This window comes from Ascaphus truei, chromosome 4, assembly GCF_040206685.1.
Source record: "Ascaphus truei isolate aAscTru1 chromosome 4, aAscTru1.hap1, whole genome shotgun sequence".
Lineage (NCBI taxonomy): Eukaryota > Metazoa > Chordata > Amphibia > Anura > Ascaphidae > Ascaphus > Ascaphus truei.
This window is the reverse complement of record NC_134486.1, coordinates 13,436,412-13,580,590: the sequence shown is the minus strand read 5'-3', so window position 1 is coordinate 13,580,590 and position 144,179 is coordinate 13,436,412. Positions and strand designations below refer to the sequence as shown.

The window sequence follows — 144,179 nt, the reverse complement described above, 5'->3', positions numbered from 1 at the left end:
ACCCCTTTATGAGGTGCCGGTATCCCTCTGCGTTTAAAGGTCCCGATCACGTGATCGCGGCCTGTTAAACCAAGCAGAGGGATACCGGCACCCCCAAAAGTGGCCTGTATCTCGGGGAGCAGGGGGTCCCCGGACCTGAAACCAAAACGTTTCTGCTCCGGAGACCCTCTGCACATGTACAGTATAAATAAAACACATATATAAATAAACACTCGTTCTTTACCTTAGCGGCTATGCGCTATGGTAAGAAGCAGCATTTCTCTATTTTTAATAATATTGTACAGTGAGCAGGGGGTTCCCTGAGCCAGAAATCTAAACTCAGGGGGCCCCCTGCTCCTGCTCAATATTATTAAAAATACAGAAATGCTGCTTTATTACCATAGCGTATAGCCGCTAAGGCAATGAAGGGGTTAACCCACCGTGCCCACTTTATTGTGGGTAGCGGGGGTGGGTGAAGGGGGTATTTGGCCCTTGGTGTGAGTTTAGGACTTGCGGGGGGGTTGCGGGTGCACTTAACCCCTTCACGACCGTAGCAGTTAATACCGCTACGTTCATGAAGGGGTTAACCACTCCTGCGACCCCCGCCGCAAGCCCAAAACAACCACCGTTGGGGCTAATACCCCCTTCACCCACCCCCACTACCCACAATAAAAAATAATCACACACAGCATCCCCGCAATACATAAATAAATAAATAAATATAAATAAATACATTTGAAATACATTTTTATTCCTAGTGTAGATGTGCAGGGGGTCTCGGGAGCTGAACCGCGTTGGTTTCAGGACCGGGGACCCCCTGCCCCCCGAGATACAGACCCCTTTATGAGGTGCCGGTATCCCTCTGCGTTAAGGCCCCGATCACGTGACCGCGGCCTGATAAACCAAGCAGAGGGATACCGGCACCCCCAAAAGGGGCCTGTATCTCGGGGGGCAGGAGGTCCCCGGACCTGAAACAAAAACATTTCTGCTCTGGAGACCCTCTGCACATGTACAGTATAAATAAAACACATATATAAATAAACACTCGTTCTTTACCTTAGCGGCTATGCGCTATGGTAAAGAAGCAGCATTTCTCTATTTTTAATAATATTGTACAGTGAGCAGGGGGTTCCCTGAGCCAGAAATCTAAACTCAGGGGGCCCCCTGCTCCTGCTCAATATTATTAAAAATACAGAAATGCTGCTTCATTACCATAGCGTATAGCCGCTAAGGCAATGAATGGGTTAACCCACCGTGCCCGCTTTATTGTGGGTAGCGGGTGTGGGTGAAGGGGGTATTTGGCCCTTGGTGTGAGTTTAAGACTTGCGGGGGGCTTGCGGGTGCACTTAACCCCTTCACGACCGTAGCAGTTAATACCGCTACGGTTATGAAGGGGTTAACCACTCCCGCGACCCCCCCCCCCGCAAGCCCAAAACAACCACCGTTGGGGCTAATACCTCCTTCACCCACCCCCACTACCCACAATAAAAAATAATCATACACAGCATCCATGCAATACATAAATAAATAAATACATTTGAAATACATTTTTATTCCTAGTGTAGATGTGCAGGGGGTCTCGGGAGCTGAACCGCGTTGGTTTCAGGACCGGGGACCCCCTGCCCCCCGAGATACAGACCCCTTTATGAGGTGCCGGTATCCCTCTGCGTTTAAAGGTCCCGATCACGTGACCGCAGCCTGTTAAACCAAGCAGAGGGATACCGGCACCCCCAAAAGGGGCCTGTATCTCGGGGGGCAGGGGGTCCCCGGACCTTAAACCAAAACGTTTCTGCTCCGGAGACCCTCTGCACATGTACAGTATGAATAAAACACATATATAAATAAACACTTGTTCTTTACCTTAGCGGCTATGCGCTATGGTAAAGAAGCAGCATTTCTGTATTTTTAATAATATTGTACAGTGAGCAGGGGGTTCCCTGAGCCAGAAATCTAAACTCAGTGGGCCCCCTGCTCCTGCACAATATTAGTAAAAGTACAGAAATGCTGCTTCATTACCATAGCGTATAGCCGCTAAGGTAATGAAGGGGTTAAGGCATAATAAACAATTAATACATTCAATACATATTTTTAATGTCTGTGTTAAACCTCCCTGCCTTCACTGTAATCTATGTAAAAAACCCTCCCCCTATTCTCTCTTTTAAACTTCCCTGCAATCTATGTAAAACCCCCTCCCCTATTCTCTCTTTTAAACTTCCCTGCCTTCAATGTAATCTATGTAAAACCCCCTCCCCTATTCTCTCTTTTAAACCTCCCTGCCTTCTCTCTAATCTATGTAAAAAACCCTCCCACTATGCCCCTATTGTGTGCGTTAAGCTTCCCTGCAATCTATGTAAAAAAAACTCCCCCTATTGTGTGTTAAATCTCCCTGGCCTGTGTTTCTGAGTGCAGTGTACTGTATGTAAATGTGGGGAGGGGGATCCCGTGTAAATAACCACACCCACCCCCGCTACCCACAATAAAAAAAAATCACACACAGCATCCCCGCAATACATAAATAAATCTAAATAAATCTAAATAAATAAATACAAATAAATACATTTGAAATACATTTTTATTCCTAGTGTAGATGTGCAGGGGGTCTCGGGAGCTGAACCGCGTTGGTTTCAGGTCGGGGGACCCCCTGCTCCCCGAGATACAGACCCCTTTATGAGGTGCCGGTATCCCTCTGCGTTTTAAGACCCCGATCACGTGACCGCGGCCTGTTAAACCAAGCAGAGGGATACCGGCACCCCCAAAAGGGGCCTGTATCTCGGGGGGTAGGGGGTCCCCGGACCTGAAACCAAAACGTTTCTGCTCCGGAGACCCTCTGCACATCTACACTGTGAATAAAACACACACATCATTAAAGAATCATTCTTTACCTTAGCGGCTATGTGCTATGGTAAAGAAGCAGCATTTCTGTATTTTTAATAATATTGTACAGTGAGCAGGGGGTTCCCTGAACCAGAAATTAATACTCAGGGGGCCCCCTGCTCCTGCTCAATATTATTAAAAATACAGAAATGCTGCTTCATTACCATAGCGTATAGCCGCTAAGGTAATGAAGGGGTTAAGGCATTATAATCAATAAATACATTCAATACACTACCCACTACCCATGGCAACCTCCGCTGCTGCTGCTGTAAAACAGAGAAAAAAATTAACACTTTCAAAGTAATGTCCCCTAACCCCTTAATCACCATAGCGGTTATTAACTGCTACAGTCATGAAGGGGTTAACCCACCCTCACCCACCACTTGGGATGCCTACATACCCTCCCACACTAACCCACCCCCCGTGAGGCCTAACCACCCTTACCCAGTACCCACAAGGGAGGCCTACCCACATAGCGATGGGGAAACACCCCCCCCCACCCCCAGTACCCACAATAAAAACAGTACAGTGACCCACAATAAACAGCATTCTATTTATTAAATACATTACCCACCCCCTGTGCCCCCCCATAAATACATGATTTATTCTTTTACATACAGGGTTCATAGCGCAGCCCCACGCGAGTCCCCGGTGGGCTGGCGGGGCACCTGGACAGACCTACAGTTTACCAGCAGCCCTTTTTACACAGGTTCTGGAGGCCTGCTGGTGGATCCTGCCAGCACCATGGCCCCCAGGTGGTCTCCTTGGGTCACCGTGGGCCACAATTGGCTCCCCACGGTAGGCCCGCGGATGTCTGGGAGCCCCGGGTCAGACCCACAGGTGTCTGCGGGGCCTCGGGTGGTTCCCATGGGGGTCTGGGGAACTCACGGGTGCTCACTACGGGTCCGCGGTGCCCCCACAGAAGTGGGACCACACATCATCATCCCCGCAGACTACGGGTCGGCGGTGCCCCCACAGAAGTGGGACCACACATCGTCATCCCCGCATGTGTCACCCGTGGAACCACCAGCCTGCTACCCTTGGGATACCCGAGGATACCCACAGGTGGTCTCCAGAGGTCCCACGCAGAACCACGGAACCAACCCTGAATGTAAAAAAAATAAACCTGGCCTATACATTCAATACATGCACCCCCCCCCCAACACCTACAGTACAATAATGTGCAAAAAAACAATTATCCAGATATGGATAATAGATTATGTGCCCATTATTAAAAACATTAACTAGCATATTCAAATTAATAAAGTACTACTGACCTCATCAATACGAAGTGTCCGTAGCCAGCGCCTTCCTTCTCTTGCCCACACAAGACATAGCCAATCCCAAGCCAATACATTACAAGTACATTCAGATATCAATTAACCCCTTAAACACCTTATCGGATAATAACCGCAAAGGTAATTAAGGGGTTAAGCCACATTGGCCCGATACCCACCCTTCACCCATGAATTTGTACTGTGGCTTCATCATGCAACTATATATATATACTGTATATATATACAGAGAGACAGAGAGAAAGAGAGAGAGAGAGAGAGAGAGAGAGAGAGAGAGAGAGAGAGAGAGAGAGAGAGAGATACAGTATATATATATATACACACGTTATATATTATCAGCCATGATAAACCAATATACAGTACAGTAAAGGATGTGACGTCACTGAAAACCTGTCACGTGGTACGGTAGCCAATCAGAGTAGGGATGGAGTTCCCACGCTCTGATTGGCTACCGTACCACGTGACAGGTTTTCAGTGACGTCACATCCTTTCTCCCCCAAGCCCCTGACACATGGTATACCAGAGCCAATCAGAGTAGGGATAAAGTTCCCACGCTCTGATTGGCTCTAGTACCATGTGTGCACGGCCATGTGTCTTTTAATGACGTCACCTTAAAGGCATTTGAAGCAAAGCCATTCTGATTGGCTGTGCTTTCATTGCCTTTAAGATGACGTCATCATTTAAATTTTTGTCGGCCAAAACACATGGTTTTCACGGCCCAATCAGGACCGTGGGAACCATGACGCAAAATGTGACGTCATAGCCTTTAAATGCCTATGTCGTCTCATTTTGAAGCCAGACGCCGCGGAGGAAGGACTTCCGGGGAAGAAGGAAGACCAGGGCGTGGCCAAAGATGGAAAGAAGACCCCTGCCCCGCCCCGCTGGAAGGAGATAGAAGAAAGAAGAACACAGGTGAAGATGGATTACAAATAGAAGACCCGTGGATTGTTTTGGATTTTTAGTTTAAAGTTTATTTTTTTTCTGGTTTATTATTTTATGGGTTCCTGTTCGTGGATTGGTTCGTGAGTAAGCTGCGCAACGGGAATCGGTGGGGGCAAGTAATGGTAAGTTAACTAAAGAAATGTATTTTATTTAACTTGTTAATTTTTTCAAAAGGTTTTTTAACATGTGTATTTTTTTTTTTTTTGTGGTATATCATTTCTTGCCACTGTATGTATGTATGTACAGTATATATGTCTAGAGAGATATACTGTACAGTATACATTCAGGGTAAGAAATGATGATGTTTTAAAAGCTGGATTAGATGTGTTTTTAATTATTTTGTGAGTTTAAAGTATTTTAAAATTAGATACAGTAGATGTATTCCTTGGTATTTTATTGTGTGTTTGAGGAAGGTCAGGGATAGATAGCCTTGGTTGTATTTTTGTCGTACTTATATTTTTTCAAAGGCTTAATTGTTCTGCTCTAGGCGTGAATCTGTTAATGGTTTCATTGTTCGTGATTGAGTGTGAATTGTTTAGGGATGTAAATAATGATTGCTAATTGATTTTTATTTACTTGGTTGATTAATTTGCAGAATGTATATGGTGCATAGATATTTAGGCATCATTTATAGTATATTGGAATGTAAGTTGTTTAAATGGCTTTTCAGAGGTTTAGTGCTGATTTAGATTGAGAGATGAGTTATGAATATTAAAGGAAATTGATTTTAATTTAGTGTGTATGTACTGTATGGAGAAGTGTTTGGTTGTAGGACAGTGCTTTTGATAACCCTTCTACATTTATTTGTACTGTATATTGGTTTATCATGGGTGTGTATATAACTTGTGTATATATATATATATATATATATATATATATATATATATATATATATATATATATATATATATATATATATATATACTGTATATATATCTCTCTCTCTCTCTTTCTCTCTGTCTCTCTCTATATATATATATATATATATATATATATATACAGTATATATATATATATATATAGTTGCATGATGAAGCCACAGTACAAATTCATGGGTGAAGGGTGGGTATCGGGCCAATGTGGCTTAACCCCTTAATTACCTTTGCGGTTATTATCCGATAAGGTGTTTAAGGGGTTAATTGATATCTGAATGTACTTGCAATGTATTGGCTTGGTATTGGCAATGTCTTGTGTGGGCAAGAGAAGGAAGGCGCTGGCGATGGACACTTCGTATTGATGAGGTCAGTAGTACTTTATTAATTTGAATATGCTAGTTAATGTTTTTAATAATGGGCACATAATCTATTATCCATATCTGGATAATAGTTATTTTGCACATTATTGTACTGTAGGTGTTGGGGGGGGAGGGTGTATGTATTGAATGTATAGGCCAGGTTTATTTTGGTTTATTATTTTTACATTCAGGGTTTGATTCCGTGGTTTTGCGTGGGACCTCTGGAGACCACCCACGGGGAATCCTCGGGTATCCTAAAGGGTAGCAGGCTGGTGGTTCCACGGGTGACACATGCGGGCATGACAATGTGTGGTCCCACTTCTGTGGGGGCACCTCCGACCCGTAGGTGCGGGGATGATGATGTGTGGTCCCACTTCTGTGGGGGCACCGCGGACCCGTAGTGAGCACCCGTGAGTTCCCCAGACCCCCATGGGAACCACCCGAGGCCCCACAGACACCTGTGGGTTTGACCCGGGGTTCCCAGACATCCTTGGGCCTACCGTGGGGACCCAATTGTGGCTCACGGTGACCCAAGGAGACCACCTGGGCGCCATGGTGCTGGCAGGATCCACCAGCAGGCCTCCAGAACCTGTGGAATGCTGCTGGTAAACTGTAGGTCTGTCCAGGTGCCCTGCCAGCCCACCGGGGACTAGCGTGGGGCTGCGTTATGGACCCTGAATGTAAAAGAATAAATCTTGTATTTATAGGGGGGCACAGGGGGTGGGTAATGTATTTAATAAATAGAATGCTGTTTATTGTGGGGCTGTGCATTGTTTTGATTGTGGGGACTGGGGGTGGGGGGTGGGGGGTGGGGGGGTTCCCCAACGGTATGTGGGTAGGCCTCCCTTGTGGGTAGTTAGTGGGTGAGGGTTGAGGGTGGTTAGGCCTCACGGGGTGGGGGGTTAGAGTGGGAGGGTATGTACAGTAGGCGTCCCGAGTGGTGGGTGAGGGTGGGTTAACCCCTTCATGACTGTAGCGGTTAATAACCGCTATGGTGATTAAGGGGTTAGGGGACATTACTTTGAAAGTGTTAATTTTTTTCTCTGTTTTACTGTACAGCAGTAGCAGCGGAGGTTGCCATGGGTAGTGGGTAGTGTATTGAATGTATTTATTGGTTATTATGCCTTAACCCCTTCATTACCTTAGCGGCTATACGCTATGGTAATGAAGCAGCATTTCTGTATTTTTAATAATATTGAGCAGGAGCAGGGGGCCCCCTGAGTATTAATTTCTGGCTCAGGGAACCCCCTGCTCACTGTACAATAATATTAAAAATACAGAAATGCTGCTTCTTTACCATAGCACATAGCCGCTAAGGTAAAGAATGATTCTTTAATGATGTGTCTGTTTTACTCACAGTGTAGATGTGCAGAGGGTCTCTGGAGCAGAAACGTTTTGGTTTCAGGTCCGGGGACCCCCTACCCCCCGAGATACAGGCCCCTTTTGGGGGTGCCGGTATCCCTCTGCTTGGTTTAACAGGCCGCGGTCACGTGATCGGGGTTTTAAAACGCAGAGGGATACCGGCACCTCATAAAGGGGTCTGTATCTCGGGGAGCAGGGGGTCCCCCGACCTGAAACCAACGCGGTTCAGCTCCCGAGACCCCCTGCACATCTACACTAGGAATAAAAATTTATTTCAAATGTATTTATTTGTATTTATTTATTTATTTATTTATTTAGATTTATTTAGATTTATTTATGTGTTGCGGGGATGCTGTGTGTGATTTTTTTTATTGTGGGTAGCGGGGGTGGGTGTGGTTATTTACACGGGATCCCCCTCCCCACATTTACATACAGTACACTGCACTCAGAAACACAGGCCAGGGAGATTTAACACACAATAGGGGGAGGTTTTTTTACATAGATTGCAGGGAAGCTTAACGCACACAGTAGGGGGATAGGGGGAGGGTGTTTTACATAGATTAGAGAGAAGGCAGGGAGGTTTAAAAGAGAGAATAGGGGGAGGGTTTTTTACATAGATTACATTGAAGGCAGGGAAGTTTAAAAGAGAGAATAGGGGAGGGGGTTTTACATAGATTGCAGGGAAGTTTAAAAGAGAGAATAGGTGGAGGGGTTTTTACATAGATTACAGTGAAGGCAGGGAGGTTTAACACAGACATTAAAAATATGTATTGAATGTATTAATTGTTTATTATGCCTTAACCCCTTCATTACATTAGCAGCTATACGCTATGGAAATGAAGCAGCATTTCTGTACTTTTAATAATATTGTGCAGGAGCAGGTGGCCCCCTGAGTTTAGATTTCTGGCTCAGGGAACCCCCTGCTCACTGTAAAATATTATTAAAAATACAGAAATGCTGCTTCTTTACCATAGCGCATAGCCGCTAAGGTAAAGAACGAGTGTTTATTTATATGTGTTTTATTCATACTGTATATGTGCAGAGGGTCTCCGGAGCAGAAACGTTTTGGTTTCAGGTCCGGGGACCCCCTGCCCCCGAGATACAGGCCCCTTTTGGGGGTGCCGGTATCCCTCTGCTTGGTTTAACAGGCTGCGGTCACGTGATCGGGGCACTTAACGCAGAGGGATACCGGCACCTCATAAAGGGGTCTGTATCTCGGAGGGCAGGGGGTCCCCGGTCCTGAAACCAACGCGGTTCAGCTCCCGAGACCCCCTGCACATCTTCACTAGGAATAAAAATATATTTCAAATGTATTTATTTGTATTTATTTGTATTTATTTATTTATTTATTTATTTATTTATGTTTTGCGGGAATGCTGTGTGTGATTATTTTTTATTGTGGGTAGTGGGGGTGGGTGAAGGGGGCATTAGCCCCAACGGTGGTTGTTTTGGTCTTGCGGGGTGGCGGGTCGCAGGAGTGGTTAACCCCTTCATGAACGTAGCGGTATTAACTGCTACGGTCGTGAAGGGGTTAAGTGCACCCGCAACCCCCCGCAAGTCCTAAACTCACACCAAGGGTTAAATACCCCCTTCACCCACCCCCGCTACCCACAATAAAGTGGGCACGGTGGGTTAACCCCTTCATTGCCTTAGCGGCTATACGCTATGGTAATGAAGCAGCATTTCTGTATTTTTAATAATATTGAGCAGGAGCAGGGGGCCCCCTGAGTTTAGATTTCTGGCTCAGGGAACCCCCTGCTCACTGACAATATTATTAAAAAAACAGAAATGCTGCTTCTTTACCATAGCGCATAGCCGCTAAGGTAAAAAACGAGTGTTTATTTATATATGTGTTTTATTTATACTGTACATGTGCAGAGGGTCTCCGGAGCAGAAACGTTTTGGTTTCAGGTCCGGGGACCCCCTGCTCCCCGAGAAACAGGCCCCTTTTGGGGGTGCCGGTATCCCTCTGCTTGGTTTAACAGGCCGCGATCACGTGATCGGGACCTTTAAACGCAGAGGGATACCGGCACCTCATAAAGGGGTCTGTATCTCGGGAAGCAGGGGGTCCCCGGACCTGAAACCAGAGCGGTTCAGCTCCCGAGACCCCCTGCACATCTACACTATAAATAAAAATGTATTTAAAATAATTTTTAATGTGCCGATGTTTGCGCAGAGAGAGAGCAGCGGATCTCTCTGCTGCAAACACATCTCGCCCCCGCCGGCCCATAGTATCATTTATGTATGTGCATATACAGTACTGTATGTGTACAGTACTGTATGTTAGGGGTTATAGGGGTTGTTGTTATACAGTATATATATATATATATATATATATATATACAGTATATATACTGCATTACAATTCATTATAGGGGACGGCTTCAAAGAGAACAGCTCGCAAGCGCCCCCATGTGTTTTTACACGGCATTGCAGTATTGCAGCCAGCCGGAATAAAATGCTTCAATCCCTGCCTGGAAAATAACGCTATACACTCCGGCAGAAAACGATCACAAACCTCAAAACACCGGAGTATACCCAAATTCGCGGGACTAGCCGAGCGAGAATAAAGTGTGTCGCCACTGTACCTTGCCCCCGCGAGTTCATCTAGTAACAAATCCAAGCGGGGCATGGGTTAGGCATCTGACACCGTCCCAGCATTGAGCAAGCGGTAGTCCACACAAAACCGGGTGGTCTTGTCCTTCTTGGGACTAGAACTACCGGGCTTGCCCAAGGACTCTGGGATGGAGTAATTACCCCTAGGGTCAGCATCTCCTCTATTGCCCTCTCCATACTGGTCTTGACATCTGCTGACACTCTATAAGCGTGCTTTTGCAGAGGCTGCAGATCCCCTGTGTGCACTGGGTGTTTTGTGAGATGTGTGGTCCCTGGCATGTCAGTGAAGAGGGCCCTAAACTTAGCAAGCATATCCCTGGCTTCTACCTGCTGCCTAGCACTCAACTGTGCCCCTATCTCTACCTGCTCCACAGTGTTTCCCTGCCTAGCCTCCCATAGGAGATCCGGCAGAGCATTGCTCGCCAGATCTTCCAGCAGTGGGCAACAAATGGCAATTACTGCTCCCATACTCGGTGCTCTGTATTCTTTCAGCATATTGACGTGATATGTCTTGTGCCTCTCAGGCTCTACCTGTACAACGTAGTTGTACTCATTTACCTTTCAGATGACCGGGTACGGTCCCAACCAGGCAGCCATCAACTTGTTCTCCCGAGTGGGTTTGAGAACAAGCACCTGCTGTCCTGGGATGAATTCTCTACTAAGGGCATGCCGGTCATACCATTGCTTTTGCTTGGTCTGAGCGGCCCTGAGGTGGTCCTGGGCTACCCCCAAGAGCATCTCTAACTGGTCTCGGAGATCTACTACATACTGGATCACTGAAGCATCAGTAGCAGTAGCCTCCCCTTCCCATCCCTCACAGAATAGGTCCAGAGGTCCACGTACCCTGCGGCCATATAGTAGCTCGAAGGGGGAGAAGCCTGTATATTCCTGCGGTACCTCTCAGTAGGCAAACAGCAAGTGCTGTAACTGAATCTCCCAGTCTTTCCCCTCCACCTCTATAAAGGTCCGAAGCATCTGCTTCAGGGTACCGTTAAACCTCTCACATAATCTGTTTGTCTGGGGATGGTAAGGGGTAGTGCGCCGGTGCTGTACACCGCATGCATCCCAGAGACAATGTAACAGTTCACTCATGAACTGCGACCCTTGATCGGTTAGGATCTCACTAGGGAAACCTACCCTAGAAAAGCATTTCAGCAAAGCTGCTGCCACTGTTTTGGCATCTATGCTGCCCAGCGCTACCGCCTCAAGATACCGGGTGGCAAAATCCACCACCATGAGAATGTAGCACATCCCTGACCTGCTAGGAGTCATAAGGGGTCCTACAAGATCCATCGCTACTTTCTGGAAGGGTTCCCCTATTATCGGTAGGGGTTTCAGGGGTGCCTTCACACGGTCGCCCGCCTTAACCACTCGCTGGCAGGCATCACAAGAGCGTGCCCACATCTCGAGATGCCCCCGGCCAGTAGTAACGCTGTAATTACTGGGCTCGCATTCTGTTGACCCCCTGATGTCCCGCTAACGGAATAGAGTGAGCTACCCGTAACAGTTGCTGTCGGTACCCCTGGGGCACTACTAGCTGTCGCTTACCGGTCAATCCCTCCTCTATCCCTGGGTTCCCTTCTGCTCTATACAGGAGTCCCTTATACCATAGGCAGTGCTCAGTGCCTTCCCCTGCCTGAGATTTGGATGCCCGAAGTCTCACGCTGGCCAGGGTAGGGTCTGTCTTCACTGCCTCCCTAAACTGAGCTCCTAATTCTGGCCACCCCAGAATGGTGAAGGGTGAGGGGAAACAGTAAGTCATACTGTGGTTGCAAATGATCCTGGCTTACCTCCACGGGCTCCTCTGCGCCCTCCGCTAACATTGGTCCCAAAGGCTGGGGGACTGGCGCCGCCGCCATTGCCGCTGTCTGGCTCCGGATAACCGCCGCCACTGCAGCGGGCTTGGGCACTCGGTCATAGGTGCAGGTCATCGGTCCCAGATCGTTGCCAAGAAGAACATCAGCATCCAAACCGGGTAAAACCCCCACCTCCGGCATACCCTGGCCTCCCCCCAATCCAAAAAGATTCTGGCCACTTGCAGGAAACGTGGCTCTCCGTCGGCCACAGTGATCTGTATCCCAGGGCCTAGGAGTAATTCCTCTGGCCGGACCATATCAGGTCGGACCAGGGTCACTGCAGCTCCTGAATCCATCAAGCCGACTGCTTGCCGGTCACCGACTGTGACCGGGGTGAGATGTCTGCTACGGCCGTCCGTCTGCTGCAGGTCCTCGCTGAGATGTCCTCCGCTAATGGCTGTAGGCACCGATGAAACCGGGACAGGTGTGGCATGGGACGTCTCGCTGGGCGTTGGTTCCATGGCCGGTCCGGAGTCTTTGGTGGAAGCAACCCGCACGCAGGTTACCGGCATCGCAGCTGGGGTGTGTTGCCCCTGATGGGGTCCACCAGAATGCAGGGGTTCCGGGCAATCTGGTCTGATGTGACCAGGGCGGTTGCAGTTGTAGCACCAGCGCTCGTACCAGGGCTCCCCGGCCTTCAGTGGACTGCTGCCCGCAGGCGGCCTCTGAGTTCATGGGGGGGCATTGGCAGACTTTTTGGCCGGTGCCGCCGCCACCGCCGCCTTGCCTACTGCTTTGGCGAGCATCAGGGCTCGGCTGGCCACATAGTCATCTGCAAGCCTCGCCGCCTCCTGGTAAGTCTTGGGCATCTTGTCGTACACCCAAGCCCTCACCGCCGGCGGGCACTACTGCATGACCTGCTCCTGAAAGATGAGGTCTAGCAGGCGTTGGTAAGTAGGTGCCTCATAGCCCTCCACCCAGCATATCCCGTACAAAGCCATGCGGGTCACGTAGGTAACATAGGACTCCTGGGGCTGCCTCTCTTCCTGCTGAAATTTACCCCGGTAGGCTACGGGGGTAAAACTGTACTGAAACAATAACAGTTCTTTCAGGTGGTCATAGTCATCAGCATACTCATCTGGATGCGCCATCATTGTCTGCTTAGCCAATCCGGACAGTAAGGGGTCCAAACGTGCAACCCTATGCTGGGGAAGCACTTTGTACCGCGCGACACTGTGTCTTTAAGTTCTTTAGAAAACTGTTGATCTGATCAGTACCTTTCACGAACCCGGTGAGACTGTGCTGATCCAGTTTGAGTTCATCTATGTTGGGTTGGACAGGGGGGCAATAAGCGGGTCTGTTCACTGCCAAAGTGATAAACTGCAGCCGCTCCTCCGGTGTCCCTCTGTCACCCCACGCAGTAATCAGTGCCAACATTTCAGGGGTGAATGGACTGGTAGCCGCAGAAACCAGTACCCCTCCTGTTGCACTGCTCCCGGGAGGTGCACTCGTTCCCTCCCCAAGATTCCGCCTCCCCGGCTCTGGGTTCCTTCCCTGATCGCCAGGTGGCTGTATAAGGGCAAGCTGAGCCGTATCCTGAGGCTCTGCAAGCCGGGCTTCATAGTCACCGATTGCGTCAACCATGTCTGCGACCTCCTGGAACTGATAGGGCAGTCCATATTCACGGCACTTGTCTTTCAGCTGAGCCCGGATCCTCATGTTGGATGAGCCTCCAGCCTCGCTCATGGTTCACGGTCGCAGCAGTGAGGTGGTGTTACAACTTGTGTTAACTGTTGCACTACTGTGTGTTCAATATCTTTAGTCCCAGGAACTCGCAATTACTCTCGAATTCCCACTATATTACAGGGTCCCGCAGTACACTCTAATATAGGTCCAGTTGAATCCCGCCGCTGCCACCAGTTAATTATAGAGCTTGTCACGGTAACTTATACCAAATAATGAACACCAAATATCTGGGTTGAACTGAACGAGGCTTAGATATAATAAAATATATTTATTCCTTAAAAAAGGTGAACACAGCAATATAGTACAATTAACAGGCAAAAAGGTAACACTTACTTAGGGTTGGGGGATGGAGAAGTATCAGCTAGCAATTCTCCAGCAATCCGGTGACATTCAAGATGGTATCAGAAGAAGAACAACTAAAAACTGTAGGGTTGACACAGTTTATATACCTGTGTAACCCTATTCTTAATATTGAATACAGACTATTGATGAACAATTAACTGTATCCAATCCCTAACGTGGAGACACAGCTTAAAACATGCCCCCCAGCTAGTTAGCTCATGTGTACTTGGACTCTATGGGTAGCCCCATAATTAAATCAGGGGCAACGACCAGTCTACCAAATGAAGTATCTGCATTGTTTGTAGGTGTAGACATAACACTTACAAACCACTCCAGTTTGATGATTCTCCACCCTCAGGTAACAATTAGAGTGGCAGTCTGTTGATTAGTACTTGGTCTGTTGATTAGTACTTAGTGTAAACAATCAGGCAGTTAACTTTTGATCACAGTGCTTAGGCTAAATCCTCCGGCTGCCCTTCATGACTTATTAGCATAGCAGATGAAGTCTGCATTTTCAGAACAGATCCACAATACCATACATATACACTTTAATATCTACACATATTAATAAGTTCCATTCTGGTGGGTTCAGGGGTTGAAATTTGCCAGTTTATAATGCCTACAGTGACTCCACATATTGGCCAAATATCAACTCTCTTCGACCTCCAGAACTGGAGATATAGAAATGCACTTTAAAACATCTTTAAAATACAGGATTATAATGAAACAGGGGAACATACATTTTCCTGACCTGACAAGGTGTAAGCCACCTTTCTGGACCACAGTCCAGTTAACCCCTTGCCTCCCTGGTGAGGTCAGGGGGTGGCCATATGGGGTGCAACCCCTTTAATACCGGGCCAACCCCCTCTCCCTCTACATGCTGTCTCCCACTTCACCTTCTGCTCCTCCTCTTCCTCCCATTGGTGTTCCCTCCTTTATGACCCCTGTCTGTCCTTTCTATCATTGCTCTGCATAGTTCTTGTTACCCCTGTGTATGATGTCCTATGCTTGGTTCTCCTCTGTGTTTCAGTTTGTTCCTGCTCCTGCTTATTCCTGGATTTCCCTGGTTTGACCGTGGCTTGTTTTTTGTTTTGGACTAACCTGCTCTCTGTTGTCATTGAACCCTACTGCACCGACACACTTTATTCGAGCAAATACCCAGTATGTACCTGGCAGATACCTGGAATGCGCCGCTCCTCACCTCTGACAAGCCCCGTTGCGTTTGCCTTCCCAGCCTGGGTTCATGCCTGGCTGACGGGCGGCTGATCTGTTAAATGATAATGATTAGGATTTAATAGGCTGCAATGCTTCGCGTGTCTACCAGATGGCATAAATTCATGAATTGTAATGCAGTATATATATATATACTGTGCAGTATTGCAGCCAGCGGGAATAAAATGCTTCAATCCCTGCCTGGAAAATAACCCAATGCACTCGGGCAGAAAACAGTCACAAACCTCAATACACCCGGGTATACCCGAATTCGTGGGACTAGCCGAGCTCGAATAAAGTGTGTCGCCAGTGTATCTACGAACTCTACCTTGCTGCACTCTTTAATCCCTGGACTTTGGCTTACGAACTTGACTACTCTGACTTCTGGATCCCTGGACATTGGCGCACGGACACCACTTCTCTTACTCTGTACTCCCAAGGCGTTGCAAGTATATCTAACCATCTCTCAAGAGTCCCGACAACGCCATACCACACTCCGGGCACGCCCTCACTGCTGTGGGTGTGTGGTGATACACTTCCCACCTCAGTTCTGGGGTCTTACCAGGTCTGCGGGCATACAGGCGTGACATGAACTTAAGATTCCCACAGTAAAGCATCTTCCCTCCCTCCCTATCAGCCAGTGCTGTCCTGCGGTGTGCCTAACCCGGTCTGCCCTCTCCCTTTGCAGTTACCGGTACCATGGGCCGCTCCCGCGCCTCACGCAGAGGGCACTCTGAGATCCTTAGAAATCTTTTAAACAGGCATTGCTGAGTGTAGAAAGAAATTAAAGCACAAGAATGTATATACGATGTTTAGTCGATGTGAATTCAATGTGCAGTGAATCCACAAAATGGATGGTGTATTTATACTTTAATGACTCACATTAGAGTACGCCCACTTTTAACACCTGCATCTCGTCGCCATGCATAAAAGGTGACACACATTGCATAGCCTCCCACTCAATGATCTGTATCTGAACTTGCCCTTGTCCAGATACTGCATTGTGCCATCTGCTTCCATGGATCAACCCCGATTCTACGGATGCAAGAACCTACTCTCTTCTGCCGTGCCTGTTGTGCAGAAAAAGCGAAAAGGCGGCAGCTGTTTCCAAGCCAAGGCCAAAACGAAAGGCTAAGGCTAATAAAGAAAACCTTCTGACGACTCCAAAGGCTAAGGATTTTAAGAAGCTGTATTATGTCAAGAAGAAATTCACTGATGTAGACACAAAGCAAAACAAATGGAAGCCAACCCATCGAACCCACAGGTCACCTCCTCCATCACTCCTTGACGACGACACTGCCTTTGCTCTCCCGGAAACCCACAGGTCACCTCCTCCATCAGTCCTCGACGACACTGCCGCTGCTCTCCCTGAAATCCACAGGTCAAATTCTCCATAGCTCTTCTACGACGCTGCCGCTTCTCTCCCGGAAATTCACAGGTCAACTTCTCCATCCCTCTTCGACGACGTTGCTGCTTCTCTCCAGAGATCCCCAATCTCATTCTCTTCAGCACCCATCCACCCAGATGTCCACAGCACCCCATGCACAAGATCCAGCTCGTTAGACCGCATGCTGAAGGGGTTAAGTGTCAATATCCCTGTGAACTCTATGCTGGTAAAGATAAATCTTCTTTTAGAGACCATGCTAAACATTGATCAACGGATGGAGAAAATGGATAAGCAGATGGAAAAGATGGATAAGTGCATGGAGAAGATAGAGACTGACATAGCAGGGATCTTCTCTTCTTAGGAGGGGAGATGTTCCCACCTCTGTGACTAGCTTCAAAATGAGGCGACATAGGCTTTTATAGGCTACTGTATAAATATAGGCTTTTATAGGCTTTATGTTCTTTTCATGTATGGCTAATGTATTTAGCAGCTTTATTTTGTCATTGTTGTGAATAATGTAAATTGTATTTAGTTACAGGTTAATTGTAATGGCTTCTTTCTTGTAGTTAAATTAGAATGATGGTGGTTACTTTAAATTAGAATTGTTTGGCAATGGTTTGGCTTTAGTAATTGAATAGGGAATTGTAGTATTGATTTGTATTGTATTTTAATTGTTTGAGGAAATGGATTAATTGATTGCTTGGGATGCCTGCATACCCTCCCCTACTACCCCCCACCCCATGAGGCCTAACCACCCTCACCCACTACCCACAAGGGAGGCCTACCCACATACCCTTGGGGCCAATACCCCCTTCCTCCCCCCCAACACATACAGTACAATAATGTGCAAAATAACTATTATCCAGATATGGATAATATATTATTTGCCCATTATGAAACACATAAAACATGCATAAATCAAAACATGAATTTTTAATCTTAAAATCACCACATTGCATGTTACAATTAATCCAGCATCTATTGTAAATATAAGCCAACAAATCAGCAGCTCAACAAATGTATATGAAATGTCACACAATTGCATTGTGTGTACATGATGCAATTAATCTGTGCATCATGTAACACTATGCAAAATATATGCAATAATAAAATACACTATGAAGAATGTCCCCTAACCACCAATTGCGGGAGCGCAAGAATCCTTATTGTGACTTATCATTCACAAAATGTTTTTTATGAACACTGGGTGCTAAAATGTTTTTCAAAATTGTAGGCCTTTAAAAACCACTTTAGGTTTAGTTGGAATTCTTTGGCCTAATATGGGGCCCATTTTGAGAATCTCCCAGTGTTTTCTGATGATTTTCCTGATTTTGGGCTTCTGCTTACAGAAGTCGGCAATAAACATAGGTGTTTTGTGAATGTTTGAGAGAGTATCCTTTTCTCTAGATATTAACAGCGTATATCGTGCTTTTCTTCTAGTGATTGATTTCTCCACTAGATTCTCGCTGTACCCATAGTCAAAAAATCTTTGTTTTAACATATCGGATTGACAATGAAAATCTGAAAAAGCCGAACAATTCAGTCGCAATCTCAGAAATTGCATATAGGGTATCTTGTTTAATCATTGATAAGAGTGATTACTATTGTACTCTAAATAGGAGTTCACATCCATCTTTTTGAAAAAAATTATCGTAATGACAGTTCTCCACAATTTCAAGATTGAGATGCAGGAAGTTAATGGTATTGGGGTTATGTTCTCCACTTAGTGAAAAAAAAGAGAGAAAAAACAGCGTACAACTCATAGTGTAGTTTATTCAATTATATTGTTGTAACGGGTATTTCCTCCTGTCTGACCCACCCAATCTCATATTGGCCCGTGTGGTCTAACCAAGCCCCACTACATGGTCATGCCTGGTGGTGCACCTGTAGGCAACAGGACTCCTGAGTCTCCCGCATGGTGTTATTTGGGGATTGTCATACCAGACAGGCAGCTGAGGTAGTGTGTGCGAGTCCTACCTATATCATGTGCAGCGCCTCCACCTCATCAGGATCTATGCGTCCGCAGGGAGATGGTCCTGATGAGGAACTCCTTCTTGGTGGTGCCTCCCACTGGAGAGTAAATTCACACTCACACAGTGGGGGTATCTTTGAACAGGGCATCTTTATTGTTGACGATGGTATGGACAGACTGCCCCTTGCAGCAATCAGCTCAGCCGCACATCTCTCCGTACTGTCCCTTGAAAAGGTACGCCCTCCCAATGGAGTGGGATCCCTTCTCCCCACAGGGAGATCACCCCTGTGCGAGGTCCCTGGACACAGTGTGGTCTTATCGGTTTGATACTACTTGATGTAGAAACGGGCCACTAGTTACTGCACTAGTGGACCCTACATTTCTAACGTACTCCAAACTCTCCAACACAACACGCACTCTAACTTTGGACAGTGATGTGCCTTATATACCTTAGGAAGCAGGCACATCTCTGATGTCACTAACTGTGGACTCAGAGTATGTAGCCACTCCCATCCATACATAGGGCACCTCACCAGGGTGTGAGGGCAAACCTCCATGATTACTGCTGGCATCCCTGTAACTTACCAGGTTTACTGCCAGCAGGAGAAGAAACTGCAGACCATTTTACAGCATGGCTACATTGAAATAAAGTGAAGGTGACAAATTTGCACGTACATCAAAACTTAAAAATATGGGCAATACATGAATTCTGGCACATGTTACTAAAAACAGCATTCAGCAGAACTCCTCATATATATCGCCGGCAAAAGCCGATCGCCGGTAAAGTCTCCTGCGGATAAATCTTCTCCTAATGGCAGTAAGATACACTTCCCAGTTATGTTCCGACAACGCAGAACCACGATGATCCGTCCCCGTCTCGCTGAGATGTGCTTCAGTCCGGAGTCCGGAAATTCAAAAGCTCTCTTGCTTAGAGAGAGCTTTCAGCCTATCACCTCCTCTGCGATTAGGTGTTACTATTTGAATACTTTTATAGCTCAATAAGAATGGATTACTATCATGATGCATTTTAAACTGGCTTGACACACTATGCTTATCATACCCAATTCTTATATTTCTGGCATGTTCTAAAATCCTGACCTTAAGTTTACGTTTGGTCCGTCCAATGTATTGTTTGAAACAGGGACACTCTGACAGGTATACTACAAAGGTGGAGCTTTTTCTATCTTTGCTTAATACTGCAGTTTACAAGCTTTACACTTCCCGCAACAAAAATTACCAGCTGGTTTCTGTGTTAACTAGTTGGTTTTATTTGTAAGTAACATCCCAATATCACTAGGAGCCACGCAGTTCTTGAGATTTTTAGCTTTCCGGAAAATAAACTCGTTTTTTTCTCTAATTGTGGACCAAGTAACGGATTATTAATCAAAATATTCCAATTTTTATTAATAATATTTTTTATCTCATGACTAACTGCGTTAAAATGAGTAACAAATGGAACAGATATTAATTGATTCTCTGAGTTTAACTCGTTCATATTTTTCTCAGTGTTTTTCTTGCTATTTAAAATTGAGTACCTATCATTATTAATTACTTTTGTTAATGCTTCAAGAAGGTTGACACCATTGTAGCCCCTCGGAATAAATGTATTAAATAATTACTCAGGTTGTTGTTAAAAATCTTTAATTTCAATACAATTACGTCTTACACACATAAATTGGCCAATATGGATGTACTCAATCCATGTTTTCTTATGGTTACTACTAGCCAATAGTTGGCTATTGGTGTCAACCTTCTTGAAGAGAGTCTTGGAAGAAACTTTATCTTCCATACCTACCAAATGTAAATCCAGAAAAGTTATATTAAACTTGTCACTTTCTGCCGTGAAAGTGAGGTTAAAATCATTTTGATTTAAATAGACAGTGAATTCATTTAAGGAGTCATCATCTCCCTCCCAAATACATAAAATATTGTCTATAAATCTGTGCCACGTAATGATCTTAGTTGCAAATGGGTTGTTGTTCCAAAAACGCCTTGCTCCCAAGCTCCCATATAAAGAATTAGATTGGTCATCACTCGAGTCTAGGCGCAAAGTTCACCTTTCCTGTCTTGCCTTCAAATACTTTGTGGGCAATCTACCCATCTATCTGAACAAGCTCCTCACCCCTACCACATGCAGCACTTATCATCTGAGATCAGACTCCAAAAGATTGTTCATAGTCCCAAAGCTCAACAAAGTATCCGGCCGCTCCTCCTCTCCGGCCGCTCCTCCTCTTCCCGTGCACCCCAAAACTGGAACAACCTACCGGAGACTGTCACATCCACCACCAGTTTAAGTTCTTTCAAAACTAAGGCTGTCTCACATTTTAATCTGGTCTGTAAATGTTTCATAAGCCTATAACATATATGTTTTCTTTAACTGTGCATGCAAATTATTTGATATAATGTATACCATTTTCATTTATGTAACTGTATTTGTAAGCATGCATTATTTGTCTTAACTCTAAGCCCAGGAGATACTTGAAAACGAGAGGTAACTCTCAATGTATTACTTCCTGGTAAAACATTTTATAAATAAATAAATAAAAATAAAAAGGTTTGCATAGTTGGGAGCAAAGTGTGTACCCATTGCTGTTCCACAGACTTGGATAAAACACTGTGTTAAAAATATAAAATAATGATGTGAGAGTATGAATCTAATTGACTCCAGAATAAAATGCCCATTTTGTACATATAATTTAGGATCGTTTATCAAATACAGTGCTATTGCAGCTACTGTACACCTTTCATATGGGGAATATTTGTATATAGAGACTGTACTGTACATCAAATGTGGCCCATCTGTAGCTTGTCTTCCATTTCAAATCTTTAAATAAACAAAGCTCCGGTGTCCTGTATTTAATGTAAGAAGGTAATAAACCAAAAAAATTCTGTAAGAAAAAATCAACATATTGTGACAGGTTTGATGTTAATGAATCAATCAATACCTGACACAACAGGTCTCTCAGGTATGGCTGTGAGGGATTTATGTATCTTGGGCAGATGATAAATAATAAGAGTTTTGGGGCTGTCTGAAAATAAAAATGAATATTCCTTTTTGTTCTCCACTTTGAATGATGTTTTTATCATTATCATTCAAATATATAGTGAATGCGTCTAGCTCTTCTATGGACCCTGACCAGATGACTAAAATGTCATCAATATATCTTCGATAGTTTTGGATATACTTCCTAAATCTATGTTCTTCCCATATATACTCACACTCCCATAAACCCATTAACAATCCTGCAGAATTAGGGGAGAAGCGTGTACCCATGGCCGTCCCATTGGTCTGGATATAATACCTGCCTTAAAAAAATTAAATATGATTAAGTATAAATGTGTTACTGTTAATTATACATTTCTGTTTAAGTCGTTTAAATGATCCTGGTGATAAAGAAAATGTGCTACTGCTTCAATACCTTGTGTGTGACGTATGCAAGTGTACAGTGAAGTTACATCAAACAAGACCCAAATAAAGTGTGTGCCATTCGATAGTCTGTAGTGAGTTTAAAACATTCTTACTGTCTCTTAAACTTGAAGGCAGTGCACAAGTGAGGGGAGCTAAAAAGGTTTCAACATAACGTGATAAATTGGAGGTCATAGAACCAATTCCAGACACAATGGGAAAGCCCGGCGGGTTCTTCAAGGTTTTATGAATTTTTGGGATGTGGTTTAAAATCGGAATGCGGGGATGGGCATTAAATATGTAGTGAAACTCCTTTAGTGTTAGGATGCCGTTGGATCTTTATCTGGGCAGCGATATGAAACATCATCCCCTAGGAGGCGGTTAGCTTCTTTTAAATAATTCAGCCGGTTCTATAGTACCGTAACTCTCCCTTTATCCGCTTGGTGGATAATCAAATTCCTGTTTTTATTTATTTATAAAATATTTAACAGGAAGTAATACATTGACAGTTACCTCTCGTTTTCAATTATGTCCTGGGCATAGAGTTAAGACAAATAATACATGGTTACAAATACAGTTACATAAATCAACAGGGTATACATTATATACAAGTCATTGCATGCACAGTTAAAGATAATATATATTACAGGCTTATGAAACATTTACAGATTAAAATGGGAGATAGCCTTAGTTTTGAACCATGCCATAAAATGGTATTGACAAATACAAAAAACCGCAGGTCATCCGGGATAGAAAAATTGGAGCCCTACATACAAGCAGCAAGGCATAAACACGCGTTGTTAGGAACGAGTCCTCTTGGCGCAGATGGTATCCTTGCAGAGTTGTATCTCTGCTCCGCCGCGACTCAAGTCCGAAACCACCCTTCAGGTATTCACCGGAACAGTGCCGGTGGCGGAGGCTAGTTAGTGGGGTCCACAGCTCTGCACCACGTGTGGCCGCTCTCCTCACTTCCTCCTCCGGTTTCACAGGATGTCTCTGTGCGCCCGCACGCGTGTGTGCCCGTGACCTTAAAGGGACAGCTGATGTGTTCTAAATGCCGGGAGCTGGCATTGGTTAGGATATATTAGTATGTCACCTAATATCATTGTTTGTAGCCCCTGAGGAAGAAGAGTAACGTCTACGAAACGTGTAGGGCAGGTGACATAGTCACTTTATGTTTGGTACTGGACGTTTATGGACATTCGATTTGGAGCCTTTCTGCAATTATAAAACATACACAACACCTACAAGCTCAAATTGAACCCCCAAAATACCCACAACATATATATAAGCATATAAGTTTCACAGAGGAGTGCTACTGAGCATGGCAATATATATTTAAAACCAGAGACATAACATAAAACACAGACAAAGCTCAGTGCACATCCAGAAAAACTTATATACGGTACAGTGCCTAAATATACATGTATAAATAACTAATAAATAAAATGGTCTTTTAGTTTAACATTTTGGCCAAATTGTTGTAAGCCCTTGAGCCAAACTTCACGGCAGACCACGTTTCAAGGGTCCCTACACTAATATAAATTCTTAATAACCTGTGCATTGCCAGGAAGAATGATTTATAATAAATCTGTCATTATAAGTTGCAAAAGTTCTAAGTCTGATTGAAGCTTTTATTAACCTGTACATTACCAGGAAAAGCACTCTGTAATAGATTTGTCACAATCACACTGCATGCAGGCAAGTTCCCCTGATAGTTGGAGATGCCATGGAGTGAGCTTTTAACCATTTAAATGTGGGAGGGAGTGAGCTTCAATTGGATAGGAGGTTGCCACCCTCCAAAACAGCCAAGACTAGCTGCACAAGAATTATAAAACATACAGAACACCTACAAGCTCAAATTGAACCCCCAAAATACCCACAACATATATATAAGCATATAAGTTTCACAGAGGAGTGCTACCGAGCATGGCAATATATTTTTAAAACCAGAGACATAACATAAAACACAGACAAAGCTCAGTGCACATCCAGAAAAACTTATATACGGTACAGTGCCTAAATATACATGTATAAATAACTAATAAATAAAATGGTCTTTTAGTTTAACATTTTGGCCAAATTGTTGTAAGCCCTTGAGCCAAACTTCACGGCAGACCACGTTTCAAGGGTCCCTACACTAATATAAATTCTTAATAACCTGTGCATTGCCAGGAAGAATGATTTATAATAAATCTGTCATTATAAGTTGCAAAAGTTCTAAGTCTGATTGAAGCTTTTATTAACCTGTACATTACCAGGAAAAGCACTCTGTAATAGATTTGTCACAATCACACTGCATGCAGGCAAGTTCCCCTGATAGTTGGAGATGCCATGGAGTGAGCTTTTAACCATTTAAATGTGGGAGGGAGTGAGCTTCAATTGGATAGGAGGTTGCCACCCTCCAAAACAGCCAAGACTAGCTGCACAAGAATTATAAAACATACAGAACACCTACAAGCTCAAATTGAACCCCCAAAATACCCACAACATATATAAGCATATAAGTTTCACAGAGGAGTGCTACTGAGCATGGCAATATATTTTTAAAACCAGAGACATAACATAAAACACAGACAAAGCTCAGTGCACATCCAGAAAAACTTATATACGGTACAGTGCCTAAGTATACATGTATAAATAACTAATAAATAAAATGGTCTTTTAGTTTAACATTTTGGCCAAATTGTTGTAAGCCCTTGAGCCAAACTTCACGGCAGACCACGTTTCAAGGGTCCCTACACTAATATAAATTCTTAATAACCTGTGCATTGCCAGGAAGAATGATTTATAATAAATCTGTCAATATAAGTTGCAAAAGTTCTAAGTCTCCATGGCATCTCCAACTATCAGGGGAACTTGCCTGCATGCAGTGTGATTGTGACAAATCTATTACAGAGTGCTTTTCCTGGTAATGTACAGGTTAATAAAAGCTTCAATCAGACTTAGAACTTTTGCAACTTATATTGACAGATTTATTATAAATCATTCTTCCTGGCAATGCACAGGTTATTAAGAATTTATATTAGTGTAGGGACCCTTGAAACGTGGTCTGCCGTGAAGTTTGGCTCAAGGGCTTACAACAATTTGGCCAAAATGTTAAACTAAAAGACCATTTTATTTATTAGTTATTTATACATGTATATTTAGGCACTGTACCGTATATAAGTTTTTCTGGATGTGCACTGAGCTTTGTCTGTGTTTTATGTTATGTCTCTGGTTTTAAATGCCTTTCTGCAATAGCCAGGTCACGGGCACACTCGCGCGCGGGCGCGCAGAGACATCCTGTGAAACAGGAGGAGGAAGTGAGGAGAGCGGCCACACGTGGTGCAGAGCTGTGGACCCCACTAACTAGCCTCCGCCACCGCCACTGTTCCGGTGAATACCTGAAGGGCGGTTTCGGACTTGAGTCGCGGCGGAGCAGAGATACAACTCTGCAAGGATACCATCTGCACCAAGAAGACTCGTTCCTAACAACGCGTGTTTATGCCTTGCTGCTTGTAAGTAGGGCTCCAATTTTTCTATCCTGGATGACCTGCGGTTCTTTGTATTTGTCAATACCATTTTATGGCATAGTTCCTTTTAATAAATAGTATTTTTAACTGTCGCTAGGATTCTCACTGTTATATGTGATTTATAGTGTAGAACTGTTTAACCCTACAGTGTTGCACTGTGATCTGTGTTTGTTTGTGTTTTTTTCATTACATGGCCTGTCAAGCAAGTGTGCGGATCCCATGAGGAATACAGGACTTTCCATTGATTATTTGGCGCCAGGTTTCTTTTTCTTTATCACATATTTCTGTTAGTACTGGCAGTATTACCAGGCAGCCTACCTTTATTATAAGATATTTGTTATATTTCACACATTGGTATTTAGACTTTAGCGCTTGTTCACATTTTTTTTCTTCACACTTAGTTTTGAAAGAATTTAAACTGGTGGTGGATGTAAGAGTCTCCGGTAGGTTGTTCCAGTTTTGGGGTGCAAGGTAAGAGAAGGAGGAGCGGCCAAATACTTTGTTGAGCCTTGGGACCATGAACAGTCTTTTGGAGTATGATCGCAGATGATACGTTCTGCATGTGATAGAGGTGAGGAGCTGGTTCAGATAGATGGGTAGCTTGCCCAGAAAGAATTTGAAGGCAAGACAGGAAAGGTGAACTTTTCGTCTAGACTCAAGTGATGACCAATCTTGTTCTTTGAGCATTTCACAGTGATGTGTGTTGTAGTTATATTGGAGAACAAAACGGCATATTGAATTGTAGAGGATGTCAAGTTTGCTAAGGTGGGTTTGGGGTGCCGAGCCATATACTATGTCTCCTTAGTCGATAATTGGCATTAGCATCTGCTGTGCAATACGCTTTCTGACCAGCAGACATAGGGAGGATTTGTTCCTGTAAAGTACCCCTAGTTTGGCATAGGTTTGGGATGTCAGGGTATCAATGTGCATTCCGAATGTTAAGTGGGAGTCAAACCATATATTTAATTCCTTTAGGCTTGTCTTTCACAATGGGTTAGGTTGTAATTAAATACATAATACCTATTATTGCTGCATAGATTCTTAAATACTTTTTCTACTATATTTGCTGAAGAATTCAATGTTAGGTCGCACGATTCATAAGGATAAAAAAATCGATTTTCTATCTCAATTGTGTATGTATTGTGCTATATCCTTATTCCCATCACATTCTTCAAAAATGTGCATTAGGTCTTGTAAAGTCTCATCAATCGATCCTGGTATCTCATATCATTGTCTAGACTACTCATAAAACAACTCAACACCGTTATAAAGCGCTGCTTGGGGTCAAAAGAATCATATGGTGTTATAAGCGGATCGCGTTATAAGCAGGTCTATTTTTGCCCGACAGAATTGCACCCCTCAGGGTTTCCATGTCTGCCGGAGTGGGAGAACAGAGAGAACTCTCACAGCTGTCCCAGCTTCGGCAGAGCAGCGGCACCCCTATGCAGGACTGACCTGGCATCAGCTGGTAGCTCTCTCCTCTCCCTGCTTCTGGCGTAAGCTTCCGACTGACAGGGAGAGAAAAAAATCAGCGCAAGAGCCAGCTCCCTTTAAGAGACGGCATGTACAGTATGTGTAAGGAATCAGGGAGCATGTCCCCCGCGGAGCGCTCCTTCTTTATCTTCTGCTGCACAGCCTCCTGCAGAGCATCATATTGCACGTCCCCCGCAGCGTGCTTCCTATTCCTCCCGCTGTGCAACCTCCTGCGCATCTTACATAGCGTGCGCACCCATGGAGGGTTTTCAAGGATTCCTCAGAGCTTGGCTCCGCATAGACAAAAACACATTCTGTACTGTAAGATATAGTACTGTACTCACAACTGCTTTTCAACATTACAGTTACATTCGTGTTTTAAAATTAACTATGGGGCTATAATTCTGAAGACAAGGGAAAACATAATGCACTCCATGATTATTCTACTATTACGAAAGCATACATTAACAAACAAATTTAGGAGTAAACTTTAAAGCACTTACAGAGCTGAATACAAAAAAAGAAGAATTCAAGGTAGTCCAAAACATGTATCCCCACTCTCAGTAAAACCTAGTGCTGGCCATGCACCCGGGAATACCACACTGAGGGGGTACAGAGCTTCAGACAGCTCCTCAAAGTCTATAGATTGTCAGCAGCTGCTTCAACGCGTTTCGTCCAAAAAAGACTTCTTCAGGGGTATTTTTTTGTATTCAGCTCTGTAAGTGCTTTTTTGTTTATAAAGTTTGTTCTACCTTTTCCTGCATCCTTTTCCTCTTTTTTTGCCTGGGATTTTTCCTGTAATTCCAGACATCTAAAGTTGGTTACTTTAAAAACCTAAAGGCGTACTACCTATACACACAATGTGAGTTGATACACTATATGGTTATAGAATTTATGTCTATATATACAGTATCACACTATGTGTGTTTATTTCTACATATCCGCATAATATCCTGCTGCCTGTGAGCTTGGGAGAAATTGGAAATATCCTGCCGTCAGAGACCATATAAGAATTGGTTACTTTAACAACCTAAATGCGTATTACCTATATACACAATATGAGTTGATACACTATATGTTTATAGAATTTATTTCTATATATACAGTATTACACTATGTGTGTTTATTTCTCTATATCTGCATAATATCCTGCGGCCTGTGAGCTTGGGAGAAATTGGGAATATCCTGCCGTCAGAGACCTTATAAGATTCCTGATTCCTGACGTTTCTCTATTACAGTTTGGTTAAACTGATTAACCGAGATGCCTGCTTTATCTTACTAGATGTGAGTGCATTACCATATTTATCTATACCGAATATATACAGAATTACCCTATTGTGTTTTCTCTCTCATTGCATATCCTTGTAAACATTGAGAAATAAAGCTAGTTTCTAACCCACTCCTGAGCCTCCACGATTCCCTGATGGTGTGTCAAGCCGCTGATGTGAAGATCAAACGCAAAAAGTAGAGAACAGAAGCGCACTGCCAGGGAGCCAGGTGGTTAAAAATCAATAGTAGAAGTGGAAAGGAGCACAGCTCACAGCGAGTCAGACGCAAAAAATAAGGGCAACTCCAACCGGGGATAAAATATAAATAAACCTTTAATGGTCAGTACAGACACACAAATAGGACAACGCACCTACGTGTTTCGTCCCTCGAGACTTTCTCAAGGTGTAATGAGGGACATAATAGCACACCATTTATCTAAACAAGAATTTGCGCCAAAACTCGGCACTCGTGATGTCATCTATATGCGTCTCCAAGCAGAGTCGCAATATTACTGCGCGGCTCAATACTGGGTCGCGCTCGCAATAGAGGAAGTACACAGAGTGTCTGGATTAGCTGTTCGAAGAAAACATTGAATAAAAAAAACTTTAATAAACACATTGTTTAAAAAAAGGATAACGAAACAAATATCATATGAAGAACAAATAAGATAAACAAATGGTATAACTATAAACCTCCAGAACAAAAAAGAAAAATTATTATAGAAGAAAAAAGAAGAAAAGGAAGAACAAATGAGAATATAAATAAATTATATGCAATATGCATGGTGCAGTGATTGTCAGAATATAGTAGAAGATGTATAGCCAAAAAAGAAACATCCATATAGGAAATCTATATAGAAAAATATATTTTTTTCATATTGTCATACCTACATACACTGACAACCCTACACCCAACATATATAAAAGTGAAGTTCCAAGAGGATACAAAAACCCTCCGTCCTATTAACAAAGGAAAAGGAAAACATGCATGTGTCAGTTAATGGTCAACATAACCAAATCAATAGATCAGCTAACATAGATATATGTTAATCCACATATTCATGGCACATACATATTTGCCAATATAGAAACTGCACAAAGAATAGAAAATAGAAATATAACTTAAAAAAAAGGAAAAAAAGATAAAAGATAATAATAGATAATAATTCTACATATATAAATATATGTTAACTCAGGGTGAGATAGAAATCTGCCAGACCTATGACAGGGTCAAGGGTCAAGGGTCAAAGCAGAGATCGTCTCTCCCTAAGAGAAAAAAAATATTACTTATAATCAGATCTACAGGAATCCTGAAAGATAAGGGGATTATATTAAAAAAAGTTTTAATAACTAATACACCAGAGACATTAAATGATTATAATCAAAAACATTAGAACATCTGATAATATCCCAGAATGACAATGGAACACTACAGACCAATATGTAAAATTTACAAACAATAAAGTGTAATTAACATAAAAAATATATAAAATATATACTTTTCCCAACTATATAAATTTGTAAAATAAAACAAATTTTTTTTAAAAGTTTTATTACAAAAAAATAATTACAAAAAATGAGTAAGATCCCAGTCTATGTTCATTCCGTGAGGCATTCTGGTCCTTAGAGTAAAGATCCAGAATGCCTCACGGCGATCCAGCTGTAAGGTCCTGTTGCCACCTCTTGTCAAAGGTGCAACCATCTCAATTCCTTGGAAGGAAAAGTTGTCAGGACCGCCCCTAATACAGCTGGAAAAATGTTTTGAAACCGGATGACTGAGATCCCCATTTGATATGAGTCTGAAGTGTTCCATCATTCTGATCTTAAGACATCTGGTTGTTTGATCCACATATTGACATCCACATCCGCATGTGATTAAATATACAACAAATGATGAATTGCAATTAATAAACATCATATTTTTATGAGTTGTTCTATTCACAGTGGAAGTGAAAGTTCTACCTTGTTTCATTTTAGGGCAAATCTTGTATTTATTGCATCTAAATGACCTCCTAGGGAGTTTCGAATGTTTTTCAGTTGATATTTTAAAGAGACTAGGTGAGAGAGTATTTGCTAACGTCCTAGCTTTTTTTTTAAATAACTCTAGTACCCGAAGAAACTATAGGTCTGAGAACAGGGTCTAACGACAAGATAGACCAATGTTTTTTCACAATGCGTTTAATCTGTTCTCCCTGAATACTAAAAGATGTGATGAACAATGGACAATCATTTAATACAGTTTTTTTAGGGGACCGTTGGAGCAAACATCTTCTATCCATAGAGTAAACTTCCTGTATTTTTTTATTAGGTCACTATGACTATAACCTCGCTTAATAAAGCGATTATATAGGTCTTTAACCTGAACGTTAAATATCTCATCTGTAGAACAATTGCACCGGAGGCGTATCATTTGGCCCTTCGGAATGCTTTTAATTAAGGCTTTAGAGTGGCAGTTGTTCGCACGTCAAAAAGTGTTTTGTGAGTTAGGTTTATGAAAAACATCAGTATTAATTTTTAGTGAATTATCAATATACAAGTATAAATCTAAATAGTGTATATGGTGATAATTATAAGTGTACGTGAATTTGAGATTGAAATCATTAGTATTAAGTGTATTAATAAATAATAATAAAGTGGGGACATCACCCTCCCAAATAAACAATAGATCGTCAATAAACCGCCGATAAAATAAAATGTGCTCCCTATAAATGTTCAAATCTCCAAACACGTGGAACGACTCCCACCAACCCATAAAAAGATTGGCGTATGAGGGGGCAAAGCTTGTCCCCATGGCCGTTCCATGCGTTTGGAGATAATGAACCCCATCAAACAAAAAATAATTGTGAGTGAGAAGAAACCAAATTGAATCCAAAATAAAAGCAATTTGTGCATGTGATAAATCAGAACGACTCAAAAAGTGTCTAACAGCTGCCACCCCGTGAGAATGAGAGCTTACAGTATAAAGTGACGTAACGTCCAGGGTCACCCATAAGCAGTTCTTTTTCCAGACAACACATTCAATTTGTTTAAGGAGATCTCCGTTGTCTAAGATGTAAGAAGGTGATAATTGTACCAATGGCTGTAGGAAACAATCCACGTACCGTGAGACACCATCTCCCAAAGAATCAATGCTGGATATAATAGGTCTTCCAGGAGGGGAGACTAATGATTTATGAATCTTTGGGGGATGGTGAAACATGGCCGTGGTAGGAGTGGAGTTATAAAGAAATTCCATATCAATATCATTAAGGATACCCAACATAGAACCCTCATCAAGGAGGTTCCTCAATTCAGCAAGAAATTTAGGGGTAGGGTCAGATTGCAGTACAGCATAGGAACAAGTATCACAAAGTTGGCGTAAAGCCTCCCTGTGATAGTCATCCCTATGCTGCACTACAACCGCCCCCCCTTTATCAGCATTTTTAATAATAAGCGATGTATTGGCTTTAAGATCATTAAGTGCTTTACGTTCACCTATAGTTAAATTGTTGCCAAAGTGAGTATGTGAGGGAGAATCAAAAGTGAAACCCTTATGTAAAAGAATTAAGTCTCGTTCAACGAGACTCTCAAATGTTGACAAAAATTTGCCTTTCATGAATGAGGGGAAGAAATGAGATCTCCTCTTCAAACCCGATTCTCTTCTACCTCACTGCCGGGAGCCAGGTGGTTAAAAACCAATAAATGTATTAATCAAATAAACATCACCTGCAGGGGTAGTGCCACCCACCTACGCGTTTCGGACATAAGTCCTTTAACAAGGAGTATAATCCAATGGGGCACTGGACTGTACTTAAATATCCAATATCCCTGTATTAAAATAATTGAATTTCGCGCCAAAGCGGCTCCTAGCATGACGCGATAGTCAGGGTTCTCGTGCCCGCATGCGCACTGAAGATGTGCATGCGTGCGCCCCCGAGCAACCTCCGTCGCGTCCGCACGTGCCTATCATATTCCTGACTGGGGTGGATGTCAGCCGCACTGCACCAAGCCCCTCCCACCTGCACGAGGCTCCCGGGTGAAGAACAGAGACCCATGCCAGTGAGCGGCAAAGACACACTCTTCCCAATCCCCCCCATGGCCATCTGTGCCCCTCCTCTCCTCGGGGGTCATCGCCCGGCAGGCACTGAGCCCGACACCCACGGGCATACACTCACCATCCAGGAACAAGGACTGGTCTCCATGGAAACCTGTCAAAACAATAACAACAAGGCGGGGGAAGTGGCTAAGTCCTCCCATAAAATAGAGACCTGTCATAACAGGGATTGGCACGAACCACAATAAAAAGAATAGCATAAAACAAGTTAATACAACATGAACATTAAATATATAAACTCATAATTTATACATAAAGTCCAGTAAGACCATAATAGAAACAAATAACATCTGTAATAAAACCTCCTAACAATATTATACTAAATTTATATAGAAACATAAATAAAAACTCTAATGGAGGATAGCCCTATAATAGAGGATATATAAATAACCTTCAACATCTTAAGCATTTATTCAGTTAATAGGGTACAGAAATATCTGGTTAATTAAAGAACAACTCCCTAAAGTGCAGGTTATAGTTAAATGCAGGATACATGGATATGTTGCCACCTTAAATATTAAGTTCAAAACTTTTAAGATGTAATAATGACTACTAATTTCATGTGGAAATGAAAGAAGGGGAAAATGGGAAAAGGGAAGGAAGGGAAGGGGAGGAAGGGGGAGAGGGAAGGAGAAGAAGGAAGGAAGAGGATAAGGAAAAGGGGGGGGCGAAGGGGAGGGGGAAAGGAGAAGGAAAAATGGGGAAGTCATCACTTTTTGGAAAACCAACAGAAATATATAAGGATCTGTCAGGAAAACACAATTGAATCAGATAAACAGAACAATTCCATATGGATAACAAGAGTGGACTCCACATAAAGAACGTAAAAATGGCATAAATTCCATTCAACATTCAGACCACAGGGGGCCCGGGTCCTCAAAATGAAGATCCAATAGGCCTCCCTGCGGTCCAAATGATTGAGTCCATCTCCCCCTCGTTCATCCAGGGAAAACTTTTCAATTCCTCTAACTGTTAAGTTCCTAATACTCCCTGATGTACATTCAGAAAAATGTTTAGATACAGGATGTGAGCAATCACATTTTTTTATTAGTCTCACATGCTCCATCACTCTTATTTTAAGAGCTCTAGTCATTCGGCCAACATACTGTAGTTGGCTCCGCATACACGTTAGAATGTTCACGACGTATTGCGTATTGCAATTAATATAATATTTGATGGGAAATTGTTTACTTGAAGGGGTACTAGAAAAATGTGAAGAGGGTCACATATATTGACAAATATGACAGCCCTCACACCTGAAGGAACCCCTAGTAGTGAAGGTCTTGGTCACTGCATGCGAAGAGGCCACATAACTGGGGGCTACAACGGACTTAATAGTTCTAGCTTTACGGTAAACAAAACGGGGCCCATTTTCTACATATTGGACCAGACTCCGGTCCATACAAAGAAGATCCCAATGTTTGCATATGATCAGTTGGACCTGATGGCTTGGTCTATTAAATTGTAAAATGAATAAAGGGACATCATCCCCGTCCAGTCTTGTCCTGTCTCCAACTTGACCCTGTTTTCTACTACATTTGTTTACAGGCATACCCCGCATTAACGTACGTAATGGGACCGGAGCATGTATGTAAAGCAAAAATGTACTTAAAGTGAAGCACTACCTTTTTTCTACTTGTGCATCTACTGTACTGCAAACTTCATATACGCGCGCATAACTGATGTAAATAACGCATTTGTAACAGGCTCTATAGTCACCCCACTTGCGCACAGCTTTGGTACAAGTAGGAAGCCTGTATTGCAGTTCAGGACGTGCTAACAGGCGCATACACGAGATGCCTTTTGCCTATTGGGCGATATGTCCTTAATTGCGAGTGTACTTAAAGTGAGTGTCCTTAAACCGGGGTATGCCTGTATAATCTACCTTTTTCTTCATTGAGGATTTTCCAGCTCTACCTCCATACGCCAGGGTGCCCTCACTTTGTGGACTCAGTAATACAGTAGCTGTCTATCCATCGCTAACACTTCATTAAAAGTCTGTGATAATTCCTCATGTTTGTATACCCTTTGGATAAATCTTGAGCACAACTCCCCAGACTGACGGACAAAATCCTCAGTATTGGAGCAATTTCTCCTCAGTCTGAGGAATTGGCCTTTGGGGTTACCCTTTATGACTGCCATAAACTTTTTTTCCATGGAGACCTGTCATTTTTCCTAGATGGTGAGTGTATGGCCGTGGGTCTCCGTTCGTCCCTTGGGGGCCTCAGGCGGGTGGGAGGGTCTTATTGCCATGCTGCTGACATCCAACCCAGGCAGTGATATGATAGGCGCGTGCGGATGCGACGGAGATTGCTCGGGGGCATGCGCATGCCATCTTCAGTGTGCACGCGGGCACGAGTTCCCTGATGTGTGCGTCACACTAGGAGCCAGTTTTGGCGTGAAATTCAATTATTTTAATACAGTGATATTGGGTATATAAGTAGGGTCCAGGGCACCATTGTATTATACTCCTTGTTAAAGGATTTATGTCCGAAACGCGTAGGAGGGAGGCAATACCCCGTGGGTGATGTTTATTTGATTAATACATTTATTGATTTTTAACCACCTGGCTCCCTGGCAGTGTGATGCTGGTCTCTTCTTTTTGCATTGGATCTTCACATTAGCGGCTTGACACGCCATCAGGGACTCGTGGAGGCTCAGGAGTGGGTAAGAAACTAGCTTTATTTCTCAATGTTTACATGCAATGAGAGAGAAAACACAATAGTGTAATTATTTTTGTGTCAACTATTGCAGATATAAAGATTTGACATGAGCTTCACCATACTATAAACAGCAGTGGAAGTGTATGTAAACACAAAGTGTGCGTCAAGCAAAGTTCCTCTGGCTCAGATAGCCCGCAGCATACAGCTATCATTGAACTTGATAATTCAAGGTAGGTTATTTATCAACAAAGGTACTGGCAGCTCTGTGTCCCTATTAGAACAAGTGAACATCTAACTCCTCTGCAATACTCAGGATTAAGTATGCAAGTCGCTGCCAGTAAATTGCTTGCTTATTCAGCCGTCCCGCTGCTTTATCACATGGGGACGTTAGCGCTATGGTGTCACACACCAACGCAAGTTTCACGTCCAATAATTGACAGCATAGAACATCACTGTGTCTGGGGTATCCCACTGTAACGCATGCTCACCACAAAGAAGCGCGACAGCAGTGCTGAGGTAGGGAATTGAGTAACACCAACCCACAGCCACGCGGGCACACCTAGAATGTAGATTGGTTGTACAAGCAAGGTCAGGAGTAGGGATGTGAGAGTAGTAGAGGGTACCTGCCATATCAGGATTGGAGAGTAGTGGATCGTCAGGATAAGTAGCCAAGTTCAGGATTGGAGTGTAGGGGATTGTCGGGGTACTAGCCAAGATCAGGACTGGAGACTGGATGATGGTCGTACGAAAGCTGGATCGGAAGTAGAGCGGTGCGGAGTCCAAGGTACATAGCAGGGACAAGCAGCGGCAGGAAAAACAGGCAAGGCAGGAGAAACAAGAACTGAATGCAGCATGGCACAGCGTCACACTAGACTATGCTGAGCAATGAAAGTCTGGAATAAGAGATTATATAAAGGGAGATCCTCCAATACAAAGCCAGGGTAAAAACAGGAAACAGAATCCTATAGGCTGCTGATGCACACAGGTCACAGGACAACAGAAGCAGCTAGAGACACCCAGCTCCCTGCCACCTGAGACATGATAAGACCTGGTCACCCCTGCAGGGCACAGGTAAGACTAGATCTGGCCTGGTGTCTGGGGGCAGAGGGGCGGAGGGTGCAGGGTAGAGGGAATCAGGGGCAGGTGGCATCGGAAAACAGCATGATAGGAAGATCTGCATGTTACTGTATATGCTATATATATGTATATCACGTGTTCAGTGTTAACAAGAAAAATCCACATTGCAGTACTTTCAAAACAATTGGGAGCCACGCTTGCATCGCGTTATAAGTGGATTCCCCAAAATTATTCAACCAGTCAAATGAAGTATTAACAGCAATCTGTACATTCCCTATGGAATCTATTGTTCCTTGAGATCTTACTTCTCTTGTGTTTTCTCTTACAGTTCTCTCTATCAGTACTTTCTACATTTGATTCACCCATATTTGTCTCTGGCAAATCCAAAATGCCTTTTCAGTGTTAATTTTCACAGGAATTTCTACATATCTAAATATAAGTTAAATTCGCTCGGTTTGTTCACCGGTGCAAAAGTTAAGCTCTTTTTGAGTAAACTGAATTGTGCACATGTTAACTGGAACTCAGACAGATTATAGATTCCATTCTCTTTCAGATTCTCCTCTGTGATTTCAACTTTTTCTGTTTGGGTACATTTTTCCCTTTACCTCTCCTCCCCCTGGGACATCCTTGTTCCTCCCCCCTCTGAGCCATGGTAGAGCGTCTGGAGACTGGATCAAAAACCAGAAAAGAAATGTGCCCATCTCTACTTACTAATTAGCCTATAACACAAGCAATATGTACACACATTTGAAATTTCTTACACTTTTTCATGTGATCTTCACAGTTATGCCTTCCAGTCTAAATTTTCCTTACCAGTGCACATATTTCTAATTATGAACTAATATTGAAAGTCAGTAGAGAATATTTTGTGGCTTTATTGCAGTTCCAGTATATTGTGTGTTTAGAAGTGAGATTGCACTGTTATAGCAACTAGTAGAAACAACACAAAGATGAAGCACAGCAGCTCAGAAAGAAGGAATATCCCTAGTGAGAGTGATTTAGAGAGATGTTGAACAGGTGGAAGAAGAGGTTGCCAGATGCCCCATTGTTTAGGATGAATTAGCACAAATTAAAGTTATGCAGGTTTCAATCAGCTATTGAAGCTCAGCCAGGAACTTTTACTCCTAGATTACAGAACTGAGGTTGTTTATGTAGAACAACTTGTAGAAAGTGAACAATTGTAAGGGATTGATAGCAGAGTAATTATCTCACTAGACCCCAATTTTTTAAAGCTCCTTCACCTTGAATCAGAGTTAAGTCCCATTCATTTGCACTGACCCATAACAGAGTCTGATGAATATGGTAGGCTATGTATCACACTGATGATAAATAGGCATTTACACAGCGCATTCCTTTCCTTGTGTCAGTATACAGTACTTAAACTTATAGTTGCAAAGGTTAATGCAACTTCAGGCCTCGTGCATTTAATCAGTATGAAGAAAATGACAGAGATTCCATTTTTAATGAAGTAATACAATTATTGTCTTTTGTATGTTATTGATGTGAATGAGGAAGTCCTTTTAAGTTTTTGAGTAATGGCCAGAACCCCTCTAGTTGATATCTGAGTTTTTTAGGTCTGTGTTTAAGAGAAAAAATGTACAAATAATCTATGCCTGCAAATAGAAAGTCCTAATATCACCTACAGCCGGGGTGTGCAAAGTTTCCTACATGCGCCCCCCTGTCTCCTCTTCCCTCCGGCTCGCACACCCCCTCCCTGCACAGCTCTGGCATCAAATAACGTAGCGGGGTCACGGAAAGTCACGTCCGCTGCGTCATTTGATGCCGGGTGACAATGGAGACGCGTCGCTGGAAGAAAGGTAAGTAAAAAGTGATAGAGGCCTCGCGTGGTCCCCGGCATTTATTTTAAATGCTTTCAGGGGAAACGTGCGGCCTCTGTAACAGCCATGACCACCCAGAAAATCTTGTGCCCCCCCTGTGGGGCACGCCCCCCACTTTGCGCACCCCCTGATCTACAGTACCAATGATGTTGCATATATCTGTTAGCTGCAGAAGCCATCCTGGTCCTTCTGTCATATTGTGTCCAACGGTAACCTATTCTTACCTTGTGAGAATAAATGCTTGTATCTTGGAAACAGGGTCTCTACAGAGGTTAGAGGGATGCGATCATCTCTGAAAGATAATTGCAAGAGCAATTTCCTCCCTCCAAAAAATAGAGACATGTGGACTGTTTATTTAATACAGAAAAATGTATACTTGCTCTGAATTCCTGTTGTTGGGAAAAATAGCTATATATTTTCAGTGGTGCATTGCATATCTGTGGAGGGATCCCCTCAAACCATCACAATTTCCAACAATAAAAAATAAAGCAGATGTAGTCATATTTGTGATGTCCAAAAAGGTCCTCCAACCATTTATTAGTATACAAGAAGACAAGCAATAGAACAACATTTCCGGGTAAAAATAATTAAACCTTTTTCAGGTGTATAGAGATCAAACGTGCAAGATCAGTGTTTAAATACAGGTATACATTTCCCACAATCCAGTTCTAATATGTACAGCAAATGTTAATTATCTGATGTCATTAATCACATCCCTTTAAGTGACGTCAATCATTTCAAAATCCAAACTGGATTAGCTCTCTTGCTTTTGGAGTGCATTGCACAGGTCCGCTCCATTATCTCCTATGCTCGGCGACCTAATGGTTCAGTCTGTCAGTATTGCTGTGAGGCTTCAGATGCCCTGTCTGTGTATGATAGGAAGTGCAGCCAGCTCCAACAGCAGCTGTGTGACGTCACTGTAATGGCTGCACAGTGCAGAGAGACACTGATCAGGGGCACATGTGTGTCCACAGGGACTATTTAAACCTCCTTGGATGGACATTATGACGGCAGCTCCAGGACTACCTACCCCCTAGGACTGTATCTCAGGTTTTGTTTCTCCTGTTTGTTTGCAATTGTTGCACTAGCGCTTGTATACACTTATTTTACACCTATGATTAAGCCTGATGAAGGGGCCAGGAGGACTTGAAACGTTGCTCTATTGCGCACATACTGTATAACAGTGTCTGCTAACATTTCCTATCTTTGTGTGTGATTATCTTTTCTGTGTTGATTCTTTTTTTTATACATTAAAGAAAAACTTGGCGAGACCAAAAGAGAAACGTACAGTATGTCCTTAATTATTTTTTGGAGTGCTGATCCAGTTTGTTTTTTGTACAGTTATATGCATGTTGCGGTGTGGATGCAGCATCATAGCACATCTAGCTGAATTGTGTTATACAGGGTGAGTGCTAATTCATTCAATTTTTGTATGTAATTAATTTCAAACATCAGTAGACTTGCTAATATGTTATGTTACTACTATATAATGGCTTTCTTAGTCAAAGTAGCATCACAATCATAATTTGTATCAATTATATAAAAACAATCAAATTATCTTTTTGCATTCAGATCTAAATGTTTCAGGTTACACGAATTGCTAATTTGTTTTCGGTGTTGGATAGAATAGTAAATCTATACATATCTAGTATCCGTATAATTAGGGGATATAAGGCAATACTATCCAGAAACAATATTATGAAAATTAAATAGACAGCCCCTCACGCCCATATTTATGACAGCATATCTTGGTCACATGATATGAAATCAACCCAAGGTGAGAGATACCAATGAAAAGCTTAACAACGAATGCTGAATAGTTTTGTCACCACGCAGGTGGCAAACACCCCTGGCACTAAACGTGTTAATAACAGCGTGCTAATTTGGACAATTCTAACATTATGTACAGAGTTTAAAATTCTTAATTAAGTTCCCTCTAATGCAAAATTAAAGCACATTATACTAACCCTAAAAGGAAATAGATCAAAATTGTTTTACTTTAGTATTAAGTATATTTTGGTTCCTTTAAGTCATAACTTTCTTTGGAGTATATTAGATGTATATAAGAAGACTCCCACCATAATTTTTACATTTTTATAGTTAAATGGGCTTTAGTGTTCAGCTCAGGTCTCATTAGGATAATATAGCACTTGGGAATGAAGATACAGCACAGAAGTCCTGCACTGGAGGCCAGGATGGCAAATACCTCCACGGCCACCATGTATTTGCCTTTGGTGCTCAGATATGCTGGGATAAAGGAGACCCAAACACTGCAGAACACCAGCATGCTGAAGGTGATATACTGAGCTTCATTGAAAGTGTCTGGTAAGTTCCTGGCTAGGAATGCAACAATAAAGCTTGAGAAAGCCAGAAGTCCCATATAACTGAGGGAGAAATAGAATATAGTGACCGAGCCTTCATTACACTGTAATATCATCTTGCCAACTTGTGATTGGGTGTCATAGTCTTGAAATGGAGGAGAGTGCATTAGCCACACAATGCAAATCACAACCTCCCCTAGTGAGCAGAGGAGGACAAGACAGCTGGATACTCTGCTCCCCACCCACCTCCTCAATTTGCTGTCAGGCTTCATAGCATTAAAGGCGATGACAACTGTGATGGTTTTTGACAGAACACAAGACACAGCAACAGTAAAAATAATCCCAAAAGTCACTTGCCGTAGCAGGCAGGTCACCTTCAGAGGACGACCGATGAAAAGCAGAGAACAGAGAAAACACAGCGCAAGAGAGATAAGAAGGATGTAGCTGAGGTTCTGGTTGTTGGCTCGTACAACTGGAGTGTCCTTGTGCTTGATAAAGATCACCAGCACTGCAACAGTGACAGCAGAAAAGGAAACAGCAAGGGCTGCAATACCGCCACCTAGTGGTTCCTCGTAGGAAAGGAAATCTATCATTCTTGGGATACAATTATCTCTCCTTATATTAGGCCAGTGATCCTCAGGGCACTTCAAACAGTTTTCCATATCTGACAAGAGAAAATAATTACAAATATTTATAACATTACATTTTATGGAAACATTTCAAACAGTTTGCTTTGCATTAGCATCCATACCTCAGCATTAATAACGTGGTATCATTAAACATACAAATTGACAAGGGTCTGAGAACAGATATCTATACTCAATAAGCAAAAAATACACAACATGTTATTAGCCTCAAGCTTTCATCCCCAATGAACAAAAAAGAGCCTGCCAAGGAACCAACTGATGAGGTTGATACATATAGGGGCCTATTCTACTAGCCTTGATAAGTTTGCTGCTACTGTACATCGCTAGGTTTGGAATGTTTTCGCTGAATGGTTTGTCAGTTTAGTTATCATGGTATTCAGAAAGCTCAGTGACCACTCTCAAACCATGAGGCAGGAAAATGCCCAAAACGTGTGGTCAGCAGCGATAAGATCGCAAGCCTCACTCAAAATTCTCCCTAATGCGATCTGGGACAGCTGCATAGAGAGAGCCGCCTCTCCCTGTACATATCTCACATGCGATCGCAGGGTTTTTATAAAAATGTTAATTCTAATGTACAGTATGTGAGCAGGGGGTCTCAAGGAGCAGAACCGCATTGATTTCAGGTCCAGGGACCACTTGCTTCCCTGTAATGGGTTGCCGGTATCTCCTATACATTTAAATGTCCTAGTCACGTGAAGCAGGACATTTAAACATTGTATGGGGATACCGGCACCCAATAACGGTGATTATTACAAAAAAATTGTGATTAAGGCGCTCCTCTTAAAAGTGATAATAATTAAATAAATAAAGTGATATAAACTAAATAGTGATTAAAAATAAAAATGTGTACAATGTGTTTAATAATAAATAGTAGTGATAAAATGCAGCTACAACCCTCTGAAGAGATGGTCCAGTTCTCTTTTTTGCAAGTATCCAATGGGGTTGTGGGGAGCGCAGATGTCACCATATGTAAAGAATGGAGATATATATAGTGCAGTAGTTCTTAACTCAAATTTGACTCTTAAGTAGCAGAATGAAATCTGTGTGGTGTCCCTCGGTAAGAGATAAAAATCACACTTAGTGCAACACTGTGAGTTCTTAAAATATAATATATTAGCAGATAAATATCGCACTTACATTTGTGCAATAAGGATAAGGCACATACAAATTAAAGGTGGCTTTGACCCTCTGCTCTTTCTTGCCGCTCGCACACCGTCACGTCACATCCGTCTCTCATCCGCGATCGTCGACGTCACTTCCGGATGCGGGTGAACTTAAAATCGGGAGCCGTGGAGACGGGAGATGCTGGGCAGATGCTGGATAGTGTGCAGGGGCTTGCGTAGCCTACTGATGTGTCACACTTCGCGTTTCGCTTTACAAAAGCTTCATCAGGAGTATAATCTACGGCGCCTCTCTGGTCTAAATAAATATGCTATACTTCAGTGTCCAGGGGCTCCCCGAGGGAGCCCTGGTGTCCCGCGATCGCGGGACAGCGGCAGGGGGTTCCGGGGGACCCGGCGGTCCCGGCAGCGGTAGGGAGAGCGCCCCGATCGGAGGGCGCTCTTCCGCTGCTTCGGCGCGCGCCCGTCACACTCGGGCGCGCGCCAGGCTACTGCTGCGGCACAGAACGGGCAAATGCTCGAATAAACTGTGCCGCAGCAGTAGGTGGAAAGCAGCTCTATTAGAGAAGGGACCTTCCTAAGGGAGTGCTACAAAGAGATGAGTGGCTGAGCTGTTATCTGTGAGGGGCAGCTGGCAACATCACCATGCCAATAAAGATGCCCTGTTTGAATATACCTCCACTGTGTGAGTGTGAAATTACTCAGCAGTGGATGGCACCACCAAGAAGGAGTTCCTCACCAGGACCATCTCCCTGTGGAAGCACAGATCCTGATGAGGTGGAGGAGCTGCACTGGATATAGGTAGGACTCGCACACACTACCTCAGCTGCCTGTCTGGATGACATCCCCTAATACCATCAAGCGGGAGACTCAGGAGCCCTGTTGCCTACAGGTGCACCATCAGACACGAACATGTAATGGGGACTGGTTAGACCACACTGGCCAATGTGAGATTGGGTGGGGGAAAACCCGTTACACTTGAATAAAAGTTTTTAATTATTTTTAAATGAATGCACCAATCTCAATATCTACGTTTAACCCCTTTGGATTCAGCGTTTTGAGGCAGTGAATCCAAAAGGTTTCTCTTTTTAACAATTCAATCGCTCGATTTCCTCCTCTCCAATTTTGAGGAATATGTTCTATCCCTTTTAGAATTAGATCTTTGGGATTGGATTGGTGAGATAAGTTAAAATGTTTAGGGACACTATGTGTGTCCATTTTTCTTCATATGTTCCCTATATGTTCTAAGGCTCTAATTTTTAAAGTTCTAATGGTCTTGCCTATGTATTGTAGCCCGCATGGACATTTGAGCATATAAATCATAAAATCAGTATTACAGTTTAAAAATTGTTTAATTTTAAACTCCTCATTGGTGACGTGTGATTTAAAAATATCTTTGTTCCCTTTTGAACAAAAATTACAGGCCGTAGAGTTACCACATGAAAAAAATCCTTTTGGAAGTTTCAACCAATTTTTATCTTGTGTATCCTCCCTTATTGGTTTGAGGATACTTGGTGCTAATTTTTTGTTTTAAATTGTTTTGCCTTTGTAAAAATTATATTTGGCCGTGGTGGTAATATACTTACAAGTACTGGATCGTTTTGTAAAATGTGCCAATGTTTGTTTATAGCCTGTTTTATTTTATTGGCATCCTTATTATATTTTGTCATAAACGTGGTTGTGAAATCTATTTTACTATTTTTCCTTACAGTATAATTAGAAGCTGTCTGTCAAGCTTATCCGTTCTATCTTTTGCATCTATCATAATGGATTTATTATATTTCTTTTCTTTAAATTTATCCATTAGTATCTCTGATTGCTCTTCATACGTATGATATACGTCACCAATGAGGAGTTTAAAATTAAACAATTTTTAAACTGTAATACTGATTTTATGATTTATATGCTCGAAAGTCCTTGCGGGCTACAATAAGAGGCAAGGCCATTAGAACTTTAAAAATTAGAGCCTTAGAACATATAGGGAATATATATGAAGAAAAATGGACACACATAGTGTCCCTAAGCATTTTAACTTATTTCACCAATCCAATCCCAAAGATCTAATTCTAAAAGGGATAGAACATATTCCTCAAAATTGGAGAGGAGGAAATAGAGCGATTGAATTGTTAAAAAGAGAAACCTTTTGGATTCACTGCCTCAAAACGCTGAATCCAAAGGAGTTAAATGTAGATATTGAGATTGGTGCATTCATTTAAAAATAATTAAAAACTTTTATTCAAGTTTTAACCTTTTAATATTTTTAAATTAATTTATTTTATAGGTATAAATTAAATGTACCCTTTTATGTGTCTATAGTTCTTTAATATGTATCCCTTGTTGTTAATGTCTATTTTGTATTTAAAATTAATGTATTTTATAATTTATGAGTAATGTTAATTCTTGTTTCTTGCTCTTCCTTTCCTATTTATATCCCCGTTGTATTTATTGATGATCACTTATTTGGAGTATAAATAGCAACTAGTTAGGAAGTCCCCTATCCCTTATAATATTAAAAATATTAAATATTTAATTGTTTTAATTCATCCATTCTGTATAGGTTACTAACTTATTTTAGTTTTTATGAGATTGTATAAATGTCAATAAAGTTGTACTTGTTTGTATTATATAAAAAAAGATAGTGTAGTATTATTATGTATTAGCCCCTATCACCCAATCACAATGCAATAAATTGACCAATAGCATTCTAGCAATTCCCACTTTATCCAATCACAATGAAGTATAGCATATTTATTTAGACCAGAGAGGCGCCGTAGATTATACTCCTGATGAAGCTTTTGTAAAGCGAAACGCGAAGTGTGACACATCAGTAGGCTACGCAAGCCCCTGCATACTATCCAGAATCTGCCCAGCAACTCCCGTCACCACGGCTCCCGATTCTAAGTTCACCCGCATCTGGAAGTGACGTCGACGATCGTAGACGTGAAACGGAAGTGACGTGACAGTGTGCGAGCGGCAAGAAGGAGCAGAGGGACAAAGCCACCTTTAATTTTTATGTGCCTTATCCTTATTGCACAAATGTAAGTGCGATATCTATCTGCTAATATATTATGTTTTAAGAACTCACAGTGTTGCACTAAGTGTGATTTTTATCTCTAACCGAGGGACACCACACAGACTACTGTACCTGAGAGGATAATTTCATACTGCTGTCATTTCACTGGGAGAATGTGAGTTTTCATTCTGCTACTTAAGAGTCAAATTTGAGTTAAGAACTACTGCACTATATACTGTATATCTCTATTCTTTACATATGGTGACATCTGCGCTCCCCACAACCACCATTGGATACCCAATAATGGTGCCTGCATCTCGGGAAGCATGGGGTCCCGGATCTCAAATCAATTATGTTCTGCTCCAGAGACCCCGATCTCATGCACTAGTATTAACATTTTTATAAAAATAGCTTAATTACCTTAGTGGGTATTCGCTAAAGCAATGAAGGGGTTAAACTTGAATAGTCATTTTATTGAGAGCAGAGTGGGTGGATGAAGGGGGTAGTAGCTCAGGATGGGTTTTTAAGCCTGCCTGGAAGGTTGCGGGAGGTGTTAACCCTTTCACTACCATTGCGGTTGGAACCGCTATGGTAATGAAGGGGTAACCAGTCCCGCTACCCACCTAGTAGGCCTAAACACATACCTTGGGGCAACTACCTACTCACTCTACCCCCAATAAACATAAATAAATACAACAACCCTAGTACCCTCCTCCTCTAACCTCAACAACCCCCTTCCTCCCCCCAACACATACAGTACAGTAATTGGCAAAATTACTCTTATCCAGATATGGATAATAGCTAATTTGCCCATTCTAAATAAAACATTAGCCAGCCAGCATAAATAGAGTACATAAAACTTGCATTTAACTGTGACATCCTGATGATCAGGATGAGACATCCTCATCATCATCCTCCATGTGCATGTCCTCGGTTTGCAGGAACAGAACAATAAAAAATACAATCTAATTGCCCTAACTTCTTAATCACCTTAGAGGTTAATAGACGCTATAGTAATTAAGGGGTAAACCCTCCCCCCGATACCCACCCAGGAGGCCTAACCACCCACCTGGGGCCACTATCCCATCCTCTACCCATTGATTGGCACAGTGGTACTTCATGCCCATAAAATATGGGAATGATAAGCCACTATGGCAGTCAATGGGCAACAAGAAAAAAAACAACCTCACCAAAAAGGCTCAAAAATAAAATAAATACACAAGCACCTAAATACCAGAAGAAGAAAATAACTAAAAAGCTTAGCCAACACATCAATACAATTAATCTAACACCAAAAAAAATTATGAAATTAATGTAATCCCAAAATTCAACAAGAATACCATTAAATAAACACCTAGCCAACAGAACAATTAAAGAAATGTAACCCCTAATCAATCCTAAAATGTAATAAAACCAAGACCTACAAATACATAACAATTAAGTGAAAATAAAAAAATACACAGAGTACACATATTCCCAACAAGTTATGAGAAACCACAACCATTGCCACATTATATATATATATATATATATATATATATATTTTTATATATATATATATATATATATATATATATATATATATATATATATATATATATATATATATGCATATAAGTGTCAAAAGGAGTGATAGTGGGCATGGCTAAATGTATGCAGCAAAAAAACAAAAATGCCCAAAGCTACTTCTAATGTGACAAAAATACACAGTGCAATACCTATATATCTCTTGTAAAAAGGGTCATATAGTTTAACCCTTTGGCCATAGCATATTAAGCCTGCTGCCATATACAAGGCATGACAAAGCAGGTCCTAACACTCACCTGAGTTAAAATTATTTTTACCTGTATAATTACAGGAAGAATGATCTACACTGGATCTGTCGTAACCTGGCAAAATGAAACTGACCTGCCAACTTGGAAAGTGGGGTAGGGAAAGCCTAAACCTTGGGGGGGGCACTACCCTCCCATAAGCAACTGAGACCAGCTGCACACAGTTAACAAAATACACAGATTCCCAACAAGCTCTGAGAAACCCCAACCATTACCACATCATATATATATATATATATATGCATATAAGTGTCAAAAGGAGTTCTAGTGAGCGTGGCTAAATGTATACAGCAAAAAAACAAAAATGCCCAAAGCTACTTCCAATGTGACAAAAATACACAGTGCAATACCTATATATCTCTTGTAAAACGGTCATACAATAAACAGAAAAAGAAAAAATAACAATCAATTCAAAACAAATATTTGCCAAAAAAAATGCATTGTGTGTTACTGTAAAACAAAAAGACCTGCGCTCATACAGTAAGTGATCAGTGATGGGTGATAGTGACTTAGAAATACGGTATAAATTACAACCTGATTAGGGTGAGGTTTTGTGCTGCTGGTCAATTAGGATGGCTCAAACACCAGGCTACATGGAAACAGAGAAAAGACAGCGCAAAAAAACCATAGTGTAGTATATTTAAAAAACTATTTATAGGGTGGGGGTGAGTGTTGCACGTACATCAATAAAAAAGGTTAACAGCATGACATGTTAGGGACATGTTACCGCTCGGCAGGGACAGCAGAACACGGACAGATGTATGTTGGACGTCCTCCCTCTAGCTGTTGGTATCCAAGAGCGGTGTATGCAGCTCTGCTTTAGGGAGCCTTCCCGTGTGCTGGAGATACTCCAACCGGTAGTTCAGAAGGGGTAATCTCCTAGTCGCTTCCGGGTTAGTCCACGCTTGCGTCTGACGTCATCTGGCGGCGTCTCTCAGCCGGTCGCGTCTTTGGTGCGTCTCTCCCACATGATAGTTTTTCGAGTGATTAGGAAAGTCCCGAACAAGTCCCAAATAAAACAAGTGCAATAATATATAACCGCAATGGGAGTAGATATAGAAAATGAAGGAACGCGCCATTAAGCTAAAATGAGACTGAACAGGCCTTATACTGAATAAGGCTTGTGACATCACATTTTAGGGTCAGATGGTACAGGTTCAATCTGATTGGATGCTGTATCATGTGATAGGCTTTAAAAACAAATAAGAGTATGATGTCATCTCCAAGGGAGGTACTTCACATCCTTAAAACCAAATGGCTGATATCACATGGTACTACCCACAATGGGATCGAAGACAATACCATTGGTTCCTGTACCATGGATATGTTCCATTTTTTTTTTTTTTTCCAAAGATTTTTATTAGGCAAATACTTATTTCACAATGTACATGTCATATATGTTAATACAGCCTAATACAAATTTTCTCCATTTTTTGGTTAAAGAAACCAGAAAGAGAGAGGAAAGCTCATCGCCCCCCTGACCCTCCTGGGGTTGTGAGGGGGGCGCGAGTATGGAAACAGAGAGTCAGAGTATGGAAAGGGAGAGAAGGGAAGGTGGGGAGGGGGGGGGGGAAGGGGGGAGGGGGAATACCTGTTGCTTATCGCATCCTCAGAATATTTCTATTGGAGTTTCTAGACTCGTTCTTTTTACTTTTCATTTTTGAGTTAGGGGCGTGGGGGTGCCATATGGGTTAGCCACGGGTCCCATGTTTTATTAAAGGAGTCCGTGGATCTTTTCAAAAAGGCCGATAGTTTCTCCATATTCATTACCTCTTGTATCCTATTTTTTATCGTTTGTTTTGAGGGGGGAGACACTTTCTTCCAGGCGGCCACCACTGCACATCTAGCCGCTGTTAGGATGAAGGAGATTAATTTACTTGTTGGTCGGTCCACATTTTCTAGGGGCCTGGCCAACAGGTAGGTCAGCGGGTCAACAGGGATTTTGAGGCCGGTGACCTCTTCTATTAATTTTTGAGTGGTTCCCCAGTATTTTTGAATTTCCGGACATGTCCACCAAATGTGTGCCATGTCCCCCTTTTGACCGCAACCTCTCCAGCATAGATCGGACGCCTGGGGGTAGATTTGATTTATTCTAACTGGGGTAAGATACCAGCGGAACAGTATTTTATATATATTTTCTTTGATTGTGGTACATATGGAAGTTCCTGAGGCGTTCTCCCAAATTCTTTCCCAGTCCTCTCGGTCTATAACTATTCCCAATTCTGCTGCCCAATGCAGCATATAGTCATGTGTGGGGGCTTCTATAGCCCTTTCCAATTCTGCGTAAATTTGTGTTATAAGACCTTTCTGGTGGCCTGTTTCTCAACAGAGCCGCTCAAAAACTGTGAGAGGGGGAAATTTCAACGTTGGGGATAAGGTTCGAATAAAGTGCCGAATTTGTAGATACTTGAACACGTCCAACCTTGCTATTTCATATTTGGTTTGTAGATTTTGATAGCTCAGGAATTCTCCAATACTCAAGAGGTCAGCGATCGCTCTAATATTTTTTGCTTTGAATTGGTCAAATTGTCTGGGCTCACAACCAGGAGGGAATTTCGGATTTTTGTGAATTGGTATGAGTTGGGATTGGGGCGAAGTGAGCTTAAATTTATATTTGCATCTCGTCCAGGTCTCCCATGTGTGTCTCATTGGGCCTAATTTAAGTTTACTATTCTGCATGTCTTCCCTGCTCAGGGACCAAAGGCAAGCTGGTAGTGAAGGCGTCCCGGCGTAGTATGATTCTATATCTAGCCAACAGTATTGGTTTGGGTTGGCATTCCAGACTACTACCTGTCTCAATTGTGCGGCTAGGTAGTATTTTGTGATGTCTGGGACCCCAAGTCCTCCTCTACCCCTTGATGCCAGGAGAACTGTCCTAGCGGTTCTAGGTTTCTTACCTTGCCAAATGAAGTGGAAGATTAGTTTTTGTATATTCTTTAATTCTGAGCCAGGGATGTGGACCGGGAGTGTCTGGAAATAATATAATAATCTGGGGAGTATGTTCATTTTAACCGAGATCATCCTCCCGATCCATGATATTTGATATCCTCCCCATTTCGCTAAATCTTGTTTAATTTTCCGGAACAGGGTCGGGTAATTTTGTTGATATAGGGATTGGTAGTTCCTCGCTATCTTTACTCGCAGATATTTGATACTCGAGGAGCTCCAATGGTAATTAAAGTTTAATTTGAGGAGTTTCACCTCTGGCAGGCTTAAATTTAGTGCTTCCGATTTATCGTTATTGATTTTATAGCCTGATATGTCTCCAAAATCTCGGAGTTCTTTTTGGAGGTTAGGCAGGGATGTTTGGGGTTGCGTCAGGGTTAAAATGACATCATCTGCAAATAGTGATATTTTGTGCTGCCTGTGTCCAATTTCTATTCCTTTGATGTCTCTATTGGTTCTTATTGCCGCTGCTAGGGGTTCTATGGTTAATGCAAAGAGAAGAGGAGATAGGGGGCATCCCTGTCGAGTTCCATTAGTAATCTCGAATCTCTGGTTACTGCCCCCTGGTAGTTTTACTGTTGCAGATGGATTTTGATATAATCTACGGACTCCTTCTAGATATGCGTCTTTGAAGCCGAATTTGCGCATAACTTGGTCCATGAGTAGCCAGTCTATTCTATCGAACGCCTTCTCTGCGTCCAAGCTAAGGAGTAGTGCTTTGGTCCCTGTGAGATGGACATGTTCAATAATGTCAATTATCTTTCGGGTATTGTCCGAGGCCTGTCTGCCTGCTACGAATCCCACTTGATCTTTATCTATTAATCTTGGTAAAATGGGATTCTATCTATTTGCGAGTATTTTGCTATATAGTTTGAGATCACAATTAAGCAGGGAGATTGGACGGTAGCTTCCACATTGCATCGGGTCCCTGCCTTCTTTGTGTATTATGGCCAGGGTGGCCAGGGACATTGACGTAGGGATTTGATTTCCTTCCATAAAATCGTTAAATGTTCTTAGGAGATGCGTGGATAATACTGGCAAGGATCTCTTATAGTAGACATTAGTGAAGCCATCTGGGCCAGGAGACTTAGTGATTTTTAATGATTTGACCGCCTCTTCCAGTTCCTCTTTTGAAATCTCAGCATTGAGGACTGTGTTTTCCTCCTCCGTTAGTGTGGGAAGCTGACACTTATCTAAGTATTGTGCTATTAATTCGGATGCTACTGATTCGGGGCGGCCTTTTTTGGATCTTAAGTTATAAAGTTCGGTGTAAAATTTTGTGAATTCGGCTGCCATTTTATTGTCACTATGTTGTATCTCACCAGACCTACTCTTGATCGCCGTGATTTGGGACCGTTTATGCACCCCTCTTAATTTAGTAGCTAGAAGTCTGTCTGCTTTGTTACCTTTATCATAATATTGTTGGTTGGTCCACTTGAGGGCTTTCTCAACATCCTCCAGCTGGATTTGTCTAAGTTTTGCTCTAGCTGTTGTCAATGTTTTATATATTTTTTTTGAGGGGTTAGCTTTATGAGTTTGTTCTATTATTTTGATATCATCTGTGAGCTCCTTTATTAGTTTTTGGCGGGCTTTTTTCCTGTGGGATGCGATGGAGATGATTTTCCCTCTAATGCTTGCCTTATGGGCTTCCCACAGGATTGCTGGTGAGGAGACGGATCCTGAGTTAAAAAAAAAGTTGTCTCGAATGGCAGCTCTGATCTCTCTTTCTATCTCAGGATGGTTGAGTAGTGAGTCATTTAGCCTCCATGAGTAATTTATTGTCTTTTCGAAGGGTGTTGTCAAGGTTATGGTAATCGGGGCATGATCAGACCATGTGATCGGTCCTATGTCGGAGTCAGTTGTTGCCACCACCACATTTTTTGTGGCCAGAAAGTGGTCTATTCGAGAGTAGGTCTGGTGAGGTGCTGAGTAGAAAGTATAGTCTCTCTGGCCCTGGTGTTGGGTTCTCCAGATGTCCACTAGTGAAAACTCGCTCAAGATTCCCCTAAACTTTTTCCCTGTGATCTGGGAGGGGGTTGTACGGGGGGGACCCATTGTGGTCGATCTGTCCTCGGTAGGGTTGAGGACCATGTTTAGGTCTCCTCCCACTATCATCGATGACAGATATCCCGGGTCTATGCCCTCGAGTACTTTCTTTAGGAATTCGGTTTGGTTCTCGTTTGGGGCATATACATTAATAAGAGCGATCGCTGAGCCCGCTAAGGAGCCATATACCACTAAGAATCTACCCTCTGGGTCCGCAGTTGTTTTGATATGATTGAATGGGGTGCCCTGTCTGATCAGGACAGCTACACCCCTTTTTTTGCTAGTAAATGATGCGAAAAAACACATTGGGAACACTTTTTTGAATAAATTTGGGGGGTCTTGTGATGTGAAGTGGGTCTCCTGTAGAAATATGATGTCCCCCCCTGATCTTTTCATATCTTGGAGTGCTAGTCTCCTTTTTCGGTTATTCTGGAGGCCCTTCACATTGAGTGAGGTGAATTTAATTGTGGTTTGGCTAGTCATTTGGGTTCTTTTTTAGATGGTACCGTGAGGCCTCATCTTTCCCATTTGAGAGGCCCTGATTCAGTAAGTCTGAGTCTAGTTTATATCTCTGTAGGTGTGGGAGTTGCGAGTTTTTTTTTGGCTGGAATGGCTATTTTAAGCTGAGGTGGGGGGGCGTGGGGGAGGGTCAGTGGGGGTAGGGCAGAGATCAGCTGGGACAGAGTCAGCTGATAGAAATAGGTTGTAATGAGGCCTTGAGAAGGCCTCAACAAACTTTTGCCAGCTTTAAAAACAGCCGGCATTTGGGCTATAAGAGCCCTTCTGGGGTGGTTCCGGGTCAGTCCACCGTTGGACGTCTGAGGGGTCCAAACCCTCTATAGAATTTACTTAACCCCTTTTTTACGTAGATCCTCAGTCCACAGGTGAGGGGGGATGGGGGGGGTGAAGGTGTAATTCAGGCAGTTTAAACATTTCGCATTTTTGTACAGCATCTGTTATGTAACATTACATCATGGACCCACTGTGCACATTTTGATTTTCCACCCAAGCAATTTCAACTTTCTTCTGTAAATTTGCTTCGTCTGAGTGGGGGGGGGGAGGGGGGGATGGGGTGGGGGGGGGGGGGATGGGGTGGGGGGGGTGGGGGGGGGTGGGGGGGGTGGGGGGGGGTTGGGGGTGGTAGGGGGTGGGGGGGGTGAGGGGGGGGTTGGGGGGGGTGGTTGGGGGGGGGGGGTGGGGGGGGGGTGTGTGGATGGGGTGTGTGGGGGGGGTTTGGGGGGGGGGTTGACGGAACCTTTCCAACAGTATGGGCCTTTCACATTTGTGTATGCTTCATCTATTATATCACTCTTTGCAATAAGTATGCTATGTATTATCTGGAGATCAGCCAAGGCACCTTTTGTTTTCTTATAGACCCTTGCATCCCCTGGGTTCTGTTTCAAGGGAAGGCATAGGTGCATATATCACGTTGCGTTTAATTCACAACTTTTATATAATACCGGGGGGAGTGGGCAGGGGGGTGAGGGGAGGGGGGGGGGGCTGGAAGGGTGAGGGGAGGGGGGTGGGGGTGGGGGTGGGGGGGGTTTGACAGAGCCTCTCCAACAGTGTGGGCATTTCACATTTTTGTGTGCTGCGTCTGTTGTACCACTCTATACAATAAGTATACTATACACTGTCTGGAAATTAGCCTAGGCACATTTAGTTTTCCTATGAGCCTTTGCTTCCTCTAGGTGCTGTTCCAAGTGAGGACATAGGTACATATCATTTATTGCATACATTTTTCAACTTTTGTATAGCACCCAGGGGGGGGGGGTGAAGGGGGGGGAGGTGGGGAGTGGGGGGGGGAGGTGGGGAGTGGGGGGGGGGAGTGGGGGGGGGGGAAGGGGGGGGGGGATGGCGGTGGGGGGAGGGGGGGGGGAAACGGCGGGGGGGGGAGGGGGGGGGAGGGGGGAGAGGGTGTGTGGGGGGGGGGGGGGTGGGGGAGGGTTGACGAAACATTTCCAGCAATAAAGACATTTCACATTTTTGTATGTTGCCTCAATAGTACCACTTTATCCAATAAGTATATTATATGCTGTCTGGAAATCAGCCAAGGCACATTTAATTTCCTTATATATCTTTGCTTCCTCTGAGTGCTATCCCACGGGAAGATATAGGTGCACCTAACCCGTTGCATGTACTCCTTAGCTTTTATTTAATACTGGGGTGGGGAGGAGGGGGAGGGGGAGGAGGGGCGGGGGGGTGGGAAGGCATAGGTGCGTCTCACCCATTGTATATACTCCTCAGCTTTTGTTTAATACAGGGGGGGGAGGAGGGGGGAGGAGGAGGGGTGGGAAGGCTTAGGTGCACCTCACCTATTGCATATGCTTCTCATCTTTTATATAATACTGGGGTGGGGGTGAGGGGTGGGGGGGGTGGGGGTAAGGGGTGGGGGGGGGGGGTTCGATGAAGCCTTACTGACAGAGCAGTCATTTCACATTTTTATATATTGCTTCTGTTTTACCACTCTTTGCAATAGGTATACCATATATTGTCTGGGACTCAGCCCCGATACATTTGGTTTCCTTATATACCCTTGCTTCTCCTGGGTGCTGTTCCAAGGGAATACCTAGGTACAGGTCACATTTTGCATATACTTCTCAACTTTTATATCGTGCCGGGGTGGGGTGGGGGAGGGTGGGGGTGGGGTGGGGGGAGGGTGGGGGGGTATGGGGGGGTAGGGGGGTAGGGGGGGGGTGGGTTGACGGAACATTTCAGACAGTGTGGGCATTTCACTTTCTTGTATGTTGCGTCTCTAGTACCACTCTATACCATAAATATACTGTATACTGCCTGGCAATCGGCCGAGGCCCATTTAGTTTCCTTATATACCCCTGCTTCCCCCGGGTGTTATTCCAAGGGGAGGCATGGGTGCACATCTTACTTTGCATGTACTTCTCAACTTTTATATAGCACCGGGGGGGGGAGGGGGGGAGAGGGGGGGATGTGAATGGGGGGGGGGAGGGTAACGGCCCACTTCCAACAGGACAGGTGTTTCCCAGTTTTGTATATTACCTCTGTGATCCTCTGGGAGTCGTTCCAGGGGGGGGGAAAGTATGATGGGGGACATAGGGGTATTTTATTTATTGTTTACACTTCTTTGCTTTTATGTATGGGGGGGGGGGAGGATGGGGAGGGAGGGGGGCTATGTGCTTAGGTTATGGTTGAAATGGGGAGGGGGGGGGCTGTGGGGTGCCTTCCATAACATAACATTTTATCACATTACTCACGGCCTCCAGGGCGCCAAACCTCAATTTGTGTTTTTTGCGTCCCTTAAGTCAACTCGGGTGGTCCGGTTCCCCTGGGCCATAATTGTCCTTCGTCGCCTGAGCCGGTGTGCTCCCTGTCGGATCGGGCCCACCCGCCGATGGGCCATACCCCCCCCCCCCCCCCCCCCCGTATGCCAAAAAAAAACCATCCCGAAAAATCGGGGCAACTGGCTGGAGAGAGGGGGGGGGGGCACACATCCCCGCGGGGCCACCAGAAAGACTGGAGGTCGGGGCTTAGCAGAGCAAGGCTGAGGACCCGGCTCTCCTCGCGTATTGGAATTGGGGAGATCACGCTCCTGCTCCATCCGATCGAGCCGGGTGTGCACCAGGATTTTAAAGCAGCTGGCGGGATCAGCTCCGGTGCCATCGCAGGAGTAGGTGACACGTGGTTCAGTGTGGGGAGCGGTGTCCAGTGTCGTCTCGTTCGGGAAGTCGGCGGCTCCTCTCCAGGTACTGCTCCGGTCCGATGGGGTGCCTTCCAATGTGGCTGTGGGTCTCCCCTCTTCCTCGGGATCACATAGGGAGGGGGGGGTGTTGTTTGAGTGCGGTGTCGGCTGTTACTGCTTGTCCCTGGAGTGCTGGGCCGCGATCCTCTCCGATATATCCGAGGCGGGTCTCCTGCAGCTTCACTAGATGACGGGTTGCCTGGTAGCCATCCTTGTGGAGGAGTTAGGCCCAAGGCCTTTGCAAATGGAGCCATGTCCGCGGGGTACTTCAGGGACAGGAACTTTCCATTTCTGTTCACCAAGATCTTAAACGGAAAGCCCCATCTGTACAGTATTCCCTTCTCACGGAGCAAGTTAGTCAGCGGCTTTAACTCCCGTCTGCGGTCTCTTGTTGCTTTTGACAAATCATTGTAGACTTGTAGGGTCTCGTTTTGAAATGTTATTTCTCCCATGTCTCGGCATGCTGAGATGATTTTTTCTTTGGAGGTGTATTTATGTATTTTTATTATGATGTCCCTTCTTCGTTTTGGATCATCAGACTTGGGTCCCAGCGCACGATGGGCTCTGTCCATTTCTAACTCCTTTTCTTCCAGCTCCCCGCAGACCATATTGAAGAGCTCCAGGAGGTAAGGCCGGATCTGTTCCTGCGTGACCGACTCTGGAACATTCCTCACACGAATGTTCTGTCGCCGGTCACGATTTTCCTGCTCCTCCATGCCTTCCTTGAGGAGGGAGATCTCTTCACCTAGGCGGCTGATCTCTTCTTCTGCCTCTCCCTGTCTTTGTAGGGATTCGGAGAGCCTGTTCTCCAGGGTCGTGGTCTTTTCTGTCAGCCCTGATATTTCTCTCCTAATGTTGCTCACTGCAGCCCGCAATTCCGTTTGGAAGGAAGTTTTGAGCGTAGCAGCCATGCCAGCCATCAGTTCCTCCAAATATGCCCTGGTTATTGTGTGTTCTGGGCTTGTAGGGGTTTTTTCGCTTGGCTGGGTCTTTTTCCCAGATTGGGAGGTAGCGCCATGCGGTCCGCCGCCATCTTGGGGATTCATAGTGCTGTCCTTACCTCGTTGAGACGGTGTGAAAAATTTAGAAACAGGCTGGTTGTTCGCTTTTTTCGTTTTTGACATTCCCCTTCTGTTTGTCTATCCGGAGGGACTAATTTCGTCCGAAAATTTTAAGTTTAAGTAGGGGTTTTTGCGCTGTTTAACCCGCGGGTTTCAGGAGCTCCTCTAGCAGCCGTCCATGCCGGGTGACGTCACCGGAAGTTCCCCGATATGTTCCATTTTTTAACAAATTATGTGACATCACTTTAAGGGATTACTGTATGTCACATCCATAAAAAAATAAAAATAAATTAAAAAAGCCTGTAACATGATACAACGTCCAATCGGATTGGACCTCTCCCATCTGACCCTAAAATGTGACGTCACAGGCCTTATGTAAGGCCTGTTTCATCTCATTTTAGCTTTATATGCCGATAAGTCAACATCCGTTTTGAATTTAACATGGGGAATGGATTACAAGGATAGAAGATTCAAGATGGCAGAAAACAATTAAAGAAGATGGAAAAAAGAAGATTTTTTTTTAACATGATGCTGATTTTCACCGAGGATGGTGGCGGACGATGTCTTTGATTGAGAGCTTCCTGATACGCCGGAATTCTGAGGGTGAAGAATTCTAAAGGTACTGTAAGACAAATTTTGAATGTATGTACAGTAATTGTCTTTTTCAGGTTTTTTATTGAATTTCTTTCTTTTAATGTATTAATCTGTGTCCGTTTAGGGTAAACATTAATACAGTGATAGCCAATGTATTTTTGGGCAAATTCTTGCTTTCTATTGAGTGTTATTTTTTTTATTTCAGTTTATTGTTTGGAATACTGAAAATTGTTTGTCATTTTCATGGCTTGGTTTTATTATTGTTTCCGATAGTTTAGTGTTTTTAATTAAATATTTTTTGTGTTGGCTCCTGCTTTCAATTGATGTGTTGCATAGTGGTTTTCTTAATTAATTGATTTGCTGGCTACTGGATAAAATTAATTAATTGTTTTTTGGTTACTGCTTTTATTTATTTCATTTGTTGGCTAGTGTTTGTATTTCTTGAATTGTGGTGTTAATGTGCTTGTGTAGATGTTTGATTATTGTTTGTTTTTTTGGAATTCATGCTTTTTAATTAGGGTGACCATTGAGTGCTATAGTGGCTTATCATGCCCATATTATATAGGTATGAAGTACCACTATGCCAATCAATGAATACAGGGTGCATGTAGTGGGCCCGGGGTGAGTGGTTAGGACTCCAGTGTGGGTAGCGGGGATGGGTGGGTTAACCTCTGTGTGTGCAGTTCTATGCTTGGCTCTCCTATGTTTTCCAGCTTCTGTTCCTGCTCCTGCTTACCCCTAGATTTCCCTGGCTTGACCTCTGCTTGTACTGGATTACCCTGCTCGCTACTGCCCTTGGACCCTGGTTACGAATACGACTCTGCTGACTTCTTTGACAAAGGCCTGAGGGCTGAAACGCGTCAGAGGATCCATCAGCTACACATGTCTGTTGCAATAAACTTTTTTTAGTCACCACCCACGTCTACACCCTGTCTGCTTTACGGCTGTGCTCTGCTGTGATTCCTGCTGCTGCTGGAGGAGTTTCCCTGCATTTCCCTGCTGGACTGCATGCCGGGTAGTCGCTGCTCCCGGAGGAGATCACCGCCGGTCACATGACGCCCCACGTGACGTCACAGTCACGGAAGGGTTGGCGGTGCAACACTGAAGATACTGAGGACCGAGCCACGGCGCTTTTTATTCTCCTAACCGTGAGTGTCTGCAACAATTGGTGCCCAGAGCTGGGCCAGTTGCTATATCGTGCTATATATTCACACATTATGTATTCATGTCTGCAGCGCCTACCACATCATTTCTGATGCACCTGATGGGATAAATTGTTTATCAATTTCTACTAGTCCACTGTTTCCCAGCAGCTTGCTAACCTCTCCCTTCAGGAGTCTCCTATGGTTCCGTCACCTCCTGTTGCTATGACTTATGCTAACGCTGGACCCCGAATTCCTCCGCCTAATCGTTATGATGGGGACCCCCTCACTTGTCGCGGTTACATTAACCAATGCGAGGTGCAATTCGAAATGTCTCCCTCTCAATTTCCTACTGGCCGTTCTAAGGTGGCTTACATCTATGCTCTGCTCACCGGTGACGCCCTCGCTTGGGCCTCTCCCCTCTGGGAACACAAGAGTGAATTGACACAAGATTACTCCAAATTTAGGCATGAATTGCAGCAAATATTTGACACTCCCGCACGGCGCAAAATGGCCGCATTCTCTCTCTTCCATATTTCACAGGCTCCAAGATCGGCTGCCAAGTACGCGATCTGCGTTCCGTACCCTCGCCGTGGAGACACACTGGAATGATGAGGCGCTCGCCGCCGCTTACTGGCATGGTCTCTCTGATACCTTGAAGGATGATCTTGCTACTCATGCCCGGCCTTCTTCCTTGGAGGAGTTGATTACCCTCAGTGTACGAATGGACCAGCGCACCCAGGAATGATGACACGAGAGACACTGTTCTCGTTCTCTTTTTTCCCCTGTTGTCTCACACAGGTCGCCCTCTTCGCCTCTCCTGGCGTTGGACTCTCCGGAGCCGATGCAAATCGGTAGCCAACAACTTCGGGCCGCGGAGAGAATGCGACGCCGTCAGAATTGACTCTGTTTCTACTGTGGTTCTTTGGAACATCGCCTCCAGAACTTTTCCCTGAAGCCGGGAAACGGGAACACCCAGTAAAGGTAGAGGCGCTTCTACTGGGTACATTCTCTTCTTGCCCCTCTATCCCTGCTTCCTGCTACTCTGGGGGGCCCTGACCTCCTACTGGAAGAAAAGGCCTTCATTGACTCTGGATCTGGCGGTAACTTCCTGGATCAGACCTTCGCCTCAGAGAACCAAATTCCTATGGTCAAGAGAAAATCACCTATTGGTCTCGAGGTCATTGACGGTCATGCTCTCCAGCCAGCATTTATCATCTGGGAGTCCATTCCTCTTACACTGACCTTGGCCGATGGTCATAAGGAGGTAATTGTTTTTGATATCTTCCATTCTCTTACCGTTCAACTTATTTTAGGATTGCCTTGGCTTCAACTCCACAATCCGTGCATTGATTGGACCGGCACCATGCCTATCCAATGGCCTCCTTCCGCTGAGTCTGCTTCTCCCGTTCCTCCTGTTGCGGATCTTGCCAGTCTGGATTCTGTCCCTTCCAATCTCTCGATTCTTCCAACCGTGTATCATGAATTCCTGGACGTGTTAATAAGGTACAGGCTGAGGTTTTACCTCCCCATCGTCCATACGATTGTCCTATTGATTTAATTCCAGGAACCATTCTCCCAAAGTCGAAATCTTACCCGTTGTCTGTTCCTGAAACGGAGGCCATGACGTCTTACATCAAAGAAAATTTGGAGAAAGGATTCATCCGCAATTCTACCTCCCCCGCTGGGGCACACTTCTTCTTCGTGAAAAAGAAGGATGGATCATTAAGACGTTGTATCGACTTTCGTGGACTCAATAAAATCACGGTAAAGAATCGGTATCCCCTTCCCTTAATCTCATCCGCATAAGGGAGGGGGACGAATGGAAAACCGCGTTTAATACGCGATCTGGACATTATTAGTATCTAGTAATGCCCTTTGGATTATGCAATGCTCCTGCCGTCTTCCAAGAGTTCATGAACGACATCTTCCGGGATGTATTGGGAACATTTGTTATCGTATACTTGGATGACATTCTCATTTTTTCTAGAAACTTAGAGGAACACATTCACCATACCAAACTAGTATTCTCTAGGCTCCGTGCTAACCGCCTATACGCCAAGATGGAGAAATGTTTGTTTCACCAGACATCTACTGCCTTTTTAGGCTATATTATCTCTAACCAAGGTTTTTCTATGGACCCAGAGAAGGTGAAGTCGGTTTTCGACTGGCCGCTGCCAAGTTCTCTCAAAGCCGTGCAGCGTTTTCTTGGTTTTGCCAATTATTACAGGAAATTCATCCGTAATTTTTCTTCCATTGCTCTCCCCATCACTGCTTTGACTAAAAAAGGTGCCGACCCCACGTCTTGGTCCTCCAAAGCTATTGACACATTTGAATTCCTCAAAAAAGCCTTAGTCTCTGCACCCATCCTACGTCCTCCTGATACTGTACCTCTCTTCCCTTCACTTTGGAAGTTGACGCCTCAGATGTGGGAGCCAGTGCAGTTCTTTCTCAGAGGTCCTCCCCCCAAGAAAAACTCCCTCCCTGTGTTTTTTTTTCTCGGAAATTCTCGTCTGCCGAGAGAAACTATGATGTTGGGAATCGTGAGCTACTGGCCATTAAGTTGGCTCTTCAGGAGTGGAGGCATCTTTTAGAAGGCACTAAGGAACCTATTTCCATCCTCACCGACCACAAAAATTTGCTGTATATTGAGGGGGCTCGTCGTTTGGGATCCTGTCAGGCCTGTTGGTCTCTTTATTTTTCACGTTTTATCTATACCATTTCGTATATTCCAGGTACCAAAAATATCAAAGCAGATGCTCTCTCTCGCCAGTTCGCCACGGAGAACGAATCCAATGAATCCACGGAACCTATTCTTCCTTCCAAGTGCATAATCTCTGCCAGTCAGAGATTTCTCTCCTCAACAAAGGGTTGAAGTACGCGCCCTCCATGGGCATTGATCTTTTTGGAACAGTTGTGGATGTACACAAGTATGTCCGCAAGTTAACTTTAATTTTTTTTTTTCATCAGCATGATAGTGGAGACAAATCTCTGACTGAGACTTCTCCTGAGGATCTTCCTCTGGGGAATTCCATTGGCTCTGCCTCACCCCAAGCAACTTCTGATACTCCCCCTCTTCAGGTTTCTCTGGACTCTTTTCAAGATATATGTGCCTTGAGAGACTTGGACGATCTTGCTGAACAGGGTAATTATGTTGAGGATTCCCAGACCTATACTTTTGGTGACTGGGGTTCTAAGTTTAAAGAAAAGTCTGTTTTCTACCCCTCTTTTGTCAAAGGCCCCTATCTTTCCATGTTCGAAAACCTGGTCATTCGTGACCTTAGGCTTTTGGCTCAGGGTTTTTCATTTTCCAGTTTAAGCAATGACAATTTGAATGGGGTGGAGCGTCTGGCCCTTAAGACATTACGAAATAACCCTATGTTAGTCACCAAAAATGCAGATAAAGGGGGTGCCGTGGTGGTTCAGAGTAGGACAGAATATCTCAAGGAAGCTTTTCGCCAACTTGGGGATGTGTCCTCCTACTCTGAACTACCATATGATCCAACTGCTCCCTTTTTGAAGGAATTGTTGGATCTTATTGATTTAGGGTCTGCAACTCAAGTTCTTAATAAAAAAGAGATTGGATTCTTTGTTAACCCCCATCCGGTTATCCCTATCTTTCACCATCTCCCAAAGATCCATAAGACATTGGTCGACCCTCCTGGTCGGCCAATTGTCTCTAGCATTGGATCTTTGGGAGATGGCTTATCCCGTTATGTTAATTCTTATTTGCAGCCATTTGTTAGGGCCTTGCCGTCCTTTATCCTCGATTCTGGGGATTTATTGGTACAACTGGAAAGTATCTCATGGAAACCTGACTTTCTATGGGTGACTATGGATGTGGTCTCCCTGTATTCATTTATAGAGCACGATCTGGGGTTGACGGCTGTTCGCCATTTCATTGAATGTCCAGGGAGCTCAATCTTAATGACCACTTTTATCACTGAATCCATTCTTTTTCTTCTCACGCACAATTATTTTCTTTTTGAGCACCAATTTTACTTACAACAGCGGGGAACAGCAATGGGAACAAGTTTTGCCCCCTCTTATGCGAACCTTTTTATGGGGTGGTGGGAGCATGTTTTCATCTATAATAGCACAAATAAATTTAGACACAATATTGTTTTTTACAAACGTTTTATTGACGACTTACTTATCATTTGGCACGGAGCACAGACACTTTAAAATTATGTTTCGAATATGTTAATGATAATGATCTTAATATTCAATTCACTTCTAATTTCAATCCACATCACATTAGCTTCCTGGACATTCTACTATTTGTAGATATGAATCAATAGATTCAAACAGACATTTTTAGGAAAAGCAACTCAAGGAACTCAATTCTTAGGGCGGACAGTTGTCACCCCAGATCGGTAATTACTGGCATTCCCAAAAGTCAGTACCTCAGACTGAGGAGGAACTGCTCCACTCTTAGCGGGTTCCTGTCCCAGTCTGAGGCTCTCACTAATCGTTTTATTGAAAGGGGTTATGACAGGGAGACCCTCCAATCCATAGTGGATGAAATAACTAGAAGGGATAGAAATACATTGCTTCCCATTAAAGGATCGAGGGTGAAGGACGGTGGCCATAAAAGAGATATGGAAGGGTTGGGAAACACATCCCCCTTGTTTATCTCACAATTCAGCAAGGCCAGTGGCCAAGTGAATAGGATAATCAATAAACATTGGGGTCTATTACGTATGGACCCTATTCTTGGTGAGTACACCAAAAAGGGACCTAAGATTGTGTATAGGAAAGCGAAAACCATAGCCAACTATGTATCCCCAAGTGTTATTCCTGATCTAATCACTAATACAAACACATTCATTACAAAGGGATCGTTCAGATGCAACAATTGCAATGTGTGTAAATATATGAAACCTTCCAGATGTGTCTTTTCCCACAGCCCCCATAGACGGTTTAACATTAATAGTTTTATTGATTGTAATACGTCCTTTGTGGTCTATGTCATCAATTGTGGCTGTGGGAAAAGATACGTCGGAAGGACAACAAGGGCCCTAAAAATCAGAATGCAGGAGCATTGTAGACTCGTTAAGAAGGGAGACTTAATGCATCCTGTTTCTAAACATTTTTCAGAAAGTGGGAAGGGGGGCATTGAGAACTTTTCTTTTATGGGCATTGAGAAAATCTTACCAAAAGTAAGGGGGGGTGATCAGGTCAAACGGTTAGATTGCAGAGAGTCATTCTGGATATTCATGCTTAGAACCCGGTTTCCAGACGGAATGAACATTGAATGGAGCATTAATCATTTTTTGACCTGAACGATTCAGCAAACAGACTGGTCTTTTCTTCTTTTTTATATATATGTATTTTAATAATTTTATATATATAAACTTGTTTATTTTTCTCTCAAGATTAGACAAATATTCTGATGTAATACTTGAATAATATATGATGGTGTACTTCTCCTAACTATATAACTGTCCCACGAATAATAATTTCAGATCCCTATTGTGATCAAATAAGTTTTATGAAATTATTTGATGAGTCATTAATGACTTCAAACAATTAGTTATGTCACACTACTGTACTCAAAGAATATCACCTAGTGCAACAAGGAATTTAAATATAAAATCATAATCATATCCTTTATTTATTATAGGTATATTTGAGTACTATATGTGTTTTTTCTTTATGAGTTTTTTTCTCTATGAGTTTATATCTCTGTTATACAGTAGAACAATTAGTCAATTTAGTTATCCTCTGCTTTACTGGAAGGCTGTATATATATGTTTTTAATATAGGTATTAGATTAGAATTATTTTTTCATTTGATTTTTATTTATTTTGTTTGTGATTATATTGTATTATTAGTGTATGTTTTGTAAATATATGGCGCAGTCTGCCTGATTGGGCTCACCAATATTGACCAGTCCCTGCACTTTGCTCTTTAAATGTATATACACTTTATATATCTCCCCTTTTCTGATATGGCATATCTGTGGGTGTTCTTATTCAAACATGAGAAGAGCCCACACTTGGCCCTCTAGCAGTAACTGGTGGCACATTTTAATTATTATTAATTGTTTATTCAATGATTTCTTGTAGTTACTAACCATATTAAGTGCATTTTGTACGTATGTGCGAGTATTCAGGACCTCCTTGGTCCCTTCTCGCGGGACTTTGTCCGCGTTTAACATACTGGTTGATTTTTTCTCTTCAAGCACTGTCTGCGCATGCGCGAGCGGACGTGGCCTGCCTGAGCCGCATCTCGCGAGAGTTGGCCTTCCATTGCCCTGTGGTGCGTGTCACCGATCTGTGTGTTGTTAGGCACGCTTCTCGTAGTGTGACTGGGTAACTAGGCGGTCTACTTGGCGCTTGCGCTGCGCGGCTGTCACACATCTCTAATCAAGTATGAGGTCACTAATTAGTAAGTTTTTGGCGCCAAATCGGCAGACTGACGTGCTATATATAATGTTGTATGTACCATATTAAATTCACTTGTTGATACAGTGCATCTGATTGCACGAAACGCGTAGAAGGTTGCAGCCTTCCGTTTTATGTCCCTTTGAATAAAGAATTTTTTGCCAGACCTGCTATTACCCCTTTTTTGCTGTGCGTTGCACGAACAAACACTGCATTGGATTCTTCATATTCCCAGCAGGTTCAGGGTACAAGCGAGACGTCTATACGCATCTCCACATTTCGCCACAAGATCTTACTTTGGGGATCTTTCTTCTAGGTCTGCCGTTCATCCAGGCTTCAAGAGGACAGTGGATCTTATTAAACGGACATTTTGGTGGCCTAAGATGCACAAGGACATTTTTTATTTCACTAGTGCTTGTCCGGTATGTGCCCAGAGTAAAACTGCCCATCACAAACCTTCGGGTCTTTTCATGCCTCTTCCCATCCGGAGCAACCCTGGAAACACATCTCTAAGGATTTCATTGTCGAACTTCCCAATTCCAAAGGAATGAATACCTTTCTTTTCGTAATAGACAGATTTTCTAAACACTCACACTTTATTCCCCTCAAGGGTCTACCTAATTCTGCTACTTTGGCAGATATTTTTTACAAGGAGATTTTCAGATTACATGGCGATCCCATTTCGATTGTCTCTGACGGAGGTTCTCAATTTATCTCTAAGTTTTGGCGGGCGTTTTCCCAGAGACTCGGAATTTCTCTTCTTTTTTCTTCCAGATACCACCCTCAGACCAATGGTCAGACTGAAAGGATGAATCAAACCTTAGAGCAATATCTTAGATGTTTTGTCTCTGAGTCACAAGACAACTGGGTGGACCTGTTACCATGAACCGAATTTGCTATCAACTCATTTAACAATGAATCTACACAAGAGTCTTCTTTTTTCATCAATTTTGTTTTTCATCCTAGCACCCTTCCCCTCTCCTCCCCCCCTTCTGGCGTTGCCGCTGCAGACTCCCATGTTACAACCCTTCAGAATTCTTGGAAAAGGATCCTTAAGTCTCTACAAACCGCCGTCTCTAGGAAAAAAACTAAAGCGGATTGACATTGCCAACCTGGTCCTTCATTTAAACCGGGTGACAGAGTTTGGTTCTCCTCTAAGAATATTAGGCTTAAAACTCCATCTCCAAAGTTGGCCCAAAGATTCCTTGGCCCTTTCAAGATAACAGAAAAGATCAATCCAGTCGCCTACTGTCTAGCACTACCTACCACCATGAGGATCCCGTCCGTATTTCATTTGTCCCTACTCAAGACTTTCATCCAGAGTTCACACTTTCCGGATCCTTCCCAAAAACCAACCCAATCTCTACCCTAGGACAACAAGAGTACGAAATTCACTCTTTAATCGACCCTCGTTTGTCAAGAAACAAGCTTCAGTTCCTCATCCACTGGAAGGGGTATGGCCCAGAGGAACGTTCATGGGTTCCAGAACGTCACATCCATACTCCCAAGCTTCTTCAGCAGTTCAATCTAAAATTTCCCCAGAAGCCGTGGCTGGATCGTTCAGAGATCGATCCTCAAGGGTGGGATACTGTGATGATTCAGGGGAGTCCTTCCCCTCTATGTATCCCTGAAGTTCCGCTCATGCCTGCCTCTCCTGTCCCTTATTTACCCGTTCTCCCCTCTGCGGCTGCCTCTGACGCTCTCTCGGCATCTGCGCGTACACCCCGCAAGACACGCGCACCTTCTTGCGTTCCCGTTCCCCGTCGCGGTGCTGCCTGCTCAAGGCCCCCTCATCTCCCGTTCCTGCCTCCTTACCTCCTGCGGTCTCCCCTCTTGTCCTTTCTCTACCCTCGGCAGATGTCCCCGTGGCGCGGCGCTCCGCGCGCCTCATGACACAGCCTGTGCGTGTGCACTCTCACCTTACAGAGGGCGCGCACACGCTCCTCTTGTAGGCTCTCTCAGACCCCTGGCTCCTCCTCTCATACCCTTCAGGCTCTCTCCCTCACTGGCTCACCTGTCTCCTCCTCTTCTCCTCCTCACCTATCCCTGCTGCCTCCCACTTCACCTTCTGCTCCTCCTCTCTCTCCCATTGGTGTTCCCTCCTTTATAAACCCTGACTGTCCTGTGTATCATTGCTCTGCATAGTTCTTTGTAACCTCTGTGTGTGCAGTCCTATGCTTGGCTCCCCTGTGTTTTCCAGCTTCTGTTCCTGCTCCTGCTTACCCCTAGATTTCCCTGGCTTGACCTCTGCTTGTACTGGATTACCCTGCTCGCTACTGCCCTTGGAACCTGCTTATGAATACGACTCTGCTAACTTCTGTGATCCCTGGACTCTGGCTTATGAACATCACGATCCTGATCTCTATATACCTGGACCCTGGCACACGGACACCACTACTCTTACTCTGAACCCCAAAGGCTTTGCAAGTATTATTAACCATCTTTCTACAGGCCCGGGAATGCCATACCACACTCCGGACATGCCCTCACTGCTGTGGGTGCGTGATAATACCCTTCCCACCTCAGTATTGGGGACTGGTCAGGTCTGCGGGCATACAGGTGTTACAGTTTGTCAGAGAAAGTCTTTACAGAATGTGTCTATGTATCGGGGTTCCAGATTACAGCCAAGCACATTAAACTCTGACTCTGAAAGCGCTATTACGACTCACGCCAAGATCCCTGCTGCAGCATCATCCAGACATGGTAAATGGGTTTGAAGGGGATAAACTATATCTGCAGCTATACACAGAGTCTCTAATGTAGCAGGGGTTCCCCAGTATAGCAGAGGTACCCAGATATATGCCCAGGTGCCCTGAACCTAGTGTAGGGGTTCATGGGGATGCTCCAGCTAAGTGATAAAGCTGAGCATGATTGCATTGTCTAAAAGTTTTAAAAGTTATTTTTATAAAGTGTTCCAAGAATGAGGCTAGTGAATGTAGGTGAATTATACACTCACTTCATCTCTGACACCAGAATAGGAATTTACATCTTTTAGCACACAGAAGACAGGACACAATATATTTTATTAAATGGTTATATTTTTAATGGGTATATTTATTGAAAACCTGTATATGAACTGAGGGATTTCCAAGTCATAGATTCCGGAAAACCTAGATGGCTACGAACCTTGGTGCCACTGTGTCTGTGCGGATTCCGTATTGAAAGCCTCAGGGATGCCAAGGTGTTAGAACAGGAGGGATACTGCAATTCTGCGTGAGTACCCACATCCTTGGCTAACACAAGGCTATACGGCAATAATTTGCCAGAACCTAGACTCTTTGGAGCTGGGCAGCAGGTGGGCTCAGTATGCAAAAAGGCAGAAGTGTCAGGTTGGCACATGCCCCTTTACAGACTGAGAAAAGGTGCCCTCCCGGCTTTACAATACCGGCAAATCGGTGATTGGCTGGAAGGAGAATTCCCATGCTCTTATAGGCTGCACTGGTTAGTAAATGAGAGCCTGAAAGACTTAAGTGAGCTTGCAGCCAATTAGGAGCGCAGATTTCAAGCGCCAAACCAACAGCGGCAAATTCAAAGATGCTCTGGACTAAATAGACGCAAGCCGGCTTCAAGGATTTTGAACTCAGAAAAGTTTCTAAGTCCTGCCTTTGAGAATGTAGTGATCGCATCTGTCGCATCTGGCATTGCATGCCGAAATCAGTTCCAGGACTTTCGTGAGTAACTACTGTACCGGTCAAGGAAAAGGGCTCATAAAGTGGTAATTTTTGAGAATTTCATTCTGAGGATAGACTTATTCGTTAGCCCCGTTCCCAGTGTCACGGTAGACAGAACTTTTAATATCAAAATTACCCGGATCCTTTGACTGAGCAAAGCAAGAGATAAAATAAATTGTGAATTATTTACAGAATGAACACACACACAATAGTTGACAAAAAACACTTGAAATACACTTACTGGGACGGGGCAAAACGAAATCTTCTACTTCCAAAACAAAATCTTTAGAAATAGAGTCTCCAGGCAAAAATTTCCAGGAGCGGGAGTTGTGCGCAAACAGAGCCGAAAACTGTCTTTGACTAGTGTAGAAAAGGGGGTGGGGGGGTGATAGACAGCACTCTGACACACTGACTCAGCAAGGTTGCAGGATGCACGGAACAGGAAGGGACCCTAATTCCCTTCAGAAGTACGAACAAATCAAAAGATAGTACCAGCACTCTCTGTCTCATAGCTACAGATATAAGCAAATACCAGTGTAGGGAATATGAATAATTTAATGACACTAATAATAAACTGAAAATATAGCAACAATAGCCAATACGCCAATGCAAGAATAAATATCACCATAGAGAAAATCAAAAAATAAAAGGGGGTAGAGGGGAAAGAAGGAGGAGGGGAAAAAACACAAAAGAAAAGCAAAAAATCACAAAAATGGAAAAAGGAAAGCAAACTAGGGGGGCGATGTTTCGAGGGGTGACCTCTTCATCTGGCCCATTCCCCCTGGTCCCAAATGGTCCCAGAGGTACTTCCCTAAGCCTTCCCTCCCCACTGTCAAATAATCCCACACTCAGCTAATGATATAAATCTAAAGTCTAAAGAGGGCAAATCACATAAGCAGATATCAAATATCAAAACCAGGAAGAGGGTTTGCTTATACTTGTTCACTGATAGACATCTGATATCTGCATATGTTCTGTGTCTTTTACAATATTCTTGTATTTACATTTATTGTTTGATATTTGATATCTGCTTATGTGATTTGCCCTCTTTAGACTTTAGATTTATATCATTAGCTGAGTGTGGGATTATTTGACAGTGGGGAGGGAAGGCTTAGGGAAGTACCTCTGGGACCCTTTGGGACCAGGGGGAATGGGCCAGATGAAGAGGTCACCCCTCGAAACATTGCCCCCCTAGATTGCTTTCCTTTTTCCATTTTTGTGATATTTTGCTTTTCTTTTGTGTTTTTTCCCCTCCTCCTTCTTTCCCCTCTACCCCCTTTTATTTTTTGATTTTCTTTATGGTGATATTTATTCTTGCATTGGCATATTGGCTATTGTTGCTATATTTTCAGTTTATTATTAGTGTCATTAAATTATTCATATTCCCTACACTGGTATTTGCTTATATCTGTAGCTGTGAGACAGAGAGTGCTGGTACTATCTTTTGATTTGTTAGTCTTTGACTAGTGGTGCGCTCGCAACCACTATTTCTCCACCGGAGCTGCTTTCCTCTTTCTACCGCTATAAAATTAGTTCTGGATTCCTTAGTTCTTACGAACTACTGAAGCTTGTACAAATCTTATGTAGCCAGGTCACCTGTTTCCCCCAGCGACCTCCTAGGGAGCCTCCGTGGCCAGGAGAGATGCTGGGTACTGCCGGAGGCCAGTGGCAGACCCGACGGCCATCCCAAGGGTGGGGGCCGTTGCAGGGAGCGGTGCGCTGTCTCAGCGAGCTGGCCGGTTGCCGGGGACGCGATCGGGCCGTTGCTAAGGCTGCGGTTGCGTCTCTAAGGTCCCGGCGGCCGGCGAGGAGAGCGCCGCCATTAATTAGCCACTCGCGCATGCGCAGTGATCGCGCAGGCGCAGTTGGAGCCCCAGAGTCAGGGAAAGTCGCGCGAGGGCCAGAACAGAGTAGGGAAAGGTTGAGGAAGCCCCCTATAGCTCGCGCATGCGCAGGAAAGGCGCGCACGCGGCCAAAATGCCAGGATAGGCTCTATGGGACTACAACTCCCATGGAGCATAGCGAGGGAGGCACCAGGTGCCTCATAGGAGCCAATAGGGCTGCAGGATTGCGCTGGAGGAAAGGATACATTTCGCGGGCTTGCACCACGCTAGTCAGTCAGCGGAAGGAACAGACAAGGGAAGGAGGTAGGGTACAGGAGAGAGGGACTCCCCTGTATTAGGCCAGCACCCCCTTGGTCCGAGATAGCTCAGCTCCCCAGTAAGGTGAGTGTTGCCAGGGGCAGCCCTCAGGTTAGGGACCCTGCCACTTACATTAGTGGGAGCTGGAAGAAGGAAGTCTGCAGTTAAGAGAGTTGGAGTCAGGGAGCTGTGAGGGAAGTAGGGTGCGGGGAGCGAGTGCAGCTTCTGCCCCATATAGGTACCTACACTCCAGGTAGGCCCCAACTCCCCACTAGTTGGGTGGGTAACTGCTTAGGGAAGTCCTAGAGAGGGACGCGGACCCTAGTTTGGAGTGCTGCCTTGTCAGAGTCACAGCGGGCAGTGCTGTGAGGTCTGACAGGCAGGCACCTTGTTGCGCAGCACGTTGGCTGCAGCCTCCAGTGAGCTACAGCTTGCTGCTGTAGGCGCTGGGACTAGTCAGACAGTAGTGAGGCTGAAGGGACTTGGGTAGTTAGGGGAGTGGGACAGGTCATAACCCCTGCAGGCCCATAGGAGTTCCCCAAGCCACTACAGGTTGCTGTACTACAGGGACAGGCCCTAGGTTAGGGTTCCTGTCACGTTAGTACCACTTAGATAGATAGGGACACAGCGGCTGCTGCTGTTCCTGTGGAAGCGGTTGGACCCACGGTGGGGTCCACAGAGACGATTCCAGAGTGGGACCGCCCTAGCGGTCCGCACGTGCAAGGAGTTCGGTTGGAGGATCAGACGGATTCATCACACGTCTGACCCTTTGAGAAGTTTGTTGCTGACCCGAGCACCGGAGTGCTCGGCAGGTATTATACAATCACATGTGCACCAACAGGCCTAGAGGTTCTTAGTGACTGCGCAGTCACCCATTGACTATCTCTGTAGGAGTACGGGACACTGGGTGGGGTTCTTGGGACACTGGGTGGGATCACTTAGTGTTTGGGAATCGTCCTGCGAGACGTCACTGTTAGTGTCTCCTCGTGAGAGAGACACAGGTCATTATTATTTGTTAGTAAAGTCCTTAGTTATATAATCACTGTGTGTGTGGTTTCTGAGTGGGTTCCTATGTAGGGTCATTCTACACTTCTCTAGAATCCTACATAGGTGGAGGCGCTGAAAGAAGAAACGTTCCAGAGGATTCACCCCAGGCTCTCACTAGCGGAGGCTCAGACTTCCTGTGAGCCTGCAGGTATACGCACCACACCGGTAACACCGCATGTTCTACTCACCCACACTATATATGAGATTGGGTGGGGTGGAATACCCGTTACACTTAGTTATAATGTTAAATTTTGTTACAGGATGAATCTTTCACTGCATGATGAATCTGACCCCCCCACCCCCCGATCGACTGCAGGGATTCTTATACAATACAAAACCCCTATCTGTACCACTGCTGCCAATCTCTGCGTGGGAACTAATATTCCCAACTATCCCAGAGTTGCCCATACTTTGCAAACCTGTAAGAGGGGCTTCTTAGTTTGCTAAGGGCATGTCGAACCTCGCACCTCTGCTGCTTAGCGTACCAGAGCCACCCCCTTACCTTGCGACATTTTAATTGAGCTGGACGGATATCTGGGCCATTTGCCTGGACATTTACTAAGATGGGGATACTTGTATTACCCCTCTACACTTCACACTTTAGTCGGCTAAAGCTTTTCAACTACGGGCGTTTTCAGACACTGTGGAACCAAACCAGCGGGGTGTCTTAGAGTTCTGAGTTACATATGCATTGCTCACCTCACAGGAATTTCCTGCTATACATTTCTAAAGTACCGTAATCACAACTTAAGTGTTTTCCTCTGTTCCGGCCTCCTGAATGAAAATCCCCTTATGCCTATAATGTTGGAACAATTAAAATTGGGGGACTTTCATTTATCAATTTTTATATAACTTTATACAAATTGCCCTATAACCATTTTCATGATTTTACCCCAGCAGCGCTCACGGCAAATTTCAGCGCGCTAGGACCTTCTTAGCAGAAGTTAGCTAAAAGTTGTACGCTGTGCTGTTGGCTTCTGGGTTTTAAAACCATTTTTCCTTTGCACGGTTACAGGAAAATCCTGATATAGTAATACATGTCATAGTAGAAATAACATAATTCTCGCCACCTTATACCTGGTGGGAGATACACTGAACCCTAACCTGGGTTCTGGGTTTTTGGGCATATCCATGGGTACTGTGAATATGATTCCTTCCCCTAGCACGAAATCCAAAGATTGCAGCGGAGCACAGCTAAAGAATGGGGACAGCACCATCAATGAAGGGTTAAAAACGTAGATTTATTAGTACATGGTATGGAGGGGGGGGAGACAGAACACACTCTGACGCGTTTCAGGCTGGGACGCCCTTTATCTTTATTTTTTGATAAAGGGCGTCCCAGCCTGAAACGCGTCAGAGTGTGTGGGCCTTTGAGTATCATTCATCAGCTTTTAACTGACAGATGAGCAGATCGCTATAGCAGTCCCTGGAACAGCAGCAATTTTGGATTATATTGTCAGCGAGACCCGGCGAGGTTGGGAGATTCGGAGCGGTGTCCCGCCCCCTGTGACGTGTATCCGGGCTGTGACGCAGTTCCGGCCGCGAGCGGAGGGCGCCTCGTGGAGCGGAAGGCAAGTCTGCCTATACTTACTGAGGAGTCACCTGCGGGGAATCACATACAGGCACGCATCCAGTATCACCCACCACCGGATCATCTTTAATCCCTATATCTGCGCATATCCTGAGGACTGGCTGTAAGTAGGATTCCGGTTTTGCACAACCGGATCCTGGATCTGCTCGCAATCAGTTGCTGAATTTTATTGTGTTCATTAAAATAAATTGTTATTAGTCAGCCTACATGTTTATTGTTGTATGTGCCTGTTTGTTTATGTGTTACATGTTCTAACCATATTTTGGTACACTATGATCTTGTTCTTTTGTCTCCCCTGCATATCATACATTGTTTGCTGCTGAGGAATCTGCTGTCCACTGGACTTGATTGTCATCTATTGGATATCCTAAGCCATCCATTGGACTTTTATTTATCCCACTATTTGGACTCTAAGGCGCCGGTCTGTATTGTTTTTTCTGGTCTGGTGAAGTGCCATCAAGGTTTTGGATACTTCTTCACCTAAAGACATTATATCTTATTGAATATTCCTGCTCTCAATTGCACTGGGTCCAATACTTGACATAGCTTTATTCTATTTCTCCTTATCTTGGCTATACATTGATATTAATTGCCTACGTATGTATCTAACATGCTGAAGCGCTGCTTCTGGGATTTCTTTCCTGCTCTTCCATTTGATTCCTTCCCCTGCCCGGTCTTACTGTTCTGGTTTGTGCTGAAGCATGGAGATTTGGCGGTGAGCTGCAAACTGCTTTCTAGGGAGAGGAGAGAAAACGGCAGTGCACTGCCAAGAAAACCAGGAGGAGGCTCACGGGAGCAAAAGCAAAAATTTATTTATGCCATAAAAAGATTGGACAAAGGTCCCCCCTAGCCCCAACAAGTATCCACCTATGCATTTCGTGCCCGAAACGCGTAGGTGGATACTTGTTGGGGCTAGGGGGGACCTTTGTCCAATATTTTTATGGCATAAATACATTTTTGCTTTTGCTGCCGTGAGCCTCCTCTTGGTTTTCTTGGCAGTGCACTGTCGTTTTTTCTCCTGTTCTTGCTCCTGTTACTGGTGGAATGCATGCTATTGATACCTGCTGAAGAACACTCCCCTGGATTCTGCAATTCAAAAGTGAGTTATACCTGTGGGTTGCCACACCCCTTCATTCTCACTACATGGGACATTTATTGTACAATTCTTTATTGGTGCCTGTGGCATTAAGTACTAGTCCCTTAAACCCTATTAGGCTAACTTTATTGTGTTATACAGATTATTGGGAGCTTCTCAACTGCAGATGTTACGAATACACTAAGGACTTGTCTTTCTGATGCACTAGCGTTCTACACATCTATGCTTTCTAGGGAGGATTTTATCCGGTGGTCTGTGTTCCTCATGTCTTCTGGAATCTGGGGGGATTCCTGAGTACATGTTTCAAGGTAACCCGCAACACTGGCCCCCTCATACCCAAACACACCCTGACAAATTTTACCATAAAATCACCCCTGAAACTCACGCCCTGCACTTCTCCAATGGTTGGCACTCCTGGAACAGTAAAAATACACATACATCTTTATTACAAATGCAGTTACATGCCATGATTGGGTTGAAGAGCTGACAATCACAATTCCCCAATATGGTTTAGGGGCACCCTGCCGGGCATAATACCTTTATTTACTGGCCTGGGTACCCCTTCACCATCACACCCAGTAGGTGTGTTAACCTTGTAAATTGTGTTACATTGTGTGTATGTCTTTTCGTGAAATAAATTACAATTTATTTTACCTCCTTGTTTCGCTCAATCAATGATCCCCGTATAAAAAGGTATTAATAAACCTGGTCTCCTGTGACACCTGGGGGCCCCCAGAAACCAGTGGGGACCACCTGAGGACCCCCGTACACCCACAGGAACCACCCGGGACCCTTTGGGGCCCCCAGACACCTGCGGGGACCACCCGGAGACACCTGCTGGACTCTGGTATCAATCATGTGTATAAATAATTCAATTATGGTTTTATGTGGGGTCACAGGGGATGGGTTGTGTATTAGTGGGTAGTACATATTGTAATGTTTATTGGGGTCAGAGGGGGTGAATGAAGGGCCAAGTACCTACTTCACCCACACCCACTGCCTTCAATAAAGCTGCTGTTGTTCTTTAACCCCTCCATTGTCTTTGCTTTGCAAAAGTAATGAAGTTGAATATTAATGCATTTTCATCCTTAGTGACTCTTTAATCTGGATTGTTAGAAACGGTAACAGTTGTAGCAGTGCCACAAAATAATAATGGAAGCTGCAAAATTCAGCAGGCAGCAATCTGCTATTTGTAATTGCTTCCGTGGAAAAACCCCAGTGTGCGTTGACTCTTTGTCATGTGGTAAAAGTTTAGGGACAGTAAATCTTGGAAATATACACAATTCACAGTCACTTAAAACAATCAATGAAAGGGTGCAGAAAAATGTAAGTGGACACATTTATTGGACACTCCATCATTAGCAATTTAAGCATTATGAGCCTCACGCATTACACTCACACATCAAAGTTCAGTTCTTTTAGTGCAAATGTCTGATGAAGAATAATGTTAATTGGTTTTTAACAGCAAAGCAAATACAGCACTAACAATTAAGGTATTTTATTCTAAGGCATATAGAGACAGATTTCTCAGAGTAAATTGGTTATGAAGCAGGATTCATGATGCTGCACTCTCTTGCCAGAAGTCCTGATACAGAACATGGCGTTCAATCTTGCTGTTACTGGACATCGGCGAAAATTGACCGGAATTCGAATACACTGCAGACTAGCCAGTTCCCTTCAGCTGCGGATTTTGGTGGAGATGTTTAAAAAAAGGCTGATTCTTTTTTTCCCCTGATCACTAAAGATCTGTCCCGCAGAAAACGCTTAAAATGGGGCTATGGTAGAGAGTGGTGTAATTGTCTGTCAGCCCAAAGGATTTCAATAAGAACTATATTGAGTTGATAAGTCTAAGGTAGCGTGTGAGCTACTGGTGTCCGGCCCACCAAGGATAAGAAATAGACATGGCAGAATTTTGCGGTCAAATTTCAATCTGCTGAAGATTGGCCAGCTCCTTTTAGCCGCGGATTAATCCATTAATCAGTCACAAAAATGCAGATTTTTGTATTTTTTTTTTTTTTTTTATAACTTCAAGTTTATTGGAATATTTTCAATATAAATAGCATCGCAATACAAATAACACGAACATTCACAGTATTACAGTCATGTACGATACTGCTACATTCTCCTTCTGGAGCCACAAGCGTTCATGCGTTGCACATGATATCTCTAAAACCAGTAGGTTAAACTTGGGGGAACAACACAAAAAAAAAGTAAATTAAGGAGGGGGAGGGTGGGAAGGAGGGAAGGGGAGGGGGGGGGCGCAGCACGCTGCACTGCCACTTTCCCATAGGTGGCTGGTAGATTTACTATACACCGTTTGTTTGCCGACTTCTAGGGCCGCGCAAAGTGTTCACATGGTGTGTCCTCAACTAGGTCTCGTAGTCCGTTCCGCTTACTTTGTACGAGAATGCACTTGGAATAATCACTGCCATATCGTGGCTACCTCAACCCCCGGGATGTCTGTCTGTTCCAGCCAAGGCGTCCAGACTTTTAGATATTTTTCGCCAGTGTTATTGACCAGACTCGTCAATTTCTCCATCTGGCATATGTACCATAATCGATTCCGAATTTTTGGGATATTTGGGATCTCTGGTTGTTTCCACATAGCTGCGATCTCGCACCTCGTTGCTGTTGCAAAATGTGCAACTAGTTTATTACCTGATTTTGAAAGACCCTTCCATGGTCTGTTCAATAGGAACAGCCATGGATCAGGGGGAATTGTGAGGTCAAAAATCCTCTGGATCCAATGTCTAATTTCATCCCACAGGTGTGAGATCCGAGGGCAAGACCACAGCATGTGCAACAGGTCCGCCGATTCTCCGCACTGTTTGGGACACAGCGGGGAGTATCCTGTGACAAACCTTGATAATTTTAATGGGGTGAGGTACCACCTCATCAATACTTTATATGCATTCTCCTTCAAAGTAGTGCATATGGAGCTCTTGGCAGTAGCCTCTATTATAGCAGTCCAGTCGTCCTCCTCCAATTCCTCCCCAATATCTGTTTCCCATCTAAGTTGGTACGTCAGTTTTTGTCGTTGCTGTGAGCTCCCAGAACCGATCACTTCTCTATAGATGTGCGATGTAAGTCCCTGTGTGTCTGTTTTCATCAGACAGAGCTTTTCGAATGTGGTTAATGGTGGGAAGGGGGAGTTTTTGGCGAAGAACGCTCGTATCTGGAGGTAGCGAAAAAATTCGGAATGTGGGATGTTTTTTTCAGATCTAATTTGTTCGAATGATTTAACTCTGTTCGGTATACCCTCCAGATCTCTTAACCTAAGATATCCATATTTTTTCCAGGGCCCTGCGGCATTTGCCACTAGTCCCGGTGCAAAGTTAGGTTTGCCCCACAAGGGGGCCATCATAGAGCGCCTTGTGGTCAGGGTATGTTTATATTTTGTGGTCTCCCATACCGACAGTGAGTTGGCCACCGATGAGAGCGGTCGTTCAGCCCATTTAATAGCTGTTTTGGGTAACCATAGCAAATTCTCTATCTCTAGTGGGGCACAAGCCCTCTTTTCCAGATCCACCCATCTTTTCAGATCGGGGTTGGTCTGCCATTGTGTGAGTTGACACAATTGCGCCGCTTTGTAGTAAGAGACCAGGCAAGGTACCGCTAGGCCTCCTGTCCGGGTGTTTTTTTTCATAATTGTCTTATTTACTCTAGGTTTTTTCCCTCCCCAGATAAATTCGGAGATATCAGACTGAAGTGAGAGTATATACTTCAGTCTAAGTGGCACTGGTAGAGTCTGAAACAAATATAGGATACGGGGGAGGAGATTCATCTTGACACTATGTATCCTTACTATCCAGGAGATCTTGTAGGGCGTCCATTTTTTTAAATCTGCTTTTAGTGTCTTGATTAGTTTGGGGTAATTAGCATCATAGACGCCCTTGTAATCTTTAGTGATGTAGATCCCTAGATATTTAATATGTTTTGGTTGCCAATTGAAATTAAAGTTCAGACTCAGTAGTTTTTCAGTTTCCTTTGGGAGGCTGATATTCAGGGCCTCTGATTTGGTTTGATTTATTTTGAATCCTGATATTCTATTAAATTTATCCAACAGGTCAAATAGGTTCGGCAGGGAGGTTAGAGGCCTGGAGATTAGCAGCAGTATATCGTCTGCGTACAGGGCAATCTTATGTGATTGTGAATGCACCGTAATCCCTGAAATATCCGGGTTGTTACGGATTTGCGCAGCTAAAGGTTCCATACATAGGGCGAATAACAGGGGTGATAACGGGCACCCCTGACGTGTGTCGCTTTTAATTTGAAATAAATTAGAGGGGAAACCCTGATGTATGACCTTGGCTGTGGGGCCCGAGTATAGCGACATTATCGCCCCACTTACCCTTTCCCCAAAGCCGAATGCCCCAAGCGTCTGTTTTAAGTAGGGCCAGTCAATCCTGTCAAACGCTTTTTCCGCATCCAGACTCAACATCATAACGCTTAATTTCTGATTAGTGGCTATTTCTAGCAGAACAATGATTCGTCGGGTGTTGTCCGCAGCTTGTCTACCCATTATAAAGCCAACTTGATCTGGATGTATGAGTCTGGGCAGGATAAGACTTAATCTATTGGCCAGTAGTTTGGCGTATATTTTAACATCTGTATTAATTAGGGAAATTGGTCTATAACTTTTACAGTCCTGCGGATCTTTCCCAGGTTTATAGATAACTGAGATTGATGCCTGGAGCATCTGCTCCGGGAACGGGGCTCCTGCTAATACAGCATTATACATTCGGAGCAGCCATGGGGCAAGGTTCTCTGCGAACGCCTTATAATACTGCCCCGAAAACCCATCTGGCCCCGGGGCCTTTGAGGGTTTAAGGTCCGTGATGACCTGGGTAAGTTCTTCTAATGTGAAATCAGCCTCCAACCCCTCCCTGTCCTGCACGCTCAGCCCTGTTAGGTTGGAACGTGCTATAAAATCTTCCGTGGCCCTTGCCGTTTTGGAGTTATGTGCCACTTTCTCTCCATTATATAAATTTTCGTAGAATGATTTAAATTCCTCGACTATGCTTTTTGGGTTGGATGTGGAGGAGCCGTCCTTCAGACGCACCGCCTGTATGTTATAATTAGGCTGTCTAGTGTTTAGTTTGCGCGCTAGCATGGTATCCGGCCTGTTCGCCTTTTCGTAAAATTTCCTCCGTGACCAACTCAGAGACTTATCAGCCTGGGAGACCAATAGTAGGTTTAGTTCGATTTTGATGTTCTTTAACTCCAATAGGACCCTCGGATCCTGCGTCAGTTTGTGTCTTGATGTGAGGGAATTTAATTTGGATTGGAGGGCTGCTATCTTGTTACTACGCTCTCTCTTTCTACGGGCGGCAATACCAATTAAAGTGCCCCTTATGGTTGCCTTATGGGCCTCCTAGAGGGTGAGGTCGGAGCTCACCGAACCATAATTAGTCGTGAAGAATTTATCTATCTCCTCTCCGACTGAGTCGCATATAGCTGGGATCTTAAGGAGTGACTCATTTATTTTCCAATTTGCACCGGGTCTATCAGGGCGAATTTGGTTGCACCTCAGCTCTATAGGCGCATGGTCTGACCATGAAATATCATGGATCAAAGCCTGGGCGACCAAGGGAACCAGTCTACTAGAAATGAAGAAGTAGTCGATTCTGCTATAGACGTCGTGGGGGTGGGAGTAAAAAGTATAGTTTTTTTCTGTGGGGTGAAGTTCCCTCCAGATATCTACTAGCTGGGCTTTCTTGAGACCTGATTTTAGGGTGTCAATCACTTTCTTACGACCGTTTCTAGCAATTCCCGTTCAATCTAGCTTGGGGTTCATAGTAAGGTTGAAGTCTCCCGCTAGGATTATCTGACCTTTGGCTACCTGCGTCAGTTTCTGAAAAAAATCCTTGATAAATTTGTGTCCTTGCTCACCCGGGGCATACACCGAGGCTATTGTCAGTGGCTGTTCTTGTATTGAACCCACTACTATTAAGTATCTGCCTTCATTGTCTCTCCTAATCGTGTCCAGTGTGAATGGAACCCTGTTGTGGAAGATAACTCCGACCTCTCTTTTTTTTTCTGCAGCGGACGCCCAATAGAATTGTGTGAATTGTCTATCTAGGAATTTGGGTACACTGTTACGGCTAAAATGTGTTTCCTGTATTAGGAGGATGTCGGCCTGTTTTGCCTTAAAATCTGTAAAGGCGACTTTTCTTTTCGTAGGGTTGTTAAATCCCTTTACGTTTATAGATATAAAATTCAGCGCCATATAGTTAGGTTGGTGTCTGGGATCTGCGTACAGATGTTATGGTTCTGAGGCGGTCCAAATCTGGGCCTCCTATTATCGTGAGTGTGACCTGTGATAGGTATGTGCCCCTGGGTTGGCCTTGCCCTGCTCTGATGGTAGGCCCGCAGCCCCAAGGATAGGGAAGGGGGGGAGGAGAGGGGGAAGGAGAGGGGGAAGAACTGGGTAAATAAAAAGAAAAAGGGAAAAGCCTTGTCTGGGCTGATCCAGAGTCGGCTCTTATGCCCTGTTTGTCGGACCGCCGACTGGCACCCATCAAACGGGAGTGCCAGTCTTTGTGGGCAAGTCCTCTGTAGGGCGTGTTGGCTCCCATGGACTACCTCCATGAGATACCTTGTGAGGCACCGGCGAAGACCAAAGGTGTCTCGCACCGACATTGAACTTTGTGTGTGTATTGCGGCATCACATAACATTCTTTATTACAACTTCAAAAAGTAAAACAATAACTATAGACTTAGCGTAATTCAGCTTCGGCTCCACGGGCGCATCCCGGCGCTAGGGGGCCTCCCCAGACCGACGTCTCCCCACTCCCGAAGTTAATGCCTCTGTGGGATTCTGCGTTGGTGGCTTACGTATCCTCGCTTGCCCCATCCGTAGATCTCATGCGGAGTGGGGGCCTGTGTCTCGGTCACGGAGCTGTCCACCGAGATGGGACCCCATCGAGGGTGCCCCCGAGCACCCCGATACCCCGCCAGCCGACCGCCGTGAGCGATTCCTGACCCTAAGGTAGACAAAGTGCATTAATCAATAGTCATCATGTAGAGTCAAAGTCATTAAGGTTGAACGAACAAACCTGGGTCAAACATGAACCCAACAATAATCTATCTCTCTTGAGCCTGTAATGTCTCCTATATGCAACATCCCTTTAAGATGTATATGTGTCAGTCTGGCCTTGGCAGGAGCACCCCTATGGCGGAACTTCTTTCTCTCCCTTAACTGCTCTCCTCTCAGCCTAGGGCGTATTGCTCATCTCCCCCTGCATACTGTTAGTATAACCTGTGGGGGGAGGGGTGGAGGGAGGGGGGTGGAGGGGTTAGGGGCAAAAGGTGGGGTGGTGCAGAGGAGGGGAAATGATGTGGGGGGGTGGTGAGGGGAGAGGGAGGGGAGGATAGTGGGAGGGGAAGGGATAAATGGGGAAGGTTAAGGGGGGGGGAGGGGGGTGGCGGGGAGAGCGGAGAGGGGGGGGAGAGGAAGGAGAAGGGGGGGAAGGCGGGGGGGGATGGGGCAGACAGGTGGGGGGGGGGAAGGCAGGAGGGAGGAGGCCATGGGTAAGAGGAGATAACAAGGGAGAGGCGGCAAGAGGAGGGGGGGGCCGAGAGGGGGGGAGCGGCACGGGTGAGCATTTTCCAAACCCTTCTGATGCGTCGCCAATGAAGGGCTGCCCCCTACTCTGAGGCCCGCCCCGGGTTCTCAGGGGAGCTAGCCCCTCACAGCCGCCGACCCCCGCCTCAGCATCCAGTCCCGTTTCCCCCCCTCTCCCATCAGGCTCAGTGTCCCTCCCTCCGCATCCGATACCCTCTGACCCGGAAGTCTCCTCAATGGGTGGAAGTGCCCGAGCGCCAGGGAGTCTTGATGATGACGTCGCGGTGTGTGCCGGTCTGGAGCTCCTCCCTCCTCCTGTTCGCGCCTTTATCCTGCTTTCCCGCTCTCATCTTCACTGCCTGTCGGAGAAGAAGGGATCCGGCGTCTCCCAGCTGCAGTATTCGGAGAAGACCACCAGGGGGGGACATCGCAGGAGTACCCATGGCCGGCCATTTTGACACGAGGGAGGGAGACATGAATCAGGTCCCTTTAAGAGCTCTACCAGACCGGCGGAGCTGTGTAGAACTCGTGGTTTCACAGGGTTTCCTCCAGCGCGGCTCCCACTCTGTTCCGGGACATCGACGGGGTCGGATCAGCCTCGGATTCCAGGTAAGGTGGATGAGAGGGGCCAGGGCTGTGGGGGCTTTGCTGTAGTCCCAGCTTCTTGAGGAAGCTGTTGCCGTCCTCGGCCCTCCGTAGGGTATTCGCCACACCGTTCTTCACCACTAGCAGGGCAAAGGGAAACAGCCATCTGTACCTGACCCCCCTGTCCTGCAGGGTTTTAGTTACCGGTCCCAGGCTACGTCGTCTTAGGAGGGTAGCCGGGGATAGATCCTGAAAGATCTGAAGCTTGACACCCTCATACTCCATGGACCTGGCCTCCCTGGCCATCCGGCAAACTGCATCTTTTATTTTATAAAAATGAAAGCGTACTATGATATCCCGAGGGGGGGCTCCTGCCTGTGGTCTTGAATGGAGGGCTCTATGGCACCTATCAAGGTGCAAGTCCTGGGCAGATTTATCAGGCAGTATATGCTCCAGCCACTGCTGAACAAATTCCTCAGCGTCTGTTACTGTCTCAGGCACCCCACGGATACGGACATTATTTCGTCTGTCCCGATTTTCGGTGTCCTCTTGTTTGTCTGAGAGGTCACGGAACTTATCCTGTAACTGGGCTACTGTTTTGTTTGTCTGTTGGATGGCCCTCGTGTTAGCGTCCATTTTGGTCTCTAGGGACCCGGTCCTCTCCCCCAGTCCATCGAGGTCCCTCCGCAGATTCCACAGCTCTCTGTTGAAGAACTGTTTCATCTCTGCGCAGAGCTCCCTGAAGTCTTTTCTAGTTACTGGTTCATTGTCATCCGCTCTTGCAGCCGGCCTGGCAACCTCAGCCTCTGCTGCCATCCCTGCTGTAGGGGGATCAGGGCTGTCTCCTGCTGCAGGTTTTTTTTAATTGAAATAAGTCGTGACCGAGGGGTCTTTCGGCTTTGCTTTTCCCCGTGCCGGCATCACCAGGTATTCCCCTACTTGAATTCACTGGACTGATTCGTGGGGGGTCACTTTGATTGCCGCTTTTAATAGATTATTGTGCCGATGCGAGCAGAGCTAGAAACCTAAGCTTCCATCTACTCTGGCTTCACGCATGCGCCTCAGATTTTTGTATTTTTAACATTGCAAACGTGTTTTTTGGATTCCGTATTTTAGCAATCCGTGGACTGAATTCACAATCTATACACACACACACACTCAGACACACACACACACACACACACACACACACACACACACACACACACACACACACACACACACACACACACACACACACACACACACACACACACACGCACACACACTTGCTTTGCCCATTTCTAATTAGAACATTTGCTATTCTGATTAGCAACTCTAGCAGTGTGACCTAAACCAGGTGATGGGCAGCAAAACAGAATATGACTGAGTTAGGGGTTACTAACCAGTGCTGTTGGAGATCTCCCCCTCTGTGCATTGAACACAGTCATAGCAGCATCTGGGTCTTCCTTCCTGCTGAGCTTTTCTGTACCCAGGCAGGCAGCTCTCAGTGCACACAGAGCGGGGTTTCTAAAAAATACAATGGAAAGTCATGAGTCACATATAATAATGTTTTATTTCTAGCATTGCGCAGAATGAGTAATACAGCCTTTCCCTGTTACATACTCATACAGTGGCCGTTATTCGATCAAATCACGGTGCCAATTTCACCTGCTCTGCTGTACTCCACGTGGCATGAACGCGGCCAATCGCCCCAGGCACCGGTGCTTATCGCGGATACTTTATTTGAATTTCACGGATTCTGTTTCTTTGGTTGCAATGAAATGAATGAATTGCAATGTGTACAGCACTGTGCTACTGTATCTATTTCATGTGTCTATTTTATGTGTTTAAAAAACAGAACACTAAAATGCAATTTTCTACACTCGCTACACTCACAGGAACTCGCGAGAAGTTTGGAAGACATCCCATGTCATGACATCGGTATTCCGATATACACAACGCGTGAAGAGGTCGAATAACGGCGGTTTTATCAGTAGTGTCATACAATGGAAAGCCATGAGTCCCATATAATAATGTTTCATTTCTAGCATTGCTGCATACACAGCGCAGAATAAGTAATACAGCCGTTCCCTGTTACATAGTGTCAGCGCATAAAGGGTCTAACTTTTGGGGCAGTATGGCCTCGTGGTAGGGTCAGTAAGAGTCGAAAGGTATGTTTTTAGACTTTAAACCTGCAGTTGTTTACTTTCCAAAATAAAACAAATAGGCACACTTTCCTTTTAAGGCAAAATCAAAACCTACTCCCTGTAAGGATCAGCGTTAGGTCCCACCACTGCAACAAGCTCCATCAGACCAGGGAAGCTACTCCCAGGTGCCACGTCATCAGACAAGAGGACACTGCCATATCCAGGCCCCACCCCTGCACCACGTCCTGTGATGCTTTACGCACAAAGTGAACCACGCACCAGTGTTGTGCAACTAACAGCACACAACGAGTTAATCGTTACTCACATCATCCTTAATCAAATGCACCTGCAGCTCTCTCTGCCTCCACTCCACCATTGGCCGCTCACTACTGAGTGGGTGTGGTGGTGGAAGGGTTAACCAGGCCAATAATAAAGGTATTATGCCCAGCTGGTTAACCCTAAACCGTGTTGGGACAGAAGGGGTTAAAATGTATTGCCAACATAACACCATGTTTTCCCCTACACTACCTTTATTTTCCCTGATTTGCAGCTTAGCAGCTAGCTGCAGTTAAAGGAATGAATGAAAAATGTGCTAACTGTATTTGCAGCACAAGGGGGAGCTGCTGGCACTGTGCCAAGTGCTGATTGAAGTAGTGTGACTGTGAATAAGTAACTGTGTTAAAGATAAGTATCAGTTTTCAGACCCCAGACATTGAAATCACAAAGTCAATTGAATAAGTGGTCTGCGGTTTAGCTGAAGTGCCTTCTTGATACTTACTATCCTGCTGTCTCGTTATCCACTTGAGCTGAATTGGTGGCTCCCGTCTGCGGTTACTGATCAAAAGCCAGGACGGATACATTGTATGCCGGCTTGTAACCCAGACCGATTATAGATCAAACCGCAACCCATATCACAGAGCCCCTTCAATTAAGTGGATAGCTCACGCTAGGAAAGATCTAGCTCTCTAATTTTTGGAGTGCAGCTAGTGGAAAAGAAACCATTAAGATACACATGAGTTTTATGTTTGTTCCATACACAGAACATAGATTTATCAATAAAATGTATTTCAATGAGTTTTAAATGTACAGGCAGGAATCTTTTCCTGCCAGCCCGGCAATGAATCTATTAACACGCCCCTGTGTTATAGATGAATGAGCTGAGGGATTTTTCATCTCCGAACTTCAAAAGGCACCCTGCTAAGGTGTGCCCCAGTGTCTATGAGAAGTCCGGAGTTGAAAAGCCTCAGAGACCTGAGGTGTTAGGGTACCCAGGATATTTGTAAGTGCCATATACCGGTGTGAAGTACGGACACTTCACACTTGGTAGCCAAACCCCAGACTTGCTGTCGTCAGGTAGAAGGTTGGGACCGGTATGTTAACTAGCTCAGGTGTCAAGTTGGCACATGCTCGGAGAAAACAGGGAAGCAACTTCTGCCCTCTTTGCAAACTACTGGCAAGTCTGGGATAGGTGGGAAACATTGTTCAAACGGGAAGATTGACTGTGGATGTTAGGGATAGGGCGCTAAACCCTATAAACATGCCTGCAGTCCAGTCTTAGTGAGATTCACCTAAGAGCAACCAAGAAACGTCCAAGATTTAGCATCAACGGTTCTGGAGTGTGAGGGATTAACCTACATCGTAACGAAGGTTTACACCCTCTACCAGAATTAGCTTGAGCTGGGGATTCACATTACATTACAAAATCTTTCCCTTCAGCAATGATATAGGGGTGACAAGTTGCGCCCCTAGCCAAGGACTGTCACACGACTCAAAGCTCGCACCTACTTGCATGAGTGCAGGGGTGTCCAGAGACTTTGTTTCGTTCAATGGACATTTGATTTCGTTTCCCCATCCCAGTAAGTGTTTTATCCAGTGTAATTGTGAATTTTGTGTGTTTGTCTGAAAATAAATAAAGTACAATGTATTTTGCCCTTCTTGTTGTGCTCAATCCAGAATCCCGGTATAAATGTGTTGGTAAAACCTGGTCTACCGTGACAGTGGGCGGTTAAGCTCTTCGCTGCTAGCTGATCATTGGGCACCTGCCGTTTATATGCTCAAAGAAACTCGTGGGGAGCGCAGATGTCACCGTATGTGGAAAAAATGAAAATATATAGTGTAGTATGTTCTACAGGAAAAACAACTTCAAAAATCACAAGTGGGGACTCTCAATTTCTTAATAAAATACCAGCAGTGTGTAAGTAGTATGGAAGACTTTCTTGATATGAAGTGCCAGGCTTCAGCAGGACAGACTCTCAATAAAAGAGATGACACTCTTAGTGCAACATTGCATGTTCACTGTATATATATTTATAAAGCAATAAATATTACACTCACATTTAGCACTATGTGCATAGACACATAAAAATTAAAGGAGCGCAGCTTTCGAGTTCGCTTTCAACCCCACTCCCGAGATCGTGCCGCATCACTTCCGGTTTGGTCCATCGCGTCACTTCCAGTTGCGAAAGATCGCAGAATTGGCAAAAGGGGACATCCTTTCAAATGTTTTTTGTTTGTTGGTTTGTTTTTTGTTTGTTGGTTTGTTTTTTGTTTTAGATAGATTATGGTAAATAGTTTAGGAGTAATTATTATATGTCATGGAGTGAAATGTTAGTTTGCCACATTTAGTGATTTGAGTGAAAGCACTGTGTCTGTGTTCTACGGGACATCACAGTGTATGAAATACCTATTAGAGGTACTGTATGGAATATTATTTTAAGATTCTTTTGTAACCAGTTTAAATGATTGTACTGTATAGTTCACTAATATATTTTTTACCAGACCAAAGTATTAGTTGTGGCCCCCCGAGGTTTGTGAGAACCAATATGAACAAAAGTAGAATATGTGACTAAAAATAAAAAGTTTAAATAAAGTATCTTGTTTTGCTTGCTGTTATAGAGAAGTCAGCAATTTTAATATATATATATACAGTATATATATATATATATATATATATATATATATATATAAAAGCAAAAAATTGTAGCGCCAAAAACAGTAACGTGATATATTATATAATAAGTGAACTATAGTTCCATCAATCAAATGGATTGTGTAAAGTGCATGATAATATATATATAATTACATATAAATATAAACTATACTGCCTAATAAACTCTATTAAAACACAACCAATATAAATAAGCTTAAAAGTGCAAAAAGGTGCTAAAAAAAGAACAAGAAAAATGTATAAAAAAGTACAACCAGTCCTTCAATAGTTAGTCCATAGTGGTGGGTATTTGATGTAGATAAAGGGGTCTTTGGCTGCTCTCACACTATTCTTATAGAGTATTCCCTAGCGGGAAATTTAACTCACGGGCAACGCCGGGTCTCTCAGCTAGTATATATATATATATATATATATATATATATATATATATATATATATATATATATATATATATATATAAAAATATATATATATATATATATAAAATGAGAGACCCGGCGTTGCCCGTGAGTTAAATTTCCCGCTAGGAAAGGTGGGGGGGGGGTATGGGGGGGTGGGTTGTTGGGGGTGTGTGTGGGGGGTTTGGTTTGTGGGGGGGTGGGGGGGGTTTACGTGTATTTGGTGCCGACAGGAAGGCTTTATTTTAAAGGTTAAGCAGTGTGGCGCATGAGGCCTAAGGTGAGTTGGGGGTGGGGTGTTTGTGGGGGGTTGTGGGGTTTTTGGGGGGAGGGGGGGTGGTAGGGTGGGGGGGGGTGGGTTTGTGTCGCACCGGAGTGTTTGTGGAGTGTTGTGTTGCACGGTATATTAATTAATTTGGTGCTGACAGGAAGGCTTTATTTTTCTGGTGTAGTAGTGTGTCGCATGAGGCTGAAGGTGAGTGGGGGGGGTTGTGGTGGTGGGGGGGGGGGTTGTGGTGGGGGGGGGGGGTTGTGTGGCACCGGAGTGTTTGCAAACAGTATATAAATGTACAGGGAAAGGCCGTTATAACGCGCCTCGTTATACGGCGAAATAAATAAATAAATAAATTTGTAAATTGAAATAAATGTTTTTATTTTGTATTTTTTGCACAGTGCACACACTGCACACACTGTCACTGCACAGACTGCACACACACTGCTCACTGCACACACAGGGCCTCATGCAGTAAGCCCCGATACAAAATTTTCGGCACGAATTGCGAAAATGTTTTTTTTGGGCGATTTGCCCTCGCAGTATTCAGTAAGGGCCGAATCCTTCCGATCCCTGCTGAAGCACTGCGAAAGCAAAGCTGCCGATGACCTGTGGCGATACAGCCTGGCTCCCGATAAGGCTCCCGATAAGCCTTTGGTGCCGATAGATGTTTGCAGCTGAGAGAGACAAGCCGCTCTCTCAGCGCAAACATAGGCACCAAAAAATGTATTTAAAAACAACTTTTATTCATACTGTACATGTGCAGGGGGTCTTCGAAGCTCAACCGCGTTGGTTTGAGGTCCGGGGACCCGCTGCCCCCCGAGATACAGGCCCCTTTATGAGGTGCCGGTATCCCTCGGCGTTTAAAAGTCCCGATCACGTGACCGCGACCTGTAAACAAACCAGAGGGATACCGGCACCCATAAAGGGGCCTGTATCTCGGGGGGCAGGGGGTCCCCGGACCTCAAACCAACGCGGTTCTGCTCCGGAGACCCTCTGCACATGTACAGTATGAATAAAATACACACACATCAATAAAGACTCGTTCCTTACCTTGGCGGCTATGTGCAACCGTAATGAAGCAGCATGAATGTCTTTTTAATTATACTGTACAGTGAGCAGGGGGTCCCCTGAGCTGAACCGCATTGCTTTGTGGAGCAGGGACCCCCTGCTTCCCGAGTTACAGGCCCCGGTATGTGTCATCGGGTGGCAGTGTCGCCGCCATGTTTATAGCGTCCCCGCAATAAACATGGCGTCCACACTGTAACCGATGGCCCAAACCAGGGCCTGTAACTCGGGAGGCAGGGGGTCTCTGAGCCACAAATAAATGCGCTTCAGCTCAGGGGGCCTCCTGCTTCCGCACAATATTATTAAAATACATTAATGCTGCTTCATTACCATAGCGGATAGCCGCTAAGGCAATGAAGGGGTTAACGCATAGTAGCATGTTTATTGGGGACAAATGCCCCCAATAAACATAGCAGCAATACACAACATACAGTATAGTAATGGGCACAATGACTATTATCCACAAATGGATAATAGTGCAGTTGTCCATTTAAAATACATACACAACAATAAAGACATTAAATACATATAGCACTCACCCATGTCCCACTGCCACGATGAAGGCCATCCTCATCTTCATCCTGCCCATGCCCCATCCGCTTCTGCAAAACAAACACAAGAATTACAACATCCAAATTAATGTCCCCTAACCCCTTAATCGCCATAGCGGTTATTAACCGCTACAGTTATTAAGGGGTTAAGCCAGCATCACCCACATACCCTCCCCCACAAAGCCCCCCAACCACCCTCACCCAATACCCACAGCGGAGTCCTACCAAATACCCTTGGGCCTAATACCCCCTCCCCCAGCACATACAGTACAATAATGTGCCAAATAACTATTATCCACATAGGGATAATACATTATTTGGCCATTATTAAACACATTCAATACCGTTAAAATGTAAAGAAAATTGTACTAACCTCATCAATAAGAAGTCTCCGTCGCCAGCATCGTCCTTGGTGTCCGTTGCCAACATTATAAATAGCCACAACATTTGAATATCATTAACATAACACTGAACCCCTTAATCACCTTATCGGGTACTAACCTGAAAGGTAATTAAGGGGTGAAGCCATCCTGCAATGCCTACAACAGTTATGCATAACATCCTCAGTGAAATAAAAACCAATTGCCTAACCAAATTCCATTTAATCATTCAATCTGTAGGCTCACATGCCTCATAAAACATTGCATTTACAGTGTATACATGTAGCATAACATGTAAACTGCATGTACACGCTGCAAATCAATGTTAACAATACAATAATCTCACTCAAATCGCCATACATCACAAGAAGTATATTATTTAATCCAATAAACTCACCATCAATGAATTACCACACATCACTTACATCCCTAAACAATTAAAATACCATCCATACCAATTACACATTGAACTAAAGCTATCCTAACAGAGAACAACTTCAAAACATAGTCAAAAGTACACCAACAATTACAATATACTAAAGCAAGGCTTTCCATATCCTACTGTACGGCCTGGAAGCCCAAAACTTACATCTGTCTAAAAATAAAATACATTTAGTACACATCAATGCATAGCCACAATGATTAACAATACAGAATTAGAAGCTTTAACAACACTATCATTTCTTACCCTGTATATATATCTGTACACATACATACAGACATACATACAGTGGGAAGAAATGATATGCATTATAAAAAATGAAAACATGAAAAAGCAACACAAAAAACAGTTACATTAAGTACATTTCTTTATTTAACTTACCATTACTTGCCCCCACCGACTCCCGTTGATCAGCTTACTCACGTACCAATCCACGACACCATCCACGACACCATCCACGACACCATCCACGACACAATCCAGGAACAAATCCACGAACCAAACCAGGAACCAATCCAAGAACAAGTGCAGGAACCAATCCAGGAAGCAAGCCACGAAGAAATCCACGAAACAATCCACGACACGATCCAGGAACAGGAACCCATAAAAGAAAAGAAAAAAACAAATTAAACATTAAAATAATAAAACATGACAATCAAGGGTTGTACTAGTTTTATTCTTAGTGAATCTGTATTAAAATACCTTGTTCCGGGGTCTTCTTGATGTCCGGTGCCACGCCCTGGTCTTCAGTCTTCAGGAGGAGGTCCGTCCTCCTCGGCATCTGCCTTCAAAATGAGACGACATAGGCTTTTAAAGGCCTATGACGTCACATTTGTCGTCATATGGTTCCCACGGCCCTGATTGGGCCGTGAAAACCATGTGTTTTGGCCGATGTAAAAAAATTGATGACGTCACTTAAAGGCAATGCCAGCACAGCCAATCAGAATGGCTTTGCTGCTATTGCCTTTAAGAAAACGTCATGAAATGACACATGGCCGGACTCACATGGTAAGCCAGCCAATCAGAGCGTGGCAACTCCATCCCTACTCTGATTGGCTGGCTTACCATGTGAGTCCGGCCATGTGTCATTTCATGACGTTTTCTTAAAGGCAATAGCAGCAAAGCCATTCTGATTGGCTGTGCTGGCATTGCCTTTAAGTGACGTCATCAATTTTTTTACATCGGCCAAAACACATGGTTTTCACGGCCCAATCAGGGCCGTGGTGTGAGGGTTTGGGAGTCACGCCGCCCTCGGCGTGCTCCTCACTCACCTACAGCTCCGACGGTGATCCCCGCAGCACACTCTCATTCCCTCACCGGAGCACCGGTCACTGCTTCACGTGGGCGCGCGCGCGCACGCCAGGACTGCACTTCTAATCTCGGGCTGATGGCTTCACCCGGTCACGCGCACGCAAACCCTGCTATACGGAGGCCTGGCCACACGACGTCGCTCCAACCCCTTAAAGGTACAGCGCATCAAAACATTGCTGCAATCAAATGCACTCAGACTACTGGGCTTTATGGCTCCTCCCATGGGACTCATTCTGGACCTATCCCTGCGGTAGCCTGGCCCTTCCACACACCTCCACCTTGCTGCACTGCTATTGGACCCTCTCTCCTATATATACCTGGCAGAATCACTGACTCGTTGGCTGAGCATAGAACCAGTTGTTCTCACCTCTCTCTGCCTCCTTATTCTATTTCGCAGACTTCCTCGTGAACTGAACCGGCTTCCGCTACGTCTTCCTGTACCTCTGGCATCCCGAACTCGGCATACGGCTACACGACTCTCCGCACCTCTGGAATCCCGATCCTGGCTTACGGTAAACGACAACGTCCCTCTCTCTAACCCCGGACCTGGCTAACGGCCTCTCTACCTACCGTACCTCTCCTACCCCGATCCGGAATCCCAGACCACTCTTCAATCAAGACGTGCCCTCGTGGCTGTGGGTGGTGTTCTTTCCTATCCCACCTCAGCACCGCGGTCCCGTCTCGTTTGTGGTGAGCACATCCTTACATTATGCTCAGCCCACCAAAAATGGACCCCGCTGAGGTGGAGCGGACTTTAAATGCCCATACTGCTCTTTTTACAAGATTAGAGTCTTATCTGGACCAATCTGATAAACGAATGGATGCTTTACAGCAAAGCGTCCACGCCCTTACTCTTCAAGTTCGAGGCCTCACGCGCCAATCTCCACCCGTGGCACCGGCAAATCCTTTCCCGATACCTCCGTTCACTCCAGAACCACGTATTCCTCCTCCCAAACACTACGCGGGGGATCCACAAGGATGCCGGGGTTTCATTAACCAATGTCTCGTTCAATTTCGTCTCTCCCCCTCTCGCTTTGTGTCTTCTGTCTCCAAGGTTGGCTACATCTACTCCCTTCTCACCGACCAGGCACTGGCATGGGCCTCTCCCATCTGGGAACAACAGGGGGCTCTCACGCAGGACATCGATCTTTTCGTCGAGGAATTCCGAAGAGTTTTCGATACTCCAGCACGGAAGTTAACGGCAGCTTCTGCTCTACACCACATAACTCAAGGAGATCGTTCGGTTGCCGTGTATGCCGTGGAGTTCCGCACTCTTGCTGCTGAGACGGGTTGGAACAACGAGGCTCTATCTTCTGCGTTCTGGCAAGGTCTGGCTGAAACTCTAAAGGATGAACTCGCCGCACGAGATCGTCCTACTAACCTGGAGGAGTTAATCGCTCTGGCTATCCGTGTGGATCAGCGCCTACTGGAGCGGAGATACGAACGTTCTCATTACCGTCAACGGGTTCCAAGAAGTCTTGCTCCCACCTTCGTGGCTCCGTCACCTTCTTCCGGGGACATTCCTGAACCAATGCAGTTGGGGGGCAACAGGCTGTCGTCTGCTGAGAAGCAACGTCGGCGCACGGCCGGACTTTGTATGTATTGTGGCAATTCCACTCACGCTTTACCCCAGTGTCCCCACAGACCGGGAAACGCCAGCTCCCAATGAGATCCCGGAGAGTTTCATTGGGAATACTGACCCTTTCTCCCATCGTCCAAAACATCCTTCCTACCAGGATAGTCTTGCCTATAATACTGTCTGGAGAAGGGTTTCACACCCGGGCACGTGCGTTAATTGATTCCGGTTCTGCAGGTAATTTCATTGATGAGACTTTTGCTAGACAGAACAATATTCCATTTATCAACAGGAGGACGCCTGTAGGTCTGGAGGCCATTGACGGTCGACCTCTAAATCCGGCATTCATCACACTACAGACGGTACCTCTTCTACTGCAGTTCGTCGACGTCCATACGGAGATCATTACTCTCGATGTAATCCACACTCCCTCTGCTGAGTTGATTTTGGGTCTTCCTTGGCTCCAACTTCATAATCCTCGCATCGACTGGACGGATCGGGAACCTGTACAGTGGGCTCCTTCTTGTGTCAAGACATGTACCAGGGTTTTCCAGAAGATCGGTGGCGTATCTACCATATCAGAGAAGATCAACTCCTTACCTTCTGTGTACTGGGAATTCCGTGACGTATTCGATAAAGCACGTTCCGAGGTACTACCACCGCACCGGTCTTTTGATTGTCCCATTGACCTACTTCCTGGAGCACCTCTTCCCAGGGGAAGATCCTACCCTCTCTCTCTTCCAGAGACTAAAGCCATGAACATTTATATTGCCGAGAACTTAGAAAGGGGTTTCATCAGAAAATCTTCCTCCCCGGTCGGAGCAGGATTCTTCTTCGTCAAGAAGAAGGACGGTTCTCTCCGTCTATGCATCGACTACCGGGGTTTGAATAATATCACACGCAAAAATCGATACCCTCTGCCTTTGATTCCGGAACTCTTCGACCGCCTCCAGGGAGCTACTATCTTTTCTAAACTGGACCTGAGAGGTGCTTACAATTTAGTAAGGATACGAGAGGGGGACGAGTGGAAGACTGCTTTTAACACCCATGACGGCCACTACGAGTATCTGGTTATGCCATTCGGTTTGTGCAACGCACCAGCAGTTTTTCAGGATTTTGTTAACGAGATCTTTCGGGACATTCTTAATTCATTTCTTATTGTTTACTTAGATGACATCCTCATCTTTTCTAAATCCGTTCAAGAACAAATCGACCATGTTCAACAAGTGCTGTTACGCCTTCGGGAGAACCATCTCTTTGCGAAATTGGAGAAATGTCAGTTCCACCTCAAATCGGTGGCGTTTTTGGGATACGTTATCTCTGACTCCGGTTTCAACATGGATCCAGAGAAACTTAAGGCTATTTTGGACTGGCCTCGTCCTACCACTCTCAAAGCCGTGCAACGCTTTCTGGGTTTTGCAAACTATTACCGACGTTTCATCCGCAATTTTTCCTCTACAGTATCTCCCATAACGGCTCTCACTAAGAAAGGTGTAGATCCTTCATCATGGTCTGAAACCGCCATACGGGCATTTGATCTGCTAAAAAAGGCTTTTGTGTCTGCTCCCATCCTCAACCACCCGGATCCTAAACTTCCATTTACCTTGGAGGTAGATGCATCGGACATCGGGGCTGGGGCCGTCTTGTCACAGAGGACATCTCCCTTAGCTAAACTGCATCCATGTGCCTTCTTTTCGAAGAAATTTTCGGCCGCAGAACGGAATTATGATGTCGGGAACCGGGAGCTTTTGGCGATCAAATTGGCACTAGAAGAGTGGAGACACTTCTTAGAAGGTACTGAGACACCTATAACCATTCTTACAGACCATAAGAACCTTCTCTACTTAGAAGGGGCACGTCGTTTGAACTCTCGACAAGCCCGCTGGGCATTATTTTTTTCTCGATTCAATTTTCTCATCTCCTTCATCCCTGGCTCCAAAAATCTAAAGGCGGATGCTCTGTCTCGACAATTCATTGCTGAAGACAAGTCTGAAGAGCAGCTAGAGACAATTATTCCCTCTAGATGTATCCTGTCCGCCAACTCGTTTGATATCATGGGCAAGATCCAATCCGAGCAATCACAGATTCCTATGGGGCTCAAGGTTCCGGAGGGAAGACTCTACACGGCGCCTCAACACCGCAAAAGGGTTCTCGAGTGGTGCCATTCCTCTAAGTCTGCAGGACATCCAGGGATACGGAAAACCAACGACCTTGTTCAACGTACCTTCTGGTGGCCTGAGAGGGCTAAGGATGTGGAGGAGTTCGTCAAAGCATGTGGCACTTGTGCTCGCAATAAAGTACCCCGGGTTAGACCTGCAGGCCTTCTTCTTCCCTTACCCATTCCAGACCGTCCTTGGAACCATATTTCTATGGATTTCATTGTGGAGCTCCCAGACTCCAAAGGAAAGAATACCATCCTTGTGGTAATTGATCGTTTTTCCAAACAAACTCACCTGGTGCCCTTAAGGGGTCTTCCAAATTCCTCCAGGCTTGCGGACATTTTTATCCAGGAGATTTTTCGTCTTCACGGAGTACCTGCAACCATCGTCTCTGATCGTGGGTCCCAGTTTGTGTCAAGATTTTGGAGAGCCTTTTCTCGAAGGTTGGGTATTTCACTTCATTTTTCCTCGGGTTACCACCCACAGACCAATGGGCAGACGGAGAGGGCCAGCCAAAACCTGGAACAATACCTTCGGTGTTTCATAGCCGAGACTCAGGATGATTGGGTAGATCTACTTCCTTGGGCTGAGTTTGCTCTTAACTCCCTTCGCAATGACTCCACTCAAGAATCGCCCTTCTTCATAAATTATGGCTTTCACCCTTCCCGCCTACCCTTCTTTCCTATACCCTCAGGAGTACCAGCAGTTGATAAACGCATCTCCCGCTTAAAGGACTTATGGACAAGGACTCAGGAGAACTTAAGGGTGGCTACTGGGAGACAGAAACTTCAGGCAGATCGTCTTCGACGCCAGGTTCCGGAATTCGTCCCAGGAGACAGTGTTTGGCTTTCCTCCAGGAACATTCGTTTAAAGGTTCCTACCATGAAGTTAGCACCTAAGTTTCTCTGCCCCTTTCCTGTGGTCAAGAGGATTAATCCTGTGGCTTATCGTTTGCGTCTTCCACCCTCGTTGAAGATTCCTTCAGTCTTTCATGTTTCCTTACTTTAACCTGCATTCCGGAGTTCTCGCTTTTCTAAGTCCACGGCATCTCCACTTCCTCTTCTGGTCCAAGGTCAAGAGGAGTACGAGGTTCAGTTTATCCTGGATTCTAGGATCTCCAGAGGAGGGTTACAATATTTGGTTCACTGGAAGGGCTTTGGACCTGAGGAACGTTCCTGGATTTCCCACCGGGATCTCCACGCGCCTCGCCTCGTTCAGGCTTTCCATCGCAAGCATCCCTCCAAGCCATGTCATGGACGCCCGGAGGTCGCCCCTGAAGGGGGGGGTACTGTGAGGGTTTGGGAGTCACGCCGCCCTCGGCGTGCTCCTCACTCACCTACAGCTCCGACGGTGATCCCCGCAGCACACTCTCATTCCCTCACCGGAGCACCGGTCACTGCTTCACGTGGGCGCGCGCGCGCACGCCAGGACTGCACTTCTAATCTCGGGCTGATGGCTTCACCCGGTCACGCGCACGCAAACCCTGCTATACGGAGGCCTGGCCACACGACGTCGCTCCAACCCCTTAAAGGTACAGCGCATCAAAACATTGCTGCAATCAAATGCACTCAGACTACTGGGCTTTATGGCTCCTCCCATGGGACTCATTCTGGACCTATCCCTGCGGTAGCCTGGCCCTTCCACACACCTCCACCTTGCTGCACTGCTATTGGACCCTCTCTCCTATATATACCTGGCAGAATCACTGACTCGTTGGCTGAGCATAGAACCAGTTGTTCTCACCTCTCTCTGCCTCCTTATTCTATTTCGCAGACTTCCTCGTGAACTGAACCGGCTTCCGCTACGTCTTCCTGTACCTCTGGCATCCCGAACTCGGCATACGGCTACACGACTCTCCGCACCTCTGGAATCCCGATCCTGGCTTACGGTAAACGACAACGTCCCTCTCTCTAACCCCGGACCTGGCTAACGGCCTCTCTACCTACCGTACCTCTCCTACCCCGATCCGGAATCCCAGACCACTCTTCAATCAAGACGTGCCCTCGTGGCTGTGGGTGGCGTTCTTTCCTATCCCACCTCAGCACCGCGGTCCCGTCTCGTTTGTGGTGAGCACATCCTTACACGTGGGAACCATATGACGACAAATGTGACGTCATAGGCCTTTAAAAGCCTATGTCGTCTCATTTTGAAGGCAGATGCCGAGGAGGACGGACCTCCTCCTGAAGACTGAAGACCAGGGCGTGGCACCGGACATCAAGAAGACCCCGGAACAAGGTATTTTAATACAGATTCACTAAGAATAAAACTAGTACAACCCTTGATTGTCATGTTTTATTATTTTAATGTTTAATTTGTTTTTTTCTTTTCTTTTATGGGTTCCTGTTCCTGGATCGTGTCGTGGATTGTTTCGTGGATTTCTTCGTGGCTTGCTTCCTGGATTGGTTCCTGCACTTGTTCTTGGATTGGTTCCTGGTTTGGTTCGTGGATTTGTTCCTGGATTGTGTCGTGGATGGTGTCGTGGATGGTGTCGTGGATGGTGTCGTGGATTGGTACGTGAGTAAGCTGATCAACGGGAGTCGGTGGGGGCAAGTAATGGTAAGTTAAATAAAGAAATGTACTTAATGTAACTGTTTTTTGTGTTGCTTTTTCATGTTTTCATTTTTTATAATGCATATCATTTCTTCCCACTGTATTATGTCTGTATGTATGTGTACAGATATATATACAGGGTAAGAAATGATAGTGTTGTTAAAGCTTCTAATTCTGTATTGTTAATCATTGTGGCTATGCATTGATGTGTACTAAATGTATTTTATTTTTAGACAGATGTAAGTTTTGGGCTTCCAGGCCATACAGTAGGATATGGAAAGCCTTGCTTTAGTATATTGTAATTGTTGGTGTACTTTTGACTATGTTTTGAAGTTGTTCTCTGTTAGGATAGCTTTAGTTCATTGTGTAATTGGTATGGATGGTATTTTAATTGTTTAGGGATGTAAGTGATGTGTGGTAATTCATTGATGGTGAGTTTATTGGATTAAATAATATACTTCTTGTGATGTATGGCGATTTGAGTGAGATTATTGTATTGTTAACATTGATTTGCAGCGTGTACATGCAGTTTACATGTTATGCTACATGTTTACACTGTAAATGCAATGTTTTATGAGGCATGTGAGCCTACAGATTGAATGATTAAATGGAATTTGGTTAGGCAATTGGTTTTTATTTCACTGAGGATGTTATGCATAACTGTTGTAGGCATTGCAGGATGGCTTCACCCCTTAATTACCTTTCAGGTTAGTACCCGATAAGGTGATTAAGGGGTTCAGTGTTATGTTAATGATATTCAAATGTTGTGGCTATTTATAATGTTGGCAACGGACCCCAAGGATGATGCTGGCGACGGAGACTTCTTATTGATGAGGTTAGTACAATTTTCTTTACATTTTAACGGTATTGAATGTGTTTAATAATGGCCAAATAATGTATTATCCCTATGTGGATAATAGTTATTTGGCACATTATTGTACTGTATGTGCTGGGGGAGGGGGTATTAGGCCCAAGGGTATTTGGTAGGACTCCGCTGTGGGTATTGGGTGAGGGTGGTTGGGGGGCTTTGTGGGGGAGGGTATGTGGGTGATGGTGGCTTAACCCCTTAATAACTGTAGCGGTTAATAACCGCTATGGTGATTAAGGGGTTAGGGGACATTAATTTGGATGTTGTAATTCTTGTGTTTGTTTTGCAGAAGCGGATGGGGCATGGGCAGGATGAAGATGAGGAAGGCCTTCATCGTGGCAGTGGGACATGGGTGAGTGCTATATGTATTTAAAGTCTTTATTGTTGTGTATGTATTGTAAATGGACAACTGCACTATTATCCATTTGTGGATAATAGTCATTCTGCCCATTACTATACTGTATGTTAGGGGGGTATAGGTGTTGTTGGGTATATATATATATATATATATATATATATATAATTATTTAATTATTTATTTATTTCGTTATTGTGTGGCTGGGGTGTGTTTTTTTATTATTGTGGGTAGTGGGGGTGTGTGAAGGGGGCATTAGCCCCAACGGTGGTTGTTTAGGGCTTGCGGGTGGGTAGCGGGAGGCCTTAACCCCTTCAGGACCGTAGCGGTATTAACCGCTACGGTCGTGAAGGGGTTAAGTGCCCCCGCATCCCCCCCGCAAGTCCTAAACTCACACCCAGGGCCAAATACCCCCCTAACCCATCCCCGCTACCCACAATAACGCTGGCACGGTGGGTTAACCCCTTCATTGCCTTAGCGGTTAGCCGCTAAGGTAATGAAGTGGCTTTTAAATGCCTTTTTCCTGCCTCGGATGCATGCCGGGGGGCTCCGGTGCGGGTATCAGCTCCGGAGACCCCCGGCATCAATCACAGGCAGGAAAAAGGGCTGATTTTTCCTAAGTGTCGCCCTTGCCGATGCTTCTCCTTCAGCAAGTTGCCAACTTTAGTTGGCGGGCTGGATTGGCCATAAAATCTCCAATCTGGCCTGCCGATCAGCACAGAAAAGCTGATCGGGGCTTACTGAATTCAGGCGGGAAACAAAAGTCCCGATAAGTGGCTTATCGGCAGCCGGGTGGCGAAATTTTTTTTTTCGGAAGAAAAGTTGCCGATAATTCCCACTTATCGGGGCTTACTGAATCAGGAGGGCAAAAAACGGCTATAAAATGCCGAAAAAGCCTTATCGGGGCTTACTGCATGAGGCCCACAGTGCTCACACTGACACACACTGCTCATACTGCACACACACTGCTCATTGTTCACATTGCACACACTGCACACTGCACACACACACTGCACACTGCACACACACTGCTCATTGCTCACACTGACGCACACTGCACACACACAGCTCACAGTGACACACACTGCACACACACTGGTCACACTGACACACACTGCACACTGCACACACACTGCTCACTGCTCACACTGCACACACACATACACAGCTCATTGCTGACACTGACACACACTGCACACTGCTCACACTGCACACACACTGCTCACACTGACACACACTGCTCACACTGACACACACTGCATACTGCACACACACTGCTCAATGGTCACACTGCACACTGCACACACACTGCTCAGACTGACACACACTGCATACTGCACACACACTGCTCATTGGTCACACTGCACACACTGACACACTGCTCATTGCTCACACTGCACACAGTGCACACACACTGCTCATTGCTCACACTGCACACACTGCACACTGCACACACACTGCTCACACTGACACACACTGCACACTGCACACACACTGCTCACACTGCACACACAGTGGTCATTGCTCACACTGCACACACTGACACACTGCTCATTGCTCACACACACACACACACACACACACACACACACACACACACACACACACACACACACACACACACACACACACACACACACACACACACACACACACACACACACACACACACACACACACACACAGTGTTACACAGACTCACACACAATCACACACAGTCACACACACTTACACACACTTTCACACAGTTTCAAACAGTTTCACGCAGTCATAGACACTTACACAGACTTACACACACTCACACACACTCTCACACTGTGAAACACTTACACACACTGTCACACAAAGTTACACACAGTCACACACAGTCACAGACACTTACACACAGTTTCACACAGTCACAGACACTTACACACACTTACACACACTCACAGACACTCACACACAGTCTCACACAATTACACACACCAGCACCAACACCCGCTCCCCCCCCTCCTCCTGCGCAGGCAGCGGGGACAACGGTGGGGAGAAGGTGAAGCGGGGACCAGAGGGGCATCCCCCCTCCCATCTCACGTCCCGCAGCCTGTCACGCGGTGACAGGGGGGAGCCGGGACCGGAGGGGCATCCCCCCTCCCATCTCACGTCCCACAGCCTGTCACGCGGTGACAGGGGGGAGCCGGGAGCGGAGGGGCATGCCCCCTCCCATCTCACGTCCCGCGGCCTGTCACGCGGTGACGGGGGGAGCCGGGACCTGAGGGGCATCCCCCCTCCCATCTCACGTCCCGCGGCCTGTCACGTGGTGACAGGGGGGAGCCGGGACCGGAGGGGCATCCCCCCTCCCATCTCCTGTCCTGCGGTGTGAAGGGGTGAAGACGCGCTGATGCGGCGGCCATTTTGTATTTTCCGCGACCCTGTTATAAGGGGTTTTACGACAGGAAGGCTTTATTGTAACGGTTAAGCAGTGTGTCGCATGAGGCTGAAGGTGAGTCGGGGGTGGGGTGTTTGTGGGGGGGGGGGGTGTTTGGGGGGGGTGTTTGTGAGGGGGGGGGTGTTTGTGAGTGGGGGGTGTTTGGGGGGGTGTTTGTGGGGGGGGAGGGTTGTGGGGGGATGTGGGGGGTGGCGGGGTGGGGGGTGGGTTTGTGTGGCAACGGAGTGTTTTTGGAGTGTTGTGTTGGACGGTATATGAATAAATTTGGTGCCGACAGGAAGGCTTTATTTTTCCGGTGAAGCAGTGTGTCGCATGAGGCTGAAGGTGAGTTATGTTGTGTCCTGCGGTTTTCAGGTGCTTACACAATATATAGAGAGTCTGTACCTGATTCCTTTTGGTGGTAGCAGCTGCTGACGGTTTAGTGCGTTGAGAGGTGAGAGGGTTTAGTGCGTTCAGAGATGAGAGCTGTGAAGCGTCGTCTCCCAGAGCAGTGAGAGTTATGTGCGTTCCCAAAGCTCAGTGAGGGCTGGGAGAGTGAGGCAGTGGTGAGGTGTGCGGGGGCGGGCCAAGGGGGCCTTGAAACAGTGGTGTGAGTGTGTCAGGCCAATGAGAGGTGTGGGGGGTGGGCCAATGGGGTGGTGTCAGTGTGTGAGGGGGTGGTGTTAGTGTGTGAGGGGGCGGGCCAAGGGGGTGGTGTGAGTGTGTGACGCCAATGAGAGGTGTGGGGGGCGGGCCAAGGGGGTGGTGTAAGTGTGTGAGGCCAATGAGAGGTGTGTGGGGGCGGGCGGGGGCGGGCGGGGCAAGGGACCAATGAGATTGCCGCTAGGGACAGGGAACACACCAGGGAAAAATACATACATACATACATACATACATACATACATACATACATACATACATACAATGCTTTCAGAAATATATAGTAGATATATATGTAACGGGTATTCCCCCAGTCCCAATCGCAGATAGAGTGCATGTGAGGGGGGGAACCTATATGTTACCTGGTGTGGTGAGTATACCTGCAGGTTCACAGGAGGCCTGAGCCTCCGCTGAAGGGAACCTGGGGTGAATCCTCTGGAATGATCTTTCTTACAGTGCCTCCACCTGTGTAGGATTTTAGGAGTGTAGAATGTACCCCACACAGGACCCACATATAGTAACCACATACACAGAAGTATAAATATAACAGTTTACTAAATGCAGAATAAACATAACACATTACACCCGTATCAGCAACAATAACTGTGTCACTCTGTAATACTTCTCCCCCTGGGGGATAACTCCACACCATGTACCGAAGTCTCAAATGTCATTCACTCTCACTTAGGAGTGTAAACCTTGTACCCACCACCGTGTACCCCCACACTGTGTCCACAGTATAACCCTTGTCCCGTGGTTAGCGCTGCCACTATGTGTGAGTTCTCTGTAGTTGGTGCACTTAATTTACAATACCTGCTCTGTGCGGCTGCACCTGGGCATTCAACAAATCTTCGAAAAGGATCCAACGACCTCCTTGGCGATGCCGGTTCCACCAGCGCGGTGCTCAGTCAGGGATGTCCACTGTGGGATTATTCCGCTCTTGTTGCAGAGTAGGCCTGATCCCAAGCCTCAGAATGGGAAACGCAGCGTCCGCTGTGTCCCTAACTGTGCTACTGACACTAAAAGGGGCAGGGTCCCTAACCTAGGGCCTGTCCCTGCAGTGACACAATCTACTGAGGGGCTCAGGGGCTAACTCGGGCCTAGGGGGCTGCTGGCCTAATGCAGTGGGTCACTGACCCCTGCACCCTCACCTCCTTCCCCTAGACTCTCCTGGCGCTGACTGCCGTGTCTCCAACACGCAAAATGTATCAATCCCTGAGAGTAGGGAGATACTCCAGCACTATTGGCTCCCGGGCGTCATGTGGGGCACTCCTGAGGCTCAAGGGACTTGTTGTCCCTTCCAACAGCCTTCCCTAGTAGGCTAGCCCTTCGTGCGCTTGTCCTCGCGCATCCGCAACTGGAAAGGGCCGCCGGAGCTCCAACTGCACATGTGCGAACTCGCGCAAGATGGCGCCACCCTGCACAACCCCTGCCATTTCCCACCCTCTCCCGGGAGCCGCTGGACACCACCGCTGCTCCAGCTGAGTGTGTCTTTACAGGAATTTTAAGTGATGATAGCCATGATACCCGGGTTTTACAGAAGGATAAGGCCTCGGCCAGGCTCCCTGCTGGCGTGCTTTTGGCGCGCTGAGGCGCAGGGAAAGCGGTTGCTTTCCCTGGCCTTGCGGTTGCTTACCGCAAGTGCTGTCAGCAGGCCGTCAGGGGGTGGGCCGGGGGCGGGCCGAGGGTGGGCACGTCACTGGCCGGGGGAAGGCCAGTGATGTCACAGAGCTGGTTCGCCCTCATTGGGCAAACCACTCACGTGACCGGCCTGTCGCCCGGCAAGTGGGGGAATTTTAAATTCCCCTAAGACCTGCGCTTCCGCACGCTTGCGGAAGCGCAGGTGAGCCCCTACTAAAGCCGCTCTAATTGCAGCTCTAGGGGCTCAGTGCTGAGCGGGAGCGCTCGTCAGCACGCTTCCGCGAGCAAGCGGTAAACATGGCCGAGGCCTAAAGAAGAATTGATCAAATAATACAGTAAGCATACATAATTTGGAATGTTGAAGATTTAATAGAACAGCATCAGTGATAATCAAGTTAAACATGCAGACTATGATTCTGAAGTAAATTGTTTGGTTCCCAGTAATATTAACAAGGTGGGTTCAAAGAGAACCCAAAAGAATCCAATATCTAGCACTCGCTGGGGAAAGTAGTAAAAGGAGTAATTACTCCAAGAGATATAAATATCTCTAACAAATGGTTTCTAACCAAAGGCTAACCATCAGCTGATATATATATACACATATGTCCACATACAGTAGGACTAAAAGTGACAAAATAATAGAGTTTTAATAAACATATGATAGCAATAAATGAACATATAAAGTGTGGAGTAAATAAAATCCTCTTGGAAGTGTGTGCCCTACTGTATATATAAATATACAACAGTTGGCATAAACCTAATCAGATGATAGGTAAACCCCTATGTAGAGGTAGATGTTAGAGCAAAGAGTGAATATACCAACTCTAATCAAAAGCAACTGGTGTAGCAGCATACAGATATGGGTGTATATGTACTAAAAGGGAAACCTCAGTATATACAAGGAAAGTGGTGTACAGTACTGTATATCTAGTATAGACAAGATGGATTTACCTTTGAGTCACAATAAAGATTATTGCAATCGCGCTGTCCTCTTTAAAAGATATATATATATTTCAGACCGACTAAGGTGTCGGGTTGCGAGGGATATCCCAAGTATCCCCATCTTAGTGAATGTCTGGCAGATGGGCAAGATGGCGTCCCAGGCCACACATAGTGTCACCAGGTAAGAGGGGCCGGGTCTCATAAGGTAAGCGGCAAAGGTGCGAGGTTCGCACATGCCCATGGCAGAATTAGAAGCCTCCTCTGCCAGGGCTCTGAGGTATTGGCAACTCAGGACAGGTGAGAAATATTATTCCCACAGAGAGATTGGCTGCATGGGTTAGGTATAGGAGAATTGCACTGTGGATATTCTGAACACGATACATAAAGCTTGGCCCCCTGCAGACGCACTTACCAGAACTCCCTCCTGTCTCTGTACGTTCTACCTACCTACCAATTAGACTGTAAGCTCCTCGGGGCAGGGACTCCTCTACCGAAATGTTACTTTTATGTTTAAAGCACTTATTCCCATGATCTGTTATTTATATTATCTGTTATTTATTTGATTACCACATGTATTACTACTTTGTAGCGCTATGTATATTAATGGCGCTATATAAATAAAGACATACAATACAATACAATTTAACCCTATAAGAATCCCTCCAGCCCATCGAGAGTGAGACTCATCCTAAGATTAACACGGTAACTAAGATTGTGACAAGATTCTGGAGTTCGTAAGAACTAAGGTTCCAGGTACCAATACCAAAGAGGCAGAACAAACAAAGCAGCTCCAGCGGAGTAACAGCGGTTGCGACAGGCGCCACTGACCGAGGACTGTTTCCAGCTCTGTTTGCGAGCAACTCCTGCTTCTCGGAAATTGCTCCTCGGTCTGATTTCAAAGATTTTGTTTTGGGAACAAGATATTTCATTTTACCCCATTCCAGTAAGGGTATTTCAAGTGTAATTGTGTATCATAGTGTGTATGTCATTTTGTGGAAATAAATTACAAATAATTTTATCTCTTTGCTCAATCAATGATCCCGATAATTTGGTGTTAAAAGTGCTGGTCTCCCGTGACAATCATTCAGAAAGGGTAAATGGGCATGAAGGGGTTAATGTATACCTGCAACCATACAAAGGTCCCAAGTATAAAGAGGGCTTCCTAGCATAAGGAAGTGTGCCCAGATACATGCCCAGGTACCCTGAACCTGAGATACGGGTTCAGGGTGTGCTCCATCTACGTGCAAAAGCTGAGAGTGATTTCTTGTGTGTAAAAAGTTTTAAAATGTATTTTCTAATGTGTGCCAAGAATGAGGCTAGTGAGTGTAAGCAGTATATCCCCTCACTACATCCCTGACAACAGAATAGGGACTTACACATTTATCACACAAGATACAGGAAACAGTATATTTTATTAAAGAGTTATGTTTAATAGTTATATGTACTGATAACCTGTGAATAAACTGTGGGATTTTCAAGTCATGGATTTTGAGGGACTAGTTGGCTACCAAGCTCGGTGCCTATTGGTCTGTGTGGAGTACAGACTAGAAAGTCTCAGGGATGCCAAGGCGTTAGAACTGGAGGGGTTCAGCAGTTCTGCTTGAGTACCCGCATCCTAGGCTAACACAGGGCTATCCGGCCACCATTTGCCAGATCCCAGACTCTGTGGAGCCTGGACAGCAAATGGGCTCAGTAAGCAAAGAGGCAGTGGTGCCAGGTTGGCACGTGCCCCTTTGCAGAATTAAAAAAGGTGCCCTCCCGAATTTACAATACCGGCAAATCGGTGATTGCTGGCAGGAGAATTCCCATGCTCTGATAGGCTGCGGAGCGCAGATTCCAAGTGCCAAACCAACAGCAGCAAATTCAAAGATGCTCTGTAATGAATAGATGCGAGCCGGCTACAAAGATTTTGACTCAAGAATTCTGCTACTGTAAGTCCCACTTTTGAAGAACACAGCGGCCGCGTCTGGCAATGCATGCTGAAATCAGTTCCAGAATTTTCTCTGAGTACCTACCGATCATTGGAAAAGGCCCCTATAGAAGTCATTTTTGTGAATTTCGTTTAAAGGATAGATTTATTTATTAGCCCAGTTCCCAGTAAGTGTGTTAACCCTGTAAATTGTGTTACATTGTGTGTATGTCTTTTCCTGAAATAAATTACAATTTATTTTATCTCCTTGCTTTGCTCAATCAATAATCACGGTATAAAAAGATGTTGATAAACCTGGTCTCCTGTGACAATATTGTAATGTTTTTTGGGGGGCAGATGGGGTGAGTGAAGGGCCAAGTACCCATTTCACTGACCCCCTCAGCCACCAATAAAGCTGCTGTTGTTCCTTAACTCCTTCATTGCCTTAGCGGTTAGCCGCTAAGGTATTGGATTTGCCTGTAAATATATTTATAATGCATGGGATTCATGCCGGGGGCCTCCGGTGCTGATATTAATGGATATCCGCTCAGGAGACTCCCGGCATCAATCCAATAAAGGATAAAAGCATCTTTTTTTCTAAGTCCCCCTCGCCGCTTCAGTGAGGAAATCTCTATTCTAGAGCCGCGAATAGCCTCGATAAGCTAATCGGGCTATTACAATTACACAAGTTTGAAAACCTGCAGATAAGTGACTTGTCGCTGTTTGTTTGGTGTTTTTTTTTTCTCTGAAATTTTTTTTGCAGAAAAGGCCTTTTATCGTCGACTTATCGGGGCTAACTGAATAGCAGTTGGCCTTATTGGCGAAAAGGCCTCGATAAGTGGCTTATCAGTGATTAGTGCATAGTTCCCTATGCATTTATTTATTGCGCACTAAGACATGAGGCCAAAAATGGTATTCACTAAGAAGGAACACCACTTTTTTTAAATCGATTGAAAAAATTCACTTTCGTCCGACCTGTTTTTTGTATCTGTGCTATCGCGCTATAAATCCAATAGTGCGATAACTGCATGGCTCTTACAAGCGATCTTGCAATAAAAAAGATGATTTTGATAATAGTGTGTGGGAGTAGGGGGTCTCCTGACCTGAACTGCATTGTTTTCAGCCTCGGTGACCCCTTCTTCCCGAGATAAAGGCCCCGTTATGGGGTGCCGGTATCCCAGTGCTTTGAATCTCCGTGTCACGTAACCGTGGGATTTAAATCCTGTACTGGGATATCGGCAGCCCATAACAGAGCCTGTATCACATCGGTTCCCGATGCTGAAATCAACGCGTTAACCTCAGGAGACCCTGCTTCCGCACACTAGTAGAAAAAAACTCATAAAAATAAAAAAACAATTGTTACTATAGTGGCTATACGGTATTGTATTGTATGTCTTTATTTATATAGCGCCATTAATGTACATAGCGCTTCACAGTAGTAATACATATGGAAATCAAATAAATAACAGATAATATAAATAACAGATCATGGGAATAAGTGCTTTAGACATAAAAGTAACATTAAGGAAGAGGAGTCCCTGCCCCGAGGAGCTTACAGTCTAATTGGTAGGTAGGGAGAACGTACAGAGACAGTAGGTGGGAGTTCTGGTAAGTGCGTCTGTAGGGGGCCAAGCTTTATGTATCATGTGTTCAGAATATTCACAGTGCTATTCATATGCTTCTTTAAGCAAGTGTGTCTTAAGGTGGGTCTTAAAGGTGGATAGAGAGGGTGCTAGTCGGGTACTGAGGGGAAGGGCATTCCAGAGGTGTGGGGCAGTCAGTGAAAAAGGTTAAAGGCGGGAGAGGGCTATAGATACAAAAGGGGTAGAAAGGAGACATCCTTGAGCAGAACGCAAGAGTCGGGATGGTGCATAGCGAGAAATTAGGGCTGAGATGTAAGGAGGGGCAGAAGATTGTAAAGCTTTAAAAGTGAGGAGAAGAATGGAGTGTGAGATGCGGGATTTGATCGGAAGCCAGGAGAGGGATTTCATGAGGGGAGATGCTGAGACAGATCTAGGAAAGAGTAGAGTGATTCTGGCAGCAGCATTTAGGATAGATTGTAGGGGAGACAGGTGAGAAGCAGGAAGGCCGGACAGCAGGAGTTTACAGTAATCAAGACGGAGAGAATGAGGGCCTGAGTCAGAGTTTTAGCAGTTGAGCAACAGAGGAAAGGGCGTATCTTTGGTATATTGCAAAGGAAAAAGCGACACGTTTTAGAAATGTTTTGAATGTGAAGGGCGAATGTGAGAGAGGAGTCGAGTGTGACCCCTAGGCAGCGTTTTTGGGCTACAGGGTGAATGATCGTAGTTCCAACAGTAATGTGGAAGGAGGTAGTAGGGCCAGGTTTGGGAGGAAGTATGAGGTGCTCTGTTTTAGCCATGTTGAGTTTAAGGCTGTGGAGGGCCATCCAGGATGATATAGCAGAGAGACATTCAGAAACTTTGGTTTGTACAGCAGGTGTAAGGTCGGGTGTTGAAACGTACATTTGTGTATCGTCTGCATAGAGGTGATATTTTAACACAAAATATGTTATTAGGTCACCTAGAGAGAGTGTGTACAGAGAAAAGAGAAGAGGTCCCAGGACAGAGCCCTGGGGTACCCCCACAGAGACATCAATAGAGAAGGAGGAGGTGTTAGCAGAAGAGACACTGAAAGTACGATGGGAGAGGTAGGATGAGATCCAGGATAGAGCTTTGTTCCAAATTCCAAGAGTATGGAGAATATGAAGGAGAAGAGGGTGGTACACAGTGTCAAATGCTGCAGAGAGGTCGAGTAATAAGAGCAGAGTGTAATGACTTCTGTTTTTGGCAGCATGGAGGTCGTCAGTTATTTTAGTGAGGGCTGTTTCCGTGGAGTGAGCAGTGTGGAAGCCAGATTGTAGAGGGTCTAGGAGAGAATAGGTGTTGAGAAAATTGAGCAAGCGAGAGAACACAAGACGTTCAAGGAGTTCAGAGGCAAAAGGCAGGAGGGAGACAGGTCAATAGTTAGAAGACAGGTAGGGTCAAGCTTGCTGTTTTTGAGTAATGGTATGACTGTTGCATGTTTGAAGGAGGATGGAAAGGTTCCAGAGCAGAGGGAGGAGTTAAAAATTTGTGTGAGCATAGGGATTATAGTAGGAGCAAGAGGTTTTAGGAGATGGGAGGGAATGGGGTCAAGGGGCAAGTGGTAGAGGGAGAAGAGGCGATCAACATCCTCCTCTGAGACAGTGGAAAAAGAGTCAAGGAAGGCAGGAGGAGAGTTAGGAAGAGGTGTAGGATGGGAGGAAGAAACAGAGGGGATGTTCTGACGTATGGATTCCACCTTTCCTTAAAATAGTCAGCAAAGTCCTGAGCAGAGATGGAGGAAGGAGAGGCAGCTGAGGGTGGTTTGAGTAGAGTATCAAATACAGAAAACAGTCGGCGTGGGTTAGACTTGTGCATGTTGATTAGTGCAGAAAAGTAGGCTTGTTTAGCTTGCAAGAGGGCAGAGTTGAAACAGGATAGCATAAATTTGTAGTGAAGGATGTCTGTGAGAGTGTAAGACTTCCTCCAGAGGCGTTCAGAGGAACAAGTTTAGGAACACAGCATGCGTGTGTGGGAATTTAGCCAGGGTCTAGGGTTAGAAGGGCGAGTGCGGCAGAGAGAAAGCAGGGCATGTAGATCAAGAGACGAGGACAAGACAGAGTTGTAGTTCCTGACCAGGTTGTCGGGGTCTGTAGCAGAGCTGAGAGAGGAGAGGGAGGAGCGTAAAGTGGACTCAAAGTCAGGTAAGTGAATAGAGCACAGGTTTCTGCAGAACCGGGGGGTAGATGGAGGTGGAGAAGGGGAGAAGCGAGATAGAGAGAATGAGATGAGATGATGGTCAGAGAGAGGAAAAGGGGAAATGGAGAAATTGGAGAGAGAGAAGTTCTTAGTAAAAACCAGGTCTAAGTAGTGGCCATCCTTGTGGGTGCTGGCTGCAGTTCACTGTTGAAGGCCAAAAGAAGAGGTTAGAGAAAGAAAGCGGGAAGCCCAAGGGAGAGAGGGGTCATCAATGTTGCAATTGAAGTCCCCAACGAGAAGAACAGGGGAGTCTAAGGAGAGAAGGAAAGAGAGCCAGGATTCAAAGTGAGAGAGAAAGGCAGAAGGGGGATGAGTAGAGGTAGGTGGGCGATAGATGACCGCCACATGAACAGGGAGAGGAGAGAAAATCTGGACAGTGTGAGCCTCAAAGGAGGGAAAAGCAAGAGAGGGAGGAATAGGAAGGGTTCGGTACCGGCAGAGAGAGGAGAGCAGGAGACCCACGCCTCCACCCCTGCCATCAGTGTGCGGAATGAGGGAGAAGGAATGGCCACCATAGGAGAGGGCAGCTTCCAGAGCAGAGTCAGACTGAGTGAGCCAGGTCTCAGTTATAGCAAATAGGAGCAGAGAGTGAGAGAAAAAAGTCATGTACAGAGAGGAACTTGTTAGAAAGGGAGCGAGCATTCCAAAGGGCACAGGAGAAAGGGAGAGAGGAGAGAGGGTGGCAGGGGATGGGTATGAGGTTGGAGGGGTTGACACCAGAAGGAGTAGAGGTTGCAATTGGCAGGCAAGGACGAGCGCATGTAGGAATAAGACAGGGACCAGGATTGGGAGAGATATCCCCAGAAGCAAGGAGGAGAAGCATGGATAGAAAGAGGATGTGTGAGGATGATTTGTAGGGGTGTTTTTTAGTGCAGGGGATACAGCTGTGTGGTGTCAGAGGACGCAGGTAAGAAAGGAGTTCATGTGAACTGAGAAGTGGGGAAGGAAGGAGAGATGGAGATATATGAATAGAGTTAGATACATACTGAGGCTGGTAAAAAGAAGTGCATAATTTGAGAAGAAGTGAAGTCACAGCAAATATAAATGGAAAAGGCAGCATCACAGCCGTAATGATGCAGTCTGGTATAGATGATATCCTCCTTTCCAGCGTAGTTCAAATGCAGGAATCAGGGCATGTTGGTGTGTCCACTTCTTCTTCACTTCTTTTGAACTTCCTTTTAAACTTGAGTTGGTCAGTAGTCATGCCACTTATAATGGGCCACTTCCTTTTAAACTTGAGTTGGGCAGTAATCATGCCACTTGTAATGGGCCACTTCCTTTTAAACTTGAGTTTTTCAGTAGTCATGCCACTAATAATGGGCTACTTCCTTTTAAACTTGAGTTGTTCAGTAGTCATGCCACTTATAATGGGCCACTTTGAATATGGGCTGCAGGCAGCATAGGGCTGTTCTATCTGGGGTTATATAGGCCTAAAAAGTCACCTGACAGTGTGGTTCTGTCTGCTTAATTAGCACATCTGAGGCACATTCAAACAGATGGTTTTCTACACAGGGTGTTCCCTGCCTAGGTGGCAACACTTAATTTGATTAGGGGTAGACAGAAAACAGCATTCAAATATGGTTTTTACCTAGCATTGGATCACTTGCATATATATATAATACACACTTCAAAGGCTTCAATGAGGATTTAGAGATGTTTTTTACCTAGCATTGGATCACTTACATATATATAATACACATAGCAATGAAGCTGCTTTAATGTAATTTTTATTAATAATGCGCGGGAGCTGGAGATCTCCTGAGATGAACCGCATTTATTTGAGCCTTAGGGAACCCTACTTCCTGAGTTACAGGCCCTTATATAGGGTGCTGGTATCTCCTCCATTTTTTAAATCCCTCGGTCCGTGACGTGGACAATCTAAAAATGGCGGCGATACTGGCACACGTTGCCCTATACTAGGGCCAGTAACTCAGGAAGCAGGGGGTCTCTGTGGCATAAATCAAAGCAGATCAGCTCAGGAGACCCCCTGCTCCCGCACATTATTATTACAAATTACATTAAAGCAGCTTCATTACTTAAGGCAATGAAGGGGTTAAGGCACTATAGTAGGTTTATTGGGGCAGAGGGGGTGAGTGAAGGGGGTACTTGGCCCATAACTAACCCCCTCTGCCGACAATAAACATTACAATATGTACTACCCAACAATATACAACTAATCCACCGCTGTACCCCCACATAAAGCATTTCTTTTCTGCACTGGATTGATCACAGGGGCTTGTGGGTGTCCTTATGTGGTCCCCATGGTGTCCGGGGGCCCCAAATGTGTCCGGGGGTCCTCGGGTGGACCCCACGGGTGTCTGGGATTCCCACAGGCTTGCGGTATCAATACTGTGCATAATAAAATAAAATTCAAATTGGTTCACTCCCCCCCCCCCCCGCCCCAATACATACAGTACAGTAATGGTCAAAATGACTATTATCCAGATATGGATAATAGTGCATTTGCCCATTTAAAATAAAACATAAATACACTGCATAAAGTAAATAAAACTTGCACTTACCCCTGCCAGTAGAAAGGCTGTTCTCATCCTAAAAAGCATATACGGAAAACCAGTGTATCTCCTCCACAGCTCGTGCTGTGGAGGAGATACATCGATGACATTCTCATTATCTGGAACGGAGATAATGATTCCTTTGACTCTTTTGTTAAGAACATCAATAATAACAAATTTTATCTGCTATTTACGAGTGAGATTAGTAGCGACCAAATTACATTTCTGGAACTGATCATCCTGATTGAGAGAAACAGTATCCTCACCAAAACTTACTTTAAAACCACAAATGTCAATTCAAAATTTACATCCTACTAATGGCCATGAATGCAAATGCACTGACAATATTCCCTACAGTCAGTTCCTCCGCTTAAGGTTCAATTGTGCATATATTAGAATCTTTGAAGAACAATCGGAATTCTTAAAATAAAGATTCAGACAGAAGGGATACAAGGAACAATTAATACTGACCGTATATCAGAAAGCGTTGAATAAAAACAGGGAAACATTGTTTCACAAGAAAGATAAAAAGTAACAAAATGTGGGTAACCTAGTGAGAGGTGAAATTAATACCGTAACTATTAATCCTCTTTCAGCAATTGGCACTAGTGTTGATACAAAAAAACTGAAACAACAATTTCCCTATTTTATTAAACAATTCAATAGTTCACCTGCATTAATTAAAAAGGCACTATCCCGTCACTGGTGTATTTTACAAATGGATCCCATTCTCAATGAAGCTCTTTCCACCAAAACCCCTGTAGTTTTTAGAAAATAAAAGACAATCCAAACTATTTTTGCACCATGCCTCCTTAAAGGTACTTATAACATTCAGAAAAAGGATTTAAGAGATACTTTGTACATAATCGGCAATTATAAATGCAATAGATGCAAAATCTGTCTGAAACTGAAATCCGAAAAGATTATAAAATCCCATGTTACTGGTAGTGAGTATCACATTAAACACTACAGTGACTGTCTGTCTACATACATAGTATGTGTGCTGCAATGCAGCTGCGGACTACAGTACATAATCAGAACAAAGCGTAATCTTAAAATACAGATTATGGAACATCTGCAGAATATTCAGAACATCCACAAGTTGGAAGAGGCATCAAAACCACTGACACATCTATTGTCCCATTTTAGGGATGTCCATGGATGCAGCATAGAGGGGGTTAACTATATGGGCATTGAGAGAATTAAGGAGAACATTAGAGCAGGGGACAGTGATCTTCATATTGCCAGAAGGGAGCAGTACTGGATTTTTACATTGTAAAGTAAATTTCCAGGAGGGTTGAATGATTACATAGAACTTACCCCCTTTCTAAAATAGGGAGGTAATCTTCATTAACCCCCCTTTAATATTGGGCTCACACTCATATTGGCTTGGTCATTTGTTTTGAGTGTATGGGATATGTTTTCTACATATGTTCATGCACTTATCTATTATACTAATGGAACTGGCACCTATGGTTTATGCACGCAGTTACTTACACTTATGTGCGTGTGTGTCTATTTAGAGATTTTACATTCCTTCAGGATAGTTATTAACCCCTGTTTTAAATCCAATATTTTTTTGGTTATGTATATACATACTGTATATGCATATTTTTTTGGTTATGTATATACATATATGTATGCATATATACTGTATATATGTGTTTACATTTGTTCTTCTTTTCTGTTTTGTCTCTTCTCGGTTCCCCATCCCCCATTTTACATCTTCTCTTTTCTTCTCTCCCCCCCCCCTCTTTTTTCCCCTTCCCATTTACCTTTTTTTGTTGTGATGTCATAGTTTGTTTGTTTGGTTGGTATTGGAACTATGTTTTATTTATTTATCATTGTATTAATTGATATTGTTTTATATGCTTCTTTGCAGCACTCACATCAGATAAATTTCATATGATCTGTATTACAATGACGGCACCATCACACTCTGCCATTGTAATTGTCCAATTGATCGATATAGAGATTATTATAATTTCTACTTGGGGTTTCTTATGAGATCTATAGACCCAATTGCTTGCAGGAAATTGGATTATATCTGACACACCTGTTTGGAATTTCTGCTTGGAGTTTCTTATGAGACCCAATTACATGCAAGAAATAGGATTATATCTAAACACACCTGTGTGAGATAGTATATTAAAGTTGATGTGGATGCTTTCCACTCTTGCCTGACGAAGTAGATTAGTCTGCGAAACATGTTGTAGTAAGTGCACTGTGGACACTGCATGCAAATCAACCCCTTGGCTAATTGCCACTTGGCTTGAGAGAGAGACTGTGAACTTGGGATACATGCACAAAACAGCACACGGTCGCGCGGTACTGCACATACCCGGAAGTAGCAGTGCAGAGCAAGACGGAGATACTACTCGATCCCAGTGCGCGGGATAGACTGTCTCGAGCTCGGTGTTTCTTCCCTTCTCGCCACAGGTGGGGCAGCATGGACTGTACCTCTTAAGAGCTCACTGGATAACAGATTCATTATATGTAAGTTGATAATTGTTATTTGTATTCACTTTTATTATAATATTATTCAACCTCGGTGCACTCTGTGCTGTTTGTTTTCTATGACTTGTCTACCTGTGGAGTAATCCTCGGTGGGTCTTCAGTGGAGAAGGGGAATATCTCAATGCACAGAAGCAGCAAAAGGAAGGAGTTGTTTTACACCAGAGACTGTAGGATGCATGAGCGCGGATCAATAAACCCCTTTGCTGTCCTCATCCACATCACCATCTTTGTCCTCCGGGGGCATCGAGAATACAATAAAAAATACAATCTAATGGCCCCTAACCCCTTAATCACTTTAGTGTTTAGCTACCGCTATAGTAATTAAGAGGTTAACCCACCCTCCCCCGCTAACCACCCACCCTACCCTGGGACACCACCCCGCTACACATTGATTGGCACAGTGTTAAAGCAGGCCCATATAATATGGGCCTGCTATAACACTTTAGGATAAATGGGGAAGTCAAAAAATAACAGGCCCAAAATAAAACACATTACATAAAAAATATACACATTCCAAATGCCAATAAACCAATTGTTTGGCACAGTGATAAATCATGCCCATATAATATATGCATTTTATAACACTATCACAGTCAATGGTCAACCTAAAAAAAAAAGAACCCCAACAATATAAAATTCAATCAAAACAATCACCAAATAAACAACAATAACAAAGTAAACAAAAAAAATATCAGAAATCAATAAAGCAATAGCCAAATAAGCCCCAGAATTAAAAATCAAAACACCAAAAAAACCATAAATAAATGAAAGAAAACTCCAAATTAACACCATTATTAAAAAGCTAAAGACCAAAAATAAACCACAATTAAAAAGCAAATACCAGAAAGTGTGTGTAGGGAGGAAGCAGGTGTCAATTTATATACTTTCGGCTTCAAACTACATGTCACTTGTAAAAGTGGATTACATCAGGCCAAATCCATCAGTGCCTTATGCACATTTCTCCCAAACTCACAATGGCATAGTCCCCCTCCAGATTTCACACCACGGATCAGATTGGACATGAAATCCCTGGATAGTCCACCTAGCATTTTATATCACATTTGCCCATCTCTAAGGCTTAGTTTACCCTATTCTTATCACAGTGTCCTAATAAAGTTAAGGAAAGAGAGAGTCTCAGACTGTGCAAACCGTTGCTGAATGCATAGTAACATCATAGTGTATAAAATGAGGCAGTCAGAGAGAAACAAATCCATAATAACAAAACAATATACTGTCAATATTATTTTGTAGGTGTCCGACTTTGATAAAATCCCAGTCATAATTATAAGAACCATAAAAGAATTATGCAAGGGATAGCTGTGAATGAGTAATTAACTACTAAAAACTCATAGTACATTTGATCCTTATTCAGGTCATTCCAAAATGAAACATAATAAAAGAAAATACAATTCCTGGGAACTGGAGAAATGGATGAAAGTGTTCACCATCTTTATAATTGCCATGTTATTATTCACCTACTGTAGATGAAAAAGTTAATGGGATAAATACATTCTGGGATCAGTGTCTGGGTGTCATATCACAAATGTGTTTCCAGTAGTTATACAAAGAAACAGGATGGGAACAGGGATGTAATCAAAATAATACATTGTACTGTAAGTCTTCATACTGTTTCCTTTTTAATTGTATTAAACAAAATGTACTTTATTCAATTCTGCTGTACTGCACCAAAACCAAGTAAAGGGAAGGCAGTGTGCTGAATATTGCCCTCCTGGTTTCTTTGTGTAAGGGCAATGTCACTAGCGGCTTTGTTTACTTTAAGCCTAAAAGGCTGCTAACCGTGACCCACTGCTCTAAATTACAATAGGCATGTCTTCTGGCATCTATTTGAGTCTGTCCTCTGGTGAAAAGCTTCCTTACAGAATATGAATATATATTCTCTTCATTTGGGCTACTAACCTTCCTAAATAAAGAATTGTTTCTTACCTGAGTAAATGAAGAATTCCATTGAATTGCACTGTCATTGATTAGGATTTGAGAACCTTGACTTCCAGTTGAATAAAAATGTCCAACTTGAATTTCTCTCACTGACTTGTTAGGCAGTATAATGTAGTTTAGAATTTCAAACTTTGCAAAAGAGTTTTCCTCATCATCAAAGTATACTTCCTCACCCCCTGGGGTTTTGAAATGAACTTTTTTCAAGTAATAGTTTACCTAAATAGAAAGAAACAACAAATATGTTGCAGGACAATGATTATGTCCTCATCTTTATAGTGTTTCCCACAGTGATTACATTTGATCATTGTTCAGTTGGATATTCTATAAATCTTTCATGTACAGCTGCGGCCCCTTTTATTCTCCAACATCTCCGAATTTTTTCGGGGATTTTTGCCGAATGCCACGCACTTCACCGCACTTCACCGCACTTCACCACGTTCATGCCGCATTCATACCGCATTGATGTTGCATTCATGCCGGCGTCACCCGCGGTTGATGTGTTTATTGATGTGTTTATTGATAATGGTTCGTATTTAATTGGTTGCAATTCTTCGCATATCCGCCAGGTGGCAGATTTTCATGAATTGTAAAGCGCATGCGCTTCAGTAATGTGTCGACTTGCAGGTGTTTAAAAAAATACCACAGTGGTCCATTGTAAATTGGCCTTGGTACTGAAGAAGTTACAATAATGTATCAATTTAGGCTTTCATATTAAAAAATACATGCACAGTGTCTGGTGTTTAATTGTCCTGAGAGTCCCGAAATGAGTGCACCACCGCAGTCCGTGTTCCAAAAACCTGACAGAACGTACGCTTATTTAATATGGCCGCGATTAATGCAACAGATGATAAGATGGCAACAGTTGGTCAACTTTATCAGTATTTTATCGAAAACTATGACTTTTACAAATTTTTACCAGATGCTCATGTGTAGAGGCGTGCAAAAAGGAAAAAGTTATGTATCGATCCGTGTTTTTTTCGTATTGATCCCGGTGTTATTGGAGGGTATTGGTGTGTATCACCAGATTTTTCCCGTATCTTTGATCATGGAGACTTCAAAAGGCGTAAGGTCATGTTAAAACCAACTAAGAAACGTCAGTCGCTGGCAGTGAAAACCTGTCAACCCTTGCTGTCTGTCCCCGCCCGGATACCTGCAGCCTGAGCCGGATTTTGCATACAGATTCCAGCAAGCTTGCATGTACCAAAGCGATTTCCAAGCTGTCAACTGCAGGTGTAGTAGTCCCGCTGTCACCTGTCAACTACATGTATAATCGAGAATACGGGACCGGCAGTGGCTCGGCGCCACCTGATTGGAAAAGTCTATGGTGAGTAATGTTACCGTATTTTATTCTGTTTTTTAAATATCAATATCAATGCACAGTCAAGCGATTCTCCTGTAAAGCAATATCATTGGCTGAGCAGCTTCTACAGTAGATACTGCACAATTGGTGGAAAACTAGGCGCATGCGCATTGGAACCTTCTTGAAATGCATATGCGTGTCATCACATCGACAGTAGGCGCATGCGCATGTGAACAGGAGATGCCCCCCGAGAAAATTGTTGTGGGAACTTCTTTAAGGACTGCCTGACAATTACAGTAAAACTTTTACTTTTGTGTTTCCTCAGAAAAGAAAATGTTATCATCTCATGCGGAAAACGGCAAATGGAGGGATTTCGATGGATAATATCGCTTTGTGTAACAATGCCTGCACATTGCTGAATCGGATTTAAAAAACCCCGTACCGAAGTCTACAGTTTAGTGGCCATTGTTATTGATTAGGATAGAATACTGTAACTGAGAGCTTCATAGAATACCTGAAACAGTATGCTGTTGTTTTCAGACCGTATAGAATACTTTTTTTTATATATATATACTGTATAATAAACCCGAAAAATAAAAAGTATGCATTTATTCTACATTTATTCCCATACATATGTGTATTCTATATCCATACAGCATGTATTGTTTTAATACTCTTATGATGTACAGTACTGAGCATGCCTACAGTATATAGTACAGTACTGTACAGTATGCCTGGACAGTACTGTATGTTCTAGAAACACTATATTTTGTTACAGTATAAAAGGAGACAATGGAACAATTTAAAACAAATCAACATTTTCTGTTATTGGTGGAGTAAGTACAAAAACATTTATTTACAAATACAATTTAAAAACATTTAAAGTGTACAGCAATTCAAAATATTAAAAGGTGGATGGTTTACTGCTAGTGAAAACATTTATGTACAGAAAGTCAAAACATTTACAGTAGGTTGGTGTACAGAACAGTCAGTCAGGCCTGCGCAACTCCAGTCCTCGAGGGCCACAAACAGGCCCGGTTTTCAGGATAACCATGAAAACCGGGCCTGTTTGTGGCCCACGAGGACTGGAGTTGTGCAGGTCTTGTGTAAGTAAAAACATTTCTTTATTAATACAAGTTAAAACACGCAACATCTCCTTTATTAAAGTACAGAAATTCAAAATATTTACAGTAGGATGGTATACAGTACAGTAAGTCAGGCCTGCACAACTCCAGTCCTCGAGGGCCACAAACAGGCCCGGTTTTATCCTTAAAACTGGGCATGTTTGTGGCCCTCGAGGACTGGAGTTGTTCAGGTCTTGTGTAAGTAAAAACATTTCTTTATTAATACAAGTTAAAACAAGCAACAAGTCAAAAAATAAACAACAGTTGAACAATCATGCAAAAATTCAATCTCCACCAGATTGTCCTTCCAGAGCTGATGCCTTGTATGATGCAAAATGCCATGAATGGAGTCTCGAACGATTTTCATTAAAGGATCTGAAATTGAAAAATAGCACCGCAATTCCTCCACAATAGTCAGGAAGCGCCCGTTTTTCGCAATTTCCTTCATAGTTGACATTTTTGGCCCACCCGCAGTACACCAAGTAGGACACGTGATGCTTAAAAATTAGCATGCCATACTTCTGGGGTAAACCAGCACTCATCACCCTATACTTCTCCCTGAGTGCCGGTGGCTGCTCGCGCAGGATGATGTCGGGCACCGTATCGATGCAAGCGTATGTAAGTTTGATTCTGGAAGTGGGTGTGCTTCTGGGAGCGGGCGTGCTTGTGGCGGCGGGCGAGGGTAGGTTGTCTGGGAGGAAGCTTTCCTCCTGTCTTGGTCGCCGTGTTGTCTTCTGGTGTGGTCTTGATGGGGTTGTCATGTTATCCTCCTTGTCAACAGCATACATGTACACAAATTCTTCTGGTGTAGGGGGTGTGCTTGGTGTTGGAAGATGGTCGAAGGTCCCATTCATCACATCCATTCCACCCTCCTGCTCCAGCTTCGGGGATACAAGGGCATGAACACCGAGCAAATGATGTATCCCCGCTATGTCAGTCTCTATCTTCTCCATCCGTTGATCCATCTTCTCCATACATTGATCCATCTTCTCCATCCGTTGATCCATATTTAGCATGGTCTCTAAAAGAAGATCTATCTCTACCAGCAAAGTAGAGTTCCCAGGGATATCGACTCTTAACCCATTCTGCATGCGGTCTAACGTGCTGGGTCTTGTGCATGGGGTGCTGTGGACATCTTGATGGATGGGTGCTACGGAGGATGAGATGGGGGTTCCCTGGAGAGAAGCGGCAGCGTTGTCGAATAAGAATGGAGGAGGTGACCTGTGGATTTCCGGGAGAAAAGCGGCAGCGTCGTCGAAGAGGGATGGAGAAAGTGACCTGTGGACTTCCGAACGAGAAGCGGCAGAGTCATCTAAGCGTAATGGAGAAAGTGACCCGTGGATTTCCGGGAGACCAGCGGCAGCGTTGTATAAGAGTAGTGGAGAAGATGGGCTGTGGGTTTCCGGGAGAGCAGAGGCAGCGTCGTGGACGAGTAGTGGAGAATATGGGCTGTAGATTTCCGGGAGAGCAGAGGCAGAGACGTCGAAGCGTAATCGAGGAAGTGGCCTTTGGGTTCGATTGGTTGGCTGCCTTTTGTTTTGCCTTGAGTGAACATCACCGAATTTCTTCTGCGACATTATAAGGCTTACGTGTATTAAAACCCTTAGCCTTTGGGGCTAGCAGAAGGTTTTCTTTATAAGCCTTAGCCTGTCGCTTTGGCCTTGCTTGGAAACGGCTGCCGCCGCCTTTTGCTTTTTCTGTGTGATAGGCACGGTAGAGGCGAGTGGCTTCCTGTGTCCGTAGTATCTGGGTTGATCCATGGAAGCAGATGGCACAATGCAGTATCTGGACAAGGGCAAGTTCAGATAAAGATCATCGAGTGGTGGGCTATGCAACGTTTGTAACCTTTTATGCATGGCGACGAGGTACAGGTGTTGAAAGTGGGCGTACTCTAATGTGAGTCATTAACGTATAAATACACCATCCATTTTGTGGATTCACTGCACATTGAATACACATCGACTAAACATCGAATATACATTCTTGTGCTTGTATTTCTTTCTACTCACAGCTATGCCTGTTAAAAAGATTTCAAAGGATCTCAGCATGAGAATTAAGATGTACACGATCAGACAACAAATTGCAGATATCCAACGCTGGTTAGCTGCTTCTGGCCTTGTTGTGCCATCAACCACCGTGTGCACACGGAAAAACCAAACAACGCACGAGGACACCAACGGTAACTATCGCTTAAGTATATTTATATAACTATATAATACAGTATATCTATTATTGTTTATATTGCTGCATATTAATATAACTATATAGTACAGATCTATCTAATTTTAAACTTATTTTGGTATATTTATATAACTACAGTATATAATACAGTATATCTATTATTGTTTATATTGTTGCATATTAATATAACTATATAGTATAGATCTATCTAATTTTATAGTTATTTCGGTATATTTATATAACTACAGTATATAATACAGTATATCTATTATTTTTTATATTGTTGCATCTATAATTGTTTACTGTAAATGATGTGCTGTACTTGTGGCCTACTGCACTGTATCTTACCGGATTGTTGTTTTTCTGTACACTGTAGGGAGACAACTCTTCTGGTCGACAAAATAAGTGAAGAGACTGATGAGAAGAGTGCCTTAATTGTCATATACACTCTGCTGCAAAATCACAATCTCACTGTATCCGAGACCAGCATAAAGAAGATGAGACGCAGAATTGGATGGAAATATGGACGTGTGAGGTTAGTACTGGACAGTACAGGAGGTTAAAGTGTTGTTTAAGAAACTGTACTGTATCTATAAAATTATTCCTTGTCATTAAAGAGCGTACCCTATGATAAGGGACGTTAACAAGATCAAGAGAGTGGTCCAGGCCCAGGCATGGATCGACAGTGGAGAAACTTTCCAGGATTGCATCTGCACTGACAAGTCTACTGTATCGCTGGAGAGATTTGCCACCTTTGTATTCCACAAAAAAGGTCGCATTTCTATGAAGCCACGTCCAAAACACCCAGTGAAGATGTATGTGTGGGGTGCCATCTCTAGGCGTGGACCAGGATGCATTGTCATCTTTGAAGGTAAAATAAGTCACACGCTTTTGCCTTATGCAAAATACTTATGCCTTATACTTTACTAGTGTGCAGTTTTTTGAGCACTTTTCTTTTCTTGTTATAGGAATCATGAATAAAGCTTTTCTCCAAGAGCAAATTGTGCCTGAGATTGTGGAATATCACACGTGAGTTCCCAGATGGTCAATGTTTCTACCAGGACAACGATCCGAAGCACACCGCGTCAACAGTGCATATTCTTGAGCGCGGTATCAACTGGGTGAAGACGCTAGCGGAGTAGGTGCGGTAACCGTGTCTCATTTTTTCCCACTGTTTTTACTGTGTACTGTATCTCTTTAACTAATTGTCCTTATTTTCCCCCTCCAATGACAGATCGCCAGACTTCAATCCTATCGAAATGTTCTGGCATGAGCTGAAGGACCATATCCGAAAAGTCGTGAAACCCTCCAGAAAGGATGAGTTGGCGCAAGGCATCCTGAGTTTTTGGAACGATGTACTCACCGTGGAATGATGCAATAAATATATTGACGATATTGTGACTGTGTTGCCCATTGTGATCGCGCGTAATGGGCAAGCATCAGGAAGGTAGTATGGTAAAGTACTGTACTGTCGTATGGTACTGTAAGTACAGTATGATACAGGTAAGTATGGCACAGATGTTTTCTTTCCTGAGAGAGTAGCACTAGCCACCTGGTTGCAAAGTATTTAACAGTAGTTACAGTATACAGTAGTTCCAGTATAGACTAGTTTGACCGTACTAACTGCATACTGTAGTCCAATATGGAGTAGCTATACAGTACACAATGCCATAATATGCACCTACAGTAACTGCACAATTTTTTTTCTTTCCTGAGAGAGCAGCACTAGCCATCAGGTTGCAAAGTATTTAACAGTAATTACAGTATACAGTAGTTGAAGTATAGACTAGTTTGACAGTACTAACTGCATACTGTAGTCCAATATGGAGTAGCTATACAGTACACAATGCCATAATACAGTATGCACAAAACTGCACTCATTTTTTAATTTCTTGTCTTTTCAGAAAAAAAGGATGGGCTGGGGGAGTGGGGGGGGTATCATGTGTAAAGTTTGTGAACTGTGTCTACAGTTAAGTGAATCTAACTGCAGTCATAATTTACACAAACCCTCCCCTCTCTCAATGAACTACACAGAATGAGGAAGAAGATAAAGACTGAAAATTTGTATTACTGTTTTTTTTATTATCAATGTTCATTATTCATGATTATCCACCGGCCCTCAATTTTCACCCCCCCTCCTCTCTCAATGATTATTTGTATTTTTCTTTCACGATAAAATAAAATACATATTTAATTACATTAAGCTTTTATATCTTTGAACTTTAAATTCACTGTGAATGTGTGTGGGGGGGATTCTTCAAGAAGACAAAAGTTTTAATAATTGGTTACCTTTTTAATAATTGGTTACATAATCAGATTAACATAAGGGCAAGCCAACAATAGGAAAATTAACGAATGATGTGAGAGAGGTTGAAAAGCACAATGACAAGCTTTAGAAATGGAATGGTTCTGGAGAGGTGTCGATAAGAGGTTATAATCCTTGAGCGAGCCCTGTGTGTATCTGTGGGGGTGGGGGGGAGGGGGCTAAAGCTGCATGAAGGATTAGCTGTATTGTAGTTCAAATACATGACATATTTTCAACAGGCAGTCATCATAATAATTTGATCACTACACCCCCAAATACATAAAAACCACACAAATCAACCATGTGCAGTCAAACGCACAGTGTCACAGTCAAAAGCTACAGCACAGATTGAATATTGTAATATCAAGATTGCTTAGGCAGGCTTGTGGAGAAAATAAAAAATGACGAGAAAAAAAAAATATATTTTTTTTTGGTCACTCACTCTTGAACTTTGCAAGCAAGCAGTGATGAAGTTATAGACGCATGCGCAGTAATCATCAGCTATGTAGCTCCCTTCCCAAAGAGGATTACACGCAGGTGCAGAGAGGTGATGCTTGGCTAGGGACGATTAAAAACACAATGACAAGCTTTAGAAACGAAATGGTTCTGGAGAGGTGTCGATAAGAGGTTGTAATCCTTGAGCGAGCCCTGTGTGTGTCTGCGGAGGGGGGTTGGGGAGGGGGCTAAAGCTGCATGAAGGATTAGCTGAATTGTATTTTAAAGACATGACATATTTTCAACAGGCAGGTCATCATAATAATTTGCTATCCACACCCCCAAATACATAAAAACCACACAAATCAACGATGTGCATTCAAACGCAGTGTCGCAGTCAAAAGCTACAGCACAGATTGAATATCGTAATATTAAGATGATTTAGGCAGGCTTGTGGAGAAAAATAAAAAATGACAAGAAAAAAAAATATTTTTTTTTTTGGTCACTCACTCTTGAACTTTGCAAGCAGCAGTGGTGAAGTTATAGACGCATGCGCAGTAATCATCAGCTAGCAAGCAGGAATGTGATTGAAACCAGAAAGACACACATTCAAAGGAATGGTGTGGAGAGGTGTACTGTACTGTAGATAAGATAAGAAGTTGAAATACTGAAGTGCAGTAAATTGGCCTGTGTGTGTGTGGGGGCGAGCGAGGGGAGAGCGCTGTATATGACGAAATGTGGTACAGTTACAATACACGCCTATGCGTTTCAACAATGTTCAAATGAGACATACTGTACAGCACTGAACATACATGTATAAATATGCAAATTTACAATTTCTGCACGCACACACGCAGACTGTGTATTGACGAACTGTAGGTTGAACTGCTAAAGTATTAGACTTTAAAGACAATAGCTCGCGAACGTGCCCCTGAGTTTTTAGACGGTATTGCAGTGTTGCAGACAGCGCTAATAAAATGCTAATATTATGAGCGCTAAAATACCTGAACATATTCCGGGGAAAAAAAAATACTGCATCTGGCCGCGGTTATCAGAGTTGAGCCGATACGGCCATATTAGGATAAAGGCTGCTGCAGCTGTATATGTAGCACCTGTTTCCCCCTGCCACAGAATATCTGGCCACTACATGGGTGTTTTCCTGGGTTCTGTAGATCACCTGTTGATTCAGGAGCTCTGAGTTGCTCCGCATTGGAGTTTGGGAGCAGCAACAGGGCAAGCTTTCTCGTGGTTCTTACTGTGCAGCGCCTTCATTCCATGAGGATCCTGCTGGATGAAGGATGGTCTCCACAGGCAATACTCCGTTCCAATGATCACATACCATAGTATGTCCAAAGGCAGTTTTATTATACAACTGCATGCTCGTCCTCCATCCCTGGATCAGACCACCGGAGCTTGAGACCCCAAGAGCCCTTCCCAATCACCTTAACTCTCTGCTAGGGAAAAAGGGTATCACACAATTCCATAATCATTAACATTCAATTTGGGGGGTTGAGTTTTATACCTGTGGGGAAGGGCCTGTAACCGCGCCCCATAACAGGGCAGGTCCTGCACAAGGAGTTTAACCCCAACTCTGCCTGTTCCTCTCAAGACTTATAGTGTTGAGGCCAGTAGAATACTATAGCCAGGGTCACTTGGTTACATCCTCCCTCTGGTGAAAATCCTCCTCACGAACCTCATGAGGAGCATAAGTATGCACCATCAATAATTGTGCAGGCCCACAAAATTATAAAACACATAGCATTACAATACATTAGAATAACTGGTGACATAACTAGTTCCTCTTATCCAAAATAAACTTTTGCCCAGTTGCAGTACAGTTCCTGCTGTAATTACCTCCTGGCTCAATATGCTCTATATCCCTGCTGTATCTCTCTTTACAATTTGCATTACTGCCCTGCTGTATCAATAGTAGTGATCAGGGTCTGGAATCCAGACTAGCTTACCATCTTTATCTGGCACTGTTATGGAGTGGCACTTGCCATACTCACTGATATATGTGACGGTAGGGGTTGATGGCATCACAAAACTGAAATGAAGCCCAGCTAGCTACTGTACCCTTAAATCCATGTAACTTGGCCACCTATGTAAGGCTTATTTCAACCAAATGCACTATGTATGTGAGAATGTAGTCCAAAGCACTTTATTCCCTGTTAATTCAATTCCCAAGTCTAGTTGAACAAGCAATATGAGATAAAGGGTTTGTGATCTTTGTGTAAGCACTGTGATGTGATTTGGGAGACAGCCTTGTAAAGGATTATTTGGATAATATGTACATTTGTATGGAGGGGACCCTGATTTAATCATCTGAGGTTCCTGCAAATAAATGTGTATTGAGACAATGGTTGGGAGCATGAAGGTGACAAAATAATATTGCTAAAATGAAGATACTGTTGATATATTATTGAAATGGACTGGTTGGGGTCTCTGGAGAAGGATTGAAAGTGATGTTCAGTTTCCATTTTGCAAAGTCAGTCATGTCCAGTATCCATTTTGTGAGTAAAAATGTGTATGTGGTGTGAATGAGTTTCGTTTCTGAGTACTGTAGATTATGATTGTGCCTAAAGTAACGCCCACATTCCTAGTGAGACTTGGTACCTGGAACCATTCATAGTTGTTTTGAGGCTAGTTCTAACCAGGTTTAATGAGCTGTAATATGATTGGTTTAAGAATTAAGGAGTGGTTAGTATAATCTGCCTAGTAACAGTTTTAGACAAAGGATCCAAAAGTGTATAACATTTACTGCCTGGACACTCCCTGGCAGAGAGTCTATTTGACTTTGGTGTATGATCATACTTTGTATTAAATAATCTTCTCATTATTCAACAAACCCTTGTTTGTGAGTTTGCAAACAACAACAGAGGTGTTACAGACATTTGTTGAGTGAAAAAGATTGAACAATATGGGGATGGGTTCTTAGCACACCCTCTGGCTGTTGTGGCCCCAACCTAATCGATGCTCTGATTGGCGGGCAGCACCCTCCCAGGCAAGGGATAGCCACAGAGGGCTATATAAGGGGTGCTGATGATCAGAGAATGAGATCTACCTTCAGAGAGCACCAGAGAGCAAGAGAGGCTAACAGAGACCGGGAGACACTCTGGGAAGGTGTGTGCAGATTCCCTCAGAGGACCATTTGAAGAGACACTCTGTGAAGGAGTGGGGAGAGCATCTGATAGCATCTCAGAGCATATGAGAGACTATATGAGAGAGTGAGAGTCATTCTGTGAAGGAGTTTGATCTTGACGGTGACCAGCTGGAGATGTATCTCTGAGGGGCTGCTGTGTGATCAGCCCTCTTGTATCCTGGATGAGAAGAGGACAGGGCAAGCCTACATGAAGCAGGCTCCTGTACCTATTGAGGCTAGAGTCTACTCCCCAGGTCCACAGTTTGTATTGTATCTTGTTTTGTACATCTTTGTTTTGTCTGCTGGCGTGCCAGAATAAACCCCATTTTATTCAACAACGTTTCCCTGCCTGCTGCTAGTGGTCCCAGTGGTTTTGGTGTAAAAGTACTGTTCTCCTGTGAAAATATACTCTACCCGGTCTAGATGAATATTGTGTCCTACCTACCAGACCTACCAGATATTCAGCGCTGTCCGCCCTAATAACAGCTGTGGTATTATATTTAGGAGCAATATATTCAATCACTGCCACCCTTACCCACTCATCCCTATGAGCCTCAGTGACTCTCATGAGCTCTTCGGGGAGATAAGGATACTCATACCATGGGAACGCTTAAACTGCTGTACTAGAACTCGCTCTGCACGGCTACTATTCATGAGATTCTGCCCACATGCCCGGCCACGCAATACCAGAATAGTGGTCCATCCAAAGGGGAAACACAGAAATCCTCCCCTTTTCTGGTTGTGCAAGCAGTCCCTGATCTACACATTGGTTATGTTTCCTCATTATCTCCGCCTCCTGCTCTGGAGTAAACTTTGCATTCTGCCACCAGTGATTGTCCCTTTCCAGAACAAAGCATGTCCTGTTTAAATGTGGTACATAACCCCTGAACATAGGATCCCATCACCTGTACACATCATTGGCATCATCAGATTCATACATATCCTATACTTTTCTAACAGTACGTTCTGGTGCTACAGTCATGGTAGATGATCGTGGCAGAGGGGATAGGGGACGTTATTTATTATCTAAATCTTTGGTCTCTGGGAAGGTGGCGGGGATGGTAATACGGGCAATAGGGGTCTGGGCTGGAGTTATAGTATTCCCCGCAAAAGACAATGCGGGAAGCATTGTGGCCAGAGTGGAAGAGATCGTACAGTATTGTCAGGAAGTCCCTCTTTGCGTCCACAGAGGAAGTCTCCGCCACTCACTGGAGCTTACGGATCAGTTTGACAGACTCCGCACCTCCGCCCGGATAAGGCCAATATAGGCCAGTAACAGGCCGGCAGCCACGGTTGCAAATAGGCCACATCGCACCGCAGGCAACGGGTGTCGTCTCCTATCTCGCCTCCCGGATAACCACAAATCAGGCACACATAGTGCAGGAATTTCTCCTCTCTGTCCCACATCATTAGAATGCCTCCAGGCAGTGCATATCGCTTGAATGGAAACATATCCATAGTAGTAGAACCAGAGATAGTTCAATGGTTAACCTTCCGACACTGAGCAACATGTGCGTCTGGGCTTTACTGGCTTCGCATCCGATCACACCCGCCTACTCTACGCGTTTCACTTTGCAGCTTCTTCAAGAGTCGGCGTTACTGATATCCTCCATGAGAATTGCTGCCCGTCCTCCTCCACGATCCCGAAGGCACCAGAAGGGACGCGACCCGCCACCGGAAGTGACACTCACTGAGCAGTGGAGATATCGACTAGCCACTCATCTTTATTTTTATGTGCCTATGATACCTTTTATTCATGTAAGTATGATATATTATTAAATACACACCCCTGAATTTTATACAGTGTTGCACTACTGTGGAATTTTCTGTTTCATTGAGGATACATCACACTGTGACCACCATCACCAAACGACTAGATAAACTAACATCTGACTACCCTGAGCCACATGTTATGTGGGAAATTATGTTTTTTGATCTGAGAGATTGTGAGTACCCTTTTGGCTGAATCCTAGAATTAAGAACACTTGTGAAGCTGATTACACTATGTAGTATATACAGTATGTTTTTCATAAATGGTGATATCTGCACTCCCCAAACTTTAAATATAACTACACAGAAGAAAACCAGGATCTTTCTTCAGAGGGTTGAGCTGCGACCTATTACCTATTTACTGCACTTGCACATTCACTTATTTGTATTTAATTTTCAGCACTTAATTATACACTTGTTAGCGTTTCAATATTGTTTACTATTTGAGCACATTTAATTACTCTGTATAGGAGCGCCTTAGCACCACTTTTCATCACTATCCTGCTAAGGGACCCTGAACTCTCCTCCTTTAGTGCCTGCAACAAGCTCCATCATTTGGGGGCTATGTTTCAAGCCCCCACACTGGCTGGCATGCTCCACAGGCATTCTTTTCCTCCCCAACTGCAAGCGCATAGTCCCAATATGGGGGGCTAACTTTCACGCCAGGTCCCCATTCGAGCACCCTATCCCACCCGGGGATCTAGCTCATAGTAGTTGAGCACATACTGCTGTCCCATTGCGGGGATTGATATCTTTAAGTCACAACCCCCTGGGGCATGTGCTGCAGCGTGCCCTTGGCTGAAATGGTTATGTTCAGGCACCTCTCAACCCTGGAACATAACTCTGTAAAGGCACCAAACAGATAGTCCAACACGGGGTGCTATCTTTCAAGACTATCCCCTAAAGGCATACCATCTGCGGCTCCTGTCATGATACTGTGAGGTTTAGACACTTCTCCACCTTTGGAAGAGGATGTGACCCGGCCCTGATACAGTGTGATTCTGACACCTCTCAGATCTGCATAATATCCCGGACAAGGTAAAACGATGGCCTTGAAACAGTGGGTTCAGGCACATCTCATGCAGCAGAGGGTGGGGTTGTGTTATGAGCGAGTTCCATCCAGGGAACACCGCTTGCAACCGAAAAGAAACGCTCTGGCCTGGATACGGTGAATGCCCCCATTAACTTCTCCTATAGCGGGTTTTCCAGCAATACTTTGCCGCCCCCGTTGCTCATCTCAGCAGTGCCTCCAAATATTGTCGCGGCCGAGCTGAGTCTAATACTCACCCGGTTTGTGCCGCGGCAGATTTTGGGCTGGCGCCGAATTTTCCCGCGCGCCAGCCGAAGCCTCGCAGATTGGTCCTCCGATCAGTGCCTCTCCCCTCCCCTCTCCGGGTCCACCGGGTCCCCCGGGCCCCCCACCACCTTCCCCCACATCTCCCGTAACCAGGGCTCCCTTCGGGGAGCCCTGGGCACGCGCGCCACGTGCGCACGCACCCGATGAAGCGTGACCGCGCATCAGTGACGCGCGGCACGCTGAGGGAAAAAAATAACAAACCCAGCCCCTTTAGACTCAGCTGCGCCACCACTGTATAGTGTATAGTACCTGTTCCCCCCTGCCATGGAAGATCTGGCCACTGCATGGGTGTTTCCCTGGGTACTGTAGCTCACCTGCTGGTTCAGGAGCTCTGAGTTTCTCCGCGGTTGGAGTTTGGGAGCAGCGACAGGGAAGGTTTTCTCGTGGTCCTTACTGTGCAGCGCCATCATCCCATGAGGATTCCTCTTTTTTTATTGATATTCTCAATAGACATTAAGCATGCCCTACTTATTAGAAGTACAGTAACTATGTACAGGTAGTCCTCGGTTTACGACGTTTCGCTTTCCGTTGGATGATTTTTCCGACAGCGGCTAATTCAATAAAAAAATGCATCATCCGTCGCAAGTTTCGCGTACCCGACGGAAATCACCACCTGTTAACATTGGTCCCGCTTTCCGACAATCTGCTATCCGACAGGGGTTTGCGGGACGCTTTGTGTCGGATAAGCGAGGACTCACTCTAATGCAATTTGAAGAAAATTAGTGTGGTAAAAATGTTTTCATGATTTAGATAAATCAATATCTTTATATTTAAAAATAAAAAACACATCTAGACTTTAGGGCCATTTGTGAAACATTTTTAGTTTTCTAAATTGTGTTTATTGTGTTTTGGTAACTTACTACAGAGGCAGTAAGAGGTATTGTTGAGTATTCAGCCAGGAAACCACAGTTGAAAGCTGCCTGACCACTGTCTGCTCGTGGCTTTCCCGCGGCCAGACTAATTTCCCATCAGGATTAACATAGCGGGCTCCCTGCTTCTGAATGGGACCCTCACTGTGTCAATCCTACCGGGCTACACCAGTCTAGACGAGCTGTGCAGTGAGAGCAGACAGAAGCGGTCCCTCTCCCTGCACATCTCTAACAGGCTATCGCGCTGCTTTTATTTTATTTAATTACATAGTATTGCAGCACCCCTATGCACTACAATCCATTAATAAATTGACAATTTCATTTGATATCATATTATAAAGAGTTATTGCCAGATTGGCTAACATTACTATATTCAAAATAATTAGGCAAAATAATCACTTAAGTCAAGGATTTTCTAGTATGAAAATATTTTCCTTTTAACCCTCCTGTGTAATATTCTCTCCCCTTCTATGTGCAGTTGCATTTCTTCTCACAATCCAGTGGGAACAGCATTACATTGTACCTGGATTGTAAGAAGAAATGCAGTGTTTTGGGACCAGCGGAAACAGGACCCACCAGAGGGTTTGAGCCGGGAGTAACAACCATATTTGTTTTTTCACTGCACTATATTTGCACAATTATGTTTATATGGTAATTTTAGCTCTGTCACTTGAAGTTATTATTGTGTATTAGAGCACTTAATACAGATCACGTTATTGTTAGTGATCACTCTTTGCGGAAGCGCCTTTTTTCAACTTTCTCTTTACTTATGTACAGATGTAGCCAGATTTTGTTTAATTTCTGTCGCGTGATGCAAACTATTAATCTCATCAACCTGAAGGAGTCAAGAAAAATGTGTAATATTTAAGATGTAAATTCCTATATTACACTTTAGTAAAACACATGTACATAATTTTTTCCTGATATTTGCTCATTTTCACAAGGAAAAGCCATCCCTATTCATGATATACATCTTCATCCAAATATTTACCTTCCATGGCTGCCAGGTCTGACTTGGGATATCAGTTTTTGGGAGCTTGTGGTTAGTGTGTAAATACATGTCATGCAATGCATGTGCAACAGCATAAACCGCTGTATATACGCTGTGGGTGAATCGGAAATTATTCACATCGTAGATAAAGGGATCCAACACACTGAGGTCCCTATTATCTTCACATTCAGGGATTGGAATTATTGTCTTGTTTGGTAATAATGTCATATTTTGAGGCAAACAATCAAATGTGTCTCCCCAGATATACTTGAGAAATATATTGTCTGGATATTTATAGAGATCTGCACTTTGTAGGAAATCTCGCAGACCTGGGATATCCCCTCTTTGCACAGAAAACCTCAGAGCGCCATTCAACTGTTCAATGCCATAGAGCTCGTGTAATTTTGTTACTGTCAGCAATGTGGCAGGTAGAATTAAAACTTTCCCTAATCCAGATACATCGGAAGAATATTTAAAGATGGATATTAAACGTGCTGGGTTGGTATATACAATGACCACATTACAGTTGGATTTTAGGACAACATCCATATTTTTGTTGTACCAGTCTTCAGTGAGAACAGTTATGAGGAATTCAACACAGCTTCCGCTGTTAATTATTTCATCTCGTAGTTCCCTGCCGACTCTGTAGTTACTTTCATCATCTGAAGTGATAATCCCAACCCAGTTCCAGCCAAAATGCTGTAATAACTGAATGATGGCCTTATACTGGATTCGCTCATTGGGCACAGTGCGGTAAAATGATGGAAATCGTATTCTGTCATTAAAAATGGGATCCATAGCTCCATAAGTGATCTGCAGAGAACAGGAAAATAATATAATGAAAACAGGCAACACCATGATAGCCAATAAATCAGATTATTACCACATTGTTTAAGAATGTCTTAATATATAAAGACAAGATACAGATAATGTTTTATTCTTCTGTCTCCAAAGCATGAATATTCAGGAACAAGAAAGAAAGAATGCAAATATTATATTTACAATTATTATCATTATAGTCTGTTAAAAATACCAGGTCTCCAAGGTTTGAGTAGGCTATCCCTACTGCGTTTTCTGTAAACTGTTTCTTCACATCTTTGTAAACACTTCTGTTCTCTCCAACTTCCCCTCTCCACTCCTATCCATATTTCTTCCTCTATCCTCCCCTCTGTCTAAGCCTGTGCCCATGCACTGCACAATTATCTATACACCTCTCCCTCCCAACAAATTCTTTACCCCTTAATAGTAGACACACCCACAAATCCTCTATTCACAACCTCTATCTACTACTTATTGCTGCAGGGGATATCTCTCCAAATACTGGACCCAGCCATATACATACCTGCTCTCATCCTCGCCTCCCTACCAACTCTTTCCTTGCTAACGGTGTTAACCTATCTGATTGATCTAATACTGACAAACCTTAAAACTTACCTCACAAATCACACATCCCAATAACCTGAACTCATGGCTAGTGTTCAACACCCACAGTCACTGAGGCAAAGCACTGCTAGCCACCGCACTTATTCCCTCACCTGCTGTCTCTGTAAGTCTCCAATCACTTCGATTGTAAGCTCTTCGGGACAGGGATTCCCTTTCCTATTGTCTGATTTTGCTGCACTTATTGGCTAGAGTTGGGTCAGACAAATGAGCATAAAGACCTTCCAACGCGTTTCGTAACAGGAAAGCAGTAAATTCCAGTTACGAAACGCGTTGAAAGGTCTTTATGCTCATTTGTCTGACCCAACTCTAGCCAAGTATATTCTTGGTGTAGTCCTCCCTGTCCCCTGTATCACAGCTTGCTGTTTTGTGTGCCATACGCCGCCCTGTGTGCTGTACACCGCTGTGGACACTCCTCTCCGCATTGCAATAGAGGAGAATCCTGTGACATCATCAGCAGGTACTCCACGGGACTGAGAGGCGTGCTGTCGGTGCTCTGCAGCTGTGGGACTCAAGGAGGCATTTGTGCCTCGCTATGGGACTTTTTGCGGGACTTATTCCTCTGTCCCCACCATCTGGTTACCCTGAGATGAGGGAAACGTAATTCAAGGTTCCACGGAGATTCCTATCCTGTGTCTTCCATCCTATGTGTTGAAGAGCTGTGATTCCAACCCTCCCTCTGTGTGGTAACCCCACGAATCCAGTGCTTGTTTTTATCAACATTGATGTACGCAGAACTTATAATCTTTTAGTAAAATGTATCTTTTTTACTGTGCTTCACTATGTGCGTTGTGCACCCTGTCTTTATGTCTTTTCTCCAGCTCTAGGGGTGTCGAGCCACCCCTCAAGAAAGGCTGCAGATGCTACTATAGTGACTTCCCTCACAAGGTTCAACTATTGTTTATTTTGACGCTACACTGCATTTAATAGCACTGTTTGTATTACCATGTTTTAGCTGCGCACTGATCACCCTTTTTTGTTCTTCCACAGGTTGACCTGACAATAAATGTTCAAAGTATTGAGGGTATTTGACAGTTTTCTTCTCTTTTTAGCTACGTTTTACTTTACTTACATTTCAAATATGCAAGCAAAGCTCTTACAGAGATGTCCTATAATTCCTATTATAATTGAGTATTCAGGAATTTAGGAACCATTTCAGTCTATTCTATTTGAAAAAAAAGTAATAAAGAAGAAATACTGCAGCCTACAAACCCTGACACCAGAATACACCAGTTGTACCTCCTGCTTACCTGTGGATATCTGTAGATCCCAGTAAGACCTGCTAGTGAGTAGGTGGATGAAGACATCATGTGTCCTATAAAGGCCACCACTTTACTATTCAAATCGCAGCTGTAGTTGGGAACAGCTTTCACCGCTCCTGTTAATATGCTTAGTGCACTCTCTATGGCTTTATTTTCCATCAGACAAGAGTCGTAAATCTGGAATCCAAGGGTAATGTTTGGTAGGAGCTTTGACTGTTTATTTATCTCTTCAACAGCGAAAACAAAGGCCATGAAGTGTCGGAAATAACGAATAGAATATCTGTAAGAAGATAGGATATATAGGATGGCAAGCTATACAATGTAATATGTATTATGTTGAGCTCCTTCCTTTATTAGCCTGTACCAGCTCTGTTGGGAGACTAATCCATGAATCCACCACTATTTCTGTAAAGAAGTACTCACATTTTACTCTGAGCCTCCCAATTTCAAGTTTGAATGTGTGATCACTTGTTTTAGCAATTCTCAATCTCTGAAATGTGCTTTTCTTCTGTACTTTGTTTAAACCCTTGAGGTACAGTATTTCAAAATTTCTATCACATCCCCCACTCCTTTCTCTTCTCTAACTGTACATTTTGAGATCTTTTCTTCTTTCCTGGTAGTTTTCACATCATGCACAATTATAGTAAAAAAATAGTAATTGAACAACCTCTAATTGTTATGTCCTTATGAAGATACAGATGTAGTTAGCCTTAATGTATTCAGGGCCACGAATGCACACGGTCCTATTATTGCACAGATTGCAGCGCCAAAAACAGAAAGGATTTTCTATTTCAAAGCTCCCGGCTTGTTGAGGCGGTTCCATGCCAGGTCTTCCAGTCCAAGTGTGACCGGTGTACCAGGAGTATGGATCACGTAAAAGTCCAGGGTTTCCTTGTGGGAATGAGAAGAAAGGGTGATGGGGCCAGTCTCCAATGAGATATATGCTGGGGTGAGCGGACGATTCATCTCGAACGGGATCTTGCATTGGTTGAGGAAACACCCACACCAGTAAAATAAAAATAAAATCACACCTGGACATAGCTACATACTGGGACTGTGTATGGCTTCGGGGCTGGAATCTTCGGATCTGGGGACGATATGGATACTGGTTCTGCCTGCGCCGGTGCCTGAAGAGTAAGGTCCTGTGCCTGTTGGGTGAGAAGAGCCACTTGATCCGTTAAGGCCTGGATTTGTTGATAGATGGTCATTTTCATGGAGGCCAGATCAGTCTGGTCTGTGTCTTGTGGGCCCGACATAATGTTATGACGGTGGTTCCCGCAGACCAGACCCGTCCCTATTACTGAGGTGGGGATGTATACGTGCACGCACCTGCAGCAAAAGGAGCGCGTCCGTAGTGTGGTGTTTTAGGCGTTGCCAGGCCAGGTGGTGATAGCTTTTGCAATACTTGCCGGTTCCGGTAAAGGAGAGACATAGTTGTTGCCGTTAGCCAAGGTCAGGGATTGGAGAATTCTGGAAGGTCTTTGTCCAGGCAGGGGTCTATAGCCAGAGATTGCCGTCCATCAAGCCGAGTCGTGACCTGAGTGAATGAGCGGAGACTACGTCGAGCAATGAGTGAGTGGCAGGACAGGCAATATAAATTGCGGCTGACCAATCAGAAGCGGGGACAGACCTGGAGGAGTGCGTGAAGCTGTCTTGGATAGGTCCCCTTGATTGGCAGGTAGGTGAGTTAGTTTGGTCTGGGGAAATAGCCTGTAAGTCAGTTGGGGGTGTGGTTTCACTGCCAGTGCAGTGAATAAATTATCTTCACCCGGCGCTAGCTGTCCACGCGCGCCCGGGACAAATGTCCGCCGCATGAGAGAGAGGCAGCCTTGGAGCAAAGGCGGACCGCCGGAGACGGCAGGGAAACCCCAGGGCAGCGAGAGGGACGCACCATGGCAGCATCAGGAGGTAAAGGAGGTGAGGAGGGGTCGCGCTGTGAGCGCCGCGATCCCCGAACCCTCACACCCAGTCACCTATCTTTTGTTGAAAATATAAAAATAAACAGGTTGCATTGTAATGTTTTTTTCTGTATCACAATAAGAAAACAGTATGTAAAATATTGGGCTCTAAAAAATATTTTTTCGTGGCAGGTGTGCTATAGGTTCGGGGTGGGGGGTGCGCTATCCTGCTCCTTTCATTTGTCCTCGGCCCCATGATTTCTGTTGGTGGCCCTGACTATGTGTACTTGATTTGTAATCAGCCCCAGTATGTAGCTATGTCCAGGTGTGATTTTATTTTTATTTTACTGGTGTGGGTGTTTGCACTTTACATCACTCTGTAATATCTACTGTGGGTGACGTAGCTGTCGCCAATGCCCTGAATATAGATTAGGGCTCCACTGTTAAGTAGTTGAGGTGTTTTAATTATTTCAATTGACTGTGGGATATTCAAGAGACGTCCTGTCATTAGTGAACGTTGTAATTCACTGCCATGTATTTCTACTATGGGTACTGGATTTGCAATCAGTCCCAATATGAAGTTACAGTATGTTTATGTTTGATTTTATAAATTTATATAATACTCGTGTGGGTATTTTCACTGCACATCTACTGTGTGTGACGCAACTGTCGCTAATGCCCTGAATATAGATTAGGGCTTTATAGTGTAAGTAGTCCAGGTGTTCAATTATTTCAATTGACTGTGGGCTACTTAAGAGACGCCCTGCCATTTGTGAACGTTGCCGAACCTGATGAAGTATTGCGAAATACGAAAGGCGTAGTTCGGGCAACGTTCACTGTCCTGGCTCCTGCTGACCACCGTAGCGCTTCGTCATCACTACCCATCAGCTCTGTGGACCGTACGAGGTATAAAGAGTAGCTTCTAGTGAGACGCAGCCCGGACAAGTCAGGAGCACTGCTGCTTTTTCACATGTGAGTGCCTTGTTACTTATGTATTGCGATTTTATTCAACTTTGTACTTTAACCATACCATCTGGGCATTCTCTACCCTATTTGACATCTGGTGCATCACGAGGACTTATCTCCCAGCACTATAATACCACTGTAAACGCAGAGGGATGCGACGATAGACTATCAGTGCCCAAGACACCCTGTGTGGTACAGACTCACACATGGTCGTGTGAGTCCTTATTTCTTATATATTTTTCACATCACCCCTGGCTATTCCCCTATTTTACGGGTGGATCGTATTGTGACTTGCACTTTATTGGGTTTGTGTGTCATTCCTCACCCATCCCCGGCCTTTTGGATTGCATGCTGATATTATTACACCAGCTGTCGATACCAGGAATACTTATAGTATTTTTACCTTTCCTTTTTTGCGCTCCCCTACTCTCCTTCTCACTATCCACTGAGGATCGCTGGGACAAACCTCCTCGGGTCGAGCAGCAGTATCTACGATGGGCCAGTATTATCTATATTACTCTTTGCCCTACTCCATCCATCTGTACATCATATCAGACACATTAGAGTATACGTTTCTCTACAGAGGGAGCTTTGTTTGAGCGCCCTAGTTTCTTTCCACTATTTTGCATTTGGGGCAGTGGCAGATTTCTGCCGCTTCTGTGATTCCTGCCAGCGAGTGGGTAAGGTAGGTGATCAGGTGAGGGCACTCCTTAACCCGTTACGGTAATTGGGGAACCTTTCCAGAGGGTAGCTATGGACATCATCCCCATTTGGTCAAGCAAGCGTTACATACTCACGGTGGTGGATTTTGCCACCCGTTACCATGAGGCTGTACCTCTTTCCACCATCGATGCTAGGGCAGTAGCAAAAGCATTATTTGTGATTTTCACTAGAGTAGGTTTCCCTTCTGAGATTCTAACCAATCAACGGTCACGATTCAAGAGTGAATTGTTACAGTGTCTCTGGGATGCTTGCGAGGCGAAGCACCAGCGCATGACCCATTACCAACCCCAGACCAACGGGCTATATGAGAAGTTCAATCTTACCCTGAAGCAGATGCTTTTAGCGTTTATAGAAGTAGATGGGATGGGCTGGGAGATTCACTTACAGCAATTGCTATTTGCATACCGAGAAGTACCGCAAGAATCTACAGGGTTCTCTCCCTTTGAGCTGCTATATTGTCGCAGGTACTGGGACCTCTGAACCTATTCCGTGAGGGATGTGAAGGGGAGACTACAAATACTGATGCTTCTGTGCTTCAGTATGTAGCAGATCTCAGAGACCGGCTAGAAATGCTTATGGGGTTGGTACAGGCTAACCTCAAGGAGGCTTAGACCAAGCAGAAAGCTTAGTATGACCAAAATAACCATAGCAGATCATTCATCACAGGACAGCAACTACTTGTTCTTAAACCCACTCGGCAGAACAAATTAATGTCTGCCTGCTCTGAACCGTACACAGTTCTCAGAAAGATGAATGAGTACAACTATATTGTGCAGTTAGATGGCGAGAAAGGAAGAACTAGAACTTATCACATTAATATGCTGAAAGAGTTTTTTGCACCGAGTGTGGTATCAGTGCTGACTATATGTAGCCCACCGATGGGGGACCTGGCAAGCAATGCTCTGCCTGACCTCCTAAGGGAGACTAGGAAAGGGCGCACAGTATAGCAGGTTGAGATAGGGTCTGAGCTCAGTGAGCGGCAGAGGGTACAAGGTGAGTGCTATGCTTGATAAGCATAGGGTTCTGTTCATGGACAAGCCGGGCAGAACACATATCACAAATCACCCAGTGCACACCTGCATAAGCATGCATATCAAGTATCAGCAGAAGTGAATGGCAGTATAGAGAGGGAGGTAGAGGAGATGCTAGTCCTAGGGTTAATTGTACCATCCCAGAGACCTTGGGCTTGCCCGGTCATCCTAGTGCCTAAGTTTCTCCATCCCACCAATCTCTATCTTGCCCACAGTTTGCAGTGTGGGCACAACCGGGATTTCCGGTTGATACAGCGCCTGTGCAACTCTGACACCTGGGCTGCTTACCATATGGGTACTCCCATTTTTACCTAACGTCTCCCAGGCTAGGAGTTGGACCAAAGGTGTGAACAAGCCCCGATGACTAACAGGATCTCCCATTCAGTGAGCATCCCGACTAATTCACACATCCTGCTCTGGGGGCTTTAATTTGCAACACTCCCCTAAACTCATAGACACTGCCTCAACATGGGGTCTCTGAAGTCTGGATACGAAAGTGCTCCCAGCTCATGGGTGTTGAAACATTTGGTCACTGGATGCATTACAAAGGCAAGTACAAAAAACTTAATCCTGCCTGTACATTTAAAACTGGAGCCAGAAAGGTACTTTATTAAAAATATATGTTCTACTTGTCCTAAAGTTATATTTTTGATATGTGTGTACTTGGGGTGTTACTCTGGGGCTACACACCATATTTCAGGGTGCTAGTCCATTCCGTTCCCGAGTTAGGGCTTCTCCTTGAGCTGGCAACGCTGGGCTATGGGCTTCTCACGTCAATTGACTTGCGGTTTACAAAGTTCCCACGTCAATTGACCGAGTACCCACGGCAATTGCCGGCCGCCTTTCAAGTTACGCTACTAACTGGGATGGGATACATTGTATCTGGTAACCACTTGAGACTGAAAACCGCAACCCTTTGATTCAATTGACCTCGCGGTTGCGAGGTCAAGCCTCAGTAATGGATACCTATGTTCCTCAATGGAACAAAGAGACCGCGCCACGCTTCTCCAATTAACTTGCGGTTTGACTCTAGCAGCGGCATCTTGTGTCCAAACCCAGTAATGCAGGTATACAATGCAATACATTACCGCAGGCCTATACAATCCTGCAAAATGGGGACAACAAGGGACAGAGGGAAAAATAATACATGCCCAGTGCACATAAAATGAACCCGTTCATTCTAATATGAAATAGGGGTAACCAGCCAAGCATACTGCCTTTATTAATGCACTGATTACCCACAATTTCGCCACAGTAAGCTTCCCGTCTATCTGAACAAGATCCTCACCCCTACACATGCAGCACATATAATCTGAGATCTGACCCCCAAAAAATGTTAATAGTCCCAAGTTTCAGAAAAGTATCCAGCCGCTCCTCCTTCTCTTATCGTGCACCCCAAAACTGGAACAATCTACTGGAGACTCTCACAGCTGCCACCAGTTTACGTTCTTTCAAAACTAAAGCTGTCTCCCATTTTAATCTGTAACTATTACATACATTACGCCTATAATATATATTATCTGTAACTGTGAATGCTATGTCTTGTATATAATGTATACCCTGTTCACTTATGTAACTGTATTTGTAACCATGTATTATTTGTCATCATAACTGTGCCTAGTACACACTTGAAAACAAGAGGTAACTCTCAATGTTTTACTTCCTTGTTAAACATTTTATAACTAAATAAATAAAATTGTCTCACGAGTTGGTTCAATGCTGGTACTAGTGTTTTTTTATTTATATCTGTATGCTTAGGATAAGATATATCCCTGTGCCCCACCCTAATCCGTAGATCCCCTTAGAGACCATCAGTTTTCTTTTGTTTAAAATTTTGTTTGTTTAAATGTTAGGATGTTTAAAAGTGAAAATACGAAAGAAAATTTGTAAGCAGCCAGTTCTCACGTATCTGACAGATATCCTAAAGATTTGGAGTTACAATATTGTATGGCTTTCCATGTACAGTATATGATGTAAACATATGTCTTTTTTTTGATATGATATTTTGTTTCAATGTATACAGGTATGTCAATCTAAAATAAACAATCGTTTAAATTTTTTTTTTTTTTACTTTGTATTTTGTCACGTTGGATGTAGCATTGGACATTATACAATTACCTAGTTTCCAAAACCATTGTGAAACTTAGCAGAAAGGGTGTACTTACAGAGCACAAGTGATTTCAGGTTTTCTTGTCAGGTCAAAATCTTCATATAGCTTAAGTATGGCCATCTGCATGATTCCTCCAAGGATGAGGTCCCCCTGTTTGCTGTAGCTCACAAGCTCCATATTAGTCTCTAAGTCACATGTGGAACTGTTGACAGAATCCCTTCCAATGATACTGACAAGGATCAGGAAGATTATTTGGCACAACATCTTCCACATTTCTCTAATAAAGAGATATCACAATGTGATGTTATCAGTCAAGACTCGATATGTTACTTTTATACTGTACTCTATAGTAGATTCAAAATAAAGGTACCCTTCCCTCTTGTACCTAATGATGTATGAGGATTCATTTTTCCCCCAAAAAAATTAAAACCTGTTAAAATGCAGAATATCACAAAGTTTTCATAGCATTCAATGGCAATGCTGGCAGACGACCTATCCCAAAATATCACAGCAGAAAGGAACAGTGAAGCCTGCTACATCTGTATATTCAAAACCAATACTGAACATATTTGCGATTAGTTGCTGGTCACTCTGGCAGTGAAGAGGTTACATTTTACATAGGGCCTCCTAATACACCCAGATACTGAAAACAAGAGAAACAAATTGAAGATTAGTGTAATTATTTGAAGAGGAAATGCTGTATGTTTGCTATACTTTGCTGGCTCCAGTGGTGTAGCTAGACATGTGCAGGCCCCCGGGCAAAACATTTTTCAGGGCCCCATTATATGTAAAGGTATTCCATAGATACAGCAGAAAAATTTGTCTTGATTTAAATTGGAAGATCTCTTTTATCATCTCTACTCAGCTCTCTCATTCCTCCTCATATCTCCTCTTCACCTCTCCTCATCATCCCTCCTCATCTCTCCTCAGCTCTCCCCCTCAGCTCTCTCCCCCCCCCCAGCTCTCTGCCCTCCTCTCCCTCCCCTCCATGCCTACCTGTGGGACAGGGTGGTGATTGAGGCAGACGGGGGGCAGGGGTTGAGATGATGGTATGCGGCGGTGATGGGCCACCAGAGTTAAGCAGAGGAGCAGCCGGCAGAGGAGTTAGGAGTTGCAAGGTGGCAGAGCAGGACAGCCGGGGAGGAGCACGCTGTAGCAGCATTGACACCGGAAATAATAAAGACATCCTGGTCGGACTGGTGGAGCGTGCTCCTCCCTGGCTGTTCTGCTCATCCTCTGTGTAACTCCTAACTCCTCTGCTAGCTGCTCCTCGACTTCCTTCTTGTGGCCCTCTGCCACATACTATCATC

The 144,179-nt window shown here is 44.4% G+C and overlaps 1 protein-coding gene across 1 annotated transcript; it reads right to left on the bottom strand.

The window, feature by feature from the left end:
• Positions 1-40,176: 40,176 nt before the first annotated feature.
• Positions 40,177-136,393, bottom strand: LOC142492225 (vomeronasal type-2 receptor 26-like). Its single transcript, XM_075594895.1, has 7 exons — positions 136,130-136,393; positions 133,440-134,252; positions 133,216-133,283; positions 132,176-132,278; positions 117,954-118,181; positions 84,001-84,124; positions 40,177-41,075 (listed from the first exon to the last, which is right to left on the bottom strand). Exons 1-7 carry the CDS (start codon positions 136,391-136,393, stop codon positions 40,177-40,179), a joined length of 2,499 nt encoding a protein of 832 aa, XP_075451010.1.
• Between the last annotated feature and the right edge of the window lie 7,786 nt (positions 136,394-144,179).

Excerpts from the sequence above, each read along its gene's own strand:
- LOC142492225 (XM_075594895.1), bottom strand. The coding sequence starts at position 136,393 with ATGGCCTTTGTTTTCGCTGTTGAAGAGATAAATAAACAGTCAAAGCTC. Across the intron at positions 134,253-136,129 it reads GGATCTACAGATATCCACAG|ATCACTTATGGAGCTATGGA; the intron begins GTAAGCAGGAGG and ends TGTTCTCTGCAG. Across the intron at positions 41,076-84,000 it reads GGAGATCTCCAACAGCACTG|ATATGGAAAACTGTTTGAAG; the intron begins GTTAGTAACCCC and ends TTCTCTTGTCAG.